Source organism: Tachypleus tridentatus, chromosome 5, assembly GCF_004210375.1.
Source record: "Tachypleus tridentatus isolate NWPU-2018 chromosome 5, ASM421037v1, whole genome shotgun sequence".
In the NCBI taxonomy this organism is placed as follows: domain Eukaryota; kingdom Metazoa; phylum Arthropoda; class Merostomata; order Xiphosura; family Limulidae; genus Tachypleus; species Tachypleus tridentatus.
Window position 1 is genome coordinate 15490835 of NC_134829.1, and position 144179 is coordinate 15635013.

At 33.3% G+C, this 144179-nt stretch overlaps 4 protein-coding genes across 6 annotated transcripts; 3 read left to right on the forward strand and 1 right to left on the reverse strand.

Moving 5' to 3' along the window:
• Positions 1-19786: 19786 nt before the first annotated feature.
• Positions 19787-28619, forward strand: LOC143250591 (uncharacterized). Its single transcript, XM_076501385.1, has 5 exons — positions 19787-19943; positions 23566-23692; positions 26633-26778; positions 27064-27193; positions 28064-28619. Exons 1-5 carry the CDS (start codon positions 19901-19903, stop codon positions 28308-28310), a joined length of 693 nt encoding a protein of 230 aa, XP_076357500.1. The 5' UTR covers positions 19787-19900; the 3' UTR covers positions 28311-28619.
• A 16754-nt stretch (positions 28620-45373) lies between these two features.
• On the forward strand, positions 45374-96077 carry Nprl2 (Nitrogen permease regulator-like 2). Its single transcript, XM_076501389.1, has 11 exons — positions 45374-45604; positions 61183-61274; positions 62747-62915; positions 64284-64389; positions 72269-72405; positions 77512-77532; positions 83738-83835; positions 84787-84917; positions 87771-87888; positions 89760-89917; positions 95714-96077. The coding sequence occupies exons 1-11, from the start codon at positions 45494-45496 to the stop codon at positions 95779-95781; spliced, it is 1209 nt and encodes a 402-aa protein (XP_076357504.1). The 5' UTR covers positions 45374-45493; the 3' UTR covers positions 95782-96077.
• Positions 96078-100909: 4832 nt separating this feature from the next.
• Positions 100910-117957, reverse strand: LOC143250592 (protein FAM107B-like). 2 transcript variants are annotated; one of them, XM_076501386.1, is made up of 4 exons: positions 117802-117957; positions 106891-107098; positions 101986-102139; positions 100910-101435 (listed from the first exon to the last, which is right to left on the reverse strand). In XM_076501386.1, exons 2-4 carry the CDS (start codon positions 107088-107090, stop codon positions 101331-101333), a joined length of 459 nt encoding a protein of 152 aa, XP_076357501.1. In that variant the 5' UTR covers positions 107091-107098; positions 117802-117957; the 3' UTR covers positions 100910-101330. The 2 variants fall into 2 exon arrangements, with proteins under 2 accessions (XP_076357501.1, XP_076357503.1); XM_076501388.1 differs by lacking the exon at positions 117802-117957 and adding an exon at positions 117398-117562.
• A 2720-nt stretch (positions 117958-120677) lies between these two features.
• On the forward strand, positions 120678-142990 carry LOC143250595 (translocon-associated protein subunit delta-like). Of its 2 annotated transcripts, none has more exons than XM_076501392.1 (6): positions 120678-120818; positions 124605-124723; positions 127414-127488; positions 135429-135518; positions 140874-140939; positions 142819-142990. In XM_076501392.1, exons 1-6 carry the CDS (start codon positions 120752-120754, stop codon positions 142921-142923), a joined length of 522 nt encoding a protein of 173 aa, XP_076357507.1. In that variant the 5' UTR covers positions 120678-120751; the 3' UTR covers positions 142924-142990. The 2 variants fall into 2 exon arrangements, with proteins under 2 accessions (XP_076357507.1, XP_076357508.1); XM_076501393.1 differs by lacking the exon at positions 120678-120818 and adding an exon at positions 120891-120918.
• Positions 142991-144179: the final 1189 nt, after the last annotated feature.

Sequence of the window (144179 nt, forward strand, 5' to 3'; positions counted from 1 at the left end):
ACTACCCGAAATGAACTTGTTAACAATATGTCTCAAATTTTGCCTTTTGCGTTTCTTTTTTTGAAGAGTATATTTCATTTACAAATTATTATCAACAGTGCTGTATGAAGATTTATCATGATAAAAGCACTAATATCTTATCATTTTAAGTGTTATTTAAATGTTAACAATGCATGAGAGTTTGACATTTAAACATGTTTCTTTGCCTACTTCTTCCTCACTGGTAACTTAAGAACTTGAAAAGTTAAAAATTAGGATTCGATAGCTGTGCGAGTCGAGCTTCTTGAATACGAATTCATGGAAAGCCGTGCCCAATGAATATAGTATTATATATAAAATTTGTGTACAAAAGTACATTACACAATAATAATGTTTCAAGAAGGAAGACTAACACACAAAATTACTTGGTGACTGGAGTACAAAATACAACTGCATGATATTTTAAAGCGCGCGCAGATTCAACAGAAGAAAACTAATATCTGAAAACAAACTCGATACTTCCGGCGTTTTTTTGGAACTTATATTATAATCTTAGTTTAATACCCAGGTGAGGTTTGCTGTTCAACCTCTCGCTCTGTCATAAACTAATGTCTCTGTGTTATCACGATATGAACAAAATGAACGGTTTTCTCCAAATGACAATAAATATAATTTAGTTTTTGCGATTTTATTGTTTGTGATGAAGAAATGGAGTATTTTCTGAACGGAAGAATCACACCATTAGAAAAAGTAGAATTCCCACAATGTATCACAATACAAAACAAAATATTCACAATGTGAATATTAATAAACAGTTTTGAAAAGATTACATTTATCTTTGCGTTGCTGGGACTGTTAGTCAAGTCTGGACTTAAATAATTGAACTCTAAATAGTGTTTGTGGGTCGTTGCCACACTGTATGCATTATACCAGTGACAGCCAAAGTCCAATATTCAATTAGAGTAGTCCACGATTCGGCGTTGACCGTTCTAACTTATCATTTAATAATTAGAGACGCCAGCGCATATAGACCTCGAATAGCCTTACGCGAAGTTCCATTAAGAACGTCATCTTTAAACTTGTGTATTACACAAGCTAGTGAATTAAACTACAGTTTTAAACATGGGTGCAGTGATTTAAATATGTACTCTACATATGATCATAAAAAATAGCAACACGTTTTAATCAAACCGGTAAAGAAAGTTCATCACTCAATAGTTTGTACTACAAATCACTATTTTACTTGTTCAAACCACTTTAAGTCATAAAAATCGTGCAGGCCACCACATCACACTTTATCTTGGTAAAAATAAAACTTTGTTTACAAACTGTGTCACCTTAAGAGTAAACTTTCCCATGTTTAACCTTCAAATAACGATTATTAATTCAATATTGTTCAGGGACATCTCATGCACTGCTGACCATTCTAAATAGTTTTGCTGATGAAAACATGACTAATAAATTTCTCTGGCGAGGCTCACAATGAAAATAATTAAATAATGATTTAAGGAAAATAATTGTACGAGATATAAAATATATCAAACTTACTGCATTTAACATAATAATAGGTTTCAAGAAATACAATAAAAACGTAGGATGTACGCATTCCTAACTATCAAAAAACAGTGTCAACATGTTTTCGTAAGAATGAAATTTTACAACAAAAAATTATTAAACACTAGTAAAATCAGTTTATACTTTCGCTGCGTTATTTTTTTATTAGTACAAAGCTACACAATAGACTATCTGCACTCTGTCCATTATGAGGAATTGAACTTCCAATTTTAGCGTGACAAGTCCATAAGCTTGCCACTGACCCACCAAAGGACAGTTCACAGTGATTTAGAGTTTTGAAGTTAATGAAGTGACATATATTTAAACAATTGCGAGCACGATTCAAATTGAGGCTTACGAGAAACATTTAAAATTGCCAGAAGTTACACTATGGTGACAAAATTATAAAACATTGTCAAGTCCGATATAAAAATTTAATCATAAACTCTAGGAATCGTCTAACAAAAATTATCGTTGTGTTATTAGGAGTAGAAAGTTGGTGATTAACTTGCTTTACTGTAAGTTCTGTTAAATCTTGAATTAATTACCATCTCTAATAATATATAAATATTTAAAGACATGATCTTTTTCTTTTGTAGGAATGATAAAATTTAGTTTTAGCCATGTGAATAAATTTATGTAACAGAGACAAAAAACGTAGTGTTTGTTTGTTGTTAAGCAGAAACCTACCCCACGGGTATCAAAGCTCGGTTTTTAGCACTATCACGTTCAGACTCGCCACCGAGACACTAGTGAATTCGATAACCTGAAACAACTACTCATTTGAGTTCTTCCCCTTTGACTCAGCGGTATGTCTGAAGGCCTGTAACTCTAAAAACAAAGTTTCGTCATCCATAGTGGGCATAGCATAAATAGGCCTTTGTGAAAATTTGTGCTTAAAAGCAAACAGAAATAGAAACAATTTAGTAATAAATATATCAATGAAGGCCAGAGCAGAAAAACACGAAAATAATTTTCTATCCGTTAATCACTGTAAAAACGTAAAAATAACATTAAGAAGTTGATTGTATAAAACACAGAACTTTATTTAAGCACCAAACATTATCGTAACAAATGTTCGTCACTCTCACCTTTTTAAGTTCTCAGAGAATTAATAAACAAAACGTCAAGACTTAGTATTATCAAAAAGTGTCTAAAATGCAACAATCCAACGTTTGTTGAAATGTTAAACGATATTTTAAAAAATTTTCATCAGTTTCACCTTCTGGCTCTATTCTTAATACCTTTATCAGAAGTTGCACATCACATTTAATCTTGAAACTGCCGATATGAAATATAAGACATTTTACAGGCAATTTGCCAGATATTCATTGTCCGAAATAAACTACGCCAAAAAAGAATTGAAGTAAATCAGTTTTAAGATTAACTCAAAGAATCGAAGAAAACGGTTCAAGTGAAAACAGGTTAAAATTCAGTATTTTGATGCTCTCCCTTTCACCAGTAAAGGCGTTATAATGTTATAGTCAATCCCATTATTTGTTGGTAAAAGATAAGCCCAAGAGTTGGCGGTGGGTGATGATGACTACCTGTTTTCCCTCTAGTCTTACACTGCTAAATTAGGGACGGCTAGCGCAAACAGCCCTCCCGTAGCTTCTTTGCGCGAAATTAAAAAAATACACAAAAAGTATTTTGATATGCAGCAAATGAATCGAAACTATAAAATTCATGTTTCTGAAACAAACTTGAAAACAGGATTGAATTAAAGTGTTGTAATACTAAAGATGTTTTCGTCAAATATATCATTCGTTAAGTTTGATTGATTTGAAACAGTACAGTCGGAGTTTGGACAAAGTAATCACAATATCCTTGAGCTACAACTTTCCACATGTGATGCATCACATGTCATTCTTTAAAGTAATGCCGACAAAAACAAAACAAATAAACAAAAAAAACAACGTGGGCAGTACACATGAATACATTATTATGAAATTCAATAAAACTCACGGACCCATCATAGCTATGGGATTACAGCGCTCATTTCGTAATCTGAAGATCGCGGTTTCGAATCCCCATTACACCACAAATGCTCGCCCTTTTAGCAGGGTGGGCGTTATTTTTGTGAAGGTCAATCCCGCTATTCATTAGCAAAAGAATAGTCCAAGACTTAGTGGTGGGTCGTAATAACTAGCTTCCTTCTGTTGAAACACAAACTTTCAGGGACCTTCCCTCAGACTTACAATGCTAAATAAGGGAGGGCTAGTGCAAATACGCCGCGTATAGCTCTGCGCGAAATTAAAAAAAAACAACAAAAGAAACAAACTCATTTCAACTACTATGTAATTAAGAGGCTAGATTTAACACTTTTTCTCAATGCGAATACTCCTTTTTACTGGTAACGGAAATAATTACAAAATTATTCATGCAACTCTATGTAATAACAAAATAACGCAGTGACAGTTAAAGCTCAAACAATTACTGCTAGTCCAATTATCTTGTACCTTGAGTACAAGTATGAAAAAAGAGAAAGCACGTGTCTTATGAAAACTACACGTTGTATTCAAGATGATCTTCTATTTGTTTTGATATTATTTGAAAGAAAGATATTCTCAGACGTCAACAAAATTTTAACAGTTTACGCTGTGCTAAGATACAATACAATAACATACTTATCTATTTTTTAGTAGATTAAGCTTAATATATTTTTCTACTAACCAGTATAATTACAAACCATATTAAGTTTATAAATAACACAGATTTAGAGATATTTTAAATGAATGCAAAAATGATTTTTACCCATGTTTCACAACATGACGCCCCCCAGTGGCTCAGCGGCATGTCTGCGCACTTACAACGCTTAAATCCGGGTTTCAATACTCGTGGTGGGCAGAGCACCGATAACCCGTTGTGTAGATTTGTGCTTCATTCAAAACAACAACACAACAGGGCAGTATGTTTTTAGCATTATTAAAAACAGTATTATCATAGCTGTTTTTCCAAAAACATTCGAGTTGTAAATAAATTTATTTAGTTAACAAAGAGTAGAATAGAGCATTTTAAGTGTTTTTCAACAACAGAATAGGTCAATTAATTGTTTTTCAACAACAGAATAAATTTATATGTGTTTTTAACGAAAGAATAAAGCTATAAGTGTTTTACACGACAGAATAGGTCCATTAATTGTTTTTCAACAACAGAATAGAGTCATAAGTGTTTTTTAACGACAGAACAGGTCCATTAATTGTTTTTCAACAACAGAATAGAGCCATAAGTGCTTTTTAAGAACAGAATAAAGCTATAAGTGTTTTTAACAACAGAATGGATCCATTAATTGTTTTTCAACAACAGAAAAAAGCTGTAATTGTTTTTCAACAACAAAATAAAGCTATAATTGTTTTTAACGAGAGAATAAAGCTATAAGTGTTTTTAACGACAGAATAGAGTCATTAACTGTTTTTCAAAAACAGAATAAAACTAAAAGTGTGTTTAGCAACAGAATAAAGTTATAACTGTTTTTAACGACAGAATAGGTCCATTAATTGTTTTCAACAACAGAATAGAGCCATAAGTGTTTTTAATGGTATAATTGGTCCATTAATTTCTTTTACACAACAGAATAGAGCCAAAAGTGTTTTTCTACGACAGAATAAAGTCAAAAGTGTTTTTCAACGACAGGCTAAAGCTATAAGTGTTTTTCAACGACAGGATAAAGCTATAAATGTTTTTAACGACAGAATAGGTCCATTAATTGCTTTTCGACAACAGAATAGAGTCATAAGTGTTTTTCAACAACAGAATAAAGCTATAAGTGTTTTAAAACAATGTAGTAGAGATATAGAATAATTTCACAATTAAGTAGTATTATAACTAAGTTTTGTATAAGAACAGTAGAATTGTAAATATATTTCATGAGAAGAAAGTAAAGATGCATCCATATTTCAAAGTAAAACAATGGCACAATGGTGTAGTTACACTTCATAACAAAATTGTAAAATTGTGAACATTTTCACAAAAGTACAGTTGAAGGATTTCCATATCTCACACAAGATTGTAACCATAATTATACTATTTTTCACAAACTCACAGTAAATTACAGATGAATTTCAGAACTATAGGTTAAATTTCTAGAGATGTGTCAAAATAAACTGTTAGAAATGTAACCACATCGGGCTACATGCTGAGTTCACCGAGGAGAACTAGAAGGGAGTACTAATCTATACAAACTTCAAACAATTCTAGTAAAATTGTAGACATGTTTTACAAGGAGATACAAGTGGTATAAAGAAACTTCTAAAAAGGTGATGAAATTGTAAGTCATAATTACTGCACTTCAGTACGAGAGTTAGGAGGGATGGGTGATGTCATGAAAAATGACGATGTCGTGGTAACAAAAGCTGTGTGTCACTAGACGAAGTGTTGTTAGGGACGCGATGATAGGCCACCATGACAGGCAGCCATGACGTCATAGTTTAACAAAGTGTCATCAGAGGGCGCAACTAACTTATAATGATCTGAAATTATAGTTTGATACCAGATCATCGGCTATGATAGATAATTGCGTAATGGTATCGCAAAGTAGAGAACTTGCTTTGTTTATTTTTTTGTTTTTAATTTCGCGCAAAGCTACACAAGGGCTATCTGCGCTAGCCGTCCCTAATTTAGCAATGTAAGACAAGAGGGAAGGCAATTAGTCATCATCCCACCGCTAACTCTTGGGCTACTCTTTCACCAACGAATAGTGGGATTAACAGTAATATTATAACACTCCCACGGGTGAAAGGTTTGGTGTCACAGGGATTCGAGCTCGTGACCTTCGGATTACAAGTCGAGTGCCTTAACCACCTGGCCATGCCAGGTTTAGAATGTGCTTTAGGCCACCATTACAGGTGGCCATGACTTATGCAATACATGTCTCAACAAGAATATAATTAATTAATAAAATCGTTGTAAACAGGATGCTTAATACTAAATAATTTATAATTTGTTAATTAAATCATTTACAAATAATAATCCTAAATAGGACAGTTAACACTAATTAATTAAATAATTCATAATTAGTAAACTGAAACATTTGTAATCAAAATGTCCTATAAAGGACGTTTAAAGCTAATTCATTTATAATTAATTCATCCTTAAAAAAGACACTTAACACTAATTCATTAAACTCATTCACTCTGCAGCGGTATGTCTCCGGATTTACAACGCTAAAATCAGGGGTTCGATTCCCCTCGGTGGGCTGAGCAGATAGCCCGCTGTGGCTTTGCTATAAGAAAAACACACACAAACACACATTCACTCTGAAAGAATGCTTAACACTGATTCACAGTTAATTAAATTTTCTGCCCTGAAAGGATGATATCTTAATTAAAACATACTCTTTCAATTATCAATCAAGTGTTTTCAATGACATGATATATTATTTAATGTAATGCGATCACAGTTATATTCATTTTCAGTGCACATGCTTATGGTACACACATGCTTGACACACTTAAACTGGAAGGATAAATGATATACAATCCTCAAAAAGCAACTAAGAATAGGTGCAAGAAAAATATTTTTGATGCGCTACGAAGTGAGTATGGAACATTTCTCCACTACAAGAATTGTTTGTTTGTTTGTTTTTGAATTTCGCACAAAGGTACTCGAGGGCTATTTGTGCTAGCCGTCCCTAATTTAGCAGTGTGAGACTAGAGGGAAGGCAGCTAGTCATCACCACCCACCACCAACTCTTGGGCTACTCTTTTTACCAACGAATAGTGGGATTGACTGTCACATTATCACGCCCCCACGGCTGAAAGGGCGAGCATGTTTGGCGCGACGGGGATGCGAACCTGCGACCCTCAGATTACGAGTCGCACCCCTTAACACGCTTGGCCATGCCGGGCCCCCACTACGAGAAACAACGACCTTGTCCATCTGTGACAAAGGTGGTAAATGTACGCAGGCAATTACCACACGATGTTAATGCAAAGCTTTGTTGATTTCAGTTATACATGTGTAAGTTAAGATTCTCAGTGACTTTATGCTGCAAAATGTTTTAGTGCATAAAGTACCCAGGGGTACTTATACCACAAGAAACTGGGTTTCAATACCCATGGTGGATAGAGCACAAATAGCGCTTTGTGTGGTTTTGTGCTTAATAACAAACAGCGTTTGCACGAATTCCGCCTATAATATAGTAATAGTTAGTAAAATTACCAATACATAAATGCTGCCATTAATACCATGTGTGAGTTGCTGAGTACACTGTTAGGTTAGTATAACCATATACAGTGTTATGTCATGTTGATATACTTAAGATATAATAGGTATATGAAGGTTACCTATAAAATACTTTATGGTTATGTACCACAAACAATTACACATGGAAGACCATCATCATACATTAAATGTTTAAATGGAAATCTATGCAATTTTAATGATTTCATTCAACATTGTACCCAGGTTGGTTTACACAATTATCATTCACTATTGGAAGATATATGTGTCACATTAGCTGTGATTATTGCTAGCGCATTGATCCAGTAAATATTATTGCACCATACTCATCGTGTGTACATACCATAAAAGGCCTGTAGAATTGAAATGTCAACAAATACTTGGGAGACATTAACTATAGGCAACATTACTGTGTATAAGTATGCCTGTGTAAATGGCACGCTTGATATGAAAAATAACTTTTATGTTGGATATTTAAAATTTGCCTTTCAAGCAGTCATAATTGTAACATTGTTGTTATATTTTCAAAGCTACACATCTTGCTGCAATTCCTAATCCAAGTTGGCCAAACATTTTTATCCGTACTTTTTTATTCTGATCAAATTCTCAATTCTTTAAGTTCTAGTTGTTGATCTATTCTCTGTGTTTCAAACACTTTTTATTTGCTAACATCAAATAATATCCTCAAATTCAAGGGTCACCCTAGATGTTAAAAATTATATGGCATGTTTTGCAGATACCAGATTGTATTGAAAACTCATTCCCTCAGTAAGACAGCAATAATTTTATGAACTTACAATACCAATACAGGGTTGATTTCCCATGGAGGACACAGAAGATAGTCCAATGTAATTTTACTCTAAAACAAACAACTGAAACCTTAACTAATTGTCCAACCAAAATATCTCTATCCATTCCTGCTACAATCTCAAGCCTGTCTGCTACATCAGCTAAAAAAAAGACGAAGAACAAAAGAGGCATTGATATTCCTTCAAGTACAGTCAAAGATCTCTGCTTGAAACATTATATACTTAAGCCTAAGAAAACTATTCCAGAGTTAACATGCTAATACGTCATAGAACCTTAGCATACGTTAGCAACTTAACATTCATTTATGTCTTCAATAGGTACCTGGACCTGTCTTTCTGATCCTTCCGGGGCCCGGCATGGCCAAGCGTGTTAAGGCGTTCGACTCGTAATCCGAGGGTCGCGGATTCGAATCCAGGTCGCACCAAACATGCTCGCCCTTTCAGCCGTGGGGACGTTATAATGTTACGGTCAATCCCACTGCTAAATTAGGGACGGCTAGCGCAAATAGCCCTGGAGTAGCTTTGCGCGAAATTCAAAACAAACAAACAAACAAACCTGATCCTTCCACCAACCAACAAACACTAAGTTATGTTATTTCCCACTACATCCTATGAAACAAAATCGTATTGAAATATTACTGTCGCCAATGCAGAGATGTGGATGGAGGGTGGATCACGAGCCAATGTAAAAATAATGAAGACAAAGAGTAAGAGGATAGGCAGTGATGATCCATCAAAACCAGCTTCCCTCACCAGGTACAAGCAAAAAATGTTTTGAAATTAAGACAAATGATAGCGGCGAAGAAAAGTATTTGCACATCCACCTTCATTAATTAGGTTCAATTGATAGTTTGAAGAACCTGTTGTTGGACATGTGAAACCACACATAAGACAAGTTGCACATGTGTATAGTAATTTAATTTCTTTGTAAATTATCATCATTAAAACCATTCACTGCCATCATGCGTTTTATTTTACACATTTGTAAAATCCAACTACCATATCCGTAGTCCACGCAGCACAAACAACACATTATATAACTTTTTGCTTAATAACAAACAAACAAATTGGAAGAAATTGTATATGTATGCTTTAATCGATTCTGGTGGAGCTTATATAGAAGTTAACAATAAAATATGATGATCAAAATTTACCATTTGCAAATTAGACAAATATCGATCAAATTATTACTAGCCACATCAGTAGCAGAAACCCAATAGCTAATTACAGTAAACGATAATTCTGCTATGTGAGCTTACCTTTCGTTTATCATTGCATTTTTTCTCAAAACAGAGTCCAACAGTCCTTCAACAGATAGCTCCAAGTTCCGCTGACCCTGACTAGGACTTTGCTATTCTTGGCATGTCATTATTCCTCCAACTAATTGCGTGTGTTAGGTTTTTAAGATGTTTGATTTGCAACCTGTGCAGCCGTTGTAGGTATGATTATAATAAACTTTTTGATAGCCATTGTTAAGGCAAATCCATCTTTTAAGCACAAAGATGCTGAGAAGAAATTTAAAAATAGTGATAGTAATAATGGCCTTCTGCTAAATCAGAAGATTTAGAATATGATATTTAACTTCAACTAGACAATGAGGAAAAGGTCATATAATTTGATATGGGAATAAAAAATAATAATAATAAACTTTAGTTTATGATCATTACTGATGATATGGTGTAACCACTCCAAACCTGCGTCTCTTTGATTGCTCATAATTCACTACTACCATCAAATGACGCCCTCCAGTGGCACAATGGTATGTCTGAGGACTTACAGTGCAAGAATGTGGGATTCGATGCCCGTGGTGAGCGGACCATTAACAGCCAATTGTGTAGTTTTGTGCTTAATTTCAAACAAATAAACAAACCATCGTATGGATTGTATACTTGCATATAAAAGATTTTGAACTTTCCAACGAGATATACAATACCTCCAAAATCTAGTCACTGGAACTTCTTGTTCTTTCCTCTGCCACCCAAAAATCTAACTTCACTTTTGACTGAGGGAAAGACCCTATGTTAATTTAAGTCCCAAATATTTCCTAATCTCACATACATATAATATGTGTCTTTCTATGTGTGTTACCAGAATTTCTTGTTCTTTGCTCTGCTACCCAAAAAACATCACTTCTGATCGAAGGAAAGATTCTGTGTTAATTTAAGTGCCAACTATTTGCTAATTTCATATATATATATATATGTAAATATATGTCTGTCTGTGTGTGTATGCATCTTGCTATCATGAAGTTTTGTAAGTTTAATTGCAATTGATTTTCCATTATGTGTGTGTATATATTTTTGTTATTTCTCATCTTTCACTGTACTTAATAGTTTCTTTTTCAATATATTCCTATTTCTTGGCTCATGGTTACCTATTAATTCTTAGCTTAGATAAATACTACCCAGGAATTTTAATAGCTACATAGAAGTAAAAGAAAAATACTGTAATTGTGATATGTGCTGGAATGTTTGTCAAAATATACCCAATTCATCAGATGCAAATCTATTCATAATAATTAAGCCTAATTATGTATTTTAATTATTGATGATATACTATATAATTACCCATTGTCACTGGAATATTCGTCTATGGTGTGTTTATTATTGTATTGTGCATAAAGATTCCCAATTAATACATTGTCAAGTGTACTTACTTTTCAATTTGTATATAGTAAGTTAAAATATAGGTATATGGGCGTGTTGGGCTAAGGATTCGTCTACAGTATGTGTCTGTGACTTGTTGGCGATAAATTTAAAAATAAAGAAAAATACGCATTCCCTTTCGTTTCAAAATAACATATAAATATGCAAACTTTAAATGTGTACAACAAATCATTTAAATTACAGAGATGGCAAGCATATCATAAACACTATATATATTTCTTTTCTTGTTAATCAAAATTCCATTTAGTTGCTTTAGAACTTCAGTTGAAAAACCAAACTACTTTTCTCTATTTTTGTCACATTAGTTTTCTGTTTATAATTTACAATTATAGCGTGAGTCACCACAGTTGTATATTGCTTTTCCGGTAATCATCTTGTCCTCGTACTTCAGATATTGTTTGTTACAGCCATGTCTGATTGGCCATGTTTTCAACATTTATAACTGTTTTCCTTCTCTGTGAAATTTCTTTGGAAGAGTTTTTATTGTCTACCTGTCATTGTCTGCAGTTCATGGCAATCTGTTCTTTTAAATTATAATTGAAACACTAATTTGATGTGTTTACTTCTTCCGTTTTATGTAAATTTTTCTTCTAAAATAGCATAAGATGGAGTTCATTTTCCATACTAACTGATCTAATGATTCTCTAAGTGCTGAATGGTTGTTTTATTTGTGAATTTAATGGACTTAAGCTTCCTAACAAATTGGAGAAGTTGTTTTAAAATATATATGCCTAATTGGTTTAGCTAGTTCATATATCCTTTTCCATTACAGCATATATAGAACGATCATGTGTCAATTAATCCTCATCAAGGACAAAAGCAGCATAATTGAAAAGCCATTTTTATATCTTTCATAAGTTCAGTCAAAGTCTGATCTTTCATTTTTACTCTGTTCCTAAACTTTGCTTAGAAAACTATCTGTCAGTTTTCTGGAGTCTATCAAACTCCAGACCTGTTTGATAGTTGTTACATGTTACACAAATTTTTAAGACTTGTCCTTTTAACATAAGCCTAATGAGCTCTGACTGAGCAAAATGCATCATTGGTAATATATATAGCAAACACAGTGTGGTTTGAGTAATGTTGTTACACATTCTTCTAATCCTTGAAAAATCTTAAAATTATCTAAATAATGCAGTGTTAAAAATATAACAAGCATAATACTAATGTTTTATAACATATATAATTAATTACAGCTATGTTTTGTTACCTTGAAAAACGCATTCTTACTGTAACAATTGTTATTTTGAAATAAACTTGACATGCCTCTATTAAAACCTTTTCACTATAGTTTGTTGGTTTCTTGGTTGAGCAGTACTGTTGAATCAGTCTTTGTGATTTTATGAGGCAATAATGTAGCTCTGATAGTTGAGGAATGTCTTAAAGTCACACCTAGAACACAAGTAGCAGTAGCATGTCCGAACCAAATGGGCTATTCTCCTATTCCAAATTCAAAGAGGTTTAGAATAGAAATTCTTTGGTAAATGCGGAAAGAGTTTGACTGATTGGTTTCTAAATCTGATAGATCAATTTCAAAATGTTTTATCATTCTTACTTCAGTGGTTTCTATTTCCAAATGTTTTATCATTCTTATTTCAGTGGTTTCTATTTCCAAATGTTTTATCATTCTTATTTCAGTGGTTTCAATTTCCAAATGTTTTATCATTCTTATTTCAGTGGTTTCTATTTCCAAATGTTTTATCATTCTTATTTCAGTGGTTTCTATTTCCAAATGTTTTATCATTTTTATTTCAGTGGTTTCTATTTCCAAATGTTTTATCATTCTTATTTCAGTGGTTTCTATTTCCAAATGTTTTATCATTCTTATTTCAGTGGTTTCTATTTCCAAATGTTTTATCATTCTTATTTCAGTGGTTTCTATTTCCAAATGTTTTATCATTCTTATTTCAGTGGTTTCTATTTCCAAATGCTTTATCATTCTTATTTCAGTGGTTTCTATTTCCAAATGCTTTATCATTCTTATTTCAGTGATTTCTATTTCCAAATGTTTTATCATTGTATCATTCTTATTTCAGTGGTTTCTATTTCCAAATGTTTTATCATTCTTATTTCAGTGGTTTCTATTTCCAAATGTTTTATCATTCTTATTTCAGTGGTTTCTATTTCCAAATGTTTTATCATTCTTATTTCAGTGGTTTTTATTTCCAAATGTTTTATCATTCTTATTTCAGTGGTTTCTATTTCCAAATGTTTTATCATTCTTATTTCAGTGGTTTTTATTTCCAAATGTTTTATCATTCTTATTTCAGTGGTTTCTATTTCCAAATGTTTTATCATTCTTATTTCAGTGGTTTCTATTTCCAAATGTTTTATCATTCTTATTTCAGTGGTTTCTATTTCCAAATGTTTTATCATTCTTATTTCAGTGTTTTTTATTTCCAAATGTTTTATCATTCTTACTTCAGTGGTTTCTATTTCCAAATGTTTTATCATTCTTATTTCAGTGGTTTCTATTTCCAAATGTTTTATCATTCTTATTTCAGTGGTTTCAATTTCCAAATGTTTTATCATTCTTATTTCAGTGGTTTCTATTTCCAAATGTTTTATCATTCTTATTTCAGTGGTTTCTATTTCCAAATGTTTTATCATTTTTATTTCAGTGGTTTCTATTTCCAAATGTTTTATCATTCTTATTTCAGTGGTTTCTATTTCCAAATGTTTTATCATTCTTATTTCAGTGGTTTCTATTTCCAAATGTTTTATCATTCTTATTTCAGTGGTTTCTATTTCCAAATGTTTTATCATTCTTATTTCAGTGGTTTCTATTTCCAAATGTTTTATCATTCTTATTTCAGTGGTTTCTATTTCCAAAAGTTTTATCATTCTTATTTCAGTGGTTTGTATTTCCAAATGTTTTATCATTGTATCATTCTTATTTCAGTGGTTTCTATTTCCAAATGTTTTATCATTTTTATTTCAGTGGTTTCTATTTCCAAATGTTTTATCATTCTTATTTCAGTGGTTTCTATTTCCAAATGTTTTATCATTATTATTTCAGTGGTTTTTATTTCCAAATGTTTTATCATTCTTATTTCAGTGGTTTGTATTTCCAAATGTTTTATCATTGTATCATTCTTATTTCAGTGGTTTCTATTTCCAAATGTTTTATCATTTTTATTTCAGTGGTTTCTATTTCCAAATGTTTTATCATTCTTATTTCAGTGGTTTCTATTTCCAAATGTTTTATCATTATTATTTCAGTGGTTTTTATTTCCAAATGTTTTATCATTCTTATTTCAGTGGTTTCTATTTCCAAATGTTTTATCATTCTTATTTCAGTGGTTTCTATTTCCAAATGTTTTATCATTCTTATTTTAATAAGAATATTACTGTGCATACATATTTTAATATGTATAATATTTAATATGTTTTAATAATACGATTTACAATACTGGTTACTACAAATAATGATCTGGGTATACAAAAGTTTTACGAATTTACAAACAATATTGAATTTTCTTTGTGGTGTCGATCTTCTTTGATGTGTTATCAAGTGTTCACAATGAACTAGTTAATCTCAAGTTAATGTAGGTACAATTCCCTTAATAGGAAGTTTGACTGTGTGGGTATTTGGGTATTGATGTTGTTAAATACCCAGGAGGGTCAGGTACATTTGACCTCTTCCTCCCTCCCGAACGATTATAGCGTCTGTCTTTAGGGTTGTTTTTTTTTTTTAAAGCTTTGGGCCAGAGTAAAAGTATAACATCATACTCAGGTCCATTTCAGGGCTCAGTCCATGCATGGACGAACAAGAAGTTTTTTTTTTTTTTTTTTCTCGATTGAGAGAATGCTACTACTACTTGTAGTAACACAAACACTCACACAGAAAAGAAAGTAATAATAATTATTATTATTCAATACTTGAATAATAATTCAAAAAGAGAAGAAAATAAAAATAATAATAATGATTAAAAAAGAAAATAATAATTATAAAATAAAAGAAACAAGGACTAAGTGTCTAGTGCATAGTGGCCAGCTTGTGTTACATTTCTTAAATATATGTTAAAAGGGGAGAGGTATTTAGTACCATTTACATCATGTACGTGATATCTGTCGAGATCACACATTAAGTCATTTTGTGCCAATTCTTATTGAAATATTTTAGAGAATTATGCAAGAGTCTTTCAGCTATTGTATCTATGTTTGCATACTTGTGCATGAATGTGGTTGAGGTGCTACGTGGTACTTTGTATGCTGAAGTTAGTACAGAATTTTGTATACGTTGAAGTTTCTGTACATGTGTGGGTGCTATGTTAATCCAGGCAGGTGATGCATATTCTATTGTTGGTCTAATGTACGTTTTGTAGATTTTAAGTATGTTGTCTGGTGATGTTCCTTGGATTTTACCTGAAAGACTTCTTGCATAGTTTGCTCTTTCCAGATTCGTATCAGTACATTTTAATATGTGGTAGCCACGTTAATTTTGAGTCATAGGTTAGACCTAGAAATTTAGCAGAAGTAGCAGTCAGTAAAAGTGATCCATTCATATAGAGTTTTGGTGGATCTTTTTCAGCTTATTCAGTCTGCTGAATACTATGACTTGGGTTTTGGAATATTAATTTTGATTCTGTATTTCTGGCAGTATTCTTCGATGTTATTTGGGACTGGTTGTAGGTTCGTTGCTGCTATTGACGGAGTGGGGGCACTTTTCCAGACTGCTACATCGTCAGCGAACTATGATGCATAACCTAAATTTAGGTCCGACAGAGGCATATTACTCACGTACATGATAAATAATATAGGGCTAACAACCCCTCCCTGCGGGACTCCTGCTTCGGGTGAAAAGGACCCTGAGTGGGCCCCATTTACATTTACTTTACACATTCTGTTATCCAGGAAGTTGGACAGCCAGCGAATAGTTTCCTGGGGTAATGCCATTTCAAGCAATCTATGTCTTAAGCCGTTATGCCACACTGTGTCAAATGCTTTCTCAATGTCGAGAAAGCAAGCTACAGTGCATTCTTTTTTGTTGAAGCTGTCGGTAATTGATTCTGTAAGTCGAATCAGGTGGTCTGTAGTTTGGCGGTTTTCGAAATCCGTTTTGAATTTCTGGTAATTTTGAATTTTCTTCTAAGTAAACTGACAGACGATTACTAATTATCCTCTCTAATACTTTGCCAATACAACTGGTTAAGCTAATCGGGCGGTAGTTGTTTGGTTTATTCGCTGACTTTCCTTCTTTCTGGAACATTAATACTATTGCTTCCTTCCAAGAAACGGGGATATATCCAGCTGATAGTGAGAGATTAAATAACGCTGTTAGGTGTTCATATAATCTCTGAGTGCCTTGTTTTAGGAGGATAGCTTGAATACCATCTTCTCCAGGAGCTTTGTTTTTTGTGTTTTTAATAGCAGTTACTACTTCTGTAACAGTGATATGTTTTACCAGTTGATGAGTGCTCCAGTCTTTTGTTTTTCTTGGTGTGTAATATTGTTGACTGGAAATTTAGGTGTAAAATGCTTCTGTTTTGGTCAATAAAGTTTGTGACTGTATTATAAAAGTATCTGTTCATGTCTGGTTCATGATGTGTTTTGAACGTGTTTTCTAGGTGTTTTTAAATATCTCGGCTTTTTCTGTGTTAGTGTATGCTGTTTCTCCATCCAGTTCCAGTGGTGGATATACTGTGTTTGTTGTTCCTGTGTTTGTAAATCTTTTCAAATGTGTCCAGAATTGTTTAGGATCAGTTTTATGATTTAGATCGGAACAGAAGGTGTCCCAGTTTTCTTGTTTCTGTTGTCTGATTAAGTTTCGTATTTTATTTCTTATTGTGTTTATCTGAGTTTTAAGTGTGGGGTTGCGATTTTGAATGTACTGTCTGCGGAGTATACGTCTGTTTTAATTAAGTGTATTATATCTTTATGTGGTTGCCATGAATGAGTTGTTGTGAAGTGTTTTTGTTTCGGTATCGAACTGTTGGCTGCATGTTTTAGACACTCAGAGATGATATGACAGTATGCATCTATATCTGATGCGTCCGCGGCAATATGTAGTACTTCTGGAGGTAAGGTTTCATTTAATATAGTTTGGAAAACTGGCCAATTAGCTTTTTTGTAGTTCAGTTGGTCTCTCACTATGATTTTATTTAAGTGGGGGGTGAGATTGAAGATACACCAAACTGGAAGGTGATCACTATCTATATCGTGACCAACATGAAAATTTACGAATTTGCGACTCATATTTGACGAACACAGGCATAAGTCCAGTATTTCACTGGTGCCATGTGCGTACGAGATATGTGTCGGTGTTGCATCGTTTAATAAAGTCATGTTTGATTCGTCCAGAAATTGATAAAGTAATTTGCCATTTGCGTTTGAGCAACGACAGTTGAATGCTATATGTTTACTGTTTAGGTCGCCGATAATAATAAGATTACAGTTGCTATTATACAATATATTCAATAGATTTACATCTATAACTGTACTAGGCGAGCAGTAGATGCCCGCCACAGTAACGTCTGTCTGATTTTGCGTTTTACATTTATAACTATAGATTCATTACTGGAAGGGATAGTAAGTTCCTGAACTATAAGTTCAGTCTTATACAATAATAAAAGACCTCTGTTTGGATCTCTATTATCCTTCCTGTCATGTCTAATAGTAGAGTAGCCGTTTAATTTAAATCTATGGTAGTTATACAGAAGAGTTTCACTAATTATGATTACATCAGGTTTTATGGAGCTTGTTGTATCTTCAATCTCATGTTTCTTGGAAGCAAGAGCACCCTGGATATTGATGTGTAGAACTGTGAAGTTATCCATGTCTAGTAGAGTTTATGATGGAGGTTAAAATTTGCGGCAAGAATTTGTGTATGTTTTCAATATGATTTTAACAATTATGTCTGTGAGACTGTTGGTGTTTGTGGGATTTGTATATTCTGCCATTATTTCCGAGAAGGTGGAAGTTATGGCAGATGTCAATGTTGTTTCAATTGTTGTTGGTTGTGTATTTTTAGGTGGTTTTGGTATTTCCTCTTCACTTGGTAATGGTTTTCCTGTCGGGATGATGAATTTTTAACCACTGCAGCGTATGTGTTTGTCTGTGTAGTTGTACTTTGTGGTGCTGGAGTGGTAGGTGTGGGTTCCTTAATTGTTCGTGGTGGTGGCGGCTTGTTCATGTTGGGATTTTTAATTTCGTATAAGTGTGTTTTTATGGATTTATATTTCTGGCAACCTTTATAATTTGCCGTGTGTTCTTCCCCACAATTGCAGCATTTGGGTTTGGGGTTCTGTTTTGTACAATGTGTAATGTGGTGATTCTCCCCACAGCCCACACAACGCGCATTTGCTTGGCATGCTGCTGCTACATGTCCAAACCTTTGGCATTGGTAGCACTGTGTGACAACCACTGCTGGTGTTTTTGTTTGTTCCACTGTGTACTTATGATACCACATAGTGATACCATTATTTATGAATTGTGTAATATCCTGGCTGTTGTCTGTGACTACTTTGATTAGGTTTGTGGGTCTTTTAGTAATATTTGAAATTATACGCTCAACTGAAATGTGTTTTATGTTTTGTGTACTTAACTCTTCCTTAACGTCTTCTATCTTAATAGGAAGCTAATTAGAATTGTTTGTTTTGAATTTCGCGCAAAGCTACTCGAGAGCTATCTACGCTAACCATCCTTAATTTAGCAGAGTAAGATTAGAGGGAAGGCAGCTAGTCGTCGCCACCCACTGCCAATTCTTGGGGTACTTTTTTGCCAACGAATAGAGGGATTGACTGTCACATTATATAAAGCCCCCACGGCTGAAAGGGCAAATATGTTTGGTGTGACCGGGGATACTAAACTGCGACCCTCAAATGACGAGTCGAGTGCCTGGTCATGCCGGGTCATATTAATAATTGTTTTTAGTGTTCAATAATAAAAATATAAATTTAGTATAATTTAGGGAACACTTCTGAAAAAAGAAAGACTTACGTAATTAGTTTTAAACTATTATCTAATTAAAACCAACTTCGCGGTTAGTAGTGTAAAAGATACGCTATTATAAAATCAGATTTTAAAAGATTGCGCTTCAAATAGTCATCACTCATACAGACGAATGTTTAATTTTAGTTTTTACGGCCTTGTTATTTGTATTTCAATTACGAGAACCACTAATTCTCAGAACTAACGGTTTACAGTTTTAACCTCAAAACATGGTGATACTAGCATCCGTATTTTATTTTAAACACATTAGTTTTCGATCATAATCCTACAAAATGTTGTATAAAATACTGTACTTATTATAATAAGAGAAAACTAATGAATTAATTTCAAGAGAGCGATTTTCATACATTGTTGTTTACGCAATCGAATATATACAATGTGGTCCTTGAAGCTTTGGCATGGTTACAACAGGCTGCCAGTAGTAATTACAGAAGAAAAAAAAATGAAGTTTCCCCATGTAAATTAAGTACTATCATGAGCGTGAATTAATAATGTTATTCGGGAAGATAAGGTGAAAAATGTGTCTTATTGTACACAAATTATACACTTTTATACAAGCGAATTTTACCCAAACATTTATATTACACTTACTTGAAACATATCTAATCGTGTCGCTAGTGACGTCGTAGATGAACAAACCAGTTTTTTTGTCGATATATAAATACCGTGAAGTTACAGAAGTTAGATTAGTGCTGTAACAGCATCCACAAAACTACTTTGATATTAGAGTGAGTTTTGATACCTTAGAAATAATTTGTCATGACCAGTAATCTACACCTCTTAGAAATGATATTGATAGCTGGTAAGTTCTAACCTTAAGTATTCTTTGTTATTTTTGTAATTGTTGATATGAAAGTAAGCTTTTCTTTTTACACCCTTTAGGTTGTGCATAAAGAAGTGTTGCATTCTTCAGTTATCTTTGTAAATTGCTTACCCTATGCTTAGATCTAAATTCCAAACATACAGTTATAAATGCTTAGTGACTTCATAAAGACTTTTTATTGACCTTAGTGATCACTGTTGTAAATATAAGATGCAGTGATAGAAGGCATCAAGACGCGCAGAGCATAAGGTTTTACTTTTCTAACATCCAAAGTCTTATGATAATCTTGTGCAATGTCATGCCATATTTGTAAAGTAAAACGATAATTGGTTATCCTCTTTATTTATCATTACAAGCAAATATGAAAGTATAATCGAAATATGATAGATATATAATAAGATAGATAAACATTAGAAGCATGGGGAGAGAGAATGTATTTAAATATTAATATTTTTTATGAACGTATTTCGACTTTATGAATTACTAGTAGTTCAAGGTCGTTTTGGTAAAAACAAAACAGCTGTAATACTAAATAAAGCAGTATGCTATTAAAATAAAAACTAATACAGTTTACTAAAACATTTACCAGCTGCCAAAATCTAGATTATATCGGGACGATAGTCATGTGTTTTGGCAGAGTTTCATCTGACGAGATCATCGAAAGAAATCTGTCACTAACGTGTCGTCTTTTGAGCTAAATAAGGTTAAAGTTACGTTGTGTAAGATATATCCATTCCTGAATATCGTGTTGCTTTTGTTTGTTTGTTTGTTTGGGAATTTCGCACAAAGCTACTCGAGGGCTATCTGTGCTAGCCGTCCCTAATTTAGCAGTGTAAGACTAGAGGGAAGGCAGCTAGTCATCACCACCCACCGCCAACTCTTGGGCTACTCTTTTACCAACGAATAGTGGGATTGACCGTCACATTATAACGCTCCCACGGCTGGGAGGGCGAGCATGTTTAGCGCGACTCGGGCGCGAACCCGCGACCCTCAGATTACGAAGCGCACGCCTTAACGCGCTAGACCATGCCGGGTCCCTGTAAAGAAATATTCTCAGCATTGGCCCTTTCACGTAAAGTCACCAGAAGTTATAAAGTGACCATATTGCTGACCGGCGTAGCTAGGTGTTTAGGGCGTTGGACTCGTAATCTGAGGGTCGCGGGTTCGAATTCCCGTCACACCAAACATACTCGTCCTTTCAGCCGTGGGGATGTTATTACGTCGCGGTCAATCTCATTATTCGTTGATAAAAGAGTAGCCCAAGAGTTGGTGATAGGTAGTGATGAATAGCTACCTTCCCTCTAGTCTTACACTGCTAAATTAGGGACGGCTAACGCAGATTGCCCTCGTGTTGCTTTCGCGACATTCGAAACAAACAAACAAACAAATCGTAATTCCCGAGTATATTTTTTATGTCACTGGTAACTTAACACTTTTTTTAGGCATACAATCACTAAATCACACTTATAAGGACATTTTTTCAAAAATTAAATGGGTTTTAAGACATTTTTTAACATTCAAACTACTTAATTGTTGGGAATGTATAATCATATACTGAAAACAATTATTTCATGATAATCATCAAACTTTAACTATTTTTAAAAGCATAATATTAAATAGTTTATGTGGATACTTGAATTATAATAATTGTTTGTTTAAAATTAAACACGAACCAAAACAATGAATTACTTGTGCTCTGCCCATCGCAAGTATCGAAACCCGGATTCTAGCATTCCACTTGTGGGGGTTCTGTATTATAATGAAGTGCTGTCATTAGCTCATAAAAAAAATTATTTCAACAACGTTCAAAAGTATTAATACGTAGAAATATCAGAACATAAATGTGATAAAATCAAACACATAAAAATATAACGATTGTTTGATTTTTTACTGTCTTGCTTGGTTCACTTTTTGTTTCTTTATCTACCTCCCGAAAACTGTTCCTCCAGCTCTCTGGTCACCTACCATGCATGCGAAATTGACCGCGAAATTTTTCACGCCAGAAGCGTAATACGAAGAACTTTCCCGTTAGTTATAACTGATGACATTGCAAATTACCAGAAAGAGGACAGAATAAAAGACTGTCCTTTCTTGTTAGCCTGTAATTATAATTAATAATAAAGCTGTATGCAGTAACAGCGCGGAATAAGGCAAAAACAAACATGTTACCTCTTGGATAAGCTCGCTACCTATACAATTTTCAAGATAATATGTGGAAGAAAATATGACCCCAGCCCTTTATGGCAGAATTCTATTACGTTTATCGAGTCATTCTTTGGTTATGTAGTCAAAAAGGCATAAAATATGTAGTTTATTGAATATTTGGATGTTTTTTTATGATCTAACATTTAGAAACTTGCCAGTTTTGCCAAAAAAACAACAACAGAAAGAAAAATGAATTATATACAGAAATAATTTCTCTACATAGGAAATCTACTGCAAATATGAAAGTGTGATGTTATCATTTCATTGTTGCTTTTAATATTCCAAATAAATGGAATGCACCACATATTTAAGAGGGGGAGAGAGTTAACTAAAGGTACTGTGAAACCTTCACGTCCGTTATAATTCCAAAGCGGCTAGGCCCAGACTAACATAACTACAGTTGTTTACTAAAATAGGGTTTGTTTGTTTTTCATTTTAAGTAACTCATTTCTTTTGTTTTGATTTATTGTCTCAATACATTTTGTTGCATAAAAAATTCGTATACTATCATAGTTGGCTAGATTTCCATATATATATATATATATACATATATATATATTTCGACCCCGATTTGTCTTTACAAAATTGATTTTTTTTTATATACCTGTAGTAATGGTTAGTAATACGAGTGTACAATATTATGTGAACCACACTATATTTTATATTGTCAGTTCAACAAGGCATTTTGGTCAGTACTAGAATTCTTTAGGCTGGTCGGGAAACAACGGGCATTAATAGTGGCTGACACATCAGTGGTATAGCGTTAAATTTGATGGCTTTTAACACTAAAAACCTGGTGATGGGCTCAGCTGATATAGCCTATTGTATAGCTTTGCGCTTACTTATAAACGCTAAATGGCTCGGCATGGCCAGGTGGTTAAGGCACTTGACTCGTAATCTAAGGGTCACGGGTTCGAATCCTCGTCACACCAAACATGCTCGCTCTTTCACCCGTGGGGGCATTATAATGTGACGATCAATCCCACTATTCGTTGGTAAAAGAGTAGCCCGAGAGTTGGCGCTGGATGGTTATGACTAGTTGCACTGTGACCAAGCTTGAACTCGTACAAGAAAATTACATGAACATCAATTTTATCAACAGTGACAAAAATCAATATAAATATAATTTAGCTTCTGAAACAAGAAAAATATGGTGAGCTAGAAGTGAAACGGACAATATACTGTATTATTCTAACACATTTACGATAATGCTTCTCTTTAGCCACTAAAAATCGAGTTTTAATTTGCACATGAAAAGAATTGCTATTTTCTAGAATTAACCTGCTCATTATTGATAAAAAGTAACCAGTCAGTAAGCTAGTTCACTTTAAAATATATACCAAATAAGCGTGCTTTCAAAATACGTTATTGAATTTACTATTAATTTATTTCAAAGTAACACCGTACCATCTCCAAGTGCTGAGTTGTCACTTGAATGAACTGGACATCTGCGTTGCTACGCTATTTTTCAGCCAGAAGGAAGGATTTGCTCACGCCGAAGAAGAACTAAACAGACAATGCTTGTAAGTAAAAGGGTAGTTTATGAAACAAGGAATGCAATTTTCCAAATTAAAATAATAATAATAAAACGAGAGACAATTCAAGAAGACATAATACTACTGGGCAGTAACATGCGACAGATCAAATACCTACATAAAAATCTAGTTTTCACACGTTTGTTTGCACATAAAGTTGGTCCTCATTTAAAATATTGTACTTTTAACATTACGAATAAATTTGAATATTCTAATCAAAAGTAAAACTGTATTTTATTTTGACTAAGGATAAAGATCACCTAAACCGAGAACAAATGTTGGGAATCAGATCTTGTAGTCTAAATAGTTATTGTGTTTGAGCCAACATAAATGAATCTTTCACACTGAACACGAACTTTATAAGTAGGAGCTAGTAATTAAAACTACATCTTATTCCATACCAAAAGTATGGAGCTCAATGTTGAGGAAATTAGCATTTTCACTTTCATGAGGTATTGTGGGTTAACTCAATTCATCCGTAAAATGGAACAAAGGTAACAACAAAATCGATTGAAACTACACAAAAAAAATAGTTTTGGGTACCTTACTTATCTCTCGTTAAGTCTTAAAAATTTAAGAATTCATAACATAAGAAGTTTCGATTTTATACGTAATTGTAAGGTTCTTACAAAGTAAAACAACTCCTTCAACTGAAAGTTTTCAATGTTGCACTGGGAGACATGTATGTCAAATTTAAGAAATTGTATCACCTAAGATAAATATTATCGATTGCATTGTAAAACAGTTCATTTATTTTATAACTGCTTAGTTCAGTATTAACAATTTTCCTTTCTGACGACTTCCTTTTGTTCAGTTTTTTTTCAAAACTCAGACAAAACGAAGCTGTTAGTTACTGTACGCTTTATTTCAGTAAAATACACCCGAAGAGAAAATACCATATTAGTGATGACGAGAAACCCACTTGAAGTAAAAATGTATCTTAGGGTGGTTGATATGGGTATGAACCCTTTTACTAAAATAAAGCAGAAAACAACGTTTCGACCTTCTTAGATCATCTTCAAGTTAACGAAGAGAGTTTGCAGTTGGATGTTAGGTTATTAATTAGTATATATATAAAGGTGTTCCTTTATATTGGTTTAATTTTGGTTTTAGTTGATGTATAAATAGGGATTCTTTGATTTTGCGTTTGTTTTTATTTGTTTCCTTGTTTAGTATCTGGGAATTTTCTATGGTTATGTTGTGTTTATCTAATTTGTAGTGTTCAAAAACGTGTGAAGGTGTTTTATTGTGTTATTTGAATCTAGTTTCTATTTTTCTGTTTGTTTCTCTAATATAGAAGTCGTGGCAGTTGTTGCATTGTATTTTATAAATTATGTTGCTACTGTGTTTGTCAGTGTAGTTTTTACATAATACGGACTTTAGATTTGTACCTGGTTTTTGAATAAATTTGGTGTTCACTGGAATGTTGTGTTTTGTTATAAGTTTTCTCCAAATGTTGGTTATTTTTTCTCTGATGTCAGAAACATATGGTATATAGCAGTATAAGGTTTTGTAGTTTGTTGTATCTTGGAATTTATTGTTGTTTGTTTGTTGTTGGTCTAGGTGTGGGCGTATAATTTTTTTCCACGGTTTTTTTAAGGAACTTTGATGATGTTGTTGAACTGTTGTTTTATTTTGTTGATTTCACCGTTAATTTTATCAGGTGAGCATAGTTTTGTGGCTGTGTTTATTTGGTTTCTTAATATGTTGAGTTTTTGTTTGTTTTATGTGCTGAGTCCCAGGGAATGTATAATTCAGTAAGGGTGATTTTTCTGTGGATTTTTGTTTTGAATTATGTATTGGTTCTTGTGATCTTGATATTAAAAATGCTATTTGGTTAGTATTTTTCCTGTTCACAGGTGAACGTAATATTGGGGTGTATAGAGTTAATGTGGTTGAAAAATTTAAGTGTGTATTCTGTACATGTGAATACAGCAATTGTATTCACCTAGTTATATTTACTGAGATAACTAAATGATTTTTTCTTTCTACGTCTCGCCGGTTGTTATGTTATTAATATACAAATTAAATTCATTTCCAAATCATAACGTCGTCTTTAAGTACCTTAATCGTTGCTATGTAATATCAGTCGTTTTGAATCATACATCGGGCACCAAACTGAAGTCTATCACATTAAGTTCATCATTACAATAATATGATTTGAAGATAATTCATGTCAAAGGTCTTGATAACATTTGTGATGATGCACTCTTACGTGCTATTTAATTTTATTATCATAAAGTAATTTGCATTGATTATGTTATATACTATCATAATTTATTGAAGTTATATAATTCTTAAAATGTATTGTCCCCCTAGTTGGCGCAGATAGCCTCGCTGCTTTGTGCCATAAAACACTAAATCAATCAATCAATCAATCAATCAGTCCCCCTAGTGGCTCGTGGTATGTCTGCGAACTTATAAAGCAAGAAACTTGTTTTGGATACCCGTAGTAAGAAATGCACAGATAGCCCTTTGGGCTTAATAATAAACAACAACGTTAATAATATATTATACATAATGTGTTGTTGTAAATTTATGTATATAATCTCTTAGTTAAAATTTCTCTAATGCCAATTTTTAATTCTTTAAGGCGAGCGATGTGACGGATTTACTAACATATATCTATTTTAATATCGATTTTTGTTTAAGTTAAATTTATATTTAGAAATGTACATAACATATAACGTTAAATCTGTATTGCAAAGTTTCTGCCTATTAATTAAAGCTGTAGAAGATTCTCGAGTGTAATAATCAACATATATGTGTGTACGTAAACGTTTCGTGATAAGAACCTATATACTTTTACAATCAAAGTTTGGAGTATATTGTAATAAAAAGCAACAACAGACAAACAAGAATTGGGAGTTACAAAGCAAATGTTCTTAATGCTTGATATTGAAGTATATTAGTTTATGCTCTGTTTAGATTCATTAAGGAGGCTCAGCAATGCCTCAATAATTATACACAACGCTGCATGACATCTGTCCAAAGAGAACTACTTGATTTTGTTGGTGAAGGAACGACTCTACTGATCAAAGAATACTGTTCTAATGGAACCGATGTCAGAAGGAGTAAGTTTTTGGAATTTTTTTCTGACTTTCTTAATACATAGGATTATTTACATTTTCTAAAAATTACTAATAATTGTTATAATTTAAATGGGATCAAAGGCTTACTGAAGTGGAGAAAGAACCTTTTTGATTAATTAACATTTTTGACGCATTGCTAGATATCATTGTATGAAGTAAATTATTAAGATGAAAACTATCTTTCTTGATCGAATGGATAAGTTTAACTTTTTAATTACTTCTACAACAAACGTATTCTGTTACGAAAGTCGTTTATCTGTTTTTCAGGATATCTTGAGAAATCTTTTTGTCTCAATGAAGCTACGAAAAACCTCAGTCTCTGTTTGAGTGACTTACAGGTTGGATTGGATACGATCGGGGTAGCTACCTTTGACAAACGTGTTGCGACAACTTGCTGGTGAGTTTAATGTGTACCACAAGGACGTAGAAAATATAATCTGAAATAAAAGCAACTATTGTTATTAATATTTTCTTGTACTTGTGGGCTAAATAAGCAGAGTAATAATATTTTTCTGAAGACTGTCAAGTTAACATATATATTGCTCCAATGAGCTGGATTGAGAAACGGAAATTTTATGGTTCCCGTCCCGTTACTACCAGAAAAAAATTGATTTCTTTCTGCACTATGGAGCTATGAATGCATTATAAGAGTGATGGTCAAGTCTTTCTACTTGGTTAGAGTAGCCCACGTGCTGGCAGTGGGTTGTTTTGAATAGCTGCCTTCTCTCTAGTCTTTCACTGCTGAATTAGAAATGACTACTTAAGAAACAGGTGGACGCTATAAGGTAAAATATGCTCAAGAATCACCACTGACGTATCAGTACCCAAGGTCCCCTTACAGCCGTAAGCGGTCGTGACGGCTAATTGGAATCAACGTAGAAGCTAAAATATTTTGGTAGCAATTTTAATTTATAGGCTAAAGGGTAATGAAGAAAACTATATAGTTCAAACTAGATCGATTCGCTGCAAATTAGTCTTGTTCACGGAAATTTTATCATTTAATTTAAAAAAAGAAGAAAAAGACTTTGGAAATACCTTCGATAACAGTAGATAAAACCAATTTTTTTCTAATTTTCCTGTGATATGTTTGCCAAAATGAAATAACCAACAGAGCATTTCTTAGTTTACGAATAGAATGTGTGTAAACATTCATTGCTTGTCAAAGATGAAGAAATAGGAAATATTTGTGTTTTATGCCTATAGCTTAACTTGTGAATATTTCTGTACTGTAGATAATGTGAAAAATACATGTACGTTTAAATTACAGCACATACCAAAGGTATATGGAGTGTGTCCGTAAAACAGTTGAAGACCAATGTGGAGTAGAAGCTGTTAAGTTTCTTCAGGAGCTCTTGAGAATTGCTGTGTGTCACCTTCCTGATGTCATCTGTAGCGGTTATGGATCCCAAAATAAGGAATGTATGGAACTCCTACCGGAATCAGGAACAGAACCAAAAGGTAGTCGAACGAAGTCTGTGTTGTCACGTCTTTTGTACTACTTTAAGTACGACTAAAATGTTATCTTATAGAAGGAAAAAAAAAATTCATGTACATTACATTCTTCACTGAACTCTGCAGTTGTAGTGCCAGAACTAAATGACATGAATGTTCTCTGAAGACAGCCCACGAAGCTATGTATTCAGAATTCTTAATCATAGGATCCAGAATTTTGTATTTTTTTCGTGTTTATTTCTTATGTTTTTACTTAAGAGACTTCTTCAGACGTTCTATGGTTTGAAAAAGACTAAACTAAACATACTTGATATGATCTGTTCTGTAGGTTAAATGTATATGGGACGCCAATTAAAGCCACATACCTGAGATATATGTTGGGTTGATTTATTAGGAAAACATCTCTATGCTCGCAAATGATCAGTCATCAAGTCCCACTGCTCCAAATTATTCTTGTATTACGAAGAACTTTACAGGAATATAAACAATCTGTTTTACAGTATACAAAACCGATCGTACATTTATAACACAGATACGTGCAGAAAAATAGTATTTTTATCAATTTTATCATTCGTGGGCACAGCGCAAATAGCTTATTGAAGTTTTGTCATTAATAGCAAAATCATTATGCTTTAAACTTGTTAACACAATAATTTTCAGTCATAACGAATTTAGCTTCATATAATAATATTGTTAAAATCAGTGAAGAATGGGACATATTGACATTGGATCTTTAGATTGGTACTTTATTTCAGATGTTTAAAGTACAATATATTCAATGCATAGCCTTCATGTTTCATCAGCAGCACAAGAGCTTGAATAACATTATGGGGTTATCATTGGCGTTATAGAAAGCTATGACCATTACACGAATATTGTGAACATTATACACGTACCATCGGTATTGTAGAAAGCTATCACCAATACAAGAATATTGTGAGCATTATACGTGTCATTGGCATTACAAGAGTAATAATATCAACGTTTCAAAGGATTTCGTAATTTGCTCAGCTGACGACCATGAGATTTCAACGTTTTTAACTGTATTAAGAAATTCGTTAATTCACTTCTATCAAATGTTATGGATTTTTACATATATCTTTTAAATACACTCACGTTTTGGTTTGTTTCTACTGCAATACCGTTCAAAGAGCTATGAAAATGCGGGTATTTGATTTATATATATATATATATATATTACTAGAGAGTACGAATCAAACAGCTAGTTATTTACAACTTAGCTGCAAAGATGTCACTATAGTTTTTCACATGTTAAGGAGTAATGCTAATATAGAAAAGATGTCACTATAGTTTTTCACATGTTAAGGAGTAATGCTAATAGAGAAAAGATGTCACTATAGTTTTTCACATGTTAAGGAGTAATGCTGATATAGAAATACACGGCAGATAATCCTTAAGTCAGTTAGAGGTGTCTGTCCATTCCATCTATGAACGTGGTTTACAGGAGGTTCGGTCACTTGAAAAACTAAAGAAACGAAATATTTAACACTTTTGTTTAATCAACATTTTGATATGAAAATATATTTTCACAGGAATTGGTAAAAGTCGGAAATAGCTTTTAAATTAAATGTTTTTAGAGAAACCCAACACCTCGAGGAGCCCAAATTCGACTCAGAGGACAGTTTTAGACAAACACTTTCCTGAGAATCCGACTTCAGCGCCCTAAACACCTGATATAAATTGTGTTGCTTCCACTTTTTTAGTTTCTACAAACGCTCAAGCAAGGAGTTTCATAAAATGTGTGATGAAAGATAGGGCATTAGCTGGACTCGAAGTTCATTTATTACCAAAGTGTCAGTTACTATAAACCTTTTGCTAAGTTTTAAACGCATAGAAAGCAAAATTTTCTTTGCAAAATAGCTGAAGCCGCCACATGTTGTTGATAATTGTACTTAACACTATTTATTTTGCTTCTTTTTTCTTCACGTATTTTATAAATATTAGAGAACACATTAATAGAGTGTTCATTGTTTTATTGGTTCACCCAATCTAGATTGGGCATTACTTCAATTTTCTTCTACCAGAAAAATTAACAGTCTTTCTATAAATTGTTAGAATTTTTTAAAAATATATTTCGAAAAATAATAATTTTGATAATATCCAGGATACTTAAATGATTGTTCAATGGGTTCCAATTATTGTACGAGCGCTGTTCAAAAAATACGCGGACTGTTTGAATTGCGCGGCTCCAGTTGGTTCCAGGAGAATCCGCTTGGTGTCGCTAGGTTCGCACAGATCAGCTGATTACGACGCCATTTCCCGATTGCAGATATCTTCATTTGTGTATTAGCTACGCGGTTTTAAGTGAAGTGCGATTTTTTTGTTTGGCGGATTTCAGAATGAATGACCTGAAGGAGCAACGACTTGCTGTGAAATTTTGTGTTAAACTTGGAAAATCTGCGACTGAAACTTTTGCTATGCTTAACACGGCTTACGGTGATGTTTCTATGAAGCGTATGGCATGTTGGCATGTTTCAAGTGGCATGAACGTTTTAAGGATGGTCGACAGTCCATTGAAGATGATGAGCGTCCTGGACGTCCTTCCACGTCAACTGACGACCCACACGTCGACAAAATCAACACCCTGGTGCGGGCAAATTGACGTCTGACTGTCAGGGAGCTTGCTGAAGAGTGTGGGATATCAGTTGGATCTTGTTACGAGATTTTGACCGAAATATTGAAGATGCACCGCGTTGCTGCGAAATTCAGCCCTCAGAACTCGTGAGTTTTTTAGCCAAACACTCGATCACTGTTCTTCCCCCCCCCTACTCACCTGACCTTGCTCCTTGCGATTTTTTCTTGTTCCCCAAACTCAAAAGACCCTTGAAAGGAAGAAGATTTGAGACGATTCCCGAGATTAAGGCAAATGCGACGAAGGAGCTGGAGGACATTACAAAAGAAGTGTACCAGGACTGTTTCAACAAGTGGAAACACCGTTGGGATAAGTGTGTGCGTTGGGGAGGAGAGTACTTTGAAAGGGTCCCAGACCTGTAACTTCTAAATAAAGTGCATTTTGTTTTATGACGTCAGTCCGCGTATTTTTTTTGAACAGACCTCGTACGTACTTGTTTCTTTCGTTTCTGCGTGTTTAAACTAATGATACTATGCATTAGATTATTATAACGAATACCATACATTTAAAAGTGTTGTAATTTAAGAAAGCTGTTTGTGTTAAGGAAACAAACTTTCACCATGATTGTTTTGCGATTTTACTCGAGAGTTTCAAAAATTATCATTTATTGAACAGTACTGATTGATTATCTCAATAACCTGAATGCTGACATGCATTTCTTTAAAGTCACATTTTTAGTATTGTTGAAATAGAGGAATAAAAGACAAGTAAAAACAAATTCTAGTCGGTGTGAAAAACGATTTAGGTCTGCAGTAAAATTAGATTTTCAAACACTTTGTACCATGTCCAAATTTTTCTGAATAAGTCTTATAAATTTCAAGGTATATTTTTTAAAGATAATTGTGCATGCTTCTTGTGAGTTTATAACATAAAATTAACTTTATTAGTTTGTACATTATATTTAATTACTGTTGTTAGCGTCCTTCTCTGTGACGAAACGTTAAGGCATGAATATTTACACACGGGTGAACGACCCAGACAACGAACGTTTAACACGCCCATGTTCGGCGACGGGCATTTGAACTCCCGACCCAGAGAGTACAACTACCACCACCACACCACACGTCATCAGAAGTAGCTGAATAGTGCGCGATCAAAACTACTAGTAATAAACCTAAATCACTACTCATAATAACGAAGTTTTCCCACCAGTTCAGCAATGTACTTTAGACTTAAAATATTCAATAAGACTTGAAAGATATTTCTCTCGCTTGGAATGAAAGTAAACTCAGATTTATGAGAACAGATGATTTTTTGTTCTTAGTAAAAGAAGCATGCTAATGAACTGGTTACGCATGCACTTGGCTAGAGATTTTGTGCATTTCAGTATTTTGTTCAAGTTCAAGCTTTCATATTAGGAATGGATTTTAAGTAGTTACTGCTACAACAGCTTATGTTTGACATTTGAACTTAACCACCGTGAGATACGTGAATTTGAAAATAAAAGTTTTCGAATGATTTTGACAAACTCAAAGCCGCGCCGAATGTAAATTTAATACAGCACAAACCATCGAGAACCAAGAAATCCAAGTCTTTAGTATATGCAAAGATTTGAAATGTTACACTCGTCTATTAGACCCAACTTAATTCATTAGTAACATTAGGTTTCTTACTGGGGCTTTCTTCAGGTATGCCGCAGTAACTGAATTTGAACATATGAAACGATCACTAGGATATGTGTAAATGTTTTAACAATAGTTCATATACATATAGGGAAAAATCATCTTAGCATATAGCATATTAATATTTATATATATCGACTAACTAACTAACTAGGGTTTAATAGACAGTCTAATTCCTAAAACTATTCTTTGCTTTTGTTCATAAAAATAACCAACAAATCATTGCTGAATGTCCAAAATTTTGATTAATACCACAAAGTGGTCAATAATGACAACTACTTCTTAATTTTTTCTAATTTTTGTATCGTAAACTTTACCGATAAACTTGAGTTTATTAAAAGAACATTTTGATCTTTATCCATAACGTGAAATGCTACATCAGAAGTATTAATGTATCATTTTTGACACGTCTTTCATATTCCTTAAAGTGAGAATTCAGTTTCGTCTATATATTGAACTCTTCTTTGGCACTGTGATGTGTAGACCAAATTGTTTAAACGTACTTTAAAATGAAGAATTTGCAGCTTAACAAGACATTTCTTAAAGAACTATCCTTTTGCAATACTTTTTTAGGTTGAAATTGTTTGGCTAATTTTGGTGGATAGCTATATTTGATAAAAATATCGTTTACAGATTTTAATTCTGAATTGGCACAATCAGTCCTGAAGATTCCCCGAACTGTATGTGAAAGAGCCTTAATTATACCTATTTTGACAATGTTTCATCATTTCTATTAAATTTTCAAACTCACAACCATCACGTGCCATCATTTTGAAGTTATATTTAGAGTCTGTTTCATGTTTAATAAATCCTACTCCCTGCATCATTGTTGCAATAGTTACCGTTGTTGGTTAAACTAGAACAGATAACAGGCTCAATATTACAAAACCGAATTAACTTATAAAAAATAGAAACTCACAATTTCAGATTTAATATAATTTACTCGGAAACCAAAAAGAATAAAAATAATAATATTATCTAGCCTGACTTCACTTTTAATGCCCCAGCTGTTTTTACACTTTCGAAAAACTCAAGAGATTAAACCCCGTTCTTCACATGACATAAACCCTGCTTTTAGCCAAATAACAATACAAACATATCCTTCACCATTAGTAGCTAAGATAAAAAAAGGAGTTATATGAGATAATGATTTTAAGAAAAAAATGTTTGGAGTACAGTCCCAAGAAATACTTTTACTTCACGAACGTTATGTGCCAGACCTTTGGACAATTCGTTCTCTAATTAATTATTCCTTCATAAATTGAAAAGAGAAGAGTATTTTTGAAAACTGGTGTTGAATGCGAATAGAGAAAACCTTATAAGATAATGAATTGATGTTTTATATCATAGTATTTTTAATTACAGAACTGATAAAAATGTTTAATTTAGTTAATAAAGCATGATATGGTTTATTTGTAGACCACGTTCTCAGTAGTTGTGGAGGTAAATTAATTTTACGTCTACATGTTAAAACAGGAAAATAAATTGTTTGTGAATAAATGACAGTTGCATATAACGAAAGTTATAGATATTTTGTGGAGAAAAACCGTAATAGAAAAAATAACATAAAGTACGTTACTTAATTGTTGAGAAGACGAATTATACCAAAACTATTATGTATACTGTTTATCAACATTGAAGTAACTCCCTAACTAAAAGTTTAGTTATACAAACTATTAAAAGATGAATAAAAACTATTTATCTTTGACAATGAATCACATGAACGCTTGATAAATGAAAAGGTAAAGGTAATTACCATTAAGAATTAATTAATAAAAAACTACAAACACATGGGTATTTTCCACGGTCATAGTCCACCAAGAAAATGTGAAATATATGTCTAAACAACATAAAGTCAAAATAGTATTTATAAGCTTCAAAACAAAATGGTCGTTATTAGTACTCTCCAAACCATGTGAACACTAAATAGATAAATACCAGTTACGTGATTAACATCAACAATACAATGCAGCTATTCCGTAACTGAAACTTCATTATATGAATAGCGCCAGCATATTGCACGTAGAATAACTGAAATGATGTGTTAATTATAATTGTTAGTTATAATTTCTAAGGAACGAGTATTCACATTCGGTAAAATTGAATTTTTTAAATAACCTGAACATCGAAAATGTCTCTCAAGTACAGAAGTATTATCAATATTGAGAGTGTAGTCACAATATTGAAAACCTGCCTAATATCAAGCTGTTTCGTCTGGTACAACAGTTTGTTTTAAAATAAGAAGTTCTAATAACGGAGGCCTGGCATGGCCGAGCGCGTAAGGCGTGCGACTCGTAATCCGAGGGTCGCGCGTTCGCGCCCGCGTCGCGCTAAACATGCTCGCCCTCCCAGCCGTGGGGGTGTATAATGTGACGGTCAATTCCACTATTCGTTGGTAAAAGAGTAGCCCAAGAGTTGGCGGTGGGTGGTGATGACCAGCTGCCTTCCCTCTAGTCTTACACTGCTAAATTAGGGACGGCTAGCTCAGATAACGCTCGAGTAGCTTTGTGCGAAATTCCAAAACAAACAAACAAACAATCTAATGACGGACTCTCCACTTTTCTTAGCAGGTCTTCATGTGTTATTAGGAGTACATTAGGTCTATCACTAGTAGGATGCAGCAATCGTGTCAGTGAGTACTGTAGCGGTAAAAGGTCCCAGCTCAAGTAGAATTGCTAAAATAGTGTGAACGAATGCGAAGTGTCACAAACATCTGTTTTTGTGTAATTACGCTTGTTCGGCATGACTTACAGTTTCGAATCTTGGAATACTTTGCCATAAACTATTGAAATCAAAGCTAAATGCAAATTTTATAACCATTTTAGGCCTACTAATAGTTCGTCATCTTTTTGCGTTTAAACCATAGCTTTTACAAAGAAACAACACTTAATTATAAGATGAGCACACTTTAGTTAAACTTTAAATGGTAAGTGTACCTAATACAGTAGCTATGAAATTACTTTAAATGAAACAATTCACACTTGTTGTCACCATTTTTAATTGTGAAAATTTCATTGCAGCAAATGTTCGAAATTGTAACTTTTACTCGTTGTTAACTCGCGCATTATCGTCTTTATCTATTTTAAAGTTATCACTCTGTTTACAATAAGAACACAACCGCATACCTTTTCACGATACATCAAAGTAACATGGAAAAATAACATGTTTGGGTAACAATACCAAAATATTGACCTGATTTCATGTAAATAAAGAGACAATTTTGTACTAGCGTTAAGTATAATCAAACAATAATTTGATAGATTAAATAGTTAGAATAATTTGAACATTAAACCAAAGCAGATATCACAAGCGTAGATGTATGTTTTCTTTCTGATCTCTTGCTGAATACAAAAGATCAACGCAAATCAAGTTCAGAACGTTCTATTCAGTAAAATGTTCAAACTTTTGAAATTTTTACCTACATACTTCTGAATAACGATATATTAATTTTAAAATCATAATATGGTTGCAAATTTTATATTTAATAATACAGCATTAAATATCATTAACATGCCAATGATTTACTGCTAGGTGACTTCTAAAGCAATCCCAAGTTTAGGCTTTTCTCTTGTGAGTGGTCTAATATGGAATTGTTTATGAAGTAATTACTAAGTCTTTGTCTATTTTTATCCTAAGTTTTCACTGGTTTGAAAACCTTTTTCTGTTGATGTATTGTTTAATTTATCGGTAATATTCACTTAATTCATGAAGTCATATTATTTTTACTTTTGATTCCATAAATAGGCCTAAACATTACTTAAAAGTATGTATGAGAAATTATAAAAGGTTGTGTCATGTATTACAATTTATCTCGGACGAGCTTCCAATTTATAATGTTACATATTACAATTTCGAATAGCAAAAATTTGGAATCTAAATTTAGAGGTTAATTGAATGTCGATATTTATGACATTTGCTATCAAGTTTGAAACAATTTTCTTTCTCAACGCAAATATATTTTAATCTACAAACAAAAATACAATTTCTAATAATGGTTATTACAAATAATGATTTATATACAAAACTTTTACAAACTTAAAACAATACTGAGTCTTCTATCTCATCTGGAACTGAATACTTTATCGACGGTTTACGGAGAGCGAATCGATTCTATGTTTCCACATAGGTATACTTCAGTTAACGGAAAAATTAACTATCCCTTCACACGTGAGATTTTCGCTGAAGCTATTTGATGTCTTCGTAGAAATACTAACGTTCCTAGTTATTTCATTGAAGTTAAATGATTTATAATGTTTGAAATTCATAAACGTTTCTGGTCAAATATCTGTCGTTTTTCGATTAATAAACATTTATCACAGTTACAGCTTCCGAGGTTTATGGTATACTAACAATATTAATCTGTCTCTCTGCGTTGCGTTGGCTACCTTTTATAAACTTTAAGGCGAGATTCTCAAAAGTTCAGTTAGCATTAGTATTGGCAATCACTATTTTACACACACACACACACACACACACACACAGTACATTGTTGATTATTACACTCGAAAATCTTTTACAAATTTACAGAACAAGTGGGACTTTGACAATACGCATTTAACAATGTAAGTTACATGCATTTCTAAATATTTATTAAACTGAAAAACACAGATATTAAAATAAATATATAATATTAAGTCCGTTACAGTAGATTATCAAGGCAAGATAAAACAAATTGTTATCTGTAAAGGTAAGTAATTTAATTTATGTTGAAATGCTTGTTGATAAACAAAGTGAAGACAAAGAAAAAACAAGCATGTCTATCACACTGAGCAAGATAAAATTACAATTTTTTGATGTGTTTTTCTTACAGCAAAGCCACATCAAGCTATCTGCTGCGTCCTTCAAGGGGAATCAAACCCCTGATTTAGCGTTATAAACCCGTATACATACTACTGTATCAGCCGGGGACATACAGTCATGTGAAAAAGTTAGGACACCCTATAAAAGACTGTATTTTATAACATTTTTGGATATATAGATATTTAATCTTAATTTTAACAATACTGAGAGATTATAGGAATATAACTTAACAATTAAAACTGAAGAAAAGACTTTAAGATCTTCTGTAAATGTAATTCTACAAAAATGCATATTCTAACTGAGGAAAAAGTTAGGACACCCCCACATATATTCCCACTTAAAATGGCTCAACTCACACACAGGTGTATCACACCAGGCGCACATGATTAGAAATTACTACTCAGCATTTTGAATATGGCTTGCCCTATTTAAACCTTAGACATTTAGTTTGGTGTGCTCCTGACTGTTGAAGTGAGGGTGAGCACCATGGTGAGAGCAAAAGAGCTGTCTGAGGCCTTCAGAAAAAAAATTGTAGCAGCTTATGAGTCTGGTAATGGATTTAAAAAAGATACCAAAAGATTTTGAAATCAGCCATTCCACTGTTCGGAAAATAGCCAACAAGTGGAGGGCTTTCAAAGCAACTGCCAACATGTCCAGGTCTGGTCGTCCAAGCAAGTTCAAACCGAGAGCAGACTGCAAGATGCTAAAAGAGGTCTCCAAACACCCTAACATGTCATCACGGAACCTACAGCAGGCTCTGGCTACTGTTGATGTGAAAGTGCATGCCTCTACAATCAGAAAGAGACTGCACAAGTTTAACTTGCATGGGAAGTGTGCAAGGAGGAAACCTTTGCTTGCTAAGAGAAACATCAAGGCCAAACTGAAGTTTGCCAGAGAGAATGTAGACAAAGACCAGGACCTCTGGAATAATGATCTTTGGACAGATGAGTCCAAAATTGAATTATTTGGACACCAGAACAGAGGACATGTTTGGCATAAACCAAATACAGCATTCCAGGAAAAGAACCTCATGCTGACTGTAAAGCATGGAGGTGGAAGTGTCATGGTTTGGGGCTGCGTTGCTGCAGCAGGACCTGGACAGCTTACAATCACAGAATCCACCATGAATTCTACCGTGTATCAGAGGGTGCTTGAGGATCATGTGAGACCATCTGTACGAAAATTAAAGCTGAAGCGGAACTGGACCTTGCAACACGACAATGAACCAAAGCATACCAGTAAATCCACCAAGGACTGGATAAAAAGTAAGAAATGGAGAGTCCGGGAATGGCCGAGTCAAAGCCCAGATCTTAATCCCATTGAGATACTGTACATGCAAGAAACAACTCAAACATCTCGCAGCTGAAAGAATTCTGCATTGAGGAGTGGGGCAAACTTTCTTCAGACTGATGTCAAAGACTGGTAGATGGCTACAAGAAGAGTCTCACTGCAGTTATTTCAGCCAAAGCTATTGAGGTTTTAGGTTTGGGTCAATTAAGCAGAAAGCTACACAATCGACTATCTGTGCTCTACCCACCAAGGGTATCTAAACCTGGTTTTTACCGGTGTGAGTCCGCAGACATACCGATGTGTCACTGGGAGGCTACTTTCTTTAGGCATGAAGTGTATTACGTATTATAACTTATAAAGATTTCAAATAGCTGGTAGTAATAATTCTAATTTAGAAATTAATTGAATGTCAATATGTATCAAATTTATGATATTTGCAATAAAGATTAATACCAAATTTTATTTCTCAACACGAATATATTTTAATATATAGAAAAACAGTACGGTTTATAATAATGGTTGTTACAAATAATAATTTATATACAAACATTTTACAAGAACAATATTCAATCTTCTATCTGATCTAGAACTGAATATTTAATCGAGCGAAGTGTTTCTAAGTTCATATTGTTACACTTCGCTTTAGTTAGCTAGCTAGCTGTCTAGTTTTGGCCGGCCTCACACCACTTACGAGCTAATTGTTTAACGACAAAGATATTTAATGGTCTCGTAAAAATACTAATGTCCGAAGCTAATTCACTGAAATTAAAATGTTTGTAATGTTCGAAATTTATACATGTTCCTGGTCAGATATCTGTAGATTCCTATTAGTAAGCTTTTATCACAACTATAGCTTCCAAGGTTAATAGTATACTACCTGTGTAGCGAGCCAACAGTGTTATTAAATTGATTTCTGGCGCGTCGATTTATAGACTTTAGGCGAGGTTCTCGAAAGTTTAGTTGACCATCAATGCTGTTATTTACACACACACACACACACACACATATATATATATATATATATATATATATATACACACACACATTGTTAATTCCCACGCTCGATTATAGTCTACAAATTTGGAGAAAAAGGCTGTGCTTTCGCAACACAAATTTAACAATATAAGTTACATACGTTTTTAAATATATGTTAGTAATTTCGTTACACCTCCTTAGACGATTAAAAATTGGCGTTAAATAATATCTAACTAAAATATTATATATACATATATACATCGATAACAATACATTAAATAAAATACACTGTCAAAGAATTATAAAATTTTAAAATTAAGTCGATACATAACAGAATCAGAACAAATAACCTAATGATCATAAAATTACAAAGCACACGAAAGCGCTTAAACACAAATGTTTTCTTTTAGGGCAGCACAATCAATAATCACTCAACTGAGGTGTTACTAAAAAGCTAGAATAGGTTTCAAAGAGACAACGGGAATTTTTTGGCTAGGTTTTCCAACCAACTGACAAATATGACAAGTTTTATAAAATTGAGAAACATCTTGCTTAAGTTAATGGCCAAAAGAAATGTCTCATAATTTTATCACATATCTAGCTTACATCTAAACGACCTCCCATAGGAAGTTGATGGGCAACCTTCAATATATCAGAATGATATAATTTTAAAAAAACGATTTGATAAACTACAGCCCAGTCCTCTGAAGTTTGCACGTTTAGTGGTCTCCACTTTTTCATAAGCACATTACTTTTCAAAAAGTAACCATTTGGAACTCTCTCCAGTTCATCTTTTGGGAGTGTATATTTAAATAGTGGATCCTATTCTTACTGGCAGTTAGTTTACTTATAGCAAACAGAACTTTACCAGGTAAACCAGGCCCCTCATGTCCATAATTATCACTTACTCACTAATTGTCAGTATGACGATTATTCACAAGATCCCTGTTGGCTCCAAAAATGTCTGAGACAAATCTATAATATCGTTTTCTGACTATATGTATATCATCTGTTTCTGACTTGGATAAAACATATATCTGAAATTACGGGAAAAAAATGTAGCGACGAGCCAACTGTCTTAAAAGACTGACATGCAAAACACAGGAGCACCCAAACTGTATAAAAATTTACAAACAATATATTATATCAGTAATAAAATATGCATGTCCAGCGTGGTTAAATGTAGCAAAAACAAATCTTAAGAAATTGCAAATAATTCAGCATTTAATACTTACATCAAATTTCAGAGTACCAAGATCCATAAACTCAACATTTTGACATAAGTACGCAAACCTGTATCTACTAAAAGACAAACTGTCAGACTGCTTGTTCGGCTACTTTAATAAAAACTCTATACAAAAATGTTTTGTTAACAGAAATAGATCGCTGTGTTATACATAATGCTAATAGGGCTGAGTGTCTCTCATCTTTAAATTTCTACATTAGAAATAAGATCACTTGGTCTAAGACAGTATTATTATTTTACAAAAGATCTGGAAATAATTGTGGTGCTTAAAAAGGGTATTTTATGTATAAGTACACGTTGGTGAATATTTATTGTGAACTTGAGTAATTTAATTTCAGAACAGTTTGTAATCTTACACAACCAAATTAAGCGAAATACCGCAGAATGAACTGATTGCGAGTGTTTGTAATTAAATAAAGAGAATAATTTAAAATTACGCTGAATTCTACTAGCATTATATTCAAGGAAGCGGCCCTGAAAAGGCGAAGAAGTTGAATCAGTGTTTTGTGTTAGAATTCTATCAGCAGCATTCTATCAGCAGTTCTTAAATCATTAATTCAGTAGAGAGGAAGAAGTCGAAATATCCCCGAGCCTCCTAGGCCTTCAAAGACCTAAAAATCCAGTGACGAATTTCGATACAAAGTTCTAGGTCTAAAAAGTACTTTTCGATCGAATCATCACTTTAACCGCAAGTTACTTCTTTCTCTGTAAGTTATACGTATTCTCAGAAAATGCCCTTCCCTAATGATCAAAAATTACAGTACTAGAAAATAAAATTGAAAAAGGCACATATTCAAAATGAAATATGTAACAACAAATTATTCCGTTACCACACCAAAAATTTCATTGAAGGACTCCACTGTGACACTCAGGTCTTTTAATACAAAACAGTCATAAAATATATGCGGTAATACAGTTTTTCGAAGGGCTAAGACAAAGAATAAATAAACGCAAAATATACTAAATGTTTACAACAAAAAACAAACAAACATAGCTTTATTTAAAATGTCTTTAAAGCATTATTACTGGCCTCTAGGTGTTGGATAACTTTTAGAGTTATATTCATTTATGAATAGGGCAGGAAACAAAACAGACAAATCTATTATACCATGAAATATGAATAAGTGTGGTAACCCATAATCCCCTGCACTACATATCGAAGTGATTGTTTGAACATAACATATTTAAGGGAAAAAAAAACATTAACTCACTTTGTGGTATTCATGGGTTAAACTTGTTTCCATATAACGTTTGGATGACTGAACATGCATCACTAGCAGATCTGCCAACCTTTAGACAAATATAAATCTTTATTACACAAACAAACAAAAGACAAGCAATAGCTTATACACCCTTACAGATGATAGACAGTCCTTATTTCTCTAGATAGTGTTTACCTTTGTTGCATTTTTCTCTCAAATAAGAAAATCTGCAAAAAAAAAAAAAAGATTCACTGTGGATCACCTAGTGGATAACTTAACCAAGAAAATGCACCTGGATTAAGAATATTGCTAAATTTTCTTTGTCCAGTGTATGATATCACCTCATCACCTACATTCTTTGACAATATTAGTTGTCTGTCAATTTTAGTTAATGTCACAATCGGTCAGCAAAAGATATCATGATTTTAGCCCATTCAACCGGCCCCGTATACAACACCGAAGTACACATGTGGGTAAAGAAGACGTCACTTTCTACAAGAACAAAGGATAAAGCAACAGACGAAGATAATCTTTGTGATTCTGATGCATATGTTACTGCAATGACAGTGTAAGAATTAAATAATCAATAATTTATAGTAATTATATATTGTTTTAGAAGATGAGAAACTCATAATACTAAGAGAACAAAGAGTGAAACAATTTCAACAAGATAATGTTAGCAACTCTAGTTCATCTGTAGTTATCATAATGGTGCAAAAATTAAATGCTGAAAAATTATTCTGTTTTACTATTGTACGCACATCACAATATACAGTTATGTGAAAAAGTCAGGACACCCTATGAAAGCCTGTGTATTTTTGAGGTACAGTATTTTTATACTGAGAGATTATAGGTATATAACTAAACAATTAAAACTGAAGAAAAGACTTTTCAAGATCTTCTATAAATGTAATTCTACAAAAATGCTTATTCTAATTGAGGAAAAAGTTAGGACACCCTACTCCATAATAGCTAGTGTTACCCCTTTGGCTAAAATAATTACAGTGAGACGCTTCTTGTAGCCATATACCAGTCTCTGACATCGGTCTGAAGAAAGTTTGCCCCACTCCTCAATGCAGAATTCTTTCAGCTGCGAGATGTTTGAGGGGTTTCTTGCATGTACAGCCCGTTTCAAGTCATCCCACAGTATCTCAATGGTATTAAGATCTGGGCTTTGACTCGGCCATTCCAGGACTCTCCATTTTTTAGTTTTCAGCCAGTCCTTGGTGGATTTACTGGTATGTTTTGGGTCATTGTCGTGTTGCAGGGTCCAGTTCCACTTCAGCTTTAATTTTTGTACAGATGGTCTCACATGATCCTCAAACATCCTCATGGTGAATTCTATGATTGTGAGCTGTCCAGGTCCTGCTACAGCAAAGCAGCCCCAAACCACAACACTGTCACCTCCATGCTTCACAGTTGGTATAAGGTTCTTTTCCTGGAATGCTGTATTTCGTTTATGCTAAACATGTCCCCTGTTCTGGTGTCCAAATAATTCAATTTTGGACTCATCTGTCCAAAGAACATTATTCCAGAAGTTCTAGTCTTTGTCTACATTCTCTCTGGCAAACTTCAGTTTGGCCTTGATATTTCTCTTAGCAAGCAATGGTTCCCTTCTTCCACACCTCCCATGCAAGTTAAACTTGTGCAGTCTCTTTCTGATTGTAGAGGCATGCACTTTCACATCAACAGTAGCCAGAGCCTGCTGTAGGTTCCGTGATGATATGTTAGGGTGTTTGGAGACCTCTTTTAGCACATTGCAGACTGCTCTCGGGGTGTACTTGCTTGGACGACAAGAACTGGGCATGTTGGCAGTTGATTTGAAAGCCCTCCACTTGTTGACTATTTTCCAGACAGTGGAATGGCTGATATCAAAATGTTTTGGGATCTTTTTAAATCCCTTACCAGACTCATAAGCTGCTACAATTTTCTTTCTGAAGGACTCAGACAACTCTTTTGCTCTCATTTTGCAATTTATTTACAACAAATAAAACAGGACAAAAAGGCAAGATATGAAATATGTACAAGCGAAAAACATTACATATATACAAACAAAAAAAAACAAAGTGAGAGCAGAGGCAGAGTGACTCAGAAGCCGATCTTCACCCGATCCCCCACCAACGCACAAAGGGGCGAGACGTCCGACCGTCAGAGATGGTAAAACGTCCCAGAACCCAGGCGCTGATAGTCTGCTTCAAGAGTAAAAGCCTATATCTGGCCATTTGCAGTATCAAAAAGTACGACACTGGGGCCTGCTCGAAGACCAAGTTGTTCCAAGCAAACCAGATGACAATGCAGCCATACCAATCTACACTTTACCTTATACATACACACACGAAACGGCTGCTACACAGCACGAGACCAGCACAACACACGACCAAGTAACACGGATGAAGTCGTACACGATACTGTACACGGTAAAAAACACACACCCGTAATGGGCACGACAAAGAACGGCACGATAACCCACGCAAAATCACATAACAGGAAACGGTGCACACTCGCACTTCAACAGCCATGAGCTCACCAAACTAAATGTCTGAGATTTAAATAGGGCAAGCCTCATTCAAAATGCTGAGTAACGATTTCTAATCATGTGCGCCTGATGTGATACACCTGTGTGTGAGTTGAGCCATTTTAAGTGGGGATAAATGTGGGGGTGTCCTAACTTTTTCCTTATTTAGAATATTTTTCTAGAATTACATTTACAGAAGATCTTGAAAAGTCCTTTCTTCGGTTTTAATTATTTAGTTATATTCCTATAATCTCTCAATATTTTTAAAATTAAGATTAAATATCTATATATCCAAAACTGTTACAAAAATACACAGGCTTTCATAGGGTGTCCTAACTTTTTCACATGACTGTACCTTAAGAAAAAGAAAATTAGAAAGTTAAGCATCAGCCAATTGATAGAAGAGGGCTATCCCATCGTTTGCAAACATAAGCAAACTGTTTCAGTAATAACAATTGTTACTTTCAGTAATTTTATTAGTAATGTCGTTTGGTGTTTTTATTTTCCTCTTGAGATAAGAAACATTTAATTACCAACACTTTCAATAGTCCTGGGTGAATTTGCTACTTTTGCGTGTCTGTCCTTCTGATGAAGGAGAATCAGTGATGTCGAGAAAACCCACTTGTAGAGAATACCACACCCACTAAATAATCAACTATGGTTTCTGTGGTTTTTAAAAACAATTATCTGTTGTTTATATCTGCTATTAGTTTGCTGTTACTTTAATTAACTCGTTATTTTTTATTATTAAAAAATAAAATATATTAAAATCAAATTTCCATAGCATTCAAACATTTTGATATCATCAGATGGCAGTTGAGTAGCCTTTTGTCGCTGTTATTGCAATTATTAACAAACTTGAATTGTGGATCCTGTAGAGGCTGTTGGTTGTGAATGAAGGTTTGATGATAGAATTAGGTAAAAAGTTCATAGTAGTGTAATATGTTTAACTCTAGTTGTCATTACTATCACATGCAGTCGCAAGAGAGCCCAATTAAATGTATTCTATTTAGTGAGTTTCATCCAGTTGCTGGTCCAAAAATAACATTTCAGGTAACTTCATTTTCATCTTTCACTCGAATAGTATTACTATATCTATCTCTCTTTTACATTTTTAGTACGTTTTATTGCACTTAGATTTTAAATTAAAGTTCTTAGTTGTGATGTTTTCAAATTTAATTTTTGTTTCCGAGGTCAAGGATTTGCATTTTACAAAATGAATACAACAAATAAATGTTTCCACTGTTTACAAATTTAGCCTAAGGCTGACATTAGTAATAGTATAAAACTCTTAACATTAATAATAAGATGATTGGAAAATGCACTGTACTTTAGACTCTGTATTGTGGGTCGTTCTTAAACGCGCAGCGTCGTGTTTAAATTGTGCCTTTCTGACAACTTAAGACTTTCTTTGTATGGCCAGCTTTACTTTTCATGTAATTGTAGATTTGCTTTATAAAGTGCTGGCCTCCATTATTTTCAGTGAAAATTTATTAAATAAGTAAATTACCCAATAAGATAAATAAAACTGTCTTTTCCTAATCTAAATTTTTGGAAATTATTTGAGGATAAATTGTTTAAATATACTGATTGTATTAAAAGTTTGGTGTTTACTGTCTGTAAGAAGTATATGAATCGGAGGTACTGCTACTTTACAACAGGATTCAAATCATTTAGTTAGTTAGGCAAAGAACTGGTAGATCATTAGATGATTTTTGGTTATGCTAAATGCAATGTAATACATGTAGGTTGTTATAACTTACACTGAAAGATAAACTTAATTTTGGAGGAAATGACCATAACTGTTAACAATTGTCATAAAATAAATGGATCTTTGTGTCTTTGTTGATCAGATTCCTAAGCCATTCATCAGCTTTTAATATTGTGTTATTTAATTGTATAGGTAGGTTACTGGCTAGGAATGTGGTGGTAGTCTTGGGTCCTTACCTTAAGGAATACCATCAATTGTTTGAAGAGGTGAAAAGGGGTTATTAGGTTGGTACGAAGGAATGGAACATTGTAATGTGAGGACAGGTTAAGATTTCTAAAATTGTTTTCTCTTGAAAAAATAAATTGTAAGAAATATAATTAAGGTAGATATTTGAGATCATAAGGTAATTGATGATGATGATGCATCATCTTTCTTTTTGTTTAATGATGATAATCAGAATGGTAGAACAAGGAAACACTAATGCAAATTTTTGCAAGGTAGGCATAATTTTAAGCTTAGATTGTTTTACTTTTCTAACAGGGAAGTTGGCCTTTGGTATCTTGAGCTACTTATCCACCAATATTCTAAGATTCTTTTCTTTAGTTGTCCTGTTGAACTACTTCCATTGTAAATTAAATGTGATCTAAACTCTTTACATGTGTATAACTAAAACTAATTTGCCAACTATTTGTCCAACTCATCAGTTAATCCAAGTATTCTAACATCCTCATCCAATCCATCATGGCAGTGGTTCAGGTTTTTAAACACCTCAGGTCAGGAGTGGAGCCTGACTATGGGTGCTCAGAAACTGTTATTTCTCTTCAGTCCCGTATGTGTTCAGAGGTTAGACACACCTTAAGAAATGGGTGAGTACTGGTTACTTTAGATGGGAAATCTGGAAGTTGGGAAGAAGGTCGGAAGAGTTGTTGCTTGTGGTGCAGCTACATTTTTCCTCACACTTAAGACTTCTGGTGGTGAAAACAATGGTTGAGCAGAGATATTCAGGCACGTCAAGTATTTTTGTAGCTAGAAACACTTTAAAAGTTAATATCATCTACATCTTAATTAATTTAGTGATTATGTCCTTATCAGTATAATTAATGGAAATAAGAAAAAGTAGATCAAGTTCTGCTCCCTGGGGCATTTTATTAGTAAGAATTTTCCATTTAGTTAGAATATTAATAATTAGAGCTGGTCTATTTAATCAATTTTTTATGATCAGTAATTACCTCAGTCAGTGTTACATTAAATCAGTTGCCATAAAAATATCAAATGTGAATTTCCAATTTTTACAATTTTTGATTATTCGAATTATTCAAATAATTGAAATATTCCTGTTACATTTATTGAGTGCAAAGCCACATAATGGGCTCTCTGTGCTCTACCCAATATTTGCTTTATAAGTAGTATTTTTTTTATAATTTCAGGTTTATTGCTTTGATAATTAGGGGACGGAACCTCCTCATCAGATCCCTTTTGCCATACTTTCTCACCCTCTTTTATTTGTTTTCCATGGAAAATCTGTAAGGTACTTTGCCACTCTAATTTTGAGCCAGTGACTAGAAGGAAGGCAACTGACTGGAAGCACTTGCCACTAACTTACTTATTTTAATATTAATATTCCTTACTTGTTCATACCTTAGTTTCAGGAATACTATGCTAATTCACTGACTTTGGTCCATTGCACATGTTACATTTTATAAGTTAAATTTAAGAATAAATCAAACAACTTTATTATCAATGTACATTAGTAAACTTGGCATTAAAATAAAGTTTATAACTCAAGTTTTTATATTACCTAAGTTTTAACTTTTTAATTTAAAAAGAAAATTTTAAAACAATATTCTCAATCTTCACTTATGTTATCATGTAATTTGTACATTTTCAATTTTTCCCATTTTAATCTCCATAACTTTCAAAACATTTACCTCTTCTCACACTACAGTTATTACTAGACTGCCAGAGTTTCTTCCTTTGCCCACCTAAGCACTGGTTTGATTTTTTCTCAATTGCTCTAGTCTTTTATACCTCACTTGATTGCCCTGAATGATATTTATCTTGTAACACTCTCATCACATGTCAATATGTACCATCTATCTGGTACAGTAAGTTCCTCATTCAAATAATGTTATTTTATTCTTAACAGATTGTTCAGTAATGGGTATCTTTTTCAACACATATTTGAGTCAGGCTGAGCTGACTCCCATCCAGCTCCATGCTATGTAACAAGCAGTCAGACTTGCATCTCCTTACCCCACTGCACAGATGGTTATTTCTTTTTTGGGAATGTGGGGATCACTTAAACCTTTTTTTTTTCATTCCTTTAGGACAAGCCCCCCTTACAGTGGATCATGAACATTGAGCCACTAGATTACTCAGTCTCCTTATTCAGGAACAACATCTTAGATCTCAAGTGGTATTTAAATCAGATTAATACTGCAGTTGGTGTTCCTCTACCATCACCACCTTGTCTTGAGATTCATCTCTTCATAAATGTCTTACTTCAGAAATGGTGTGCATATATATATCAATGGTTAGGAATTACAGGGCCAACATATGGACAACAAAACTTCCCTCCACATCAGTATTTTAGAATTTTTTCTGTCCTGAGGACAATGTTTCAAAGTCTGGAATTATTTAGGGGAAAATTGTTGTGCTTCACTGTGAAAATTTTACGGTAGTATCTTAAACTTCCTGTCAATGGGGCACTTGGTCATGGGATCTTCTTGATTTCACACACTGGATCTTTTTTATTTTGTTCACTCCCATCACATTAATCCACTAGCTTGCTATCTTCTGAGGATGAAGAATTTAGTAGAAGATCTATTGCTTCAACCTGACTGAATGGATGATAACATTACAAGGTATTCCATTAGATTTGCTCTCTGTTTGTGACATCAATGATCAGTACATTTGCCACTCATTGTAACACTCAACCACAGGCATTTTGATCCCCAGTACCTTAGCTTTGGGCATTGGCAATATATTTATTCAGTAAGGTCTGGACAAAATTGCACCTCTGACTTCCCACTAAGTCATCTATTATCCAGAGTTCTGGCTGTCGTTCAGTCAATCCCTTGTCATATGCTGCTAGTAGCACTGGATTGGTTGTCTCAAACATTTTTATTCATTGGAATACTCTCTTGGTGTGGATTCCTCTGTCTGGTGAGGGGACCTCCCAGGTAAGGTTCTCTTTTTTCAGTTTACCTCCTCTGGGATCTAAACATCTACTTACGTGTTTGCAGTGCGTGGTGACCTGTGAAGGGGAGGAGTGGATCCTGGTGGTTGAAGGGTCCAACCCTAACACACAACTTTGGTCTCGAATTCCTGTAGACAGGCAGCCTTGGGTCAATCAGCTGGTCCACTTGAGCTAGGGTCAACCAAGTACCAGTGTTTGATATATTCAACAGATATTGTGGACATTGTATCTAATGCTGGTGTTTGGGTATAGTGCTCACGAAACCCTGGCGTTACTGTAGTGCCCTTGTTTGACATTGTAGCGCATCCCCTTATAGGGCTCCGTGGCGGGTCAATGGGCACTGAAATATTCCTTTTTTTTACTATGGATTCTCCAAATATGAACTTAAATAAAATAGTGTAAAAGAGTCCACAGGTAAGTGACCATGTCTTGAAAATTCTGAGCAGCAATCTTCAACATCTGTAACACCTGTACCTCATTTTCTTATATTGCATTCTCTTTCAGACAAACTTTTAGGGCAAATGTCTCCCCTTTTTCATTCAGAAGGGACTAGAGAGACTTGCTAGTTCTCCAAAGTCAGTAAAGAATCTTTTATCTGGTGACATATTGGTGGAAACATCCACATCTCAACACAGTGAACTCCTCTTGCATTCAAAGACAATTGGGAATGTACCTATTGAGGTTAACCTCATACTACTTTGAATTCATCACAATGAGTTATTGTTGAGAGAGACTTGAAGAACATCCCCAAATCAGAGATTTTTACTGGTTTCTCCTCCCAAGGAATTTTTGCAGTGAGGCCTCTTTCCACTCGCAAAGATGGAATTACAATGCTGACCAATATCCTCATTTTGACATTTACATTACCACTTTTGCCTGCCACCACCAAGGCAGGCTATCTTAATTGCAGGGTACGGCCATGCATTCCATACTCTCCCCAATGTTTCCAGTGTCAGCAGTGCGGTCAAATATGTCATGTCGTGGTTCCTTGATGTGTGCTCCTTGTGGTGGCAAGGACCACAGTGCATGTAAGTGTGAAACAAACCTTTATTGCATCAATTGCAATGGCTCTCACCAATCCTACTTTCATTGTTGCTCTAAATAGCTGGAAGAAAAAGAGGTGCAACATTTGAAAACAATTCAAAATATTACTTGCCCTGAGGCTCGAAAGTTACTGTCCACCACTTCATTTCAGATGTATGCTGCTGCACTTCATTCCACTACTACAGTGGGAGTACAGATGGATCTCTCTCTGCCTCCAAAAGAATCTTTCTGAAAACAAATGAAAAGTTTTTTACCTCCATGGTTAAAAGAGTTGATGAATCAACTTCAACACCCATCTCTGTCCCTTACATATATTTCAACAAATTCCAAGACCCACTTTCTTTGGTTCTGGGGACAGACATTTCCTCGGATACATCTTTTTCTCCCACCCCAAGATATAAAATGATCATTTATTCACTTCCTCAGTTACTGGAATCCTCTTTCAACAGCAAAGACCTGTCCAATCGACCCGAATCAGGATCCATGGAAGTCGATAGACCTCCCTCGAATAAAGACAGTAAAGAAAAAAAGACATGGTCATAAACAGAAAGGTTCTCCACCCAATTCTCTAACACATAAATAAAAATAACCACCTTGATACAATGGAACTATAGAAGTTTACATTTTAATCTAGATGACATCAAAACACTGATTGGTTCCTACCATCCTGTATGTCTTTCCTTATAGGAAATATTCCTGAAACCTGCAGTTTTCTTTGTACATAAATGGCAGGTTGTGTGATAGACAAGTGACACTGTTGGATGATCAGCATGTGTTCACTGTTTTTGATACTCGAGACACCCTTGGAAGCCGTAGCCATCCATGTTTCCATGAGTCGTACCATCATTGTTTGTTCTCTCTACCTGTTGCCTGGAGAGACCTAAGATCAATCAGATCTTGATGCTTTCATTGAACAGTTGCCGTCTTGCCTTTTAATCCTGGGGGCTTTAATGGACATCATCCCCTCTGGAGAAGTGCTGATATTCATAGGAGAGGTTGCTCCATAGAGCGTATGCTCTCTGATCACAACCTTTCTCTTTTTATTACTGGTTCTGCTACTTACTTTTTGCACCTTGTCAGTCCTTTACTGTTATTGAACTCTCAGTTTGCTCCGCTTCACTATTCTCCCATTTTTCTTGGAGGGTTGACAATAGTCCTTGAAGCAGTGATCATTTTCCTATAATTTTGAGAGACTGGCCGTGGTCAGTGCCACCCGACCCATGTGCCCCAATGAAGCTGAATCAAGTAAACGAGCTCACTTTCACTGCTCTTGCAGAACTTGATCCTGCCATCTTCTGTTGTAAGCCATCAATAGATGACTGTGTGGCAGCGGTAACTGACTGTATTATACAAGCAGCTTCTCAATGTATTCCTAAAACATCGACATATTTTCCATGATATCCTCATCTATGGTGGAATTTTGCCTGCCACATGGTATGGAAGGCTCAAAAACAGGCCTGGGATACTTTTCCTAGGTATCCCACACTCTCGCACTGCAACACTTTCCAGCAGGCTCGTGCACACGCTTGGTGGGTAAGATGTCCAAGCCAGAAGGAATCTTGGATTAAGTTCACAACTACCATATCTTCTACCACCAGTTCCAAAGTCATATGGAACAAGATTCAAAATGTCAGTGGGCAATATAATTTTGTCCCCCCTTGATCTTGCTCTCTGATGGCTAAGAAGTAGCTTATACTAGGAGCATCGTTGATACTCTAAATAAAAGCGTCTTCCTCCACCTTCTCAGGCATCAAGACTTTGGCAGAGCAATCACCTCTTTCCTTTTGAGCTGATTGTCTCTATGACTATCATCATTCCTTTACACTGGTGGAACTCAAACTGGCCCTTCGTCATTTGGCAGTACGTTAGTTGAACCTGATGATGTACACTATGAAATGCTGCACCATTTGTCTCCTGCTTCTCTTGCTATTCTTCTGATTGTTTTTAACTGGGTCTGGCAGGAGAATGTTTTTCCTGATGCCTGGTGTCAGGCTATTGTTCTACCTTTCTCTAAGCCTGGAAAGGATCCCAAGATTCCTTTGAACTACAGTCCAATTGCTTTGACGAGCTATGTCTGTAAGACCTTAGAGAAGATGGTTTACGCTCGTTTTCTTTGGTTCCTCAAATCAAACTGCTTCCTCTCACTCACCTGGTATGGGTTCTGACAACAGTGCTCCACTGTGCACCACCTAATTTGATTCAAAATGTCAATTAGAGAAGCCTTTCTTAAATGACAATGTCTTGTATCAATATTTGTTGACATTGAGAAGGCTTGTGATACAACATGGAGGTATGGCATTTGGCGAGACCTCCATATATATGGGTTACATGGCCATTTTCCCATTTTTAATAAAAATTTTTTAATGGACAGGAGATTCCAAGTTCTTGTGGACTCAACACTTTCCTGTTATTTTCTATGGGAACTTAGAGTTCCCCAGGGCTGTGTTTTGAGTGTCACACTTTTCAGTATAAAGATTAATGCCATCACTGAACAACTCCCTCTTACTGTTGCAAATGGACTCTATGTTGACGACTTTCACATGTCAGTCATCGAACATGAGGTATATTGAGCAGCAGCTACAGACTGCCCTCAATTGTTTACTGAAGTGCACCACAGCAAACGGCTTTAATTTCTCTCTCTCTAAAACCATTTGCATGCACTTTTGCTGCCAACAGGGTATTCACCCTGATCCTAAACTCCGTATTGGTGAAGTTGTGCTGCCTGAGGTCCCTGAGACGAAGTTCTTGGGGCTTACGGGCTTACCTTTGACTGTAAGCTAACCTATATACCACACATCAAGCAGCTATGGGTCAAATGTACCAGAGCACTGAACGTCCTCTGTGTGCTCTTATTTGATTGAAACTCAACTATGGATCACTGGTCTGTGGTTCTGTCATGACCTCAGCCTTAAAAATGCTGGACCCCACTCATCATCAAGGACTTTCACTGGGACTTTCTGCACTTCTCCAGTTTAGAGCTTATGCGTAGGGTCGAACCTTCTTTGCCCCTCTGCCGTTTGCAACTGTCTTTACTATATACCTCAAAACTTTGTTCCTTACTGAAGCATCCCATCTGGGGTTGTGTTTTCATTCCTTGGTGGGCCATACTTTTTCAGAACAGATGATCTGCTATTGCTCCTTTTTGCCCTCATATTCAGCTGCAGTTGGATGAAATGGGTCTGTCCTTGGATAACATTGCTATATCCACTGGTCAGCTCATCCCATCATGGCTTCTTACAGTCCCCAAATGTGACCTATCTTTAAGACGTCTGAGAAAAGCAGACACTCCCGATTGAAATACTGTCTGTTATTTGCTGAACATCTTTTGAACCATCACTCCATTTCTATTTATACAGCTGGTTCGAAGTCAGGTGACTGCATAGACTTTGCCATAGTTTGTTGTGGTTCAGTGGTGGCATACAGAATCCCCTCTACAGTTTCTGTGTTCATTGCTGAACTATATGCCATTTTTCTTGCTCTAAATCACATAGAAGCTGAGCAGTAGTCAAACTGCACTATTTATATTGACTTGCTTAGTTCTCTACTGGCCCTGGAATTGCTTCATGTTAGTTCACACCTAGTTCTTGCTGATATTCAATATCAACTTGCCCATTTCTCTTTAACATCTACTTCTGTCCAGTTTTTCAGGATACCAGACTATGTTGGTATTTGTGTGAATGAGTTTTCTGACACTGCAGCTAAATCTATCTGCTCAGGCACTGTTCCATACATGGACTATGGTCCTGTATTCAAGGTTTGACTCCATGCTAGTTGGCAGTCGACTTGGAATGAGCAACATGAAAACAAGCTTTTCCAAATAAAACCCTATATTGGACTTTGGCCATTGCCCTTCCATAAGGATTGGAAAGAGGAAGTTGTAACTACACATTGGTCACAGCTTTTTAACTCATCATTTTCTTTTTTCTGGGACTGGTGCACCAGTGTGTTATCTGTGTTAACACTCAGGTCACAAAAAGCCACATTTTACTGTCTTACCATCTTTATTACTCTCAACGATGGCACCATTTTAAACACGTTCTGTCCTAAGGTTTAGCCATAATGTTAGACAGTGTTATTGATGATGGTGACACTGTGCACCTTGGAAATGTTTTTAGTTTTTTAAAGACCATTAACCTTTTTAATGTTATTTAAGTTTTTTTAATTTATACATTAGACCTTTTCTAATGTGATTCCTTTTTAAGAATCAAAGTGCATCTAGTTTGATTTGAAATCAGAATGGACATATGAAATGGACATAACATCAAATAACTCGAAACCAGGATTGGAAAGGCCAACTTCAGGTGACTAACGCTGCTGTTTGAACTACCTATTAGTCATACTGATGAGTTATAATTACAATTTTGATGCAAGTCTTTTAAAATTGTTATTACTTTACTTTCTGAAAATGGCCATAATGTCAAATAATTTGGAACCAGGACTGGAAAGGCCAACTTCAGGTGACTGACGGTGGTTTGTGTTACAATTTGTGTTACTGTACTTTTTCTCTTACTGCTGTAGACTATATGTAAATTTGGGTTTGTTTTACCTCAATTTTCTTTTATGAATTTTACTAAATTTACTTTAATTTTAACTTTTTACCAGATGTTTGGTGCAGATAACCTAACTGCTTTGTGCCATAAAACACCAAACCAACCAACCAACTAACCACTTGAATACTTCTTTAGTATCCTCAAGAGTAAATACTTCTGCCACTTCCTAATTAGCTGTCTCTGTTGAGGTAGCCATAATCTGACAAGATACCTAGGTGTTCTTTGCATAGCCTCAGGTTCAACTTCTTAGGTTGCTATGTATTTCTCTTAGTCTCTGTGTAGTTCAACAATAGACATTTACCAAATGAAATGGGATACATATTGATAATGGTGTCTCATGAGGAAATTGAATCCACCTTGTTCAGTCATTCCAACCATAGCTTGTTTTTCTTACCTGGTTTTTTCACAGGGGTTTAGCATCATCTACAATTTCCTAATATAAGGTGACTTTATTGACTATCTTTAGATACATGAAAAGATGGAAGTTGAATTTGAAATACTCTCCTAACAAGGATATTAAGGCAATTTTATATATCATGTCTGACTGTCTATTTGAACTCTTAGTCTCCTGTACCATGTCTTGCCTTTACCTTTAAAGCTTCTTTTATATTGCTGCTGGCATGTGGACATTGTTGGTTGGAGTTGTTTGTGCTGTATGTATACAAGACTTTATCATTCCACTTACATCTTTCAATACCCAGACAGGTTCTTCCTATTTAAGACACTGGCAGCCAGGAAAGAGGATAAATCCTCCTCATTGAATCATCTAACTTCCATTTTGCACTTGAAATCTGATCACTTGTTATTTCTAGCAATGGCCCTGGCAGGTGATTTGGTTTGCACTAACTTTAGAGGTGATACAGCTTTTTATTCATTGGAATGCTTCTGTTTCCTATAATTTATTCCTGGTTAACTTGATGAGGTGGATTAAAAAATTGATCCATATTGCTCATTCTGAGCTGTCTTTGAAGGCAATGATTGGGTTAAATGTGGCCATTCCTTTTGATTCAGCCTATAGACTTCTCATAATTCCAAAAGCAGAGTAGTCCCATTCTGGGTCCTTGGTTGAACACAACTAGTTCTACATCATTATCATAATTCTGGAGACAAGAAGAATTTACCATGCCCACTCAACTGGGGAGTGAAGTTGGATGTTCATAATTCCAGAGCAGAGGAGTTCTGTTTTTTAAGGTTGAGTATAGCATATAAGATCCTGTCATTCCAAGCCTGGGATGTTGTCTTTCAGATTTCTTCAGGTTGAAGAGAAGGATTTTCCACTCTGGTGTTGCTTACTTTCATGATTCTGGTGGCTCAGAACACATCACCCTATGAAAACAGGTTGGGATCCACTTGTTTGTGTGTTTATATATATTGCAGTCCAACTCTCCTAGCCATCAACATGGGATGCAAGGACCATGATCATATATTCTAATCCCAAGAAATAAAACTTTGGATATTGGGTTGGGACCTGGTCACTAGTGATGATGAATTGTGGAAAATTCCACCCACAGTATGTTAAATATATTCCAGATGAAGAAAATTTCTTTTATGGATGTAGTGCAGTTCTCCTAATAAGGTTTCAGTCTTCTGTTGATACACCAATGATCTATGCAGATGCATTCTGTAGGGTTAATGCCCTCACCAGAGCTTCTACCTATAAATGTGAGTAGAGTTAAGTATGTTTGGGAAGTTAAAATTTTCTTAAATTGAAAATGTATTTTCAATAATATTTACCTTCACTCGCACTCTCCTATCCTTCCTCCCAACTAAGAGCTGGTGTCAGAGACTGTGGATTAAGTTAGCCTTAAAAAATTGATAACAATAAAGTACATTTTTGAATTTAGGAAATGTTAACTTCCCCATGCATCTATCTATGAGATTTGCATGCCATTAGCCTTGAGCTTATTCCCAGTTAAAAATTACTTGTTTAATGTGATATAGCATTAATACACAATGAGATCTTCATACAACAATAACCTTCTGCCAGTAGGAGGGTGACACTACCTCCTTGTGTAGTGACTCCCTCTAAGTACTTATACTTGAAATAACTTTATTCTTTTCTTTAGCATTATCTAGAATGGGCATGTTTTTAAAATTAGGGAAAAATTATACATTATGAATTCCCAAGTGTTGGTAACTTCTGCTTCATCCCATTATAATGATGTTTAAAACATAGGCATGATAGCCAGTGCTCAACATGTGGGTTCCTTTATGCATGCTGGCTTTCTCCTTCCTTCCATTTGGCTGATGTTATTTTTATAGTTTTATACAGGACTGGAATGATGTTGATTTTTGGCTATCTTTCCTAACAGGGTTTGCCCTAGTAATAGTGTTATCTGTGGAAGAAAATTATTATCCTTTTAATCTCTTGACATGATTTCACAGGTATACTTTCCCCTTTGTGTTTTAATTCCTCCCATGCTTTACTGCATAAAATGCATACTCAAGATTACCTTCTCTTTCCTTCTGAATGTGACATTAAAATCTATACAGAGTTGTTTCTTAAATACCTGCAAACATCAGTAACTCATTGTTTACTACAGTTACTTTCTTTTCAGAACCTTTGCATTCTGTTTCTTTTCCTAGGCATGCTGAATCCACACCTCACCTTCCTATTCCAGCTTCTTGACTTTCTGCTTCTCAACCTTCAACATCCTGATGTCAAGGTTATTGCTTGTCTTGTCAGTGGTCACTGTATCGGATCTCACTCTGAAGGGGCCCATCTTTTTATTTTTGCCAGCCTTTAGTCTGTGTTTGTTTGACAGATAGGTTCTTCAGACTTACACCTATCGCCTATATCTACACTTCTCCCCTAAACCCAGTTATTACTCTTGTTTTTTTATGGTCCTCAAGAAGACTGTGCCCTAGCATTCATTCATCAACTTGTCATCTCTCTGCTGGCTTCTAATCATATTGTGATTCCACATGGAGGTTTTCTTTTCTTTCCAATGATTATTTTTCACTCAGAATGTTAAAAACCAAGATCAACATATGGGCTCCAGAGGACTACTCATTCCACATCACTGTTTGTCAGGTATGTTCCCAGTTCTTCTCTGTTCTTGTGAATCAGTTAGTCATGAACCACTCTGCTAATTAATTCCATTAGTTACTTGTTCCAAGACCCTGCTTTCATATATGGAATTAAACCTGCAGAATGTAACACTGAACCACCTTCATTGGTCAGACAGAGTTCTACCTATGGAACAGTTATCTACCCCTCAGGCTTCTTGTTGAGTTTGCTCTCTGTTTGACATACTTCTCACAAATGCTTTCACTGTTCTCAACACCAAATTTTCCCTCTTCTGGTGTTCAATTTCTTATCCTTTTTGCTCTGATGGTTGATATTGTCAGCCAGGACTGGTCTCACCTTTTCCTTTATGTCTGTTTTTCTCTTTGTCTTCTCCCTCATGTCTTCACTTTTATATGGAATGCTCCTTATTGAGTTCTGTTTGAAGTGTTTCTTTGGTTTTCACAACCTTGATCTTTTTTGCTTGATGAGTTGGCACTCAGGCTTCTTCTTCTGTTATATTCCTCCTTTTTCTTGCTCCAATGTCACATCTCTTTCACACAGGGATTTTATACACTCATCATAATGTGTAGGATTTGTCCAATCAGTTGCCCCCAGGGCTGGATTCTCCTTCTGTTTAGTTTTTTTTTTTTTTTATTTCATTCCTTTCATCTTTCAACTCCTTACCAATAGAAGTGATAAGTTTTTCATCATTGGTCTATCTCCTTCTCCCTTCCCCAGGCTCTTCCTGTGGCCCACATTTTGTTCTTCAACTATCATTATCAGTTTCTGTTGTTGCTGGTTATTGAATGCCTTTATACACTATATTTTTTCTATCTTATAACTTTCAGATTTTCTTTCTTCTTCTGTCCTTTTCATTTTGTTCCAAATCTTTCTTCTTCACTGACCACATTATTGTACCCTTAAGTTTGACTGGGATTTTGATGTTGTTTTATATGCCTTTATATGTTATCTGTTTAAATCATTTGCTTCACTTTCATTGTACCATTTTTCTCTGAATACATATTTACTCATTATTACCTGTGGTCATCATTATTTAGATGTTTATGCCATCAGTGCTTTCTGCACTCACTTCAGCTCTACTTTCTTATTTCTCTATTCAGACCTTGCCTTTCTTCCTAAGGCCTTGATTGATCAGAAAGGTGATTGTTCTTTCACATTTCATTGTCTTAATTGTCAACTATCTCACACTCTTGCATCTCATTTTCATAAGTTCTTGGATGCAATCCTTCAGGGTTGCATTTGGATGAATTTACACACATTTGTTTCCCACAATCTTAATTATCTGCTTATGCAATATCCTGTGAGATAAAAATGTATTCTAAAGATAGCTGGTATAATTATTAAAACTTTAAAATAAAGTACAGAACAATGGTTGAAACATTATCATGTACTTTAATTAAAGTTTTAATACCTATACCACCTGTTTTTATAATATATTTTTACCTCCTGTGAGATACTGACTCCCTCCAGCCACTGTTCATCAATTCAAGTACACAGTATCTTTAAGAAGGGTAAATTCATTTTTTTTTCCATCACCCTTTTACTTTTTGTAGGATCCTACCAGGGGACTGGTGTTGCCTCTTAGGATATGTTTATTTTCTATTATCTACATAAGGCCAGAGGTAACAGAATGTGCTCAACCCATCTACCCTGGCTCTACCAGAACCTATTGTTAAGATAAGGTATGCTGCATGGCCACTAGAGATATTTGTGTGGTATTAAAATTACTCAGGTGTTTGATCCAAACTGTATCATTTCATGGACTATCGTGGAAAAAAAAACTGCCATCAGGGAAGTAATTGCCCATTTCTTGAGTTTGTGCTTACTGGCTTTAAAAATAAGGGTTTTGCAGTCACCCATTGCACTATATCCAGTTAAAAACCTTTGTCAGGCATCTAATGGGGATCCTGGTGCTTTTCTAACTATTATGTCCTCCTAGCAGGGTGAGTTAACCACCCTCATCTTTATCTATTAAAGTGAGATATACTTACTGCATGTTTATTCTTTTTCACCTTCACTGCACTTTACTTTTTGAGTCACCAACCACTTTTGTTTGGGTGCTTAACTTCTCATGCTGTAATTCCACCCACCTTTGTGATATTTGGGGCTCTTGTCTTTTAATTTCTCTCCAGATGAAGAATACATTCTTGTCACAATGAAATGTAGTCTTCCATGATTGTGTTCTTATAAAGCCCTTACTATGAGAACTTAAACTGCATAATCTTTTCTTTTTGGTACTACTGAAAGAAACTTATTTAGGTTTAATGTTTACCTTTGGCTTTCCACCATTTCTATATGCAGAGGTAAAGTGTTGTTTCGGACATTAACATTTCCCTTACTTGCAACTGTATTCCCAGTAAATACACACCTCCTCATAACTTTCCATCCATACTCCTAATGTTTGGTGCACTTTTTTCTTGCTTCCTCTAAGAACAAAGTTATTTTGAGCAAGTGGGTTGTGTTGCTCTCCAATTGTTGGAGGTATGTTATCCCATTATGATGTCATCATACACTAACACTGTTTGTTTAAACACAAATTTTAGGTGGAAGTTAGCTCAAGGCTAATGGCATGCAAATCTGATAAGCAAATGTGTGAGAAATCAAGCTATTTTCTGTGTGGAAGTATGTACCAGAACTACATATTTAGGTAAAGAAAATCTTAACTTTAGGAAAAGCTTAATGTACTTTACTATAAATACATTCTTAGCTAGTTGTAAAAAGATAGTGTTAACAGTTATTTCAACTACCAAACAGTCAGTAGGCAGCACTTGGAAATAATTGCTGTATTCCAAAGCAAACAACATCTTCATATTAAGGAAAACTTCAGCATACGTAGACTCAGTCTTACCATGAAGTAGAATTATAATATTAAGAAAATTCTGTTTAGTTTAAAGGTTTGGTTGAATCAGAATATTGGTGTCAAGGACTACATTTTCAGGTGTTTTGGTTCCTTGATAACATGCGACTTCAATGAGCTGAATGGCTTTCTGTCATTTTGCACTTTTATACAACCTAGGTTTTTTGGATTACTATTAACTATAATATATGTTTGTCTTTTTAATTATAACTCATGTCACTCTTTTATTGTAATTACAGACACCAGAAGAGTATGTTTCAAAAGAAGTGTTTGACTCCCTTAGTGTCTACATTATTCCCAAACCAGAATTCCAGGGAAAGCTGATAACAGTGTGAGTACTTTTGTGTATATAACAAATTAATTTTCAATGTTTTTCTTCCTGAAGCTGATTAAGAATGTAGAAATATGAGTTCTTTTTCTTGTGCTAAATTATAACTTCTTACTTATTGTTCATAATTCCATTTGAGAAGCTATGTTTATGAATATTTTCTGTATATTTTAAAGCCCATCGGATCAGCAAGATTGAAGCTATCTGCTTTTCTAAATGAAAATTTAGATTATCAACTTCTGATCAAAGCAGTCTACCAAAGTAATAAGAAATACAAATATATACTTAATTCAATATAATGTTAAAACTATATTACTTGTATTGAATGCATTGTTTTATTAGCTGAGTACTTTCACTTTTAGATATATTTTTGCAGAAAATATTTATTAGTAAAATAAATGTCCATCTAATATTAAGGTTTTCAAAAAAGGATTAGATATTTATACACACACAAATAAAATCTACTAGCCAGTCATCAGTCTTATTTGCTGTGCTCAATCTAACATAGTTGGTCAGATTCAAATTTATATCCATATAAATCAATTGTGTCATCTTTGCAATACTATGCATAATATAAATCGAGTGCTGAGTGATTTATTTTCACTAACTCATGCATATAGCTCACAGGTAAGAATATAACTATTTTAGTGACAAAGTAAGTTACAGAATAAATAATTTCATTCTTAAATATTTTTTCTTACTCAGGTTAGCTTTCTACAACCGTTATGTACATCTACAGAATGCAAACAAAATGCTTTTTATAACTAAAGCATAACATTTTCTTATTGCATTTGCTTTAAATTATAAGGACATCAGATTAGCCTAACTTTTCAACATTTTTTATAGAATCATTGCTTTTACAAAAATTAAGCACTGTATCTCAGCATTTAGAAAAACCTCAGACGTAATGACACAATGATTACTTTTCCACACTTGTCCTAAAAGCCATGACTCATCTTTTAAGTCATTCTCCTAATTCACTTATGATGGATCTTGGTTTGGTTTTAAAATTGGCTTTCTGAAATTTTGGAGCTACAATTTATTGTTTATTTGTTTTTCAACATCAGTACCTCAAAATGTCACACAGTGATACTTTTAAATATAAAATATTCAAGATTTCGGACACAATGAATCTGATTGGTGCCTTATAGATATTTCGGCTAATGGGAAGCAATGATAATGGGCAAGTTCACTCACGACTAATGTTTGATTTATTAACAAGAATAACTTGGAACAGAACTAAAATTCAACCTTTTGTCATTAAATATATTTTATTGCATTATTTGTAAAGGCCAGAATGCATTGTTTCATCAGCCAGGTATTCTTGTTGTTCTTAATGTTGTAGACATTGTATCAATAGTATTTGCATTTGTGTATATCTAAGGTGTGTGTACATTCTGAGCAACTCAAAGCCATTTTTATTTGATCTTTGTTTATTTTTCCCATAATGTAACAATTATGTTTTTCTTTTACAGAAATGCGTTGGGTTATAAAATTATTGGTTATCCTGTTGGAATTGACAACCCAAAGTATGCCAGAAACAGGCTGATTTTCAATTTGTGTTTTGTTTGTGATGCCAATCTGCGTACAGTACAGTATGAACCCCTAGTGAGAAAACTTGCAAACTATCTTGTGACTTTAGAGGTAAATAATTAAATATTTTGAGCTTGTTAAGATTAAACTGGGGAATTTAAAGGATGATAAGGGTCCTGGGCAAGATATTTTCCCAAAAGTTTTGAAGGAAGTTAAAAATTAGATGTGCGCCATTTGCTACTAATTTTTGCAAATTCTTGAACAGGGCAGGTGCAAGAGGATTGGAAGTTAGCTAATATGAGTCCTCTTTTCAAATAAAGTGATAAAATTGTATCTTTTAGCCTTACGTAAATTATGGAAAAAAGGTTTTGAAAGTCTGATAAAAGATGCTTTGTGAAGTTGTTTAACAAAATTTAGAATGTCATTGAATAGTCAAAGTGGTTTTACTAAAGGAAAATCTTGCCTTTCAAACTTTTAAAGAATTGGACAGAAGAGTAGCTGGATGTAAAAAAGTAGAGGGTCATTGTAAATGGAGTTCAGTCAGACTGGAATATTGTCACAAATAGTGTCCTTCAGGGCTTGGTCTTAGGACCTTTGCTCTTTTTATTTACATCAATGACATAAAGGAAGGAACAGTCAATAAATTACTAAAATTTGCTGATGATGTTTAGATTTTGGGTATTTCTGCTGCTTTACAAAAGGATTTAGATCATTCATTGAGTTGGGCAAATAAAATGCAGATGGATTTTAATTATAATAAATGAATTTGAATTGTATGTATAATTTATATAAGAATAACCTTAACAGTGTTATGAAAGAAAAGGATCTTGATGTAGAGGTTAATCAGTTTTTAAACTGTCAAAGCAGTATGCTGTTGCTAGTGGTAGAGCAAATAGGATTTTAGGTTATATCTACAGAAATATTGAATACAAGCATAAAGAGGTTTTATTTCATCATGTAGATCACTGGTTAGGCCACATTTGAAGTATTGTGTTCAATCTTGGGGTCTTTACCTTTGGAAAGGCATTGAATTGTTGGATAGGGTATGGAGGAGGGCTACTAAAATGGTGCCTGGCCAGGCAGTTAAGGCACTTGACTTTTAATCTGAGGGTCATGGGTTTGAATCCCTGTTTCATCAACTGTGCTCGGCCCTTTCAGCTGTGGGGGTATTATAATGTGATAATCAGTTCCACTATTTGTTGGTAAAAGAGTAGCCCAAGAGTTGGCGATGTGTGGTGATGGCCTTCCCTCTAGTCTTACACTGCAAAATTAGGTGGGGATGACTATTGCAGATAGTCCTTGTGTAGCTTTGCACGAAATTCAAACCAAACCATTAAAATTAATTATTCTTTAGAGTTGTGTATCTACAATTTGTCTAGTTTTTATGTATAACATAAGATAAAAAATTATTTATTAGTTGAGAAAGTTTTAGTTCTGTCTTGGAATGTGATATTTTGTTTCCTTTTGTGTATTAGGAAGAATCAGGATTTTTTGTCAGATGAAAAAAGTAAAAATCATTTACCTTTAATAATGACTCAAATCATGAATGAGCTGAATCGCTATCGACGATGTTCTATACCAATCAGTAAGTAAGAAACAAAAATCATTTTCTATAATCATCAATGTACCGTGTTTACTCGCTTATAAGACGGGGATTTTTCCTCGAGATTTCGGGCTCAAATTGGGGGGGCCCGTCTTATAGGCGAGGTCTACAGACATAGAAAATAAATTTAGTTCACTCAGAACTGTGCAGATATTTCAGACAGTGAAAATATGGAAGTGAGCTATCTTGTTATTATTAGATCTGTGATTGTGAGTCAGCGCATCGTTCGTTGAAGGGTGCGCGGGACTTCGTTTTTCCCTATAACGTCATACCGGTAAGCACAATGCATCCACAGTGCTAACGAAGAAGAATCAATAAAGACACATCTTTTAGCATCTTGTCGGTTTCTTCCCGAACACTTGGCTGCTACCTTGGCAATCCAATTCTATTTTCACTTTTCTATCTCTTCTATTTTTCTCCTTCTAATCTGAAATCGAAATATCGTATACGAAACCCAAAATTAGGTTTCTATTAATTTCCATTTTTTTTTCACTTTTCTCTCGTTACCTGCTTTCCTTCCTTTGTCTTATAAATGAGTCTACACAGAATATCGACAATCTCTCAGGTGAAGTTGGGACCCGTCTTATAAGCGAATCGTCTTATAAACGAATAAAAACAGTAGCTAACATGTACAAGGAAACATATGTTGCTGAAGTAAGTAATAAAAATGAAACAACATAGAAATTACTATAAAGTATTTAAAAACTAAGTATTACCATAAATTTAAAAGAATGATAAAGCCATGCATAGATAAAAACGTAGAACTTAAGCTTCATGTCATTCGGAATATTACTCAATTCCTAAAATAAAGCTTTAAATGTACATGTAGTTTTTATTTATGTCTTAAATTAAATATAGACAGTCATTTTATGTTGTTTCATTATTATACATGGTACAGTAAGTAAAGCAGTTGGGACATGCATCTACTGTTTCATATCTACATGACTGGAAAACATATTTTAAGTAGGCATTTGAAGTTATGCTTTAAACTAAAAAGTACCTTAATTAGAAAAAAATTGAACTTTTTGCTCATCTGTGGTTTTATAACATGAATATACATTAGAACCTTAATATCAAGGTGACCCTTCCAACTGTATGTAGTGCCGTCTACAGCAAGATGCCCTTTTTACAAAAAATAAGCCACACAAAGCTGGATTTCATATTAACTATACTAAATTTCTGAATTTTAAGGCATCCCCTTTTGTTTGGTGTATGCAGGGCACAGGCATTCATGAGTTGCATGTTGCCATGCCATGGAGCATTGTTAACAGAAGGTTCAGTAGTGAAGGATTATTTGTGCTTATATATTTTTTTTTTAATTGTTGTTATTGGTTACAAAGTTTTAATGGCTAACATTTCACATTTACTTTGTGTTTATTTTATTGTCAATAATTGAAGTGGAAATCTGATGAAAATAAAGTAACAAGTCATTAGGCTTTTTACATGGCACCATATGATTGGCTAATTTGATCATTTTTCCTTGTAATATGATTCAATGACTGTAAGCCTTACATAACCATGTGGTTAGTGCACTCGACTCACATTCTGAGGGTTGCAGGTTTGAATCCCCATCACACTAAACATGTTCACCCTTTTAGTCGTGGGGTATTATAATGTAACAGTCAATCTCACTATTTGTTGGTAAAAGAGGAGCCCAAGAGTTGAGGTGGTGAGTGTTGATGACTAGCTGCCTTCCCTCTAGTCTTACACTGCTAAATTAGAGATGGCTAGTGCAGATAGCCCTCGTGTAGCTTTGCACATAATTCAAAACAAATGACTGTAAAAAGATTATAATTCAAGACAAGAAACTTAGATATCTTGAAATTTTTTATTTAGATTAAATAATGGGTTAACTAGTGAGGTATGCCACTGTCTCAGTTATCTGCTGTTTGTTATCCATCCATCATTTTATGCTTTCTCTAGGCAAGTATGGATAATCAAAGCACTAGAGTATATTTATTTACTTTCACAGCAATGAGTGCATGCTAATGACTATGTGGCATCAACAACCACTTGATAGTATAACTTTAACTCTTATTAGTCCTGTCTGATTGGTTGAATGAGAGAGAGAAGAAAAACAAAATAGTGGAAAATTAGTAACATGTTGTGCAAACAGAGCTTTATTCCTGAAACAAAACACGAAATGGTGAATCTGCTGTTAAAATCCTAGAAACAAAGTTTGTGTTAGGACTAAAAGAACATGAAAGTAGTTCCAGACTTCCAAGAATCCAGAACTGTTCTTGATTTGAGTTCTGTTTAACACAGTCCTAATAGACAAATAAAATGGGAGAAAATAGTAAGTACCAAAATATTTTATTTGACATGGCAACTCTGCATTTGATAAGTCCTATAGTATGTAAAAAAATAAAAAAGCCTTACCTATTATATTCACAAAGAGACAGTACTCATTAATAAATTTTTAAAGTGGTCAGTGCTCAACAATGGACATGTTTAAGACACTTTGAAAACTTGACCTTAGGACAACTATCAACCAGACTTTGGTTGTCCTGCATAAAAGGTTGTCTCTCCATCAGTTAAATGTTTTCTTGTTAAACTTATTCTGGATTTTAAGTGTTTGCTGAAATTGTCACATAACAACAATATCAGATACAGAAATAAACAGAACAACTAACTCTTAAGTTTAAGTTTGCAGTGCTTTGTAGCAACTTCACTATAACATCATTGACATTGTGTACTAATTTGTTTCTCATAACGAAACTTTGACCCATGCCTCTAGAATGCCATACTTTTGTGAAAAGTAAACACGGATGCATATGTTCTCTTTAGTTTTGGCAGTTTGAATAATTACAATATACAAACTACCTCAGGTAAAGTTGTAAGTTATGGTATCTGGATCATTACTGGAACCTCCCCCAAAAATACTGCAGTGAAAATAGCACAGTAACTTGCTAAATGTTGTGTCCTGAGTATTAGGATTATGTATTTCCCTACAATCATAAGCAATACATTAACATGGGTACATTATACCTATTGTGTACAGTGAAAGAAGCTTTGTTTACCTCTGAAAAAGCCAGCAAAAAAACTGTTGTTTTGCTCATTTATATTTTCATGCATTTTGCATCTATTCCAATTATATAATTCTTATAAGACAGGGATTAGCACAACACTTTCATTTGTCACTACAATAACACAGATTTGTTATGGTAAAAGTTATTTTTGCCAAATAAACTCAGCTGTATGTGCACTCAAAAACATTTTCATACATTTGTTTTATCTCTATCAGAGACATTTTTCATCAGTAACCATATCAATGTATTTCAACTGAGAGATACTGATAGTTTTTGGCCCTTACAATGGAATTGAATAGGGATGTTGCTAGTGTTGAGATTTTTTCCATGGCATGCACATGTTTGAGGATTTCTACATACCATTACAGATAACTTGTAAAGTTGGGTGTGAATTTAGCCTACTTAGTACATCTACAGGTAGTGTTTCTGGAAGTCTCTTTACTAGTCTGGACTTGTGGTGTGCAGCATGTGCCTCAAAAATGAAAACCATTCTGTGTGTGTATTTAGAAGTTGAATTCAACCCACAGATTCATTCAATACAAGTATGAAAATAACATGGGAATTAACACTTTGTTGATAATTTTTCACATTACTTGCATTTTTTTTGCATTTCCCTGGTTCAATGCTGAAATGCGTGTGCAAGACAATATGTATGACTTTGAAGTCTGAAATAATTAGTTTTTTGAAGGACAATCTCAGTTACTAAATTCTAATATGGCACTTATCTCCTCGCAAGATTAGCTAATATTGTTCAGTGATATCCTTTATTAGCAAACTTTTTCTTTATGCATGCCAAAAGCCTTCCACTCCTTTCCCTTTGGAGTGCAAGATTCCAACATGTCTCATGCATCACTTTCTCACCATGACATGAAAACTATCACTTTTCATTTGGCAGTGCTTGGATTCAAACATGCTCTTTTGTTTGTTTAATGCTTCATCTTTGACTGTTTCTTCATGAAGTGGTTGTTTTTAAAACTAATTAGCTTTCATTCAGCCTGTTTCTTCTATCAGTATTTACCAATTAATTCTTGTCATTTTATTTTCTGCATTCAAAACTGGTGAACCTTTATGTGCAATGAATTCTGGTGTTAATGTTATCACTTAAGGAGTTACACCTGTAACCAAATTTCTTTCTCAGGGCTCAAGTGTGGATAATCCAACAGCAAATTCCACTTCTTCCCACTCCTGACCTGATGATTTTACTAGGCCTAATGTGATTTTTATGAACTTTGTGTCTCAGGTTTGTTATTTTCTTTATCCTTTTACCATATTTCTTATGCGCCTCATCATTCCTTATTGCGCGAACAGTCTACTCAACCCTTTTTTTATTTTTCTTCTTTCACCTGGTATTTAAGTTCATGCTTATCAATTTATCTTGCAAGTAAATGAGGGGATTAGCATGTTATGCCCCATGGACTTCAGATCAGTTCATGCTTTCCTACTACCATGCTGACTGTCCATTTTTAGACTAGTTGTTAGGTTCCCTATTGCCTATTTGAGGGGTGGCTCCTGAACCACCTGTCAGTCTTACCTGTGCCCAGTATTCTCACTTGCATCTTACCCTCACCAATCTACTATGGTGTCTTTCTTTTATGAACTTCCTATTCAAGACTCTCTACAGAAATCTCAAAGGATTTTCTGGAGATACCCCTGCCTTTCTCTCCTTCACTTTTAGCCCACATGTTGTGTCAAGCCGTGGTTTCTTCATTGTTGTGACCTTACAGGTCGTAATGCTGTATTGGTTTGGGTTTGTTTAGCCTTGACATATTCTGGGGACTTCTGTAGGACCCCATTTCTGAGGCCTTACATTTTTTATATGGTCCCAGAAACTCTAGAGCCTCAAGTGTAATCAGTCCAATAACAGTTCACCTTTACTAATATCATAGCCCATTTGTCTCAGTTAGAGTGTCACTCTTCCAGTTACTAATATCATAGCCCATTTGTCTCAGTTAGAGCATCATACTCTTCCAGTTACTAATATCATAGCCCATTTGTCTCAGTTAGAGCATCATACTCTTCCAGTTACTAATATCATAGCCCATTTGTCTCAGTTAGAGCGTCATACTCTTCCAGTTACTAATATCATAGCCCATTTGTCTCAGTTAGAGCGTCATACTCTTCCAGTTACTAATATCATAGCCCATTTGTCTCAGTTAGAGCATCATACTCTTCCAGTTACTAATATCATAGCCCATTTGTCTCAGTTAGAGCGTCATACTCTTCCAGTTATTGTTTTCTATTCTTTCTCTTCACAGCCCTCACATGTCCCTTCTATTCTGAGTTCTTATTCTTGTCACTTTTCTTTGATGCACCCCAATTACCATCAGTACTGAGGATTGTTGAAAGGGAACTTGTTAATTGTGGTTCTTCATAGCTTGCATTCCTTCATTGGTGAGCAATAGGTACTTCAAATTCTATTGGATAGATTTATTGTCCAGTTTTTACCTTTCCACCCACCTCACTTTAGCTTATTTTCTGCCCTCCTCCTTGAGACCCTGTGACCAGCCATCATCTGTCAGATGTTTGGAAATTGCTGTTGCTGCTGGCAATCAAACCTGTTTCCATCTTTCCCCAAGTATTTATTCCTATCTTTTCATTGTCTCCAAAATAACCTGGAATTGGCAACTGTTACTTGATTTCTCTTGCTTCAACAACTTTGTTTCACTATCCTGGTTCACCATGGAATCTTTTCTCAACTTGACAAGAGTGTTTTCTGTCAGGTTGAGGATGGCCAAAATGGATGTTTCCAGTACTTACATAGATATACTGATATCACCTAAATCTTGTCCTTATATTCAGTTTGTGGATCTTGGGGTAGTTTACTAATTTTGGGCCTTCCCCTTCAAACTTGCTTTGGCACCTTATGTATTGTGCCAAGTTATCTGAGCTTTTACTACATTCCTGCATTAGCTGGGGCCATGATTTCTTTATTATATATACAACTGGTTTCTTTTGGCTCCTTGTGAATAGGAATCAGCAAATCATACTTGGTAGCTCCTTTGTCTGGTGATTCGGGTGGGACTGTTGATCAACCTGCAGAAATCCTATCTTAGATGGATGCCTTCCAGTGGAACAGTGATGTATTTTCAAACTTAGTGTTAGAAACTGGGTTTAAATAACCAGGTTGGGCAGAGTACACAAAACCAATTGTGTATCTTTGTGATCAACTTCAACATAAAATTTCCTCAGACCTACACACTATCTTGTCCAGATGGAGATCTCTTTCAATACTCATATCAAGTAAGCCTAACCTTTTCCATTATGACTTTGTTCAGTGGAACTGTTGGTTCACCATACCCTCTTATGTTAATCACTTATTGCTTACAACATTCTACTGCTTTTGGGGATGTGGTCATTAATATTGTCTCTGGTTTTGGCCCCTCTTTTTCATGCCCATATGAGATTGTCTTAGTGGGTACTTCATGATCAATGGAACCATGCTCAGGATCTCCTTTACACCATACTTTCACTATGAAACTAAGCCCATACAATGGCAGGTGTGCAGCTTCCTCCTCTGTTTCGGGATTTAATCTTTTCAAGGATGCATTCCTTTGGGGATGTTGGAAGGTATAGGTCAGATACTAGGAGGCTTTGGGCTATTGGTGTGTGAATGAAAGTATTTTTCATACCATTGTTCTTGAAATTCTAGGTGTACATCAGGCATCTCATCTCTTCCTACTCACCTGATAGTGTCTGGTTATGGTTTATTCAGACAGTTCTGTAGTGGTGGCACCTGTAAACTACTAAGGGGGTACCCAATCCAGAGATCTCTGTTTTTGGATGTTGGATCTCTTATTATTGGACCTATGCACATCAAATTCTTATATTGTGTGTCATGTGCCCAGGTGCTTTAAATGTGTTTGCAAATTGTCTTTTGCACCCCAACTGGTTATATCCCATAGAGTGAGCATAAAATCATCTCATTTTTAGGTATCTTTGCCATCAGTAGGTTCTACCCATGTGGATGCCTTTGCTGTGAGCCTCAACAACACTTATTCCTCATCCCTAGGCTCTAGCAATCAATACCTTCAGGCAGGGTTGGTCACAAAAGTATCTTCATATGTACCCACCCATCTGATTACTTCATCACATTTCTTTCATCCACTTCACTCCTTGTCAAGTTCTCCTGATTGCTCATTGTTTGCCAGCTCAGCCTTGATTTCCACTGTTACAGCAAATACTTTTTTCTCCTGTCTTTTTTCCCACTTTCTCCTTAAGTTCTGTGTATCATTTTTCATGTCCTATATTTTCATGCCTGGCTTTTGTCCAGTCTTTGGCAAGAAGTACCAGTTTCACACATTCAATCACTTCCTTGTTAGCTGGTTCCATCTGTTTTTATTAATGAGGAAGTGATGCATGATGATTTGTATGAGAGACATGGTGGATTCTTGCAATTCCAGTAGGGATGAGCAGAAGGTTTGTGGCATGCATGAAGAAAAAATTTTATTATAAATGAGAGTATTGAACAAGAATAGTTAATCTTGTGAGAGGAGTTAAGCACCTACTGGAAATAAATTTTTGGTATAGAAAAATTATAACTTTACAGCAGTTGGTCATGTCAGATGCCTTCAGTTTTTTCACTGATTCAATGTAACATTATGGAAAAGTTTTTAAAGACATTTTATCAACCTATATGCATGTATGTATTGTATATTAACACTAAGTAAAGTGAAAAATCCAAACTTGCTTAACCTTTTGTAATTAAACATTATATATCACAGAGAAAGTTTGATGATAAGACTTCTGTTAGAAACTGATAAAGTCAAAATTGTGATGTAATTTTAAGATTAGTAACTAAACTAATCACCCAAGGTTTATACTGTCTTGACTAGATGAATCTAATACAATCCATCTGAAGGTGATTCGAGTTCATCCTGACCCAACTCAAGTCATGGATCACCACGTTCCAATCTTCACCAAAAGCAGAAGTGCCATTCTTCCAAGTCAGTGGGATTTAACTACACAACAGGTAGAGTTTTAATGCCTTAAAATAATGAAGAAAATTTATAAGTGTGGAAGAATAATAGAGAAGTTATGCTGTAGAAGCAAAGATTGCTTTGAGTGATAATAAATAATGACAGTTGAGTGTTTTGATTCATACTTTGTGTGGCTTTGTGAAAAACCCATTCTTCTTTTCACAACCTTTGCAGCATTATATATTGGTTATTCTTGATGCCTTGTTTTGTATTGAAATACATCTGTCAGTGCACTGTCTTATATCTGAGATATTGATATTTTAATCATTCTAGTCTCTTCTAATATCTTTGATTTCTCTTTAATTTCTTATATTTAATTAGTTTATAAATGCCTATAGGATGTTTTCTTATAGTTAATTCATATATTCTCAGCATTTAACTTAAAATGTATTGTTGTTATTGCTCATATCATTTGGATTTGACTTCACCTATATGTGTATACATAAATCCATATTCTTATTTAACTGTGTTTCATGATATATATTAATCACTTGACTCCACCTTCTTTAATTGTGTGTGGAATTTTGTGCAAGCTATACTGTATACAGTGTACTTGCATTCAATTGCTGGAAGTTGACTATACCCCATATGGTGAATGAGCAGTCAGTGAGTTAATAATTCATATTTTGTTATGGTAAAGATGCCTCTTAATCAATTAAATCTCATTTAGTAGTTGGTAACAGAACTTACAATTTTGAGATCTTTAGTTATTGTTTAAAGTTAATATGTTCTTGAACTGTGGGTTCAAGATTAACGTAATAAAAACTAATGTTATTCATAGTGATATCTCTTGAAGAAGCACGTTGTAGAATAGTCATACTGACTCCCAAATAAAGTCTAGGTAATTCTTGTAAAAATTATGTTGGTGTCATTTATCCACTGGAATGCAACAGTGACCTTAATTTTATTCATAGTCTCATGTGTTGATAGTAAGCTAAATCAGACGTATTCTTTAGTAATAAAAATTATTTTTACAAAAAAACATTTTAGAAATGTTTCCAAATGTGGTTATTAGTTTCAATATTCACTTCCTTAACTCTGTCTCTGATATAGCTTCACAGAATTACCACACTACTCAATGCATTTTAAGTGGAAAATTAAGGGTATCAAGCTGCAAAGGATGCCTCTTCCTGAACTTGAACCAAGTTTGTAACATGAGAGATGAGAGACAAATGTACATATTAGACACAATCTTTATGTAACACATAATAGAAACCACTAGGGCATGTATATGGATAGTGAATGTGTAGAACTGTTAACTTACAAGTCCATTTGTAATCCTCCTTCAATTTAAACTAAAAAATAAACCAAAATCTTTACTGAAAAATAATCCAGTCACTTGAACTTAAGTTAAGCCAAACAAACTCTTTTTTTTTCTTCAGAAGTTAACATCTGCTACAATCCATTGTAAAAGTAAAATCCAAGCTAAACTTTGATTTTACTAAATTTTGTACTTCAAATAAAAATCAGTGTTTAACAGAGTAAGATTAAACAAACCCAGTTTTTCTCAGAACTCAAGGTGTATATTAAGATTCAAAACTCTCATTGAACCTGTTCATTGCAGGTGAATGTCAAAATCCAAAAACAATTGTTAACATTCTGGTAGTTTCAGGTGAAACCTGCTGACTTCCTGACAAGTATCAGATACGTGCACAAATAACTACAGATTTTGTGATGACAAGAAACCCACTTGAAGTAATAGTGTATCTCAGGTTAACCTGAAGATGACCTAAGAAAGACAAAACGTTGTTTTCTGCTTTATTTAATAAGTTTTAACACCCATACAAGCCATCTTGAGGTACATAACTACAGATTTTTTTAGGAAATAAGGAAAGTGGTTCTTATCAGATAAGAACCTAATGTATGTAAAGTAATGAGACTGGACAAAGTTGGTAACAATGGAAACAATTTATTATAAAACAGACAAATAAAATACAGAGTATGTATTTTTTTCACATTAAAATAAAGTTGCTTCTTCTAGGTTGTGCCTAGTTTCATAGCCTTCTCTCCCTCAGGTTAGACTTCCTTCAAACTAAACATGATTATTTTAAAATTGTCTTTACACTGTAATCTCTCTAAAATTGGCTTAAAAAGAGAATACTTGAATTCAACTGTCTAGTCAGCAGTGTGTCCTCTTAAGTTTCCTTACAGTAGTGTCAAAATTGGCCAGACAATGATATAACAGTGCTAATCCTTTTATTCTAAATTACAAAATCATCCCAAAATCAACCTGTGTTGTATTATACTTAGTCTAATATGGTTAATTATAAATTAGAAGTTTGCTAAAACTTAAAATCTGAGTAAGACTGGCTATAAATAAAAACTAATACTGTACACAACCAAATTTGCATGCAAGCAACACAACTATTGAGTAGTTGATGTGTTTGTAGTGTATAACATGCTAAGGTTGTTAACCTCTCCTAGCTGTAACTTAAATCACCAAAAAGAAAAAAAGTATAGTTATCTTTCTCACAAGAGGACAATAATAACACACTTACTTTGGCAAAAGGAAAAGTTGAGTTGCTTGAGTGTCTTGCTGTATCCAAACTGTGAATGATGAAAAATAATTTTTAAAATGTTTGCACATGTGGGTGAGTTGTTTTTTTCTATGAATTAAACTGGAAAAGAGCCAAGCATGGCCCACCAGATACCTTGCTGGATTGTGGATTTGAAATTCCATAGTTCATGCTGTGATATTACAAAAAAAAACAAAGTTCATACTTATAGGCTTTATTAGTGTAAAAATAGTAATCCAAAAGTTGACCCACATTGCTGTTGTCTAGCTGACTTCTTTTTAGTATGCATCACTTCAAAATTAAGGAAGGCTAGTATAGATATGTTCCATGTACCTTTACAGAAAATTAAACATAGATACACCATAAAGCTTCCTGTTTGGAGGGACTGCTATTCTTTCTTCATTATTGATCTGTTTGTTAAAACATTTCAAAGTTTTTGTCATAAAATCTAAATTGTTAGATGGCTTTGTTTCAGTATTTAAACTTGTTTGATTCCTAATATTTTGCTGCATGTCACTAGCATTTGATGTTGAAGAGATATGGTGAACATCAGTTTATATAATGAGACAATGCACAAAAATAGCTAGAAAGTATTAAGAATTACTTGAACATTTTGTTGCAATTTCTTCACGACTAGTAGACCAAATAGTTTGTTGTGAAAATATGAATGAATTAATATATATTGTCATGCATTATCATTTATCTCGGATGAGTCTTTGATTTCTGATGTAACATCTTAACATATTAGTTTCAAGTAGATGGATAATTTAATCTTAACTTAGAAGTTACTTAAATGTCAATATATATCAAATTCATCATATTTGCTAACAAGATTGACACAATTTTCTTTCTGAACAGGAATATATTTTAATATACAAACAGCAATACAGTTTTATAAGAATAATTATAACAAATAATTTGTATACAAAAGTTTTATAAATTTACAAACAATACTGAGTGTTATAACTTATCTGAAACAATATTTTATCAAAAGATCATGATGAGTGAATTAATTCTGAGTTAATATTGTTACATTTTGGTTAATGGCTAGTTTCACACCACTTACAAGCTGAGTTTTCTCCAACAAAAACATCTAATGCCCTCATAGAAATGTTAATATCTAAAGTAAATTTTCTGAAGTTGAACAGTTAGTAGTGTATGAAATCTATAAATGTTTCTGGTCAAATCAGTAGTTTTCCAGTTAATAATTGTTTATCACAGTTATAGCTTCTGAGGTTAATAGTATACTAACTGTAGCAACCAAACAACATTAAACTGTCTCTCTGCATTTTGCAATGACTAACTGTTATACTCATTAAGCAAGATTATCAAATTCAACTGGTAATAAATACTGGCACTCTCTAGAATTACTTAAACATTGTATATTGTTGATTCATGCTCTCGAGACTTCTACAAATTCAGAGAACGGGCAGGACTTTTACAATACACATTTAACAATAAGTATTACATGCATTAAACTAAAACAAAACATGGATATTACAATAAGCATATAGCAATATATCCTTTGCAATATTTTCAAGTAAAACAATTCTTGTACTGCTCGCCCTAATGAAGCTGCATGGGCAAAACATTGGCTGAAATAGTAAAGGTCATTTGATGTTCTTTGCATTTTTTGGGAAAATTACTGGGAGATTACACGTTCATGCAATGCAGTTTTAAAACTAGAAGAAAAAAAATTAAGTTTGGAGTTGAAATCCTTTCAGATCAATGGTTTGGTTTACTTGATCGTGTGAATGGTACTTAAACTGAAAAACTAAAGGTTCTCTCCATTATTTTCAAGCTGTTTATTTTTAAATAATATACCTTATGTAAGGAACATTACTTATCTTAGTGTTTTGTCTTGATATGACAAAATGTATACAAACTGAGTCATAAAACATCCACTGCATCATGTAACATTGTATTAAACTGTTATTCTGGGTAAATCTGTAGTTAATTGTTTCTACCTAATATTAAATACATTAGTACTACTTGCTTAGGTTATATGTATTTACTTTATGATGTGACTTTATCTGTTAATTTCTCAGAAGTTGTTTTAGCATTTGTGATTTTAAGTGCCATCTAAACCTGTTATTAGAGGACAGTATTTTATTTTAAAAAGCTGTCCAACCTGTTTAATTGTGTGGATTGTCCTTTCTCTCTTCGAGTAGTTGTTTTTATATGTATGTATGGAAGAGAAAGAAAAAATATATATTGGTAAAAATGTGTGTGACCATTATTTTGTAAGTTGATTAAAAAAAATCATTTTTTTCAGTTCTCTTATTTTAACATTTAAGTTTACATGTTTAGTTTAAATTTTTTTATCAAGAAACAATAAAAAGAACGATGATTGATATATCAGCCTACCTCACCATGAGGAGATTAAACTTAATGTATCAACTCATATGATCATGAAGAGATTAAACAGTATTATAAACTTCATTTTCAAATCATTTCATTATATATTTGATCAAAAATCTATACATTTGTTTTTGTGGTCCATCTTCTTGTTCAGACATTGTGATTGAATGTAGTACAAGAAATCTTGCCTAATTGTTCCATTCTCTTCCTGTTCGTGAACAGTGGGACTTAACTGTAATGCAGGTAAGACAAAATTCACCTATGGTGCATGTATAATTCTCTCTGCGAGTGCTCTTGACCTATACCATTTTGAGTTTGTTTTGCTCTGTTTCATCTTTCTTTCCTTCTCCTCCTCTTTTTTTTTTTTTTTGGGATGAACTGTGGTCTGTAGGTCTGTAAAAATGTCTTTCGCATTAACTGTTCAGCTCTTATGGTTATACTATCATATACTGAATTTGTTTTGTGTGTTTTTTTAGTTAGCAATGCCACCCCCTCACTGTTATTGTTAGGGAGCCTGTATGATCACTTAAGCCTAATTATTAGTTGATTACTTTTATTATTATTACTATATGCTAATTAGTTTATATCCTGTCTTTTGACTGCTAATCTACTGATAATTTCAGGAAAGTCCTCAGAAAGATTGTGTGTGGTAACAGGGGTGCAGATCTGATCTAGGGTCTTCCTTATAGAAAGTCTGATGTGCTTATCCACTCATCTTAGGGTCTTCCCCATTAGGCACTGAATCCACCTTACCTATTTGTTTTCACAAGGGGTATTCTGATTTTGCAGACTTTTGAGCTAGAATGAACTGTGTGTATTTTTCAGTAAGATAGCTACAGAAGGTTTCTTTTGTCTTTTTTCATGTATGATTCTTATCCCATTAGTTTTCTGTTTTCTTGTGTGGTCTTCTTTGGCATGATGGACTATTCCAGATAGAATGGTATTATAGAATCTTATGGGTCTATTATGCTTCTGAATTTTTCTTTTTGGCTTTCTGTTTCTCCACTATATTAATTGGTGTCAACATTCACTGGATGTTGTAAGTGCTGTTCTTTCTCTCTATTAGCTTTTTAGTTGTTTCAAAGAGTGCATATTGCAATCATATTTTACTGTCTTCCAAATACTGTTTAGATGTTATGTATGCTGCTTGCATATTCATTGTCTGTTTTCATGAAGATTTTTTGTGGTTGTTTCCTATTTAGTGTTCATATTTTATTTTTATTTTCTTTATCGCATACTCCAGACATCCACTGCTAATGAAAGCTGTAGTAGTGGTTTTTGTCCTTCTCAGTATGTCCTGTACTACAATTATTGTTAATTCTTGACATAAAGTTTGATCTTTAGTGAAGATACTTATAATATGGTTTTCTGTAAACTCCTCTGATGTGAGTTAAGTTTCTTGGTAACCACCACATCTACATTGTCCAGAGTTTAGTTGAATCTTATCTGCTGAAGTGAGTCACACATGTTGAAATCCTCTCTGTACCTTATGGTTGATTACAAATGCATTCTTGTCTCATCAAGAGTCCTGAATCATAGAGCAGCTGGTTTGAAGGTATTATTTTAAAAATGTTCCATATTGAGGTTACTGACTACTATTGTCTGATAGGGGTGAACCTATGACTAGTCTTTATTATTGGTAATATTTAACTGCTTATTGAAAATGAGTTGTCTGTTGATGTTAAAGTTTTTAGTTCTGTTATCATAGAAATTGTTAGCTGGGTGTATTCATTGGAAATTTTATGATTTTCAAACTATTGGTGGAGTGTATCTATTATTTCCAGGTGTGTGGTACAAGAGAATAATTTACACACTGAAGCTTTTAATTGTCGTCCTTACATTTAAAGTATCTCAAAAAGTAGACTGGGTTTTTAACACCTAAATACATTTTATCAGTTAATAGTGACTTTGTCTATAAAATTTAATGAGGAGCAAAAACACCATTTAAATCTTTGTGACCATAGATTTAAAATAAAAAAACATTGGGAAAAATAACAAGACCAGCAAAATAAAGTATTTTGCAGTCTAAAAGCATACAGTACTTGCTAATACCAATATTTCTACAACAGCTCATCATGTAAAATGGAACAAAGAAAACTAAACAATACAATAAACCTAGCTAGAGGAGAACTTTACAAAACATGGATGCCTTCATTCATGAAGTTTGATAATTCAAGTCTTGACAGGGCACACCCTGGATGAGTGGATAGCATGCCAGCCTTTCTAGCAAAAAAAACTTATTTGAATCCCAGCCCCTTCTCAAGACTTCTGAAAAGCATAGCAGATTAGCAACCAAAATATAGGATATAAAATAATTAGGAATTAATAAACAGCCTTATATGATATATCATGTGCTGACCATGAGAGTGATTGATATACAAGCATCACAACTTTACCATAAGTACTTACTGCCTATCCTGAAGAAACAAGCTTTATTGAGGCATTCTTTATTTGCACACTTGTTTTTCATTTATGCTTAAATTTTTCATTGCTCTTTGCATAACATTTTATTTTTTGTCTTAGTTGTTTAGAAATATGTATGAAGCATATATTTGTTGCACATATTTATTTGTTTGTTGTGGTTATTGTTTTATTTTAAGGAAAATATGAACTGACATTTTTAATGTATATGGTGATGTTCAGAAAGAAACAGTGTTCATCTTGCCGTTCATTAGATATAAGTAAATTCTGGCTAACAGATGTCCATGCTAGTAGGTTAATATTCAACTTCTACTAGCATTGTCATGTTATTTGTCTTTGTGATGGATGCAGAGACAGATTGAGGATCAGATAAGCCAGGGGCTATGTTTCTACGGAGCCTATTATGATCACGACTGTAGACAGATGAAAAACAAAACAGCTAAACCTCATAATGGGCCATTTTTGAGACAGGGACTGGGATTTCTAGTCTTAATATCTCCCATCTGTTGTAATCACCCTTTTAAATATAAGAAAGTTATATTCTCTACACCACAAAACTGATGAAAGTTGTTTAAACTTGTGTCTTGATAATAGAGGTGTGTGTATGTATATATATAATTACATATCATTTAATGATTGTAGTTATGAAATTTGATCGATATTCCTTTCTTAATCCTGCATGTAGGCCTCACTTAATACCTTATGCCTTCCATCTTTCTTATTTTTTGACTTAAAATTTTGATATTTCATATTGCATCATAACATTAAAAAATCTATCAAATAAAATTGAGATCATTCACGTACATATTTAAAAATAAAAGAACTTCAAAGTTGAAATTCCTTCAACAGAAGTTTTGTTCATTTAGTTTTACACAAAATATTTGTAATCATAACATTTTTATTTTGGGTTAATTTCAGCACTCCAAACGAAAGCATTATTTTTTGTGAATTTGATTATTTTTTATATTGTATAGTACCCATATCGCTGTATGCATAAATTCAAAACAGGTTTGAACAAAAATCAATGTAAATGTAATTTTATCAATTTTAACCACCACTATATCTTAACCTCGGCTATTGTGGTCTAGTGTAATTACATATACCTCTCCTTTGTTAAGCCATGAGCTAGTGATGGAAATGTTTAATGAAAGCTCCCTTTCTGCTTTTTTTCAACAGTGTATGCCAATATAGCTTTCAGTTCAGCAGGCATTCATGTACAGGTCAGAAATAAGTGATAAAAGCTCAGCAAGATAGCTTTTAAGCTTTTCTGTTTTGTTTCATACTTCACTGATATTATGCTGTTGCAGTAGGAGATATAGAATTGTTAGGCTTTATAAGATTATTTTGCACTTCACTATATTAAGTTTCATTTTGGCAACAAGACCACTGTTTGTGAGGCTCTTTTTACATTTAGCCTTGTTGGGATAAGTAACTGCTTGAATGAGCAAAAAATTCACAATTTAAATTTAAAAAATAAAATAAATATGAAATGAGTATAAAATTTATTACTTAAATTGACAACTTAAAAATATTAGTTTATAATTTTGCTCTGGTAAGAAACTTGTTTTTATTATATGCCAGTGATTGTAAATAAAATTAAACTGCATGTGATATGTTTCAAATCGAAACAAAGGTAAAATTTATTTTACAAAACCTTTATATCAAACTTTAACAAGAATGTAGGAAGACATAAAAATATCAGTAAATGGAGGTAAGTGATTTTAATAGATTCTTAGTAAAATATATTACAATGATATATTTTAACTTTCAAAACTATAAATTATTTGGAATATATTTTCATACCTGAAGATAAGTTATTTTATTTTGTAGAATTTACATAAATGGTAGAAAATTCATCCCAAGTTGCAAACAATTTTTGCTATTCATGCACCTGGACATTTAAATTAAGTGCAAGTTGCATAAGCAGCATATATTAAAAATGTTCTTAGATCAACTGTAAGCAACTGGAATTGTCACATTTCACTTTATTTTTATCATACTGATATCATGAAGCTCATATTCTTAGTAGGGGCTGTTGAGATGTGAGATCTGTTTGGCCAGATTTTTAGCACCATTTGTATACATAGGCTGGTTGTAAGCTATGTAATTCTGTTTCTTTCTGAACACCCTTTATGCATACTGACATTTCACATGCAATTTGTAAAGAAATTGTTACATGATCAGTTTCAGCCTTAGAATCACATCAGGTGGTAGCTGGGTTGAAAAGAAAGTTCTTAATATTCAGTAATGTATCAAGCAGGTATTAGTACTGTCCATGTAGAAATGGTTCATCAAAATGGTATTTTAAATATTTTCTCGACAGGTCATTTGCATGTTACAATTCTATACAGTGTTTCCTTTTATAACCAGCCCCAGCATGGCCGGGTGGTTAAAGCACTCAACTCGTAATCTGAGGGTTACGGGTTCAAATCCCCATCACACCAAACATGCTCACCCTTTCAGCCATGGGGGCATAATACTATGACAGTCAATCCCACTACACCTTGGTAAAAGAGTAGCCCAAGAGCTGGCAGTGTGTGGTGACAATTAGCTGCCTTCCCTCTAGCCTTACACTGCTAAGTTAAGGACTACTAGTGCAGATAGCCCTCGTGTAGCATTGCATGAAATTCAAGACCATACCTTTTATAACAATGTGTATATTATGGCTGAGTCACAAATTCAGGGAATATCTGTAAATATCATAGCTAACAGTTTGGATTCCTTGTTCTTTCTTCTTGTTTTTTGTCAGATAACAAAAACAAGAAGAATGATTTCAACCTATTTCACTTAGATGACATAGTTTTAAACTCGGTATTTACTTTTATAAGCATTATTAATAACTAGTAGTTATTTAAATAATCATAATTTTAGTGTAAACTATTTTATCATTATTCCTTTACAGAAATTTAGTGTTCCTCAAAATGCATAAAAACAGGATAAAACAGGAATTACCATCCAGTAATAGATAAACAATAAATATTACAGTTGGAATATTATTGTATTAACAACTTTCTGTGTCTGTTGAAACACTGCATTAAAAACAAGCAAATAAGTAAAGAAAACTTTGAAGAAAAGAAAGTAAATATATGAATTGTAAATATCAATCCTTCAAACAAGATAGTAAGAATGCCATTTGCACCATCTCTACACAATAGTACAGGCAAGAATTAGCATATATAACTATTCAATCACATACTATCTTATTTGCATTGTTTGTGAAGGATTTATATTAACTATCCCTACAATTACTTCCCTTTTCTGAAAATTTTGTTTTTAGTTGTATCACTTGAGGTGAGCCTAATGCTGAAACCAGTCATATAGTAATTGTGAATTTTGCATAATGAAGTATTTATTTGCATGTGTGATATGTTTAACTTTTTATATGAGTAAGGGAACTGGGAATTTGTGTATAATTTTAATCTTTTGGATAGAAACCACTACATAAAATATACTATTAACGTGTAAAGTTGTTTTTTTTATCTGCACAGAATAATTATATACTATCCCTATAGCAAGCACTTCTATATTGTTAAATGTTTTCATTTAGAAATTAACATATTTTACCAAATAAGAACTGTTTTGATGTTCAAGCACCTTACAGTTCAAACTGTAACTGAAATACATTAGCAAGCTTATGTTATTGGATATGTTTTTATTAATAGGATCTGTTCTGAGAGCTTTCTTTGATATTAAAGAGGAGTCAGGTGTTTTTTAATAAATGTTATTTTAAATTATTATTTTCACAAACAAGTTATATTACAGAAAGGGTCTGCATGAATAAGTAATGTGTCAAGTTTCATATATATTTCTTTTTTAATATAGATTAATCTTTCATATAGTGTGTATATGTGCCTCACATGTAACAGTTAATTCCTTGTTTTTAATGGAGATATTTTGCACTAACAGTTGTGGTTATAATCTTTTGTGGACTTGGCTTTAAAACATTTCAGATTTGTTAAAGAAATGAATTTTAACAAGATTATAAAACAAAAATTAACTTCATATCAGTTTTCACTTGTATTTTCAGATACTAGGCTATATTGATGGGTTTCGTCATGTTGCCAGAATAGCTGCTGAAGCTGATGTGGAGGTCAGCTTAGTTAAGTCATGCATACAGAATATGGTGTAAGTTATTCCATCATATATATTAATCTGCATAAGTTGGAAGGTCAAAGAAAATAAATAAATGTTTTAGTTTGCTTTTGTATTAGTAAATCTTTAAAGTCATGTTATTGATAAATTATTAAATGACTTAAACTAAGACTTACACAGAAAAACAGCAGCATTGAATCCTCTAACTAAAACTACAATGGATAGTTTGTTAAATTTTCTTAGGTCAAGCCAGAAAACATTGCTTTGACCTAGTGAATTTTCTGTTGGTAACCTTTCTCTGTTTTCTGTTAGGTCTAAATTTGTGTGTAGTGCAAATAGTGTTTCTGCTTAAAATTTTTAGATGAAATGGAAAATAATAAACATAATTTCTAAATACATTATTTTAAGGAATCATCTTTGAAACTATCCATTCATAAGCAGTAAATAGTACATATGATTATGATTCCATTATTTCAGATTACATATTTTTTCTTGTGAGAAATACCCCTATTTCTACAGTTTTATGGATTTTTTTTACCATTCAAACTAACCATTTTTCTTAATTTCAAGGATTTCTTTTTACAATATAACACTAAAATTATAACAATATTTAGTTCTATATACAGAAGGTTAGCATGGATCTTGAGCTAGGTAATATGTGTAAATTTTAAAGTAGAATCAAGAAATTATGTACTCAACAACATCAGTTTACCTGATAATTACATACTGTATTATATAAAGTTTTCTTGTTACATTATATGAACTTGACCACTTGTTTCTTTAGATTTAAAAAATGACCACCAGAAACACTTGTTTTTGTGGAGTTTGATGAAGGAAAAACTTTTTAGATTTATATTTGAAATGCACAGTTGCAAAAAAAAATTCTCACATTTAGCATGATACGTAGGCTGAGAAAAACTTTTTAAATTATGAAAATTTGGTAGTTTTAATGGAGAAAGGTCTGTTTTCCTATAATTTGCTTAGGTATTATGGTGTCGTTGCTCTTATACCTATTTTCCTGTACTCCAATGTTTATACACCTACCCCAGAACTTGGACGACTGGCCACTGAACCATCATTGCAGGATGAATGTATTAAGTATGTAACTAAACAAGGTAAGTTTTGTAAAAGAGAATTAGTTAAACTAAAATATAACAAATTAGATTTTTGTAGATAAAGATTATATTCAAACCCAACATGTAATTTAAGTGTGCTTTAATTACAATATTTATAATACCCATTAGTGTAGTATACAGATTCTGTTATTTTCATCTGCAGGTACAATTTTGCTTTTCTGTGTATGAAAGGTTACAGGTATATGAATGAAATATTTCATTATATTTCTAATTTAATTATTATTCATCCAAGCTAAGTAACAAGTGAAGCTATTGGACTCAGATTACAAGAGAGGAAGTGATGTCAGAGAACATTGCACCAATTCTTCTGTTTGGCCATATAAATATATAGAACAGAAACATTATAACACAAGTCAAATATATAGAGACAACAGCAAAGAAATTTACACAAGTATCAAGAGTAAATGGAAGGTTATGTGTAGTAACTGCTTGTGGGAACACTCGTGAGGTGGTATTTTGTCTGCATGAAGTTCCATCTGAGAGAGTTTTTGGTGTGCTATGAGTTAGTTTATCTTGTGACTTAATATAATAATTAAGTTTTTATGAAAGCAGTGTGTAAGGTTGATTATTTTAAGTTAGCTGTGACAAATTTTTATTACTTAACTCTGTACAAGTCATCCATTGTGTTTGCAGTTACATTATTGGCTTTACTGATGTTGTTGGCATCACAAGACTTGAATTTCATATATTTTGTTACCTCAAGTGTTTCGTATTACCTCACAGTGCTGCTTACATAGTCTAGAGAGAGTTCAAAGCCTCAATTGGGCATTGTATAAATATAGGCAACCAAACAGGTGCAAGTCAAGTGAAGAAAAAATATTTCTGGTTATTTAAAATTATAATACATAAGGTACATAATATAATAAATTGAAGACTTATCCGAGATAAATTGTAATATGTAATGAATGAATAAAACTATCATTCAAATTGTGTTAAAAAAACAATGTGATATAAATCTTGATTAAAAAAAATACTGATTTAATTCTTGTTTTAATAATATCATACGTATTTTATTTATAATGCTATCAGTGAATTGTAAAAAAAATAATCAACCTTGAATCATTCTTTCACTTATAGTAAAGAACCTTGTATCAAATTTTGTACTGTTTAGTCTGGTAAAAGGCAGCATTTTATCACATACTATTTTTACTTGTAGTAATATTTCATTTTTCTGCATTTTTCAAGGTATTACCCCTTTTACGTTCATGTAGAATTTGTAAACATTGAACTAAAGGACGTCATCTGAATTGTTCACACTTACTAAATGTTGATTTTTTATAGTATAAATTTAAAAAATCCACGTGATTATTGAATGTCTTAAACAATATAAAACTGTACTAGTTATTTAATAGGCTTAGAATATTATAAATTGCACTAGTTATTTAATAAGCTTAGAATTGTATAAAATTGTACTGGTTATTTAATAGGCTTAGAATGGTATAAAATTGTATTAGTTATTTAGCTTTCCAGTGTTCATATACAGGCCTGTGTAAAATACAATAAAGAAAATAGTCTTGCCATTTATTATTATTGACTGATATTTCATTAGCCAACTGTATTTTGAGTGCTGAGAGAGACTGGCATGACCAAGAGGTTAGGGTGCTTGAATCTCAATCTAAGACTGTAAGGTTGAATCCCCTCCCCCCCAATCCTACCAAACATGTCCACTCTTTTAGCCATGAGAATATCATAATGTGACAGTCAATCCCACTGTTCATTGGTAACTTAAGCATTGGCAGTGAGGGGTGATGCCTTCCCTCTTGTCTTTGAATATTAAATTACTGATGGCTGCTGCAGATAACCCTCATGTAGCTTTGTGCAAAATTCACAACCAACCAAATCTCACTTGCTGTCTGACTTGCTTTTACTGGGTTAAAAGTGGTAAGGTTGAATTCCTTTTGTACTTAGGTTCTTCCAGAGTAGGATATTTATAACTCATTTTCACCATGTGACAATGATTAAAACTGAACTCTTGAGTCAATACTTTTGTTATTATTGATAAATATCATTGCATTTCCATGATTGATGGTGGCTCATGCAAATTAAAAATGGTGATGTGTTGATGCTTCAGTACTCAAAATTGGCCTTGGTTAGTACACATTGTCACATTAAAGTTATTTCATTCACAGACATACAGGAGTGGATAATGTTAGATTTACCAAATTTAACTATCTGTTAATAAAATAATTTAATTCAGTATTACCAAAATTGCTTTATAGATTGCACTTGGTTTTCAATGTCTATTTTATTTTTTACAGTAGAATAAATACTTTTGAGAATAAACATTTCAGTATATACATGTTAGGTTTGATGAATGAAAATATTTTGTTATAAGAGATAATATCTTAACTAAAATAAGAAAGTTTATAACTCTTGTTTTTTAATACTATTTTTCCATACCAAACATTTTTGTTCAAAATATTAGTCCCTATTTGAAAATCTAATGGATTCATGATAGCATAGTTTAAGAAAATGGATGTAAGCTTGAGGCTAACATTTTATTGTGGTATCTTAAAATGTATAATCATTATAAACAGCTATCCAGCATTGTTTTAACTCCAACTTTAATTCAGTAAATCTAATACTGGGTAGGAAAACAGTGTGGAAGTGTTGTAATTACTGCATAATGCAAGTAATCATATCTTTCTAAATAAAATCATCCTAAAATATTTGTACTGTATATTCTTCTGTATTGTTTAAATATTTCCATGCTACTATAAATTTGAAGTTCTAGATTGGAGTATGTGAATTAAATGCTACTGTACTGACAAAATGCATTCTCTTTATGTACACTGAAATATTAAAAAAAATAATACATTAATGTCCTTCCAGAGCGTTACTTACCAGACTTTAGGTCAGTATTTATGCTTTACTGTGGGCTAAGTCCAGGAATAACTGTACGTGACCTCTGTACCCGGCATAACCCTCACTCACTGGGAATAGATGAACGGTAAGGTGATAAAAATAAACTTTCCATTTTATTATTGTATTCAACAGATAAGTTTTAGATTTAAGTGTAATTAGTTTATTTGACTAATAAAGCATGAGTATTATTTTTAGGATTATTTTAAAATAAGAATTCTTAAGTCTATTTGAATTAGGACAGAAAATGTATCAAATAAGCACTAAATAGAACCATGATAAGTTATTCACAGCTTGAAATACTGTTTCAGGGTGATATTTCATATATTATTTTTTATTCAAATAAGCATTTATTAGCAGCCCAATGTCATGTTGACTAAATAGTGAAAGTCATTGTACTTATGAATAGAGTTGGATGATCAATGGAATTTACTTAACCATTAGGCTCACCATGATAAGTTATTCACAGCTTGAAATACTGTTTCAGGGTGATATTTCATATATTATTTTTTATTCAAATAAGCATTTATTAGCAGCCCAATGTCATGTTGACTAAATAGTGAAAGTCATTGTACTTATGAATAGAGTTGGATGATCAATGGAATTTACTTAACCATTAGGCTCATGTCACATTCAAGTTTCAACTGATTATTCTCACACAAGTCTAATCTTCCTATTCTCAATTTATTGTTGTTTCTAAAACATTTTTAACTATCCTTCATTTAATATAAATTTTAAAATATAATAATTTAGGATTAAGCTAGTTTTCTTTCAATCTTACAGTTTTAGATGAAATTGTATCATATATGCAAGGTAGTGTGAAATCTGTGACTAACTTAAAGTATGACTAATATCTCTAGAATATACTATAAGACTACTAGAAATACTGAATCATTCTTGATTACTTTATTACATTTTCAAACAACTTTTTATACATATAGTTATTGATTTATTATTTCCAAAAAAACCTCATGAATAAAAGATAAAAATATAATAGTTTCAGACATAGGCCAACATCAACTATCAAGTGAATTAAATTTGTCTTTTTGTTGTAAAAAAATTATTTTTCAATCAAATTTGAAAGTACATTACATGTGACTAAAAGCACTGATGTTCAGAGGAAAACTAAGAAATATAAGGTTACTACATGGGTATTTTAAACATTTTTCAAACATGAAAAAAAAAAGATATTAATCAACAGGAAAATTTAACCATGTGATTATTTATTTATTTAACACTAAGGAATAGTTACACAAATTATAAATTACAATGTAACAATGTAAATATAGTAATTTTATACCTTATTCAATATTAAGAAATAGTTACACAGTTATAAATTATAAGCCTAATACTGAAGTAGCTCAGGCATTGATGATTTGTAATTTCAGCCAGTTTCCTTATCTTTTGGTAGCAATTCAGAACTTTAAAGAGTGGCAGGTAGATCTAGTACTCTTTTCCATAACTCAGGAAAAAATAAATAAATGAAACCTCCCTCCCATCCTGGGACTGAAATGATAAGCATACTTTGTGATAATGGGAGTCAAACCTTAAACCCTTGAATCATGAGACAACCTTCTCCAATCATTGGTTCATACTGGCCAAAATCTAAATAAACTTGGACTAATCAGCATTTTGATTACTGAGCTAGTTGAAATAATCAAAAGTAATATCATTAAGAAACCCTTATTTTGATTAATTGTTTATTTTTGTGAGTTGTGTTGCTAATTAAGCTAAAAATAGAAATGATTTTAATTTATTATTTTCATGCCATTAATCAATTTAACCATAATTTAGAATAACTGGTTATTGTATGTAACAGTAATGAGTATGATTGATACCCATAATTGACTTAATTGGCCAATTCTACGTACGAATATGTTGAAAATAGTCATTTATTTATAAAGAAGAAATTAAAATGTGTTGACACAACTAGAGATCATGCAATTATTCATTTTTTAGAAAATTAATCCAGTTTGGTATGATGCGAGGTTTGATTCGTCGTTTACACAAATATCCTATCTACCTACCATCAGAAGTACAAACACCAATCAAACAACCTGGACTTGTCAAATATTTCACTGGGAGTCATAATTATGATGAAATCTGTTGTAAAACAGGTAAGATTTATATGTTTAAAAGTAGTCATGATATATGTTATGTATAAAATAATTCAACTCATCCATTTGTATGCTCTTCCCAGAGGCAAATTTGTAAACACCATATTTTGATACCCATGGTGGATATAGCACAGAAAAAAAAACAAATTATATGTATGTGACTTGTTTATCTTTTTCACCATTTTATGTTATCAAAATAAGCAAATTACAACATTAATAATTGAGTTGCACACATTCTTAGAAATTTTGGGATTAAGATATACTGAAAAATAAGATAATACATCATGAATGTGTGCCAGTTGATTTGAATGTCATTCTTTGTAATTACACTCAGTATTTTATTATTGATTAAATTACAGACAATACATCAACTGAAATAAACACCTTTTATAGGAGATCCAAGACAGTTAGGCTCTTGGACAGTTCTGGGTTTTCTTAAAGAACAAAATGTAAACATTCATGTTTTGGGAGTATTTGCTTCTCTTATTATGTATATTCTTTAATAATTATTAAAATAGTTCAAGCTGTACATGTTTTATATATGTATATTTATGTATACATGTACTGTTTACAAAATAAATTATATGAAGTAGGGGACATTTGTTCCCCCTGTCCTAGCTAAGTAATTCCCCTTAATTAAGCATCAGTCACCAGCTTTACTGTAGCAGATGACAACAGGTGTTGTGATGAAGCTGCTTGACTTCAAGTGGGATAATAGGATTTCCCATGTTCAATTGCCATGGTCACACTGCAGGTAAAACAAGAGATGGCCTTTCAAAATTGCCCAAAACTTTGTGTAGGGAGTTTCAGATTGTACTGTTGCTTAACTGACCACATGGTTGTGCATATGTTCATATTCTTTAACAAAACTGGACTATAAAGTTAAAATACCATTCAGACCAACACAGTAATGAAGTGACAGTTAAGTTGAGTACTAGGTGAAAATCCCAGGGATTGTGCTGCAAGTTGCTGACCCTTTTATGGGAAGACTAGATGCTTAGCAGGAAATAGAACATATTTTTATTTAGTGATTTTACCAATGGTCTTCTTGTTGTGTACTGATTTTTCATTCCTTGCTTTTTCTAACTACATCATTTGGTACTTTGTTTTCCACCAATATCACCACCTCTAAATGTTCATGAAGACCTTCCAGAATTGCTGCTTTCACTTTACTAGTTCAGAGAAGGTTAGTACTCTGCCATTTAAGTTGTGCTGTTTGATAAAGAGGCTTTTCCAGCCTTCCTCAATTAGCTTTATCCCTTCATGACATGGCACATATATTCAGGTAATGGTCTTATCCTGCAATTTCTTAGTTTTCTGTGATTCATCTGGGAACTAATCACTGAATTTTACATAGCACTGCTTGTAAGGTGTTTGCAACTATAATATTGCAGGTACTGTCAATTTGCAGAAGAGAGGTTAGCTCTTATGGCATCCAGTTGCATCCTTGTGCTGCTTGTTGGAAGCTTGTCTACCTGTTTTATGCAATGTTGTTGTTTCATGAAAAGGTGAATATCCAAACAATTTCTAGCTGTCTTTGTCATTGGAATCATTTTCATGAACTGTCCCTCTATCTGGCATTGTTGGAGAAATTGTAAGTTATTCTCCAAAATACATTTCAAATGCATTCTCAGAGCATATTTATTTTCAAACTATTTCATAACTGCACCTTCTGTGAGTGCTAGCAGCATTCCCTTCACTCTTAACCTTGCTCCTTTGTGCAATATTAGAATATATATATATATATATATTAGGCCCTGGACAAAACAAACATAACATTATAGTTACAAGTTTTCCATGCTTCCCTCCTCGGTGTGGATTCCTGTATGTGGTGAGGGGACCTCCTCTGGTATCCAAACATCTGCCCACGTTTGCTGTGCATGATGACCTATGAAGGGGAGGAGAGGATCCTGGTGGTTGAGGGGTCCAACCCTAACACACCATTTTGGCCTTGAATTCCTGTAGACATACAACCTTGGGGTGGCCCCCCTAGGGTCAATTGGCAGGTCCACTTGGGCTAGGGTCAACCAAGTACCAGTGTTGGATGTTCTTAACAGATGTTGTGGACATTGTTTCTGATGCTGGTGTTTGGGTATAGAGCTTACGAAACCCTGGCATTGCTGCAGTGTCCTTATTTGGCATTGTAGTACATTTCCCTCATAGGGCTCCACTGTGGGTGGGGTCAGTGGGTACTGAAATATTTTTTTTATTATGGATCCAACAAATAAAAAATAAAATACTGAAAAAACAGTCCATAGGTGAACAACCACATCTTGAAGATTCTGAACAGCAATTTTCAACATCTGCAACACCTGTACCTTGTTTTCTTATACCATATTTTCTTTCAGACAAACGTTTAGGGTAGTTGTCTTCCTTTTTCATTCAAGAGGGACTTGCTGGCTCTCCAGAGTCAGTAAAGAAGCTTTTCTCTGGTGACATATTGGTGGAAACATCCACATCTCAACACAGTGAACTCCTCTTGCATTCACCTCATGCTACTTTGAATTTGTTGCAAGGAGTTATTGTTGAGAGGGATTTGCAAAACATCTCTGAGTCATAAATTCTTGTTGGTTTCTCCACCCAAGGAGTTTCTGCAGTGAGGCCTCTCTTCACTTGCAAAGATGGAATTATAATGCCAACAAATATCCTTATTATGACAAATACATCAGTGCATCCACCTGCCACCATCAAGGCAGGTTATCTTAATTGCAAGGTATGGTCATATATTCCAAACCCTCTCAGATGTTTCCAGTGTCAGCAGTACGGTCACTTGAAGACATTATGTCATGGTTCCTTGATGTGTGCTCATTGAGGTGGCAAGGATCACAATGCCTATGAGTGTGAAACAGGCTCTCATTGCATCAACTGCAACAGCTCTCACCCATCCTACTTTTGTTCTTTCCCTAAATGGTTGGAAGAAAGAGGTGCAACATTTGAAAACTATTAAAAACATTATTTGCCCTGAGGCTGAAAAGTTACTGTCCATCACTTCATTTCAGACATATGCTGCTGCACTTCATTCCACTACTACAGTGGGAGTGCAGACAGATCTCTCCATATATCTGACAGAGTAGTTCTCCATCCACATGAAGTCTTTTGCCCTCCATGGTTAAAAGAGTTGATAAGTCAATGTCTACTTCTGTCTTTGTTCCCACCAATCTTTCTAGTGGCTTCTTGGATCCAGTTCCTTTGGCTCTGGCGTCTGCTCAGGTCCACCTGCTTCTTCAGTCCTGAGATGCAGATCAATTATTCATTCACACCCACAGTTGCTGGAGTCTTCATCCATCAATAGGGACCTGCTCACTTGATCTACTCAATAGACCTCCTTCTAATAAAGAGAAATGAAACATTTGAAATCAGAAAAGTGCTCAGGTAGAAGAAATCTGGGCAGAGTAGAAGCTGGACCAGGCCAACTGGTTCTCTTTCACTGCTCTCTCAGAACTTGATTCTGCCATTCTCTATAAGCTGTCAATAGAGGACTGTGTGGCAGTAGTGATTGACTGTATTGTCCAGGTGGCTACTAGATCTATTCCTAAAACCTCGACGTGTGTGTCATGGTATTCTCTTCTATGGTGGAAACCTGCCTACTAAATGGCATGGGAGGGTTAAAAATGGACCTGGGACACCTTTCTTATATATTCAACACTTTCAAACTGCACCACTTTTCAGTAGGCCTGCACACATGCTTGCCAGGTAATACATCAAAGCCAGAAGGAATCTTGGATTAAATACACATCTAGTATCTTTTCTACCACCAGTACCAAAATTATATGAAACAAGATTCAAAGGGTCAGTAGGCAATATACTCCCCTCACCCTTTTGGCCTAGCAGGAAGTTGCTAATGCCCAGAACTGCAGTAGTACTCTTGGTACAAGCTTTTCTTGAGCAACTAGCACTCCTGTTTCATCCCCCACCTTCTTGACCATCAAGTATCGGGCAGGGCAATCACCTATTTCCTTTTGGGCCCATCATCTCTATGATCATAACTGCTCTTTTACATTGGTGGAACTCAAAGTTGTTCTTCATTGGTCTGGCAGTACACTGGCTGGACCTAAAGATATTTACTTCTAGATGCTGTACCATCTCTTTCCTGTTATTTTTTGGTTCGTTTTAACCTTTTGGCACTGAATAAAAAAGTTTAACGTTTGGCATGGTGCTGAATATATAGTTTTAATACTTCAACTAATTAGGGTATCAGTACTAAAAGCATGATATCTCAGCTATAACTCAACAAAAGTCCCTGAAATTTTTAGTGGTTGTACCCAATACTATATATGTTAAATTCAATACATAGGAATAACAGAAATAAAGGAAGGTCACCTGCCACACTGAGCCTTCAAGTTGACTGCAGTTGCTGAAAGGGTTAACTAGATCTGACAGGAGAATGCTTTTCCTGGTTATTAATAATAGCCCAATCTATTATCCTCCCTTTTTCTAAGCCTGGGAAGGATTCCAAGATTCTTTCAAACTAGCATTAAAATGCTTTGAGATGTCTTTGTAAGATATTAGAGAGGATGGTTAATGCTCATCTTTTTTTGGTTCTTTGAATCAAATGTCCTTTTGCCCATCTAGTGCAGATTGCAACAACAGTGCTTCACCATGGACCATCTAATTCGACTTGAAACGTCAATCAGAGAAGCTTTCTTAAGCAACATTTTATTTCTATATTCTTTGACCTTAAGAAGGCTTATGATACTACATGGAGGTATGGTATTTTGTGAGACCTCCACTCCTATGGGTTGTGTGACCATTTACCCACTTTTATCAAAAGATTTTTAATGTACTGGCAATTCCAAGCCCATGTGGGTTCAATGCTCTCCCATTCTTTCTTCCAGGGACTTGGAGTCCCTCAGGGCTGTCTTGAGTGTCACATTTTTTGACATGAAGATTAATGCCATCAATGGACAACTTCCTCTTATCATTCCAAAAGGGCTCCATTTCGATGACTTCTATGTCTCGTGTCAGTTGTCAAATATCATGTTTATTGAGCACCAGCTTCAAACCACACTCAGTCTTAACAATAACACAAACAAAGCAAGCCCATTTTCATCAAATTTCCTTTAATATTTGTGTATATATATTGCTGGAGTTATAGCGAGTAATTAAACCCAAGAAACACATAAATTTATCTAAATTCAATAATAAGTCTTTCAGTGGCCGAGCAGATAAGGCTGCAAGCTTCTAGCATTAAAAACTAGGTTTTGTTGTGTTGATTTATGTTTAACAACAAACAAACATAAAAGCAGCCACCCATCACCACCCACCGCCAACTCTTGGGCTACTCTTTTACCAACGGATAGTGGAATTGAACGACACTTTATAATGCCCCCACGGCTGAAAGGGCGAGTATCCCTGGTGCGTCGAACCCTCGACAATCAGATTACGAGTCGATCGCCCCTAACCATGTGGCCATGTCGGGCCCCAAACATAAAGAAGAGAAATGAGAAGTATATGGTGAACAAATGTTTTTCGACTCATAAAAACTATTAATTAAATGACTCACTGATCATTTTTAAATCCTCACTTTTGTTGTTGTTAATGAAACATTAATAACACAAATTATACCTCCTTATAATAACACAGAAACTGAATACATTTTATTACCCTTCTTGATGCAATGTTTAAAGTTTTTTTCTTGTGATATTGTTTTACAGTAACTTTACCTTGATTAAGAGTTTCTAGTCTTCTCTATTTTACATTTCTTTTAGTATCATGCATTAAACTCGCATTTATGCTAGAGAACATATACATGACTTATTACAAATCTAACTTTTCCTTCCTTGAAAATTTCTGTAGGCCTAAGTTATAGAGAACTTGATGAGAAAGTGGAGAAAGATGCGAGTGTTATAGTTTGTTGGAAATAAACAATTATTGTTGGTGAAGAAGATGACAAAATCCAAACTATGCAAGTCTCTGTGAAGCTGAACAAGAAATAAAGAAAACTGAATGTTTTAATAATCAATGATGTATTTACACACCAAGGATGTTATCATGTCTATAATAGAGTTAATAATACTTATAATTCCATACATATGTAAAATAAAATTGTTTATGAATGAGATATAGCCATTATCTATTAAGAATAATAACTTGAACTTTGTTTCCTTTGTTATTATTCTATTTCTGTAATTGTACAAAGACAATAAACTATTGAGTTGTATACATTTTGTCCTTTGCAAATATAACAATTAATGTACTACCATATTTGTGATAATTTTAAAATAGTAACACTGCACAACAATTTTTTGAAAAGTTTTGCTTTCTGAAAGGTTTTTGCTGATTGTGACGGATACCTGGTGGGTGGGTATGCAAAAATATAGTTTTGGTTTTGCTTCATCATGTAGGAACTCTGAAAAATAGACAGTTAACTGTTTACTGGCAATAACGTATTTAAGTGAGTTTATGTTTCTAATATGCTATTAGGTTCAACATAATTTTGCTCCTGATTTTCGTTTGTATTCAATGACCAGTGCATCACGTTGCAGTGTCCAACAGTAGTCAGCAAGCATTGACGGATTCCAGTTGCCCTGATATCATTTTTCCATTGTAGCAATGTCCTGGTGAAACTAAGATTTCGATGAAACAGTATATGATGGGCAAATTTGGATGTGATTTTCGTGATCAGCAGCCAAAAATCTATAAGAAAAGCTCAACAGTGTTCAAGAAGCAAAAACTTGTTGTGCAGTGTAATTAGACTTTAATAAAGTAAAAGCTATACAAATAATTATTTTTTAATTTTCTATGGTTTAACTGAAAACGACTTCTAAAATTAAAGTGATTACAAATTTACAGTTTAGACATCAGATAACAATAGTTACACCTAAACAGTTATTTAAGTGTATCATCTCCACAAACAGGTTTGAATAGTCGAGTAGGTTTTGTAATATGTTTATTGTGTTAATACTTTAACAATAGCAGAATGCCAGGTGATGACATATGAACAGCAACCTGAAATTAGGTTCTTAAAGTGAAGTATTTGAAATGGAGATTAATTTTAAAAAGGCTTAGCTTGTAATGCCCAGTGATTTAAAAATATTAAAATGGTTTTTATTCATAAACTAGTAGAAAAGCTAAATCTTCCATCCCTGACTTCATGAGATTTTGTTTTAAAAATTAGTACTCAATGTCACAAAAAATGTCCAATTGATGCAAATCTTATCTAAACAAACAGCAGTTTATATGGTAAATTAACTTTAATTTTCAGCCACAGCTTACTAATAACTAAGCTCTTCATTATAAGAAAGTTTTGCTTTCCATTAACTTTAGTTAAGATCTTAAAATGCATTCACGAGGACAGTCATGTATTCAATGTTTCTAAATTGGCATGTTTTTTTCATTCGTGTAAGCAACTTTCTTGTAGGAGAATGAATGCAACGTTACTTAAAACAAGGACAGGTGACATGTTAAAACTACTTTTGATGTTTTCAATGGGAAAATACATTATTTATATCTGAAAAAATACTGCAGATGACATTCTGATTTTAAAATGCATTTATGTTGTACATCTACACAGTTATTTTATATATATATTTATATATAATATAGAATATTTACATACATGCAGGAATATGATAATGTTATAAAAATTTCTAGAATGTTATACACTAATAGTTAATTCAGCTTCCAATTGTATAGAGTTATTTAATTAATCAAATAGATAGCAAAGCTGTATCTGGAGAAAAAAAATCATGATCCTGTGAAACTTCCAAAATTCATTAGGAGCATGAGATTCTGTATGCATGATGAACCAGAAGTTTCACAAAGTGTTCTTTAAATATAGTTTGTATAACCACTTGTAAAACTACACTGAAACTTTTTTTTTTGTACTTCACATTTGAAGTTACTGTCGTGATTACGAAACATTGCATTTAAAAATACAAGTGTATGATCATGCTGATGTTCAACAGTATGTTTAATATTCTTGTGTCTGCTATTTAAATACTCCTAAAATTTCGATACATAACCTGGGTTCACAAAAGTAGTAATATTATATGTGGGCCTCCAGAAATATAATAGTTTAAAAAGACTAAACCATTGCTTTTTATGAAAAGGATGAGCTAGGGAAGGAACCAATCTGAAAAAAATCTACATCATTAATCTTATCATAAAGATTAACACTTAATCAAATAATGTTATCCCTTTGTTACAAACTACAATAAGTTTGAAAATATGTATCTTTGAAATCATAAGTTATTTAAATTGTAATTAAACATACAATCAGCACTTAACTGTATTATCTCTTCCAAATAAATTTAATATACAAGTACTAAATGTCAAAACCACAAAATAAACTTCACAATCAAACATTAAATTTTGTATTTCATTACAAAATTTAACTGTCTTTTAATAGAAGTATAATTCTTAAAAAAAAAAAAAAAATCAACTTAATACTCCTCAAAGACATGATTTTAAGTTCCAGTGTTTTAAATACAGGTTTTGATAGACATCCTCCTTTATATGTATTTTAGTGAGGACATAAAAACATCTCCAGTGATTTAATCTTTGATGATGATGAAGTATTGTTTAATTTTGTCTAATTCATCGTTAATTTTATCTGGTGAGCATAGTTTTATGGCTGGGTTTATTTGGTTTCTTAGTATGTTGAGTTTTTGTTTTGTTTCATGTGCTGAGTCCCAAGGAATGTATAGTCCAGTATGGGTGATTTTTTGGTGGATTTCTGTTTTGAATTGTGTATCGGTTCTTGTAATTTTGAGGTTAAGAAATGATATTTGATTGCTTTCTTCCTGTTGGGATGTATAGAGTTAATGTGATTGAAAAAATTAAGTATGTGTTCTGTAGATCTGAATCCCACAACCGTGTCATCTACATATCTGTACCAGTATAGTGGTGGATGTAATGCTGTGTTAATTGCTTGTTTCAACTTGTGTCATAAAAATATTGGCTAGAACTGGTGATACTGGGTTGCCCATGCTTAGGCCATTTGTTTGTATATAGTTGTGGTTGTTGAACATGAAGTTTGTCTTTATCGTGGTGAATTCTTGGAGGATTGCTAATTGGTTGCTGGGAATGTCTATAGTTGGGTTAGGGTCTCGGATATAGAGTTCTAAGGCTATCTTGCAGGCTTCAGTGGTTTGAACTTCTGTAAAGAGGGATATAACATTGAAACTGGCCATCAAGGCTTTATGATTAAGTTGATTTAGATTACACTTGAAATTAAAAGTCTTTGATGAATGAGCTGGCTGATGTTACATTTTTGGAGAATGCCCATGCTATGTATTTACCAAGATTGTAATTAAACGATTCATATGTGGACATTATTGGTCGTAATGGACAATCTGGTTTATGAGGTTTGGGGATGCCATATATTTGTGGTGTGCGTGAGTCGGTTTTACGTAGGTAGGAATAAAGTGTTTGTGAAATTGTGTTGGCTTTTTTCATTTGTAGTAGTAATTTGTTCAGTTGCTTCTCGTGTGTCTTTGTAACATTATACGCACACATCTAGACAGAAAGCAAAATCAACCAACAAAAGTAAATATATCTCACGAATTAAAAAGTCACGAAACATATACTGCTGAATAACATATATTCCCGACATTAGCAGACAAATAACCAACATTTGACAAAAATTATTTTTGTTTACTTGTATTATTTATCTGTTTTGTCTCAATTTTCTTTATGCCTCAGAATCAAATTTCACAGATTTGGTTTACTGACTCTGAGTGCTATAAGCTTACAACTGAGATGCAGTGTAATCCAAAATGTCTGTAGAATTTATTCAGATATAAATATTGGATTTCTTCATTGAAAACATCAAATGCAGTTTGATTTACCAATCTTTACTGCAAACAAGTTTATACCAGTTCTGTTGATGCCAATAAAAGAATATTCAAATTTTTAAGAATGCTAAATAAATTAAGTGTATTAAAACCTATCATAGGTTAGAATGAAGAAGTTGTCCATTTAGATTACTATAAGGTATTATTAATAATGGCTACTCGTAAATGAAGCCTTCATTCATAAGTTAATTCAGTTTATAAAAATTTACTTGTTTTATAACTATAAACCACTTTATTTATAATTGTTCATAGGCTTATATTTTAAATTATGTCAAGATAATAATTTGTCTTAATTTTCAAAGTACTAGGTATTAAATTGTATTCCCCATAATGTATATAAAGTTTAGTTTTATTTGAATTTTTGTCTTGGTTATATTCAAAAGTTATTTACACTCACCAGGAATTCCTCCTGATGAGATTATAACTTTCTTATAATTTTGAACACATGCTCACCTCAAATTTGTGAACCTCTAGTATGTTGTGGACACTGTTTTATATTCAGTTTTTTTCTAATTCATTGAAATATTTAACTTTTAATACAACAAATGATCTCAGATGGAGATTAAAAGCACTTTGTAAACATACCATAAAACTCCTGTTAAATCCAGACAAAAACAGTTGAATTTTACAACACTTGTTTGTAAAAAGTACATAAATGCCTCATATTCATGTGTAAAATACATGTTGTGTTTGCAGTAGTTTTAGGTTATGTGAACCAACAAGAATAACCTCTGCAAGCTACTTTGGTTAGCCCTATATCATCTCCCCTTGTATATACAAGCCATATGTCTAATGTACCTTATACATGGTTTATTGTGGTCAAAGTATTGTTATAGTAATGGAAAAAACCATGGAAGGGTTTTTTCCCCATGTTAAAGACATGGGCACAAAGCTGAGGAAGATAATGTTCTATGAATTATAATTGTTATAGATGTAAATATCAGATGCTGGAAAATACAAAACAGTGATGAAATTCTTGCGTATTTTAATTACTTCAATATATTTTGCCTCTATATGTGAGGGTATAACTTATTAAAAATCATTATTAAATTAGTTATTTCATTTTGATTAAGAAAGTGAAATCGGATAAATTCTTGATAGCAATTATGTTGCATGAATCAATTGTAAATTTAGCATTTTAAGTTTAAAATCTCCTTGGGTTCTTTATGGAGAGACATGTAGACTAATAGTACCATTAAAGTTGTTTGAAATATTTTATTTTCAATTTATTAATTGTGCAATTCTTATTAAATACAATGGATCAGAAAATGAACAGTAAACTCCTAGTTTACCACACTGTGCATACCTCTAGTTCATATTTGTTTAATAATACCTATTATCTATCACAGTTAAATAAGCTGTAATGTAACCAATAAACAATGCTCATGTAAGCTTATTATATTAAACACTTCAACAAAATAACAAAAAGGTACGTCAAATTCAAAAGTTTTGCTTTAACCAAAAGATGCTTTTACACCTCTTTAAGAGACACATAAAAGACAGCCAATCATCAAAGTTTGAGATCAACCTAGTGAGCACAACTAATTCATGTCTCAAGACTATAATTGTAAAAACTGTAAATGCCTGATAAATTTGTAGTTGATCAGTGCCTGCTGTCAAGAATTATATTCAACAGGTTGTACCTGGGGACACACTTTGGAATGTACTTGGTGGAATTCTGATTCAATTGCTTCAGTTTTCATATTACTGTTGTCTTCATACTAAAGATATAAAAGCAATTCATTTAAATTTGTGTTCTCTGTGGACCTTAGAATAAAATTAGTATTTGTTAATTATGGATCATTTTTTAAAATCTAAATATATTAACACACAACAGAGGCATAGGCAGCAACGAGGAGTGTGCAGGGGATCTTTTCTTCTACTCAAAGAATTTAAGTTATCTACATGAAAGTCATGTATTTATCTTTAAAAAATCAGTGGATCTATTCAACTTTTTAGAATATTGAAGTAGTCAGTATGACTATCTATAATTTCAACAATGCCTTAAAAAGGGTAGCCTTCTTAGTTATAGGAAAGTGTCTTTCTATCTGACACAAGTGGTTACTATGTGAAATTAAATTCTTATTAAAGGGGCCCATTTTACAAGGATGCGTTAGTTAATTTGCTATGACTTTTTCCTCTCATTAGTTTATAATATTGCTTATCTGTTAAGCTAGTTGGGTTAAATATTGTGAATTTTATATATCCAATCAAACAAAGCATACTTTAGCCACAAATAACCAAAGGTGACCACAAAGGGAACATTCGTACCTGTTTAAGTTTATCAGCTTGTACTTCAAGGCATTTTTCTAAAGAACTGCGTTTGTTGATGCATAATTGTTGCATTTCTTTTTTCTTCTGGTCATCTTTCACCTTCTCCATAGCTTTTTCTAATTCCGACTTCTTCCCCAGTACATTTTTACCGCTAGAATGATTGTAATATAAATACATTTATGTCGAAGAATAAATGACATTTTTTGCTTATGTTTTAATGATAATATACATGGAACGCAAAAATCTTATGAACATCCTAGTAATGGGAAACATGACCAGAGACAGTTAAGACTTTGTGGGAAATATGTATGTTATTAATTTTCAACCTGTCCATATTTCTTTCTGTTTGTTTTTTTATTATAACGAAAAAATTAAAAATATTTAACAATCTATAAAATAGTTTCGTTGTTGTAAGTTTAGGCTATGAACAATGTCAAAAATGAATTCAATGAATTAAAGTGTCACAACACTATATTTTGAAAATTGTTTGCGAGGTAAATTAAGCACAGCTGAATCTGAATAGGCCTTCCAAGCTCTTCTGGTAGAACACGCTAGGCTTAGCGTAAGAACATGTACACTGAAGAAAATATGCCTAGCAGAGTGAAATGACAGTAACTTTTTCCACAAGAATCCAGTATTTGAAGCTATATATTTATATAGCTTTGTAACATTAATGCCATTTACTTATTTTTCTAAATTATTCAGTAAAAAATGTTTTTTAGATGTTCAACTGTTTCTCTGATTCATTAAATACGCGTAATAGATTCATTTCACACCAAAATAAATAACTGGTATGTTCCTGAATTGTTTTTAGTTCCAAGTTATGTGTCAGTTCGTAAGTAATCTGTAAATGTCGAATACATAATTTTGATACCACAAATGATAAATACTACATTATTGTTAACAAATACATAATTTGAATTTTATGCAACGGACAACGGCATTACAATCAATCTGTAGTACCCACCACTTATATGGCCACTCTTAACTGACTGTAGAATTTATATGAATTTTATATGCGTCCACAGCTTTGCATATAGAGTACATTCAATGGCACATATGTTACAGGTTCGAACCTTTGAATTTTGTTTCACAGCACAGCATATTAGCCGCTGGCCTGTGCCTAATCACTACGAGATGTTGTAGCATCGCTCTTTTTTCGAGTTCGTTCTCTTAAATTATTTGGTGAAAATAAGGCCAAATCATGTTCAAGTAAAGATAAAAAAGGAATTAATTTCTTCTTTAACCTCCATACTAGTACACAATCATAATGGTAGGTCTAACTTTACAAGGAACGTTTTCACTTTAGAATTCAACAGAATTACTTAGTACTACGACTACGTAAGAATAAATTTCCTTATACGATTTCGTCGCTACTCGATCAATTTACTTAATATACGCAATAAAACAGATCTAATTACTTTGACTGTAATTCTCATTAACCAAAAACTGACTACTTCACTAATTTTTACTTTCATAATGTAGCTTTGTTTGTATACACTTCATGAAATATCTCGATTACTAATTTTCACGAACATTTAAGATATTCTAAGGCTAATTTTATAAACGTATTTGATTTTAACACCTTGCGTCCTTTTACCAACATATGAATTAAAACATTGAAAACATACCTTAAGTTATAAGAAAGGCTAAAAAAAATATTTTAATAGGACCAGAGATTCTGAGACTTGCTTTACACGAGATCTTCGAACATTGTTATGGTTAGATGGAGTTAGCTATAGGATCTACAAGAAAGCCGTTCGCCAGAAATTTCGATGAGGGTGTAATCATATAACTAACTTCTAAGCCACAACGCCGAAGCTTGCATGGCATGATGCTTTTACTAATTTGGATAAAGACCGATAGAGTTATCTGACATCTCAGTTATTATAACTTTAAAAAAATATAAAGAGCCAGTTAATAAATAATACCAGGTTGTTCTTTTTTATGTGTAATAGGTACATCAGCGTTACAAGGACGTATGTATTGAGTTTAAGTGAAGTTACAAATCTGTATTTTGTGTGTGTGTCACTAATTATGTCCAACCGTGAAACTTTATAATTACAGAATTGAAGCAAAGACAACTGTATGTTTCACAACTCTTTCATTTATTACTACTACGGTTTCGCCGATGACCATTCATTACCGGCAAATCTATGCTAGTAATAAAAGAAATAGTTATGGAACTCACAGTTGTCTTTATTTTCCTCAGCACTGTGTTATATGTATATCATTCAGTACTCAAATGGTGTCTTAGTTGAAAATAATGTCCAAACGCTATAAAATTCAAATATTTCCCGCATACTAATTTAATATTTTACTCAGTTAAAAGTTCTTGATGTTTAATTACTGCTTTGCTCCATGTTTCAAAGCATAAAAATAAACGAGCAAGGTAAAGGTCTAAGTATAAAGGTAATTGATTTACGCTTGTAGAAGCAAATATTATTTCCTATCACATTGTTCATGTTTATAAACGCTACATGTAAATAATTGCAGTGGTTATAAATCGACCTTAACCGCTTCATACCTATTAAATCCCAATGATACACTACACTCTGTGTTTTGGATGGTTTGTTTGCTTGTTTTGAATTTCTGGCAAAGCTAAACGAGGGCTATCTGTGCTAGCCGTCCCTAACTTAGCAATGTAAGACTAAAGGGAAGACAGCTAATCATCACCACCCACCGCCAACTCTTTTACCAACGAATAGTGGAATTGACCGTCACATTATAAGGCTCCCACGGCTGAAGGGGAAAACATGTTTGGTGGGGGGATTCGAACCCGCAACCCTCAGATTACGAGTCGAACGCCTTAATCCACCTAGCCATGCCGGGCTTATTTTGGATGGTATGCGACGTCGTTTTTCACTCTTTATATTTCTAAATACATAAAATTGAAATTATTCGATCATAATTTTATTACACTAGAATAAAAATGTGTATACTTTATTGGTGTTCTTTATAACTATTTGTGTTTATATATATTGTTACGTTTCTGCTTTTACGCAAAAGATAACCAGTTTTTAAAAATATATATATATAGGCGGGAAAATGGCAGTTGCAAGACAGTCAAGTCTATATGTATGTAATAATAAAAAAATAACTTCTTCATGACGAGACACCCACTTGAAATAAAAATGTATCTCAGAACGGTTGGTATGGGTATTAACACTTTTATTGATAAGCAGAGAACAACGTTTCGACCTTTCTAGGTCATCTTCAGTTCAACAGACACATTACAACTGATCGTTACCGGACATATATATATCTTACGGACGAAAGTATAAACGGGTACGGGATTGTAGGGGGCGTTGCATGTGGATGTTAGGTTATTAATTGATACAGTATGAAGGTGTTCCTTTATATTGGTTTAATTTTGGTTTTAGTTGATGTATAAGTAGGGCTTCTTTGATTTTGCATTTGTTTTTATTTGTTTCCCTATTTAGTATCTAGGGGTTTTCTATGATTATGTTGTGTTTATCTAATTTGCAGTGTTTAAAGATGTGTGAAACTGATACACAATTCTAAACAGAAATCCACAGAAAAATCACCCACACTGAACCCAGCACATGAAACAAAACAAACACTCAACATATTAAGTAACCAAATAAATACAGCCACAAAATTATGCTCACCTGATAAAATTAACGATGAAATCAACAAAATAAAACAACACTTCATCAACATCATCAAATTTTCTCAAAAAACCGTGGAAAAAATTATACCCCCACACCTAGACCAACAACAAACAAACAATAGTAAATCCTACGATACAACAAACTACAAAACCTTATACTGCTGTATACCATATATGTTCCCGACATCAGCGATAAAATAACCAACATTTGGAAAAAAACTTATAACAAAACACAACATTCCAGTGAACACCAAATTTATTCAAAAACCAGGTACAAAACTAAAGTCTATATTATGTAAAAACTACACTGACAAACACAATAGCAACATAATTTATAAAATACAATGCAACAACTGCCACGGCTTCTATATTAGAGAAACAAACAGAAAAATAGAAACCAGATTCAAGGAACACAATAAAACACCTTCACACGATTTTGAACACTGCAAATTAAATAAACGCAACATAACCATAGAAAACACCCAGATACTAAGCAAGGAAACAAATAAAAACAAACGTAAAATCAAAGAAGCCCTACTTATACAGCAAATAAACCAATATAAAGGAACACCTTTATACATATACTAATTGACAACCTTACATCCAACTGCAACGCCTCCTACAATCCCGTACCCGTTTATACTCTCGTCCCTAAGACATTTGACCGGCAACGATCACATTCCAATTCTCTGGCCCGGCATGGCCAAGCGTGTTAGGGCGTGCGACTCGTAATTTGAGGGTCGCAGGTTTGCATCCCCGTCGTGCCAAACATGCTCGCCCTTTCAGCCGTGGGGGCGTTATAATGTGACGGTCAGTCCCACTATTCGTTGGTAAAAGAGTAGCCCAATAGTTGGCGGTGGGTGGTGATGACTAGCTGCCTTCCCACTGCTAAATTAGGGACGGCTAGCACAGATAGCCCTCGAGTAGCTTTGTGCGAAATTCAAAAAACAAACAAATAATTCCAATTCTCTCTTTCTTAACTTCAAGATGGCCTGGGAAGATCGAAACGTTGTTCACTGCTTATCAATAAATGTTTTAATACCCATACCAGCCGTTCTGAGATACAAAAATACTTACATTCTTATATAACGAGTTTTATCCACTAGCAATAGTTTATCGGGAACATGTCAAATTACCTGTTGTCAGGTTCTGACCAATATCTACGAAACATTTTTTTTTCAATCTATTACAGGTGGAAGAAGCTCGTTACACGATACAAAATGGACCATTAACCGACACTTGAAACTTCTTTTAATAATTATGCTTACATTTTGTTATTAAATAACAATTCTCGGTGAACATTTTTTCTCTCGAATGATTCTCGGCATGGATTTGGCAGCTTCTTGGGAACCACCAGACCTTCTTCAGGAAATTTCACATCGTTAGTACCAGACATGCTGCTACTTCTAGGACCAGGGCCTACAATTTCCTGTTCCTCAAGTTCTGTTCTGTCGGCCTCGGATAGCATATCCGGTGCTATACACAGAGAGTTTAATCGGTTATATAGATTGAAATTTGCTCGATACTAAATGTATCCGTTAAACAGATTACTTTCTATAATGACGGCTGAAATATCAACTGGGTTATCTGTTTGTATCTCTTTTAACAGTAAGCAATTATTTTGTTTAATAGGATAAAATTAGGTGACTATATGAATCCCTTTAAACCTTAGCTTGTATTAATAAATGTATTCAAATTAACAAGTTAAAATAGTTCTCTAGTATTTGTATTTCTGGCTGTACAATTTTAATGGCCATTGCCTCTTTGAACTTTAATATATTTTTTCTGTTGCATAAAATATACTGCCAAAGCTTTCGAACTTAATTTTTATGATCAGGTAGGTGATGTGGCCATGAGTTTCTTTCTGCCTTTCCCAACACTGGCAAGCTTATTCCTTTCTTACAACAAAAGGCAACGGTTTGACAATAGTACGAAAGATACAAATTATAAAATCTTTATATTACAGAAACCTACGTTTATGACACTTTTGTTTTATTTCACAATAAGAATTAAGCTAATTCATCTTTAATATATCCAAACAAACAACACCTTAGCATTAATTTCTCAGTTGAATTTGGAAATTATTTCAAACTCACATTTCTAAGCACTACATTGAATGAAACATACACAGGTCTTTGTTATAACTATGAAACTTTTACACTAGAATCGTTTAAATATAATCTTATCAAAGTTTTAACAACTTAAATAGTAACTTAACTCACTTCAAACATGACTTACTAAAAATAATTCAGGTTCTTGAAAGGATTTTTCCTCCTATTATACTTATTGACGAGAACGTCAAACAAGAACTAGGAAACTAAATAATATTAATAACGTGTGATAAGCATTCGGTAACCAACTCCCTTATTAATCTAGTAAATCCTTGTTATTAAAGTCTCCTACTGGATGTTGTTGTTTTGAATTATGCACAAAGCTACTCAACGGATTATCTGTGCTCTGCCCACCACGGGTATCGAAAATCGGTTTTTAGCATTGTAAGTCCGCAGACCTACCGCTGAGCCACCGGAGGACCTCACATTTGGAAATAAAGCCTATTGTCAAACACACCTTTGGTGTGTCTATACGAACTCCTCTTAACTATTAAACTTCCAGATATTTAAAGACTAAATCAATAAAATACATCAGTTCCTTATCGTTTATAAAGGTTATTTCTGCTTGAAAGTTTTCACTACCAGATGTTTCAGCCAAAGTATTGTGAGAACATTGTATTCCACCGATAACAAGTCACATAATTTCCTCTATGCTACGGAATGTGACTGTGGTATTAAATTCTATTATATTAACATTATATCAAAGGTAATGGATGAAGAAACGTTAATGTTCCAAGAGGCTCTGGCCGTTAAAACTTTCCTATCGGAAATAAACGTCATACAGAAACACCCCCAGTGGCTCAGCGGCATGTCTGCGGACTTATAACCCTAACAACGGGGTTTCGATACCCGAGGTAGGCAGAGCACAGATAGCCCATTGTGTAGTTTTGTGCTTAATTCAAAACAACAACAACATACAGAAATATTTTAACCTATTAATAAATTTAATGAATAAGAGAAAATTAATTAGTGCATAAAACACCAATTACTTGTACTGTGCACTATAGTACACATTGAATTGTAATTATTGTTTGTTTTTCATATATCACTTATAATTATTATAGTATAATTTGAGAAACCCAGTGAAAACACACGATCAGTTGAATGCACTCGTGTTTTATAAAATTTGACTTTGATTCGCCATTTCTAGGTAAGTAAAGTTCAGCAGAGACCTCAGTGGTAAAAGGCATTCAGTAAGTCTGAGAGCTTATGACAATAAAAACCAGGTTTCGATATCCAAGGTGGGCACAGTACAGATAGCCTAATATGTATCTTTGTACTAAACTATGAATAAACAAACAAAAAAATCATAACAATGAACAACAGAGAATCCTAACTTCCGCGAGTTTTACTGCACAGTTGTAACTTTAGTTTTGACTTGTTGACTTGGTTATTTGAATTTGCTTCAAGTTGTACTTTTACGCTTGGTCTATTTAAATTAAGATTAAGAGATATTATTTTCGGACTTTAACGCCAAATGGCATCGAATAAATTCATACTTATTTTTATTACACATGAAATATGACCCTACCCACACCCCTCTCTGCCCATGATCGACGTCTACATTCAAACCAGATTTAGTGCGCAAGGTGATGTCCATGAGAGCTTTTTCTGGAATGAGTCACACGAATAAGGTGTTTAGTAACTCGGCGTGGTCGGTTACACTATCGATCGTCTCTTGAAAGTTTTATTACTCTGAAGTGAAACTGAAAGGTAGTTCTTTCGGGCTTACCTAGAATGTAAAGTATTAGCACTCTACCGGCTTTCGGTAAAATATACGATCGTATTTTCAGAATAGTTTAAATATAATCTGAAATAATAATAAGCTCTAATTTCTTGCGTTAGCAATGTGAATCTGTAAACAACTATCAAAAGCTCGGTCACATGCGTGGATAGACTGATTTTATAGATAGGATTTTAATACGAATATTTTGTTGTTGCTACTGGTAAAGAAGGAAGACATTTCGCTAGCATAACATTTACTTGACTGCTTTATTCATCACCAATCGTGTTTATTTTGAAATAATCGGTGCAGCATAATAAATAAAGTGACTTAATCTTTTACATATAAATAGGTTATTTTTGTACTTAAATAAAAGAAAACGGTCTTACATAGAGGTAAACAAATACAAGTTTTAAATACATATTATGTACTGAAACTATTACACCACATTAATTAGGGACTGTTCCCAACTAACCAGTTTCAATTTATAAAGAGTTGATAAACATCAGTACTTATTTCCTTTTGTAAGGGATTTCTTACAGCTGATTGGTGATATTAGGTTAAAAACTAGCAAACAGTAAACCAGAAATAATGTTATTTACAACAATTAGAATTACTTTAAGGCCCGAAATGGCCACGTGGTTAAGGCACTCAACTAGTTATCCGAGGGGCGCGGGCTCGAATCCCCGTCACACCAAACAGCCGTGCGGGCGGTCTAATGTTACGGTCAATCCCACTATTCCTTGGTAAAAGAGTAGCCCAAGAGTTGGCGGTGGGTGGTGATGACTAGTTGTCTTCCCTCTAGTCTTACAATGCTAAATTAGGAACGGCTAACGCAGATAGCTCTCAAGTAGCTTTACGCGAAATTCAAACCATTGGTACAAATAAGCAACAATAAAATTATGATTCTAGATATTTAATAATAATAATAAAAGTTAAAAAAGAGCTTCTTCATCTTTGACAAGTTGTTTGTCAAAGCAATTCTAATAGATAATTTATCAAATTTAGTTTCAATTTATCAGGTTGTCGTAATCTTTGTAATTATAGATGTCGTCTCGCACTGAATTAGTATGTGATCAAGTATTTTTTTTATTTAAATTCAGATATAAATCTATAAACTACGATCCCACGCTGGGACAGCAGTAAGTCTTCGGATTTACAATGTTAAAATCAGCGGTTCGTTTTCCCGCAGTGGATACAGTAGATAGCCTCATGTGGCTTTGCTATAAGAAAAACACAAACTATAACCTAAGTGCAATGTAAAACTTGTCTTTAACATATCAAAGGATCAACTATCTTGATGCACTGTTCAAAAATTATTTTTCATTATTTTTCACGCGTGTTTTAAAGGTTTATAAAAATACTTGTTACATTTTTATCAAATACTTTCAAAGATTGTATCTACATCAGGCCTGATAATACCATGACGTTTTATTCATAGAGCGACGCCGAAAATCTCTATTTCTGAAACTCTTCTAAGTTTAATGAAAACAACTGAAGAATATTGAATAGCCTTTCGCGTGATCATCTCTCACTATACCTCGAAACAATCCCATTGTTTTCGGCGAGCGGTCTTCTGGATGCGATATACTCACAATATTTCGACTAACACAAAACTATGTTTTTTAAAGTTTTGAATAACATATTACTTTGGTTCTGTTTTCTTTAAAAGCAATTTTGCAGAACCACAGGCTTAAACCTCTTATAGTTAAAAACCGTTTATCAAGGTGTTCTTCTGATGTTATCACTTCTATAGAAGGTAGAGATTCTGGTATACAGTTGAAATAACCAGATCACATACTTAGTAACCTTTTTCAAGTCGTTCTTCTCATGTTATCACTTGTAGAGATTCTAGACATTCTGGTATACAGTTATTTTATCAGATCACATAGTTAAAAACCGCATACAAAGGTGTTCTTCTGATGTTATCACTTCTCGAGATGATAGAGATTCCGGTAGACATTTAAAATAATCAGATCAGATAGTTAAAAACCGTATATCAAGGTGTTCTTCTGATGTTATCACTTCTATAGTATGTAGAGATTCTGGTATACAATCGTAATAATCAGATAACACAGTTAAGAACCGTGTATCAAGACGTTCTTCTGATGTTATCACTTCTGTAGAAAGTAGAGATTCTGATATAAAGATGGAATATCCAGATCACATAGTTAGAAACCGTATATTAACTCGTTCTTCTGATGTTATCACTTTTAGAAATGGTAAAGATTCTGATATACAGTTGTAATAATCAGATAACATACTTAAGAACCGTGTATCAAATCGTTCTTCTGATGTTATCACTTCTATAAAAGGTAGAAATTCTGGTATACAGTCGTAATAATTAGATAACACAGTTAAGAACCGTAAATCAGCCGTTCTAATGATGTTATTACTTCTATAGAATGTAGAGATTCTGGTATACAGTTGTTATAATCAGATCATATATTCAAAAACCGTATATGAAAGTGTTCTTCTGATGTTGTCACTTCTATAGAATGTAGAGATTCTGGTAAACAGTTGAAATAACCAGATCATATACTTAGTACCCTTTTTCAAATCGTACTTCTCATGTTACCACTTGTAGAGATTCTAGAGAATCTGGTATACAGTTGTTTTATCAGATCACATGGTTAAAAACCGTATATTAAGGTGTTCTTCTGATGTTATCACTTCTGGAAATGGTGGAGATTCCAATAGACATTTGAAATAATCAGATCACATAGTTAAAAACCGAATATAAAGGTGTTCTTCTGACGTTATAAATTCTACAGAAAAAAGATATTGTGGTATACAATTGTAATAATCAGATCACATAGATAAATACCTTATATTCAGTCGTTTTTCTGATGTTATCACCTCTATAGAAGGTAAAGATTCTGATATACAGTTGTAATAATAAGATTACAAAGTTAAAATCCATATATCAAGGGGTTCTTCTGATGTTATCACTTCTATAGAATGTAGAGATTCTGGTATACAGTCGTAATAATCAGATCACATTGTTAAAAACCGTATATCAAGGTGTTCTTCTGATGTTATCACTTCTATAGAAGATAGAAATTCTGGTATACAGTAGAAATAATAAGATCACATAGTTAAAAACCATATATTAAAATTTTCTCTTGATGCGTTATCACATATAGAAATGGTAAAGATTCTGATATACAGTTGTAATAATCAGATCACAAAGTTAAAATCCATATATCAAGATGTTCTTCTGATGTTATTACTTCTAGAGGTAATAGATATTCTGGTAAACAGTTGAAATAATTAGATAACACAGTTGAAAACCATATATTAAGTTGTTCTTTTGAAGTTATCACTTCTAGAGTTGGCAGAAATTCTGGTATACAGTCGTAATAATCAGATAACTCAGTTAAAAACCGTAAATCAGCCGTTCTAATGATGTTATTACTTCTATAGAATGTAGAGATTCTGGTATACAGTTGAAATAATTAGACCATCTAGTTAAAAACCGTATATTAAGGTGTTCTTCTGATGTTATCACTTCGAGAAATTTTGGATATTCTCGTATAGTGTCGTAATAATCAGATGACACAGTTAAGAACCGTGTATCAAGACGTTCTTCCGATGTTATCACTTCTATAGAAAGTAGAGATTCTGATATAAAGTTGAAATATCCAGGACACATAGTTAGAAACCGTATATTAAGTCGTTCTTCTGATGTTATCACTTCTAGAAATGGTAAAGATTATGATATACAGTTGTAACAATCAGATAACACACTTAAGAACTGTGTATCAAATCGTTCTTCTGATGTTATCACTTCTATAAAAGGTAGAAATTCTGGTATACAGTCGTAATAATTAGATAACACTGTTAAGAACCGTAAATCAGTCGTTCTTCTGATGTTATCACTTCTAGAGAATGTAGAGATTCTGGTATACAGTCGTAATAATCAGATCACATAGATAAAAACCGTATATCAAGGTGTTCTTCTGATGTTATCACTTCTATAGTATGTAGAGATTCTGGTATACAATCGTAATAATCAGATAACACAGTTAAGAACCGAAAATCAGTCATTCTTCTGATGTTATCACTGCTATAGAAGGTAGAGATTCTGGTATACAGTTAAAATAATTAGACCCTCTAGTTAGAAACCGTATATTAAGTCGTTCTTCTGACGTTATCACTTCTAGAGATGGTAAAAATTCTGGTACACAGTAGTAATAATAAGATCACGTAGTTAAAAACGTATATGAAGGTGTTCTTCTGATGTTATCACTTCTAGAGATGGTAGAGATTCCGGTGGATAGTTGAAATAATTAGACCTCATAGTTAAAAACCGTATATCAAGGTGTTCGTCTGTTATTATCACTTCTAGAGATGGTAGAGATTCTGGTATACAGTTGTTTTATCAGATCACATAGTTAAAAGCCGTATATGAAGGTGTTCTTCTGATGTTTTCACTTCTTCAAAAAATAAAGATTCTGGTATACAGTTGAAATAATTAGATCACATAGTTAAAAACCGTATATTAAGATTTTCTACTGATGTTATCACTTTTAGAGGTGGTAGGGAATATCTGGTATACAGTTGAAATAATTAGATCACATAGTCAAAAACCGTAAATCAAGGTGTTCTTTTGATGTTATCACTTCTAAAGATGGTAGAGATTCTGGTACACAGTCGTAATAATCAGATCACATAGTTAAAAACCGAAAATCAAGGTGTTCTTCTAATGTTATCACTTCTACAGGATCTAGAGATTCTGATAAACAGTTGAAATAATTAGATCACATAATTAGTAACCTTTTTGAAGTTGTTCTTCTCCTGTTATCACTTCTAGAGATAATAGAGATTCTGGTACATAGTTGAAATAATTAGATCTCATAGTTAAAAACCGTAAATCATGTCGTTCTGCTGATGCTATCACTTCTATAGAACGTAGAGAGTCTGGTATGCAGTTGAAATACCCAGATCACATAGTTAGAAACGGTATATTAAGTCATTTTTCTGATTTATCACTTCTAAAGATGGTAAAAGTCTGGTACACAGTCGTAATAATCAGATCACATACTAAAAAACCGTATATTAAGGTGTTCTTCTGATGTTATCACTTCTAGAGATAGTAGAGATTCTGGTACACAGTCGTAATAATCAGATCACATTGTTAAAAACCGTTTATGAAGGTGTTCTTCTGATGTTATCACTTCTATAGAAGGTAGAGATTCTGGTATACAGTTGAAATAACCAGATCATATTCTTAGTAACCTTTTCCAAGTCGTTCTTCTCATGTTATCACTTGTAGAGGTTGTAGAGATTCTGGTATACAGGTGTTTTATCAGATCACATAGTTAAAAACCGTATACAAAGGTGTTCTTCTGATGTTATCACTTCTAGAGATGGTAGAGATTCTGGTATACAGTTGAAATAATTAGATCTCATAGTCAAAAACCGTAAATTAAGTTGTTCTTCTGATGTTATCACTTCTACAGAAGGTAGATATTCTGGTATACAATTGTAATAATCAGATCACAAACTTAAAATCCATATATCAAGGGGTTCTTCTGATGTTATCACTTCTGGAGATGGTAGAGATTCCGGTAGACATTTGAAATAATCAGATCACATAGTTAAAAACCGTATATCAAGGTGTTCTTCTGATGTTATCACTTCTATAGAAGGTAGAAGTTCTGGTATACAGTTGAAGTACCCGTATCACATAGTTAGAAACCGTATATTAAGTCGTTCGTCTGATCTTATCATTTCTAGAGATTTTAGAAATTCTGGTACACAATTGAAATAATGAGATAACATAATTTAAAACCGTATATTAAGGTGTTGTTTTGAAGTTATCACTTCTAGAGATGGTAGAGGTTCTGATATACAGTCGTAATAATCAAATAACACAGTTAAGAACCGTAAATCAGTTGTTCTTCTGAAGTTATCACTTCTATAGAATGTAGAGATTCTGGTATACAGTTGTTATAATGAGATCACATGGTTAAAAACTGAATATGAAGATGTTCTTCTGAAGTTATCACTTCTATAGAAGGTATAGATTATGGTATACAGTTGAAATAATTAGATCACATAGTTAAAAACCGTATATTAAGGTGTTTTTCTGATGTTATCACTTCTAAAGATGGTAGAGATTCTGGTATACAGTCGTAATAATCAGATAACACAGTTAAGAACCGTGTATCAAGTCGTTCCTCTGATTTTATCACTTCTGTAGAATGTAGAAGTTCTGATATACAGTCGTAATAATCAGATAACGTCGTTAAGAACCGTAAAACAAGTCGCTCTTTTGATATTATCAGTTACTACACGCTTCTATCCGTGATAGATGTATCTTTAAGAATACCCTGTGCTCCAAGTGTTTATCTTATAATTATTACACTGTTTATGTAACAGATACAGTCTTCATAGAAGATTAACCATTGTTTATTGTGAAACAGAAATTAACTGTGTACACGAAGAAAATTACGTCGATCCTCGAAGTAAATCTGTAAACGGAAGAGGATATGTATATGAAACTACAAAAGCAGCTTCCGGTGTCTTTATAATATTCTGTATTGAGTTTTGATATTCTATATTTACGAGGCCATAATTTACTTTTCTCATGCATTCTGTACCATAAAATCCTCAGTTGTTAGGTTATCGACATCATCGGCTTGTTATTCGCAGCTGATAAACAAGACATGAAAAGGTTATTCTAGAATACTGGACTACATCTTATTCATACAACTTCCGAATTTTGTTTGTTATTAATCACAAAGCACACAAGAGGGTTTCTAAGTTGTGCTCAACGTAGATATCCAAACCTTATTTTAATTCTAAAGCCCTAAGACTTGCACATGTGACTCAGCATACAAATAAACTTCTGGTTTAAGTGAATATTATTTAATTGTATTTGATATAACCGCAATTACTTTTTATGTTTTCTGGTATATTTTGAAAAACTAAGGTATTTTTGTAAACGAGGCTGCTTGCAGTTGCTCATGTACTCTCTCGAAAGGCATTTTTTACCCCCTTCTGTGACGGTTTTCATTACATTAAGCATTCATACACTGATGGAAAGACATAAAGAACACATTATTTCGATTGACCTTACACAATGGCAGAAGTAATGTTTTAAAAGAGATTTAATTTCAATTTTCAATTCCCCCAAAGTAGCAGTTATAATTTGAACTACTCATGCCCAAAACTCCTGGAGATTCAACAGTGAGTTTGGAGGTTTATAACACTATAAACCAAGTTTCGATACCAGCGGTTGGAAAGAGTACAGACAGTTAACTCAATATGTAGCGCAGCACTTAAAAACAAAGTAAAAATAAACAGGCCTACTATTTTTTACTTAGAAAAAATTTTAAAATGTGGCATGAATTATTTAAAATATACTAGAAAATAAGAAATAAAGAGTGCGAACGTACAACGCTAAAATTCAGGGTTCGATAACCCAATACAACTTTGCTTTAAAACAATCAAACAAACAGACCCAAGTTACCTTTGTTATATTATAAAACGTGTTACTCCAACTGGATTGTTCATTTGTAAGGTTCATACTAAATATAGTATTTATTAACCTCCAAGATTTTAAGTAAATGTAGAATATGAATAAATCATTCTCAACAAAAGCATTACTAATTTATATTCAAGTTATTACTTTTATGGACGATATGCCAAAAGTTGAGAAGTTACTAAACGCCGCAAAAGATAAAACTTAAATATATCAAAACATCAAATGTCTTGCACGTGTGTGTTGGGATTATTGATTGCTCACGGCAAAGCGCAGCTAGAAGTACTCTACCAGTTTCTTTTGTACATATGTGGGGCTACATAGATTTTACAAATATAATGGGAAAATATTTTAACCATGAAAGTCAATATGTTGGAAAGTCATTACTTTTCCTTGACTTTACCCAAGACGATAACTATTCAGAATCATTACACTTTCTTAATACTTACGTATGCCGTCTTACTGACTTCTCGGGCCAATTCACCAAACAACTGACGAATCGGTTTTACTTACTTACGAAACAAAGTATAACAACATGTCAGATGGTTCTATGTGAAAGTTTGTTATATCACGTCCTTTTACATTTCGCAGTAAGTTAGCGCCAAGCCAGATATGACACCAAAGTTTAATCTCTCGAGTTTAAAAAAGCTCAATACTTTCCTCGCGATTTAACTGCACGAACCAAACAAAGCTGCTATTGGGTGTAGCTGAACAGAAAATTGCGTGGCGCGTGAATAACATGCTACTTTCAAATACACATTAAAACACACTAAATATTACACTCATACATACTTATAAACGTAAATTACATTATAAACAAAGGCTTGGAAACAAAGTTACTTAGAGTACGTACAGTTATGGGAATGAGTTCTTTTTCTTTTCTCCAGAGCCCAGTCTTACTTTTCGCTGTCATCTAAAAGCACGGCTTACACCAAATTTCTGCTTAGTGTATCTATTACCTTTTTACTTACGTAAGAAGAGGCGGTCTTTGATTCTGTTCCTCTGGTTTGATTGGTCAACTAGGTAAATGGTCTATTCAGTACAATGGATTTTAAAGTAAAATCTCACAGAAATAACTGCTCTGAGTGAATTAATAATTTTATATACTGTATAACATTTTTGTTTACTAATATATTGTAGAGTATATATAAATAAATAAAAAATAAGGTTTAATTAACTGTTGTTTTAATCTTATTTCTCATCAAATCTTTTGTGGACTACAATCGCGTTAGCAATAACTTGAGAATTTTTGGTGTTTTTTGACAAAATGTCAGTCAGTACGAGTGTGACATTATGTGATCAACAGTTCATGTTGCGTAATAAATGCACCTCATAACAATAACTTTAGAGTTTTATTACGCCAATCACATTATTGAAGCAATTAAAGCAAGTGTTTGATCACAAATGTTTAAAAGATTTTATATTTAAAGCTCTTAGTGGCTCAGCGATAACTATGAAGACTTTTAACAACAAAACACAGACAACTCATTTTGTAGTTTCGTACTTACCAGCAACTAAAACCGTATTTAATAATTCACTAAATGTGTGTGTGTATTTTTGTTATATTTTAATGGGTAATAAGATTTCTTATTTGGATGGTTTTCTTTCGTTATTTGGCATAAATGATTCAAGAACAAGGCGCTGAAGGATAAAAACCATTACATTTCTGCTGTCAGAAGTGGGATCATTTTGATAAAAATAAAATAAAATCAAGAATAAACTTAAACTGACGACAGTGCTCAAAATGAGGTTAAAAACCTGCAGAGAATGGTGAAAAAGTAGAAAGAACAACAGGCATAAAGAAATAAAATATCAAAAAAAGTAGAAAAGAAAAAGATAGAAAATGAAAATAAGATCAAGAAGAAATGTATAGACATTAGTGGTCATCATTACATCTCAAGAACATTTATCACATGCTTATCATAAACTTGAAATGTATAATTTTCTCGAGCCAGAACAGTACAATTATAAATATTAAACATATTCCATGACATTATTTTCTCTTGAGAATGGCAAGTGAGAGAGTTTCGGAATTCAGAGCAGGTGAGCTAAGTTCGAATTCATGTGATATAGCAAAATAGCCCCTCTACTTTAAGCATTGGGTGCTTTATAGGAGTGATGGTTAATCTATGAATATGCATGGTGGCTATTAGGATGTTGTTGATTTGTTGCCTTGTTGTTTGTTAGAAGCTCAAGAGTAGGGATGGCAGCAATTAATCTAAGTAGTTTTATCAAAAATACAAATATCTTACAGAAAAGAAGGATACTAGGTGATTGAATTGAAACATACGAGATTGTTTAGGAAATTTATAAGATGAAAGCCTCTGATTTATATGCATTACATTCTGTAGATAATTAAATAATAAGACCAACTTAATACTCTGAAGAATAGAGTTAGATAGTGTAATAGGCACACATACACAATTTATACCTATTTTTATTTAGATGTGTGTTTTGTTTTTCTTGTTTTTTTCACACATAACTGCACGAATTTTAACTATGGAACATTAATCAAGGATTAGTTGAGAACTTTTTACTGTAGTTACTTATTGTTCTGCGCCATTCGCCTAGAATATCATGTGTACTATCTTAGAGTAAAGTTTCTGTAAAGGATAAAATATTATACGAAAATAAATAGTAATCTTTTAAACTAGTGAGCCGGGTGAAACCAGAAGCATATAACTTTCCTTATTTTTCGTTGGGAATGATAAACAGCAACACAGGTAGCACATGTGGCCTGGAAAACAATAAAATTATTGTTATATTTATATAATGCTGTGTTCTCTCAGTAAGGAACATATTTTGAAGAATTGTTAAAGATTGTTTCACATTATCATACAGTGTGTTTAGTCCCTTTTATTTTTCCTGTTTAGTAATGGGATGGCCAACCAGCAAATCGAGAAATTTCTCAGTGCGTTGATTAGGTCAGAATATGTTTGACTCTTTATTTTCAGCCATCCCCGTCGCATCAAACATGCTCGCCTTTTCAGCCGTGGGTACGTTGTAATGTTACAGTCAATCCTACTATTCGTTGGTAAAAGAATAGCTCAAAAGTTGGCGGAGGGTGGTGATGACTAGCTGCCTTCTCTCTAGATTAGGGTTGGCTAATGCAGATAGCCATTGAGTAGTTTTGCGTGATTTTCAAAATAAACAAACATTGCGATTCTATACTGTTTATACTGGAAAGTTTATTTGTGTTATTCTTCACTTGAAATCATTTGATTTTGATATCTATGTATTTACTGCAGTATTTATAGCTAGCTTAATGCCTTTATTTTCAATTAGAACAAATTGGTTTATTATGTGTTTGAAAACATATAAGTTTGTACTTGTAATACTGTGATTGTTTCCAAGTGCTATACACGTCATTTAAGGAGTAGTTAAGGCTGTTGTTGTTGTTTTTTAAATTAAGCACAAAGCTACACGATGTGCTATCTGTGCTCTGCCCACCACGGGTATCGAAACCCTGTTTTTAGCGTTGTAAGTCCGCAGACATACCGCCGAGCCACTGGAGGGCAAGTAGTTAAGGAAACAGAGATGTAAATTTTATGAAATGGGAGTTGAACAACCCTCGTGTAATCTAGCCATAAGTTATTTGTATCTTAAATTCATGAATTCTTCGCAACCATAATTTTTTTTGTAACTTCTATATGCAAAATAGTCTGAAAATATCAAGTCTATCTAAATTATGAGAAAAATAAAGAAAACTTCTTATTTTCGGTTTACTTCAAATTGTTTTAATGGTCCCTAAAGAATGAGCATTTTTGAAACTTACTGTATATTACTATAATCTTTTTAACTTCATGATGGCGGTGACTTGGATATTGTTTGGTGTTTTGAGTTTTGTTTGTTTCAACGTTTCGTTGCAGGGTATGCTTTGGTTAAAATAATGAACATAGTTTTAACGGAATTTTAATGAATTGGTCGTTGGACAGATATATAGCTGCATTTATTGTAATGCTGTTTATTTGTAGGTGATATTTGTTCCTCTGATAATAGTCATTTTAATTTAACATCTAAGCCTAAGTTAATGGTATATTTTAATGCCATTGTGAGATGATATGCTTTTAACTATTTGGATAAATGATAATAAAAACACATTGAAAGGTTAGTTTGTGCAAGGCAAAGATTTGGAAAAAGGAAGATTTTCAACATTTTCTTTTTTTTAAAAGAATAAACGCAGTACAAGAATAAGCAAGTTGACATATTTCTAATGTTAGATAAACACGGAACAAATTGAATGAGTTGAAGTAGAAATGAAATACTATACATAAAATTGTAATATAAGTTAATGAAACTTGATAATTTTGGGAAATATTAATAGGAATTACTTTTAAATTTCGAGTTATTTAACGCTGATAAAGTTTTAAAAAGTGTAGCAGATGGGATATGGACAATGTCTCATCCATATTATTTGTATATAGTCTACCTTTTTATTTATTTATTTTTATTACTTTTTTAAAAACACATCTTGAATGATTGTTTGCTATTTTAGGTTTGTTTGTTTCAAAGTGAGTACTTAATTATGTAAGGAAAATTACTTCAGAAAAGTGATTGTTTCCAAGTGAAAATCTAATTAGGTAGGTAATTTGGTAATTATAACTTGTAAATTTCAAGATGAAAAATTACACATTGTTACTAAAATTCAGCCCTTTGTTGCATAAAATTGGCGACTCATTAGAAAGAAATGGTTCTATCTCAAAATAATTTGCAAACAAATTTTCATTTGAATATAATACTAAAAATTTTCAAAAATGATTTGAAACAAAAAAGACATGAAAAACAGTTTTGTCTGAACACAAAACAAAAAATATGATGATTCAATTAATGTAAAGATAAATGTAGAGCAATTGCCTACAGTTGAAGCATAATTCAAAAACACTTCTTGAATATTTATAAAATTAGAGAAATTTTGGTTGTTGACTTTATTTGATTACTGCATTCAAACCTTATAGCTATAATTTTTCATAAAGTATACATCTTATGCTTTATCAAAGTAATGCCAAATTCTTGCAACAAAGGTAAAATATTTGCAAAGCTGTATATTTGAATTGGAATGCAGCATTAAAAGTTAGTTTGAAACAAGAGTCAGTGAGCATGGATATGAGACATTATCTTGGATGAAGTGATGAACTGCAGCTATTTGTAGATATAAAAAATAGAAATCATTAAATTGTACATATATATATATATATATATGAGTTATAAGGTTCCCATGCTTTCTAGAATTACTGAAAATTTGGAAAACAGAAAAACTGGAAATTTGATAAAGTTCTCCTGTAAGTGTCATGTATAGTAACAATGTGAGAAACTTGCAAACATCTTCAAAGACTTTGAGACATCTTATGCATTAATGTGATGCTTATGTACATTCATCAGCATTTTCTTGTTTGATTTGAACTTCTAACTATAGAATAACTTTGGATACGGAATTTCTGAAGTATAGTGTGAGTATAGTATACCATATATTCATTTTTTTGTTTTAGTGTTAACCCTTGCCATATTTTGTGTATCTTATTATATAAGTAAATTTTTGAGTTACTTGTTTCATGCTATTTAGCAATTCTAGTTGTACCAGGAAATGTTTTTGACTAGTTGACAGTTTTAATGTGTGGTAGCAGTAATAAAAGGTTTATTAAATATGTGGTTTTGAAGTGTTTGTGCTAGCATGTACTTTAAACATAATTAATTTGAAACATTGTCTTATGTAACCAACTATCTAATACATATTATTTTATTCATCTTTTAAACTTGTATAATATGTACACTAAAATAAATTGAAATAAAGTTAATAGAAATATAATAATGGCCAACTAGTATTTTGTTTTTATAATTGAAGATATTTCAAATAGGCCAGTAATACAGTTCTTATTTCTATCAGTTTTGTATGGATAACAAGATGATATAGCAGTGAAAACAAAATAACGTAAAAATGTTTGTTATATTTGACAATTATATCAGTTACTTCAATTTTTTATATGCATGATCCTGCAAAGTTACCACTTATTTGAGTTTACAAATGAAAAAGGTGAAAGAAAGCTATTTTTTCACCATCATTTCTTTTGCAAATCAGAAACAAGTAATATATTAAGCTAATTAGTAATATAATATGTAATATATATTTGTTAATTAGCATAATATGGAGGAGTATGTTTTGTAGCCTAAAAAATAGAAGTTTTGACTTTATGAATTGAAAACGTTGTAAGAGATCCTGTGCTAGAATTGTGAGAATATAATTTCTACTTTATTTTGTTTAGTTTGCTGTAAGTATGATAAGGCTTCTTTTAGTTAAGTATTAGAGCTTGTCCAACAACAGTTATAAACTAAAAAATGCTACTTGTGTGCAGAATTATATTTGTATGTATAGTGTTATTATTACTGAGGTGAAAATTTATTTTCAAAACTTTTTATTGTATGTCTCTCTAGAGATAAAAGGAGCTAAACACGAAATAAGTGACTAATTTATTAGTTTATGTGAGAAACAGAAGTAGATTGTTGAAAGGTTTAAATAGGTTATTTCATTAATGAAGTATATTCAGCTTCATTACCATGAAGTATTCTACTTTAAAATGCAATTAGAGGTACATAATTTTTCTAAATTTTCAAGACTGTTATAAATGGTGACTATTTCCTTCACAAAACTTTTTATATATGAAGTATATAATATAATTTGATTATTTAGTTTGTAATGCACCTCTTTTACCTCAGCAGTAAGTTTGTAGACTTATAAAGGTAAAAACTGGGTTTCAGTACCCGTAATGTACACTTAACAAGAAATGAAGTTTGCAGTGTTGTATGGATGCCAAATTTTATGAAATAGTTTACTAGAGGTAGTCTGGAATTTTTTTAATTGCTTTCCTCAAAATTTGTGGAAAATGTTTAATTTTAAAGAATGGGAACCCTGAGTTTACAATCAGGGATATCAGAGTTGGAAAAGTCAATTCTTAATTGTTATAGGCCACCTGATGAAAAAGATGTTAATGAGAAATGGTAATGAGGTCAGAATTGCTACTAGTAATGATACTGATACAAGTCATGGAAAACTAACTTGAGACATACTGATTGAGATTATATACAATGTAGGACGAGAAAGATTTCTTGAAATGATTTATGATGGTTTCTACATCAGATGCTAAGAGCATCCACAGGAGATTACATTTTCATCTTTATTGTTGATCTTTACTGATAATTTTGGTTGTGGTTACAGGAGTTGAAAGTGTGGAGAAAGTTCTTTGGTATGTAGGTAATGTTTTGAAAAGTGTTTTCTCAAAAATCCAAATCTTTAGCTTTTAACAGGAAATATTTGTAGTATCACAGTTTTCCTAAGGAAAGTGTAATTAGGTTTTTTTTTTATTAAGTACGAGAAAACTGTTTTACCCAGAATAAACTTTTACACATGTAAAATTAAAGTTTATTTTATTACAAATTTAAGATAAATCAGCAGTGCAGTGTTTTTTTGTGATAGTAGTTTTATCATCTCATATTTTATATATCAATTTTAAAAATGCTTGAAACTTAATGTGTAAAGTTGTGTAAAAGCTCTTGATGTTTCAGTTTTTAGATATACACAACTGCTGCTTGTAACTGGTGTAGTTGGTGCTAAAAGTGCGTTTTTCTTGCTACTTGAGTAGTGATTTTTGGATTTTTTATTTTTAGATGAAATCTGTAGTAACCCCTCAGTGACTTCAAACATATACACTACTACTGATGGCATGATTCTATCTGATATTGCCTTTGTTGCAGAATTGGTTGTCACATGCCAAAATGGAGTGAAGGTAATACAAGATTTGTGTGTAGATTGAAATTTTCAGAAATGTGTGTTTTATATTGTTATTGAAACATATTGATTCTTGAAATATTTGAAATAGAAAGTAGTATGAAAATACTAGGATTTTTTTATGTGCTGGAGAAAAAGAGACAAATTTCATTAAATGTTTCAGGATTAGCTTATTTTTAAAGAATAAAAGTGCTGGTAAATAGATATATTTTTGATTAGGCAACTCAGTAGGACCTTTAAGAAAAGGTGTTTATTATTTCTGTTAATGAGTTGGATATCTTTATAGACTAATGTTTCCAAATTTGCTGCTGATATTCAAATTCTTAAAAGGTGTTTGCTGTTAAGACTATCTTTCTCTTAAGGACTTGTATAGCTTTGGCAACTTTTTGTGGCTAGAATCGAAACAATGATGCATTTGAGGTATAAAAATTTGGAAAGGACTTATTTCTTGTGTGAAAGGAGCAGTGGCAGTCTTAAAAAAAAGAGTTGATGTAATAGTTGAAAAAAAGGGCATTTAAGTGGGGTATAAAAAACTGGAGAATGTGAGAACATTGCTTGGATGGGCAAGACCTATGCTGAAGAATAATTGCATCTTCAGTGGAAGTAATACTGGAAATACATTTTTGGTATAGGAAAAAGTTAACTTCAGTAATCTTGTTTATTATTAATGAGCAGTTAACTTCAAATTTCCATTATTCTTGTTCTATTAATGTGAATTACTATATTGAACTGAATCTTCATGGTAATGTTCTGTGATTTAGATAATTTTTTTGTCTTTAAAGCCTGTACAAACAGATTAAACGAATCTTGTATTCTTCAAGATTTGTCTCTGTATTTAGTTGTAAGCTATATGAATATTATGGCCAAAATTGATGTTAACATGATAAAATAATGCATTTTAATCTTAAGTATAAGATATTCCCAAAAGTAATGTCTGAAAATTTAATACAGAAAGTGCATCATCATTTCTATCTTTTTAGAAGGCTTTAATGACTGAAATATGTAGTAGGACATGTATAAAAATGTTCAGACAAATAAAATAAACTAACCCAACTCCACTTTTTCCGATCAGTACTCAAATAAACGCTTATGAAGATAGATGTGTCTAAGAAGCATATTAGGCATATAATGCTTTATCAATTTAAAAAAGACAATAGTGCAGCAGAAACTACACAAAACGTTCAAGGTGTTTATGGTGCAAAGTCTCTCAATGAAAGAAAATGTTGAAGGTGGTTTCAGAAGTTCAGATCAGGTGACTACAGCTTAAGTGATGCACCACGTTCAGGTCGTCCTGTTGAGTTTAATGATGACTTGCTGCTGGCTGCACTTCATGAAGATTGTGCTGTAACAGTGGAAGAACTAGCACAAAAGCTTAATTCAACCCATTCAATAGTTTATTGTCGTCTGCAACAGCTTGGAAAGGTGTCAAAACGTAGAAAGTGGGTTTTCTATGATTTGAAAGAAGCCAACCTTAGAGCAAGAGTGGAGATTTGCACTTCTCTACACTCTCATGAACGTAACACACTTTTTTGGGCATGTTAGTGACTGGAGATGAAAAATGGATATTTTATAAAAATGTTAATCACTGGAGACAATGGCTCAGGGCAGGTAAACTTGCTGAAGCACAGCCCAAAATGGACCTCCATCCTAGGAAAGTTTTGTTAAGTGTTTGGTGGGATGTTATTGATGTGATTGATTGTTTTGAATTTCACACAAAGCTACTTGAGGGCTATCTGTGCTAGCTGTCCCTAATTTAGCAGTGTAAGACTAGAGGGAAGGCAGCTAGTCATCACCACCCACTGCCAACTCTTGGGCTACTCTTTTACCAACAAATAGTGGGATTGTCCATCACATTATAACACCCCCACGGCTAAAAGGACGAGCATGTTTGGCGTGACGGGGATGTGAACCCGTGACCCTCAGATTACGAGTCGCACGCCTTAACACGCTTGGCCATGCTAGGCTTATTTATTGGTCTGATCCACTTTGAGTTGCTGCCACTCCATGTAACGATTACATCAGACTGTCAACAGTTTGAGTACATGCATGTTGCACCGAAAGAAGAGAGGCTTGCTTTGATCAGTTGTAAAGGTGTTGTGTTACACCAGGATAATGCATGGCCCCATACAGTAAGGATCACATCTGCAAACATTGAAGGACTAGACTGGGAAAAACTTTCACATCCTCCTTATTCTCCAGACTGTGCCCCCATCTGATTATCATCTATTCTGAAATTTGCAGAACTATCTGGATGGAAAAGAGCTTGGAACAATGAAGATGCCAAAACTACCCTCTCTAGATTCTTTTCCTCCAAACCCCAAGAATTTTATAGAAGTGACATTCAGAAGCTTATGAATCTTTGGCAAGAAGTAATTAATAATAATGTAACATACATTATTGATTAAATGACATTAAAAGCATTTTAAATCATTTCTCTTTTTCTGAAACTAAAATTGCACATTACTTCAGGGATGACCTGATATAAATGTCAGAAAACTATATTTGATTAGCAGTATTGATGGCTAAGTTGATTTTGAGTTTTGCCCTGGTAATACTTCTTTCTGTGATAAGAAGTTATTATTATTCTGTATTTTAGAATTATTTATATTTTTAATAACTGGTTATTTGAATTTGTTTCTCATGGAGTAGTATGCAGTAGCCGATTAACTTATTCCATTGTTTGCCTAGGATTTGGCTTTATATGCAGATGTTGATGGTGTGACAATTCCAGCTATGAAATCTTTAGATAATAACAAATATCAGGTAATGTATTGAGCTATATACCCTTTCTTGACTAGTCAGCATCAGTCAGGTGTTGAATATTCATTTGAATTTGAAATTTTTAAATATAAAGTGTAATTATGAATTTAATATTTGTTTACTCAAAAATATTTTGGAATTGATATTTTGACATTTTGTGACATTTATTTAGAATAGTTTACAAGGAAGTATTTACAAAATGTGAAACTTTATATTTCTGCACAACTGCAACAAAACTTGTCTGTAAACACCACACTTGCATATTTTGTAAAAAGGTTTTATGTTCATCCCAAAGCAGAGGATTTTATTTGCTAAGAAGCTATCCTTCTTTGAGAACACAAAGAATTGTTTATCTCATGAGTTGTCTTCTATGTCTTTTAAAGAAACTGGTGGATACTCACTAATGGCTTTTTTAGCCATCTTTTTGATGGCTACTTTCAAGACCTGACATTGTTAATTCTAAGTTCTTGAACCCTAACTCTGTGTGAATTTGGTTGATTTGACTGATCTTGTAACTGAAATATGAAATAAATTTAAATTACCCTGTTTTCTTTGTATAATGACTGAAAATTGTAAAAGGAAACTACAGTTGTTTTTCCTGAATAGTTTAAGGCTTTTAATAGTATCCAGTTGTTCATACTTAATTTATTGCCCTTTAAATCATGTCTAACTAGTAATCTTCCATGCAAGTTGTAAATCATTAAGTGAATGTGTGACTCACTTTATTGTATTAAATGATGTAATGAATGAGCATATCTTATGGAGAGGCTTTTTTTCATTACCTTACCTAATTTAACCTAATATGATTCCAATTTTTATATTTTAATTAGTTTTGTATTGATAAAGAATATACATGAATAACAAGAAATATAGTACTTAGCTGTGGTGAAGTAATTCATGATTATTAGAAACCCACTTGAAGTAAAAATGTATTCTAAAGATGACTAGTATGGGTATTAAAACTTTAATACTTTAAAATAAAATACAGAACAGTATTTTGACCTTAGGTCATCTTCAGATCAACAAAGAGAGTTATCAACTGACTGTTGCTGGGCACAAGCTTGTAGAGGGCATTGCATTTAGATGTTAAGTTATTAATATATAAAGGTGTTTCTTTATAGTGGTTCAATTTTGGTTTGAGTTCTTGTATAATTAGGGCTTGTTTCATTTTGTACTTGTTTCCCTACTTAGTATGTTGGTGTTTTATTATGGTAATATTGTGTTTATTTGATTTGCAGTGCTCAAAAATTCAGTTTGCCCTGCACTTTCTTGTTGTGAGGCTGTATTGTTTTTGGAAATGTAGATTTCAATAATGTCACTGGTCCCTCTTGGTCATGTATGTATGTGATCTCTTCAGTCGGCTCTTCAAGATTCTTTGGCAGCTCCTAATTACCCTTCCTTATACCCTGATGGACAGTTTGCTTTGGTGGTTAGACAAGGCCCATACAGTGGCAGGTATCCCTCTTCCTTCTCCTTGTCTGGATTTATATCTGTTCACAGATTCATCTCTTCAAGGTTGGGGTGCATAGGTCAATCACCAAGAGGCTATTTGTTGGTTTTTTGATGAGAGGTCCTTACATATTGATACCCTCAAGCTTCCTGTGATATGTTGGGCTTTGAATCACTTCCTTTCTCTTGTCAGACATTGTCTGGTGGTGATTCATTCTGACAATTCTGTGGTGGCAGCACATGTCACCAAGGACACCTGGTCGAGATGTTAGATCTCTTATGTTGGACCCACATGCACCACATTCATCACATTGCATATCATGCTCTGGGTATTTTCAAGCTCATTAGTAGATCATCTCTCCTGTGTGGGATCTCTCCTATGTAGATGCATTTTCCACAGCTCTCTATCACTAGTTACCTTTCTTTTGGTCCCTGGTCCCTCATCCTCAAACTCTGGTTGTCAGTGTCTTCAATGAGGATTAATCCCACAAATTCCTTTTTACTTATTTTTGTATCCAGTTACTTCATCAAGTGGTCTCTCTTTTCTATACTACTTCATGTAAAATCCTTCTGATTGTTCATTATTGGCCATCTCATCCCTTGTTTTCACAATTACAACAACTGCAACTTATCCATCCAATTCTCCTTTCCATGTCTACCTCTCTATTTCATCAACCTCAGTCATGAGTTCTACATCCAGCAATTCATATCCTTTGTCTTCACACCTGGCTTTTTACTGGTCCTTGGTGAGGAGATCAGGTTTCTCCCAGTGAATAGATTTATTTTGGCTTTTTCTTTATTATCTTTCTCAAAGGAGATGTATCAGTGCAAATGTAATTGGTTTCACAGTTGTTCTGCAACTTGGGGATTCCATGCTTACTAACTGGGTTTTTGACTGGAGGTCTTTGGCTTCCTTGTTTTTGGGTTAAATAGGCTGCTTTATCCTAAACCTTTTGTTTTTACTGATACTGCTGAGCTTTTTCTTCTTCTATCCTTACCATTTTAATGAGTTTCATCTCGATTTATTGCCCCCCTACTCTTCCAGACTGGGATATTAATATAGTCTTCTGTTCCCTCACTTTACCTTTGTTTGAATATATTTTCTTATACTCCATGTTCCACATTTCCCTTAAAGCATATTTCCTTCTTCTGTAGGCTAAAGCCTGTAGGTATCTAGTGTCTAATTTGTTTGTCATTTACATTTCAAATATGCTTTATCTTCTACCCTTGTCTTCCATTATCTGGATTGTTCCTTCCTCCAAAAGACCTTGGTAACTAGGGAGAGTACCTACTCCTTTTTGCTTGTTTCCCTAACTTATGTTTCTCATCTTTATCCTTGTCCTGATCTGGATGGACTTTTATGTCTTTTTCATACTTTTCATTGTTATAATGCCCACATGGCTTCCTTTTACAGTACCCATTCCCAACTCTTTATCTTTTGGCAGTCTTCTTCTATTTGTGATCTTACCTTTTTTATCCTCATCATTTTGGTTCTGCAGTTGATTTAATTGGCTTCTTCCTTGTCTTCTTTCCTCCAAAACTTGTTCGTGGTGTCTTTTCAACAGGTTAGAAATCTCACCCTTTCCTTTGCTTTTCATCTTTATTAACCATTGGAGGAAATCTACAGTCAGGCATGTGGACTACACTTAATACATTCGTTATCCAATATCTCATTATTTACATCATAACAAAGTTTCTTCTTCATCAGATTTTTGTCTTTCACCTGTGGCCACTCTTTAAGCTTTGGTGTGACTTTGACAGGGTAAGTTTACATTCATACTATCTTTTCCTTTCAAGGGCTTTTGCATCATTTATTATTTTTATGTGTCCACTCTTCAATTAGAACTTTGCACTGTGTAGCCATGCACAGTTACGACAGAAAGTGTTCGTACCCCTGTGTCGTGAGTAGTTTTTTCTTAATAACTTAAAAAGTATCAAGAGTACGATAATGAAAATATAGTATATTATAAATACTATACTAACACACATCTATATAAATTTTTATGTAAATTGAATAACAAATAAACTGTTTATAAACAAATAACCAATCATAGGAGGGGCAGAAAGTGTTTCGTGCATCTACTTTAATGGTCAGTTGTGTAGCCTTTCAGGTGAATTACTTGGCACAATCTCTCCTCATAGCCCTCCATGATCGTTTGACAGTACTCGACTGGTATTTTCTTCCATTCTTCTTTACAGAAGGCTTCCAACTCTTTCAAGTTTTTCAGATGATGCTGATGAACCCTGGTCTTCAACTCATGCCAAACGTTTTCAATTGGGTTGAGATTGGGTGACTGCGATGGCCACTCCAGAATGCTTATATGGTTCCTCTGCAACCAGGATTGCACATATTTTGATGTGTGCTGAGGGTCATTGTCATGCTGGAAGATCCAACGACACCCAAGCTGCAAGTTCCGAGCATCATTCTTGATATAAGTGCCTAATATATCAATGTACTCTTTTTTTATCATGATTCCATTGACGCGGTGAAGGCTGCCTACACCAGAAGAGCTGAAGGAACTCCATATCATGATCAAGCCACCTCCATGTTTAACTGTAGGGATGGTGTTCTTTGGAAGATTTAGTTTCCTCTTCTTACGGAAAATATTGCGAGCATCGTTGTGGTCGAAAAGCTCGATTTTAGTTTTGTCTGACCAAAGAATACTCTTCCAGTAGGTAAAGGGTTCATCTACATGCTTTCTTGCATACCTCAATCATGCTTCTAAATAAACAGGCTTTAAATATGGACCGAGGACGGCATGCTTTGAACCCAGAAGAGCGTAACATGTTTGTAACTGTAGAGGTGCCTACTTCAACCCCAGTTTCCCTTACCAGTTTCTGTATGTCATTATGTGTTACTACTATCTTCTCTGAGAACCTTTCTCTTGGTTCTCTCTGAAATTTTGGTGGGGCATTTGGAATGAGGGAGGTTAGCAGTTGATTCTGTAAGCTTAAACTTGGCAATTATGCTTTGAACAGTAGATTTCGGCACATTAAGTTGTGTAGCAATACTGGAAAGAGACATGTGAGACTTTTATTTTACAATAATTCGGTTTTTTAAATTACTGGACAGTTTCCTGTTTGCCGTGATGACCAAGCAGATAATGACAGAGATGCACTAAATTGCCGGAAGTAAATTTTTTGCTGGCTAAATTCAAATAATTATGAACCCAGTGTCTAGTTCTGGAATGGTATAATGTAGTTTATTCACCAAACTAAACAAAATTTTTATGGGAATATCAGTTTTTTTCACACGTTCTGAACTGTATGAACACTTTCTGCTCCTCCTATTTTTGGTTGTTTGTTTATAATCAGTTTATTTGTCGTTTAATTTACATAAAAATTTGTGTAGATCTGTGTTAGTATAATATTTATAATATATTTTACTTCTATTAGCCTAATTTTGATACTTTTTAAGTTATGAGCAAAATACCACTCAGGACGCAGGGGTACGAACACTTTCTGTTGTAACTGTAGGTACATACTTTAGCTTCTATGGCTTTGCAATTCTCGCTGTTAAAATGGGGGGATGTTTCACAAGATCACTTGTAGATGAATAATTTCATGATGTATTTGCTTATAAACATGTCCATTCTGCACCATACAACTCAGGGACAGCATGGGTAAAGTAGAAGGGGATAGTTGTCCATCCCTTTCATGCTTTGTATTGAATAAATCAGTATGGTCTGCTTTTCAAAATTACCCTGTTTCAGGTAATGATGTTCTTCTGGACTCTCCAATGCATTCTCACCCCTTTTTCTTCAAGTGGAATACAGGAGTCCTTACCAATTTCCAGTTTCTAGCCACTAAGGTGGTTGACCATGGAGGCATTCTCCTGAATGGGTTCTACACAAAGATGGTGATAACCATTCAGTGTAGAGTAGGGTGGTGTTGTTCTGTGGGTGTAGATGATGTGATATTATGCAGTATGTGTTATGCAATCACGAAGAGTGAGATGTCAAATTGCAGTTCACCTCTTTAATCGGGAGCCCTCATCCTACTCCCACATGGATGTCAGCACCTCATGGCTGGGTTTTTAATTTAGAGTAAAACTAACCAACATTAGTCCACATAAATGTTTATAGTTGTTTTTATTCCTTTCTTGGTCATTCTTCTTGTGTGTTGTGGGTCACAGTTGAGGTAAGGAGGATTGTTTTGGTTCTGCACTTTTTGCTATCCTTCATTGTACCTTATGTTTAGGATGTTATTACTTTTCAGCTGGTTCCAGTCACTTTCCTTGTTAGGGAGTTGATTTTAATCATATAGGCATTATTTTGATACCAGATGTCAAGCTCCCCCCACACACACACATGGACTTGCCATAGTTTTCTCCCACTTGGTTGTGTTTTTTTCTTTTTCTGCCTTTATTTCCTGCAGATTTTTCAGATGAGTGAAGTGATGCAGTTCCCCTAATCAGATCTTGATATCTGATTTTGTATGTTCCAGGGGTATCCTTTCAGTGCTTGTAGAGGTTACTTCTGTCATTCCCTTTGCAGCAGTCCTGCCTGATATGCAGTGTGGAATTCTAGCTACTCTTGTGAGAAGATGCAGGTATTGCACGGGAAATTATAATTTTTCTTCATTGAAAATGAACTTTCAATAGATACCTTATTTCACATTTCCTACCCTTCCTCTCCACTTTTCTTTTTTCAGAGTGATAGTTTGGTAGAGATGTTAGAGGGAATCATGTATCATATATGAGTATGTCATGTTTCTATTAGTGGAGAAGTGACACATGACTCTCTGCATGAGAGAGATGTTGGAATGATTTAATTCCTGTAAGAGCAGCTGAAGGTTTGTGGCATGTGCTAAGAAAAATTTTTGCATATAAAGTGTAGCACTGGATGAGAATAGCTAATTTTGTGAGAGGAGGTGAGTACTTATCAGAAATACATTTTCAGTAGAGGAAAATTATAATGTTTGAATTTCTTCATGTTCTTTCATATGCTTTTTTTTATTACATGATAACTCCAACACCAAAACAATGGTGTCAATCAATTTCATTGAAGTGACAGTTTCAAATGGAGTATCAACTTTTATAAGTATTTTTAACTAGTTGTAATTAAAAAAAGAAAATCATTAATCTTTTATTTTAACCTCCTTGCAGAAATTTTGTGTTCCTTTAAAAAGCTCTTAAGTGCAGGGTGGAATGGGAATTACCAGTCAGTCACAGATAAACAATAAATATTAGTTGGAACTTAATTGTATTTTAGGGCTTGGTTACAAATATAACCTTCCTATGTTTATTGAAACACTACATTAAAAAAGAAAACAAATACAAAAATCTTTAAAAAAAAAGGAATTAAATGAGGGGGATAGCTGATATCAGTTCAAAAACAATACAAACAAGGTACTAGTGATTCCACTTGCATTTATCTATATATAATAGCACTGAAAAGAATAAACATATAGCAATATACATATAACTATTTGATCACAACTGGTTTTTGATTTATCCTATCTTTATCTGTTAACATTCTGCAACACCCTGTACCTGTACTGTTGTATATGAATTATGTAAATGCCATCCATGCTGTCTTGTTTGCATTCTTTGTGAAGAATTGGTATTAGCCACAGTTTTAAGCTTGAAAATATAATCTTTATATCCTGATTCAACTTGTTTATGTACTTTTTTGATGATCGCTGTGCCCCATTTATAATGAACAATTTATGCTAATTTTGTATATTTTTATTACAGTAGTTTTTGATTCTATAGATATGGATATGTGATATGTATTTACTAGTAGTTTAATGATGATGTAGGCAGAGATGATACTTTTTTTTTATTATGCTACAGACAGATGCACGTAATAATTATCAGGCCTTTCTTTAATAATGAAAAAAGAAAGTGTTGATTAACATTTGCAAATCTCACGTACTTAAAGTGATGCATTATGACTGGGGAATATTAAGAAAATGTATTAACATTATGAATATCAGTATTACACTAGAAGAGATATTAGTTTTATCCATACTCTGAACAAAGAAGAAACCATGTAATACTACTATGTTGAAAATGTTCTGTCATGAATTGTCATGTATACTACTATTTACTTTTCCTATAGTTTTTTAATCCAATAATATTTGATTTATATAGCCCTGAAATATTTTTAGTTTGGTTTTACTGTCTTTGGTAGCGATCTTTTTTGTTGTCTTTAGAAGTGACTACAGTGAATTAAAGCTCTATGTTGCTCAATGCATTTTTTAAATAATATGTTTCTTTTAGGTTATTTATGCTTCTGTCTGATACATGTATATTTATTATCAGGATGATGTAGCAAAGATGTACATATTTATGTTTAATGATATTGTAGGCACAGGTACATAGCAATTCAATTTGTAAATACACAATACATGTCATGTATGCTGCAACATTCTACTTTGACTTATTGTGTACTTTATTGATTATTGTTTTTGTATGTTCTGTAAGGTGTACTTTTGCATGTGATAACCATTTACTGATACTGATCCACTGTATGTTTCTCACCTGTCAGGTAAGTTGGACAGAAGTACCTAAAAAAGTTCATGATGCTGTACGTATTTTACGTATGTATGATGAAGAAGGATATTCAGCTTTAAGAAAGGTAAGATTATCCACTGTTTCTATTTTAAAAGCAAAAAAAATATTTACAGTCATCATTTGTGAAGTATGAATAAACTAGTCTTTGTTGACTTGTATGTGAGCCATCATTAGGTATTATGGTTGAAACAATACAAGTGTTTCAGCACACCCTATGTGTTAAAGAGAAATTAATACTTTTTTGCTCTTGCATTCAACACAGCTATTTATTGTATCATAAACATTTTAAAATTTTAACTTTTGAATGTCCATGTAAGTTGTGAAATAATATTATACTGATATATGTAACTTGTGTCATTAAGAAAAGTACTCTTGTGGTCCCAAATGATTATAACAAAAAATAAAATATATGACTACATGTGAAAGTAGCATGAGAATAATGTTGTGGAAAGTAGAAAGTTTATCTAGATTGGCTTTTTTAATGACATATTATATTAATAGTTAGAAGAAATCTCTGAATTCTGATACAATTTTACCTCTCTTTCTGACAAAAACCTATCCTAATCTTCTTTCTGCCCACTAAGCATTGTTTAAAAAATTTCATGCTCAGCACTCCAGGCTACATACCCGACTAATTTCATGTCACTCTTCAAAATGAAAATAGCATGTAAATACTCATGTGGTACAACATTGTTTAGACAAGATTTTATGCCTGTGGTCCCATTTATGATGTGCTTCTTGCCATTATAAATCAGTTTTGTTTTTAAAGTTTTATTATAAGTTATTTGCATTCATTTGTTTCAACAATTTTTTTTTTTTTGCATTTGTTTCTTCTTATCAAATTATAAGAGATTTTAGTATGAATTTGAGGTTCAGTGTGTCAGCTACCAAAATTTCTGTTACAGTAAAAAAAGCTACAGGTATAACCTCCCAGAAATCAGGTTTGACTTTATCTGCAGAGGAAGTGCAGGCCTTAATTCATAGTGAATGAGATTCACATGTTTGACCATCAGTTTATTCTTTACAGTTTGACAATGTTACCAAGGAAGAACACAGTTAAGGAGAAGACCATTAATTGGACTTTATTTTTCTAGCACTTTCTTATTTTGCTCTGGGACCTCTTCTGTAATTCTTCAGAAGTTTCCCTTTTAATTTTTTCCCACTTGCTAATCAGGTCATTGGTTGATGTATATTCCAGTTTTGCTATATATTTGACACATGGGTGATTTTGGTAGTATTCTTTTCCTGTTCCAGTTGTTATGCTCCCATGTTGTTCATTTTGGTGGATGTTTGTTCTTTTCGTCTTTTTGTCCTATTGTTTCCAGTTCCCCCAGTGGTTCTTTGGTAAATTTTTTGTGACTTGTAGTACAATTCACGTATGGTGGATATGCTCATGGTAGGCATGGCTTAGATGCCCTTTGTGTAGCTTTGCCTTTCATTATACACAGGAGATTTAAGTATTACATGTCATCAGTGCTTGATCTTTTGAAGTTAGGTATTTATGTGTTCTTTGTCATCCAAGTTAATTTATATGAGTTTAATATATTGATTATTACTTTGATTTTGCAGGTAATTTTAGTCATTTTGCACATTTGTTAATATTACCTACCCTTGAGATTATAAATTTTGAAGTCTTGTCAGTTTAATATTAAAAAATACTTTTAACTAGGTATGTTCAGATAACGTGTGAGTTATATATCACTACTACCAGTCACATCTAATTCATTGTTGTGACTATTTTTTTACCAGTTTTAAAATATGTATCTTATAATCCTAAATTTTGGTCAGTGTTGTCTTTTGTAGTGTTATTTAGTTTAGATATTGATTATTATTTTATTTTCTCAGTTATTTTTGTTGGATTGCATCTCCATCATTATAATGTACTTTATGAATAAGTAAATTTAGATTATTGGTTAGATATTCATGAGTACTTGATTAACTAGGTACATTCAGATATTTATTCATTGTTCTGTGTGGATTAATTATTTTCATTATTGTTAAATACATGCCTTATAATCCTACTTGTGATCAATGCAGCACTTAAGTTTTACTTTATTTTTGCATTTCTACATTGCTGATATGTTCATTACTTTCCCATTCACAGGAATGAACTTTACTTTTGTTTTTTTTCCTATGTTTTTGATACTAGAATCCAAATTTTTCCCTCATAATCTGCAATTCAAGGTTTGTTCTTACGTGCTTATATTATTGTTAGTTATTTATTGCTTGAAGTCGAGTATTCCAGTTTTTGGCCCTACTATTTGGACTGATCTTGGCTCTTTAAATGTTTTGTCAGGTAATATGAACTCTTGCCCAGCATCTTTACTTGATGAGTCTTTGCACTTATCTTTACATTGATAACTGGCTACTGCTTGCTTTTTCCCATTGACAGTCAAGAGACCATACTCTTCTACATGTACAAGAAGCAGTACAGGTGGGAATCCTGATAAAAGGGGAGAAGTTCATTCTTACTTCCACTCAATTCCCTGTTCACTTGGGGTATTTTTTCATTTGTATCTCAGTTGGGCCCAGTCTACTCCTCTTCATCCTCTAGTAGCTCAAGAGGTTCTATTTCTTATGGATATGTGTTCCCTTCAGTGGACCCACCTAGATCAGTGGAAAGTTTGTTTGGATCAGTTGGACTATACTTTTTTACTCTTCATTCCCAGGTCATAGCTGCCTGGCTTGGTGGTTAGACAGAAACAAAACCAATTGAGGGGGAGTACCATTTTCTCCAACTTGTCTTAATTTAAATCTGTTCATGGACCTCATTTTTAGAGGGTTGGGGTGCTTACTTTGATTCCCAGGAAATTTACAGTTTCTGGTTGATCAAGGAGTCTACACTCTATATTACTGTTCTTGAGCCTTTGGTGGTTTGTCAAGCTTTGTCCCACTTCCTTCCTCTCCTGTAGGGAAGGGTAGTTAGTGTATATTCTAACAACTCTACAGGTGTCACTTATATCACCAAACAAAGAGTATACCAGTTCCAGTTCTCTTTGCTTTCAGATTGTGGATCTCCTTTTATGGGCCCAAGTCACCACATCATGGGTTTGTAGATTGCTATGTTCCTGGTATCCTTTATCTGATTGCAGATTGATTATTTCATTCCAACAATATTCTTTCCATTGAGTGTGTTACCAGCTGGGAACACCTGACATATACCTTTGTTACCAAACTTCCTTCTTTCTGTTCTTCCATTCAACATCTGCTAACTGGTGGTGGACACATTCATTCAGTATTGGAGGAGTCCTCACACCTGTGATTACCCTTCTAATCCATCTATGATTAACCTACTTATTCATGGAAGACTGTTGTTTCCACAACATTGCTTTTCATCAAATTTGTTATGCCACAATGATTTTGGCTGCTTACCTAACTGTGCATTGGAGAAAATATTTCATCCATTATCTGCACAGTCTGTTTGTTTTTCCTTAAGTGGATATCATCTCCCACTCATGCCCATTCTAGACACATCTCTTCACCTATGACTGGGGTGAATATTATAATTTCTATCCTTTCATTTTTGTTTTCTTTTAAAATACCATTTTTTTATCACTGATAATGGGATCCCACTCTGTGGTGGGTGTTGCCTGTTTAGGTATGCTTTACCTCAAACTTGCACTTTAACACTTACTTAGAGATGGGGTGTTCCACAAGATCACTGGTGGTATACCAATGGTATATACATATGTTTCTAGCTATCAGTAGTGGTGGACCTTTACTCGTAGATTTAAGAGTAAAGCAAAAGGTGATTTCTACCTGTTCCTGCTGACTCTTTGATTGTATAGTAGTCAGTCTTTTCAAAATATGGACTTATTGACATCCATTGCACTTTCTCCAGTGTGACATTCCTCCAGATTACCCACTCTATTTACTTCACCCCTCTTTTCTTCCAGTAGGGCGAGGGAGCAGTAGACCTTGGAGGCTTTTTCCTGCGTGCATTGTTGAATTTTATTTTACCATACATATCCATGATTTTCCATTTGGTGAGAAAAAATAAAGATGATTTCTCTCATTCCATTTCCCTTGGATGTTTTTTCCCAGGTGGACAACTTGATCTGCCTCATAATACCAACAATGGGATATATGTATGCTGTTTCTACAGTTAAGCAAATGTTCCATATTCTCCTTGTAATTCTGGATTCAGAATATTTCTTTCATGTATTTATGGCTGGGTAAGTTATGATTTCTGCTTGTAACACAAGTAACAGATGTTGCCATGTTCTTATGGTTGAGTTGAGGCAATGCCACAACTCCATAACGTTATGTTTGGTTTATTGTAGTTCTTGCTACTTTGGTGGGTTTGGGAGTTGGACTGTGTTTGGTGGATTGCTAACTTCCTCTTTGTAATACCTGCTGCATGAGGTATGATGCTCTGTTTATTTTCAGTAGGGGTTGATGAGTATATGTAACATGGTCCAGATATTTTAGCCATTATGTTCATGCTATGCTATATTTGTTTTGGTTCTCAACCTTGTAATGCTGAGGATGAGTTGTGTAACCTCACCTGTCCAGGTTGTGTTGGGTGTCTGTATAGTTCATTCAGTTTATATTTTACTATGGATTGCACCTTTTCAAACAAATTTCACTTATGCAAGTCTTTTTTATTCCTGCCTGCATCAGCTTAATTTCCTGCTTCAAGGGTGAATAGCAGACCTTTTCCAAATATAATGCAGTATCACATGTGTGATTTGATTTCATCTCAGAGCACACCTATTCATTTTGGGCAGTTGCTTTCTGCTTGGTTTCAGTGTTGAATTGTTTACACTGGCCCCTCTACCTTTGAAATGTGGACTTCTAGCTTTGTATGAAAAGAGGTAAGACTGTACCAGAAGTTAACATTTTCTTACACTGATAAGTACTTATGTCTGCTTTCAACTTTTCACCTTTCCTCCTCACAGCAGGTGTGTCTGTTTTAGAGCCTGCTAATGCTTGTAAGTGAGCATCTGGTGTGAACAGCAGAGGAAGCTAGCTTCACCTATATACGTGGTACAGTACTCTTGGTAGAGGGTATTCACGTGCTATGTACATGTTCAGTGGTTGCATAAAATTGTTTGGTTATATAGACTGGTACACTAAGCCTGAAAATTTTGAAATTTATATTAGCATTGCTTAAAGGGAAGAAAGAAGTTTGAGATATCAGTATAAGAAAATGTAAACTTTCATATTGGAACTTTAAGATATATCTCTATAAAATGTTATGGTTATTCTTTTCAAATTTTATGGAATTAAAAAGTTTGGTTCCATAAAAATTTAATCAGTTTATTTATATAATTGTATACATCTGCAAGAAAGCAAAGGATTTTCATATTAGTCAAATTTGGATTAACTACCATTAACTAAAACAATTGTTCAATAGTTATTAGAAGAGGGGCAACCAGGAATTACTTTTTGTTATTATAATATTTTTATTTGTCAGGTTCAGCGTAGTGGTGAAGATACGTCGAGCATTACACCTTTGTTTACTGTAACCATCAACCATCAAGTAAGTTTAATTCAGTAGACAACTTGTAGTTAATATGTAAATGAAAATTTTTTTTTTTTTGTAAAGTCATAATATAGTTTGAAACAATTAAGTTCTAAAAGAAACAAAACCACCTTTCTATTGTACATGGTGTTTGAAGTTTAAAAAATAACCAGTGTATGGCATGGTAAGTAGATGATATTAAGTTACATTTTCTCCTCTAGCTGTTCATTGTTGTGTTCTCCCCAAATATTTGACCATTCCCACAATTGTATGTATCTATACTTTATATGTATGAATAACTCAGGCTTTCTGCTGTCCCTAAATTTCACACATTTTTCTTTATTTCAGTTTTTATTTGTACTTTTTGATTTTTAATTCAAACATTATTAATTTTTGTCTAATATCATTAATGCCAAGTTGGTTTTAAATCTTAAAAAATAACATTTAAGTTTTATAATTTTCACATGTACACAATATATTGTGTTTATATTTATGTACAATGTATTATTGGAAGAGTATTGATGAAGTATGTACTAGCTTTGATAAGTGTATTGGATGATGGGTGACTGGTAAGCTTAGCTAGTGTAAAGCTTCAGACAATAAAATGTTGACTTCATACAAGGAAGGGTCTTGAATCATGAAACTGTTGATCATTTGAAAAAGAACAATCAAGAAAATTTTTCAGGTAATGTAGAACAGCTAGGAAATTGCTGGGGTAAATAAATAGAATTTTATCACTTTAGTGATTTTTAATCTGTTGCTACTATAGAAACATTTTGCAAAGGAAGGCTTGTTTTTTTTCTGTCTGTTTTCATGCATGTGAAAGTTTATGTGCAAGTTATATTTCAAGTAAAAAAATATATGATGAAATCGGCTTGAAATTTATGATTTTTGGTACTAGTTTATAATGTATATGCTTTTGTGTCATCCTCTGTCCTGTTTTTCTCCTTTTGTATCATATTACTTGATTGGAAATCTTTACATTTTTATAATATTGGTAGAAAGCCTGATTTCAACCTTCCATAACCAGGAAAGAATGTATCTTTATTCAGATATATTCTGGTAAACTTTCCTAAACTTTAGTTAATTTGTGTCTTAGTAAACAAGATGTAAAAGGTTATAAATTTGCAGTACTCATTTCAAGGTGATATAGAGACTTATGTGAGTTGGGGAGTATCTGTCTCAGAAATGTATAATGGGAATAATAATTGATGTTGGTAATCCAAGATTGTGGGATATTGCATTGAGACTTATCCTACTTGAAAGTAAGGTATCGTTAGGTTTCCTGCATAGGTATACATACATGTGGTTTGCTCTTGCAGCAAACTGCAGTTAGTAAGATGGAGTATAGAATATGGCTAGTCAATCCAATAATAAATTTTGTTTAAATGACGTTTTCGTTTCACACCATTTACTATATATATTAATTTTTTCTATGGAATCTGCTGTTTACTACAGATACTTGTTTTTATAGATTTCAGTGTACCTGAATATTAGATATATGTGACACTTTTGTCTTTTTTGTAGAGACAAACATACAAGGTATTAGATGGCTGTACAAATCAGATATTTTGTGTATAAATGTTTTTTTTATATTGAATAAAGAAAAACTATTCATGAACATTTTTATATGACTTGGTTATATATTTACGTGTGTGAGTGTATATATTTCAGAGTTTTTAATCACCACACAATTTTTGAAAACCTCTCACATTCTGATTAGTCTTTTTCTTTGCTGGTATAATTTAGTTCTGGATAAAAGAAACATTTGAGTTATTGTACTAAACTATAATTTGTAGTAAAATTAAATACTTTAGATTATTCAGCATGAATGTTTTTTACAAGTATAATAAATATATCTAACTTCAGTGCTGACTGCATTTTTACTTTAATTTAGGGAACATATCAAGGTCCATGGGTCCAGAGTGAGTTGATTGCAGTATTATTAGCTGTGTTCCTCTGGTACCTAGCATACTCTACAAAATCAAGGATACAATCATGAGAAACTACACTGTCTAGCTTGCAGATCATTCTCTGTTGTCAAAGTAAATAAAAATTATTAAAAGAAAGATACGTGTACGGTTTCTACTTTGTTCACTGATTTTATTTCATAAATTAAAATGTAATTGTATATCATTTTCAGCTTATTACATAAGCATTCTTATGATAAAGATACTGGTGTACACTACTCATATAAAAAAAACAACTAACAATGCGAGTGTTCAACATCTTTGTTTATTAAATATTTGCATGGCCCTAAAATACTGTACACTATTATATACAGTACTTAATTTATAAACTGTTTCAGATTTTACAAAAAATTGTTATTTCTCAATACCATGTGTTGAGTTTTTCAGGAAGTTTCTGTGCCACTGGAAATTACATGTTGCCTTAAATCTTTTATACTTTTGTCAAATACTGAGAAAAGAGCAATGTATGTCATTTACATAAGAATTTTAAAGTTAAACTACAGTCTTTATATAAAATACAGTTGAAGTTTATAGAATTAATACGTAGTACCTTCTAAATGTGCTGTGGTAAGTAAACCTTTTCTAAATACTGTCACAAAATGCACGTGATTAAATTATTATTACACAAATGTTTCTATTATGATGGATCAGAGCAAATATGCTGTGTAATTTTTGAATTGGTAACATTTTCTTTCTTAAGTCTAATGTGTACAGAATTGAAGACCAAATATAATTTTCTAGTCTACATAAAATTAATTTGTTTTAGATATGTTTCCTAAATCAGTTAATAGTAATAAAACATGGTTAACTAACTTTGATTTTACTTTTCATTGGAGTTAATATCATACTCAAATCAGGTCTTGATATTAAATTTTTTGTGTAGAGGATTGTGAAGTAAAATAACTTGTGTTAATACAGTAATTCTTTTTTATTTCATGGCTATTTTTTAGTGTTTAGTGACAGCTCATTTAAGTGCTTGTGTGTGTGTGTATATATATATATATATATATATATATATACACAAGACAAATGAAACAATGTCTTAGTAAAAATAAATGGGTTATAACACACACTAATCTTTTTAAAATTCTTGGAAATACAATTCCACATTTTTACATACTAAAAGTATACATACTTTTTTATTTGTGTAGTTTGGTGAAAGTATTGGGAAAAAAACATGTCTAGTATAGCTGTTAGTGTACGTGTATTGATCTTACAAAGCACTCAAAAGTAAAATCACAAATTTTATCTGTATCCAGAAAAATACATTTATTGTAATTTGCATGAG

Coding starts and splice junctions, on each gene's coding strand:
- LOC143250591 (XM_076501385.1), top strand. CDS start 19,901: ATGACCAGTAATCTACACCTCTTAGAAATGATATTGATAGCTG. Junction 19,944..23,565: donor AGAAATGATATTGATAGCTG/GTAAGTTCTAAC, acceptor TTTATTTCAAAG/TAACACCGTACCATCTCCAA. Junction 27,194..28,063: donor CGTGTTGCGACAACTTGCTG/GTGAGTTTAATG, acceptor TTTAAATTACAG/CACATACCAAAGGTATATGG.
- Nprl2 (XM_076501389.1), top strand. CDS start 45,494: ATGTTTAACTCTAGTTGTCATTACTATCACATGCAGTCGCAAGAGAGC. Junction 72,406..77,511: donor GGGATTTAACTACACAACAG/GTAGAGTTTTAA, acceptor GTTCGTGAACAG/TGGGACTTAACTGTAATGCA. Junction 77,533..83,737: donor GGGACTTAACTGTAATGCAG/GTAAGACAAAAT, acceptor TTGTATTTTCAG/ATACTAGGCTATATTGATGG.
- LOC143250592 (XM_076501386.1), bottom strand. CDS start 107,090: ATGCTATCCGAGGCCGACAGAACAGAACTTGAGGAACAGGAAATTGTA. Junction 102,140..106,890: donor TTGTTATTTAATAACAAAAT/GTAAGCATAATT, acceptor CAATCATTCTAG/CGGTAAAAATGTACTGGGGA. Junction 101,436..101,985: donor AAGCTGATAAACTTAAACAG/GTACGAATGTTC, acceptor TTATATCTTTAG/TATGAAGACAACAGTAATAT.
- LOC143250595 (XM_076501392.1), top strand. CDS start 120,752: ATGATGGCGGTGACTTGGATATTGTTTGGTGTTTTGAGTTTTGTTTGT. Junction 127,489..135,428: donor TAGATAATAACAAATATCAG/GTAATGTATTGA, acceptor CTCACCTGTCAG/GTAAGTTGGACAGAAGTACC. Junction 135,519..140,873: donor GATATTCAGCTTTAAGAAAG/GTAAGATTATCC, acceptor TTTATTTGTCAG/GTTCAGCGTAGTGGTGAAGA.